This window comes from Mus caroli, unplaced genomic scaffold, assembly GCF_978045245.1.
Source record: "Mus caroli unplaced genomic scaffold, Mus_caroli_1 scaffold_7, whole genome shotgun sequence".
Lineage (NCBI taxonomy): Eukaryota > Metazoa > Chordata > Mammalia > Rodentia > Muridae > Mus > Mus caroli.
In genome coordinates this window covers 145,563,023-145,684,918 of record NW_028227262.1, presented here as the reverse complement: position 1 = coordinate 145,684,918, position 121,896 = coordinate 145,563,023, and the positions used below count along the sequence as shown (strand labels likewise).

At 38.0% G+C, this 121,896-nt stretch overlaps 1 protein-coding gene across 1 annotated transcript; it reads right to left on the bottom strand.

Annotated features, from left to right (window-relative positions):
* Window positions 1-24,695: 24,695 nt before the first annotated feature.
* Calcr (calcitonin receptor) lies at window positions 24,696-99,867 on the bottom strand. Its single transcript, XM_021165087.3, has 15 exons — window positions 99,810-99,867; window positions 99,440-99,626; window positions 88,946-89,053; window positions 58,627-58,705; window positions 54,275-54,428; window positions 52,781-52,891; window positions 50,340-50,452; window positions 47,176-47,267; window positions 44,259-44,385; window positions 35,813-35,966; window positions 32,938-32,998; window positions 32,790-32,856; window positions 31,524-31,742; window positions 30,534-30,575; window positions 24,696-26,597 (listed from the first exon to the last, which is right to left on the bottom strand). The coding sequence occupies exons 3-15, from the start codon at window positions 88,966-88,968 to the stop codon at window positions 26,349-26,351; spliced, it is 1,491 nt and encodes a 496-aa protein (XP_021020746.1). The 5' UTR covers window positions 88,969-89,053; window positions 99,440-99,626; window positions 99,810-99,867; the 3' UTR covers window positions 24,696-26,348.
* Between the last annotated feature and the right edge of the window lie 22,029 nt (window positions 99,868-121,896).

Genomic DNA, 121,896 nt, shown 5'->3' with positions numbered 1-121,896 from the left:
GCAAAAGGTTTCTAAAGGTCAGTTTTAGCTGGATTCATTTAAAGTATGCTGTGTCTTCAGCAACAGGGTCTTATGTAAAAGTTCTGGGAGGCAACGAAAGGCAAGGGCTGCAGTCCTGGACTCTCTTCAGCACACGAAACAGTAATCAGTCAAAGTATTGAAAAATGTATTGGTAGAGTAATTTCAACTTCAGGCCTTGGATGCTATCTGTTAGCATTTCTTTGCCCTTTGCATGTTGGAGGATAGGGTTTGGTAAGTTGATGCATCAAAGGGGTAGGCATGGTGGTGCAATCCTATAGTTACAGCATTTAGGAGGCAGAATCTGGCAGATCTCTGTGGATTTGAGGCTAGCTCTGGTGTACACAATGAGCTCCAAGTCAGCCAAGGCTACACGGTGAGACTCCATCTTAGAAAACAAACAAAAACAAACAAACATACAAACAAGCCAACGTAATACATTTCAAAGGTATTAGCTCTAAGACAGAGGTGGACAAGGAATGATTATTTATTGGGACAGAGATACCCCAAGGTACTTAGGCTCTGGACCTGCAAATTTCATTATGTGGGGTTTTTTTTTGTTTTTGTTTTTTTCAGTTGAATAATACTCCATTGTGTAAATGTACCACATTTTCTTATCCATTCTTTGGCTGAGGGACATCTAGGTTGTTTCTAGTTTCTGGCATGAAATTCAAAAATCTCCATAGTCACTGAAATTTTAATAAGTCAATCATGCTTTGTAGAAAGAGTTTCTTTCCAGGAATTCTTCTTCACAGTTCCCCCTGTTGACTAAGCACAATACTTTGTGCATGTGGTTCAGTTACTTTGGGTACTCAACTGCTAATGAGGTTGAAGACCTTGCATTTCTGAAGTCCACAGGAATGTAATCTAGACAAAATTGGCACAGGTTTGATGCTGTTTATCACTTTGAGTTTGTAGTCTATGATTGGATTAGAAAAATGACTCTTTGATGCTATGTCCTTTTTTGCTTTCAATTGATGAATTTATATGATTTTATTTATCTTGAAAGGGAATAAGAGACAGTTTATTCCAAAGCAAAATATGAAAGTGTAGTCTCCTAAATTTTGATATTCCAATGTAGACGCAGTTTCATTGGTGTTTATTTTTCTCAATATTTTCTCTTCCTATTTTTGAAAATGTAGGTACTTATATGTAATTTCTCTCATGAGACTGCTTTTAATGTGTTATGGAGGTTTCACTTTGTTGTGTTTTAGTTTTTGTTTAATTCTGGGATTTATTTTATTTTTTTTATTTCTTCTTTGATCCCACTAATCATTCCAAATCATTAATTTGGGATTCCAAACTAAATCCCAATAATTTCTGTGAGTTTGTATAATTACTATTCATTTCTTATTGATTTTTAAACTTTACAATATTGATTTCAGATAAAATACATGAATTTATTTTAGTTTTTCTGAATTCATTAAGTTTGTTTTGTGTCCAAGAGTGTCATCTATTTTGTTTCTCCTTCCCTTCTCCCTCTTGCTCTGGCCCTACTCACTTGCTAATCCCTTAATAATATAAATGGAATATTTAACTATTCAGAAAATATTTTAAGATTGAAATGAACTATTTCTCAATATATTTGATAGGATATATCAGTCAATTCATTTAAGGCTGTAGCTATTTTACTATTTTATGCAATATTTCTAGGTTTTGTTTATTTTTTTTCTATATATATTTAGAAAATTGGTTTTTTAATCTTTCTTAATTTTTTGTGTGTACTGTTGGTTATCAATGAACATGCAAATGTCATATTGGCTATATTGTTTTGTACTCTTTGTTGTATATTGATTATTCATCCTTCTATGAAATAGTCTTAAAATAATAGTTGTTTCATTTGTCCTCGAACAATCTCATTAGAGTTCTTCCTTGATAGCTTTTCCCAAAGGTCGAATTGACATTACTTATGAACAATCTGATGCTGAAACTAAATACTTATGACTATCTCTTACTTAAGAATAAGATTTAGGATTGCAGAATGGTGCTTTTCCTATCTTACTATCATGTTTTTTTTTAAGACTTTTATTTTATTTTTATATGCATAATTATTTTTTCTGCATGTGTATATGTGCACTGCATTCATGTGTGATGTTGCAGTGGTCTGAAGAGGGTGCCAGAGCACTTAGAACTTGGTTATGGATGGCTGTGAGCCTCCCCTCAGTGATAAGACCTGAACACAGGTCCTCTGAAAGAACAGGGCACCATCTCTGCAGCCCAGGCTTCATTTTATCTTAAATAGCTTATTCCTTTTAGTTTTATTGCCCCACTCCATTGCTTTCTCCTTAAAATGTCAAAATCAACAAAATTTTTCTTCTTTTGTTTTGACTCTGTTGCTCAACTTCTTTTTCTTTTTAAATATACCCAATATTTGATTTCTTTCTATGTAGTAAGCATGACCCGTAAATTTAAAGTTGCCAACAGTGCATTAATTGAAGTAATAATAATGCTGAAAACATAGCATGCCTGGCTCAGATGTTCGGAGTACTTGTTCATTTGTAAGAGTCAGAATTTTAGTCCTAGCACAGACTTATCATACCACCACATCCCACGAAGCCCTGTCACTCCAGCCCTGGGGTACCCAGTCCCTTTTTTTGGCCTAAGTGCCTGTCCCCACATACGACTGTGCATACACTCACACAAACCCAATACATAAATAAATAAACAAAATTAGAAATTTTAAATATACATATAAAATTATATATGTGTGTATATATATATATATGTGTGTGTGTGTGTGTGTGTGTGTATGTGTGTGTGTGTAAAAGGACCTGAGAGATGGCTGACTATCTGAATTCAATTGTCAGAAGACATATAAAAATGAAAAAGAGAACTGACCCAATAAAGTTGACCTTTTACCTCTTATGTGCACTGTATTGTACTTGTACCAGTGTATAAATTTCTCTCTCTCCTCTCTGTGACACACATGCAAAGTATAGAATAGAATTTAAACACAGAATAAAAAACCTATGTGATAGTGATAGTAATAAAAATATATGTATATATAAGCATATATATAAACATATATATTTTTGGAGAATTAACATTATACAGAAATATTATTTGAACATTGGATTATGTAAGCTCTAATTTTGTAGTTATTTTTACATTCTGTTGTGTCATAGTTACAGATCATTGGTGTTACTGCAGTCCTTTACAACTTATACTTTGTTCTTAGGTATGGCTGTGTTGTGAACATTCTGTGCATCTTTAGGAGGACTGACTCTTTTCTGTATGTCAGGCATACTGCTTGATATATTTGTAATCTCTTGAGATTGGCAGCTTTTTTCCAGGTACATTATAACCCTGCTCATATTTGCACGACCTAGCAGCTTCTGAAACAGGCATGTGAACACCTTCTGTTACAGCATTGATTTCTTCCACTGTTCCCTTAATGCTGCTTGATGTAATTTGAAGCATTAGTTTCGGGCATATATGGGTTTATTGTGGCTATACGTCTTCCATACACTTATTACTTTTGCTAGGATATAATTTCCATTTTTATGTGATGTTGTCTGAATGTTTGTGCCTCTCAGAATTCATGTATTGAGGCAGAATCTAGCCATGAAAGCACCCACCTCATCAACCGGAATAGTGTCCTTATGAAAAGGGGCCTGGGGGAATTCTGTTACTCTCTGTTCTTCATGTCAAGGAATGGAAAGGCTATGGCAAGCAGACTTTCATAAGACATTAGCTTTGCTGAATATCTTGTTGGAAATTAAATTTCTAGACCTGTAAGCTATACATTTTTGCTTCTAGACCATGTAGCCCATAGTACACTGTGATAGCTGCTTGAGTGGACTAACACACTGCCCTTTAATTTTTTTCTTTGCCTAATGTTACATTTACTCATATTATATAAGGACAGACTCTTATTTATTTTCCTGCTACATCTGATCTCACTTGCATTTGGTCTTCATCGTCCCTTCTGTGTTTTCTATTGCCTCTTATTGTGTATCTGGCTTCATTTTATTTCCCAGATTCTCACCTCTCTGTTGTTGGTTGGTGAGCATGGCCAGCAGGTTGTCATCATGATGGTCACACATGTCTGAGGACCCATTCATCTGTTCACTCACTCTCCTTCCTAAGTCACGTAAGGCTGTTTTCCCTTTTCAAGAGGAAGCTTTGCATGTCTGCCATGTTGAACTCTCCTTGCTTTGATCTTATTAACATTGTGAAGAGTTTTAGTATTTCCATTTATTTGGAAATCTTTCAGTAAATAATTTTTCATGGCTTTCACTTTTTTGCATTAATTTTTTTGTTTACAAAACAATAGGTTTCATTGTGACCTTTTATAGAACTTCATAATTTGCCCATATTCCCCCTCTATTAACTGTTTCTTGTTTCCCTTAATGCCTCGTGTTAGTCTCTCTTTCCTGCATTAGACTTTTGCTTTTATACTCTTAAATATGAATTCTGCATATGAGATTATGGAATATTTTGTTTTTCCTTTCCTACTAACCACCTTTGTCCTACCATTTCTTTTAATCAAGTTGTGGGGATTTTTTAACCACATTTTAATAAATGTGGTCAAGTCTCCATTTTTCTTCTTTCTTTTTTAATGTTACTTTTAGGACCTGCTTTGTATAGATATTGAGGCTTCCATATCTGGCTCTCAGTTTTATATTCTACTTTTAAAAAATAATTTTATTCTTGGAGAGACAGAAAACCTGATTTTCATTTTATTCGTTTTAAAGTTGTGTCCATGTTATTAATTAAATACTTATTTCTGCTCTTGTGTTACTTCAGGCATCTCATTTTCCCACTGAGGTTGTTTGTTTATTAATTCATTAATTTATATATTTATTATTTGACCCCCTGTTTTCCTTATCTGCTGCAAGCAGCTCCATTTACATTCTCCAACAGATGTAACCTCCCCAGCCTGAAGCAGGCTGAGCCAGACCTTGACCTTGCTGCCACTAAGGAGATTACCTAGGGTGGAGCTTTCCTCCCTAGATCACTCTATTGTTCAGCCAATGCAGCTTGTTCCCCTTCAAGATACTGCTACCTGCTGGGAGGCCGCTAAACTGTTCCCGAGATTACACCCTAGAGACTATACCCTATCCTGCACATGATCACCTGCAGCTGGTTCCAGGCTCCAAGGATGAATTGGCGGGAATGCCCCCGCCCCCCCTTTATAAGTGCATTTGCCATTAAACATTTGAGCTTTGATCAGGAACCTTGACTTAGCTCCATTTTTCTCTCAACCGCCTAGTTCCCCTCTCTTTCAGCCCTGGCCTGCCACTCAGGTATACCCTGCCCATGTGAGCAACAAACTGGCACCTGGACCAGGACCTGAGGAAAGTCAGGAAGATGCTGAAAGAACGCGGTTTCATGTGGAGCTCCACGGGAAGAAAAAGAAAAGGATCGTATGGGGCTTCGAAGCAACAGGTACACAAGCTAGCGCTAGTTTAAAACTTCATTTTTTAAAGTGTTGCTAGAGGTGTGGGAGGATACGGGCTAAGCTTGAGTCAGCGCTAACCCAGCGCTGGATTCACTTAGGTCAGCAGCAAATTATTGAAACTAGAAACTGATCAGGTGGTTGTCCGCAGCTTTTAAAAGCTGCTTCAGGCGAGAGGAAAAGGGTTTAAAAAAGAAATGAATCAGGTGATTGTCCGCAGTTTTCTAAAGTTGCTTCAGGCAAGAGGAGTAGGGCTTGAAGTACAATTGTTAGAAAATTTTTTAGATAGGATAGATTCTTGTTGCCCATGGTTCAAGGAAGAAGAAACTTTAGATATCAGAACCTGGGAGAAAATTGGGAAAGCCTTGAAAATCACTCAGGCTTATAATTTCACCTTTAGCCTCTGGGCGCTCGTAAAAGATGCTATTGAAAGGGTGATCTCGCAGGGGTCAGATAGTACCCAGGCAGAGCTTGATGAATCTCAGGACAAGCGCCTGTCAGAGAGGGTCTTCTCAGAAAAGAGTCCTCTCAACTCTAAATTTAATAGATATAGAGACTCTGATGATGAGCTAATTTTAAACAAAGAAGATCACTCAAAGAGGAGCCGCCAAATATTTTGAGGAGGATTGGCCTCCTTGCAAGTCTCCCGCTCCACCTATAGCCTCCACCACGGGAGATGCTACTCATAGGGACACACAACTAAGCACATTAGAGTTTGAAGTTAGGCTGCAGAAACTGACTAGTGAGCTTCAGGAGCTAAAAAGGATGTCAGATACAGGAAGGAGTAACTTCTGGAATGTACCAAGCGTAGCTAGGAAGAGCTGTGAGTCAGGCTTGTGAGAGAAGACAGGATACATCTGAAGTGCTAGCCTTTCCTGTCGTAGAGGTAATTGACCAGCAAGATACTAGAGTCAGACAATACCAGACTTTGGATTTCGAGTTGATAAAGGAGTTAAAAACAGCTGTTGTGCCATATGGTCCTTCAGCCCCTTTCACACAAGCATTACTGGATACGGTCGTGGACTCACACTTAACCCCTCCTAGATTGGAAGACTCTATGTAAGGCTACCTTGTCAGGAGGAGACTTCTTGCTTTGGGATTCTGAATGGTGAGATGGCAGTAAGAAAACTGCTGCTTTAAATGCTCAGACCTGTAATCCAGACTGGGATAGTAACATGCTTCTGGGAGAAGGTCCATATGAGGGCCAGGATTGGTTTTCCTATTGGAGTGTACACGCGATTGCGGCGGCTGCCCGCCATGCTTGGGGGCAGTTACCGGTTAGAGGGGATGTTGGTGGGAGTTTAGCCAACATTCGGCAGGGTCCTGATGAGCCTTACCAGAACTTTGTGGATAGGCTATTAATACCTAGTAGAATCCTTGGAAAATCTGACACGGGAAGTCCTTTCATTATGCAATTGGCTTATGAGAATGCTAACGCAATGTGTCACGCCACTATCCAGTCGCACAAAGGATAAACAGATTTAGCGGGATGTGTCCGTCTTTGTGCAGAGATCCGGGCGTCATATTAATCAGGTTTTGGCTTTTGGTGCCACTTTGCAAGGGACTGCCATACAAGCAATGTCCTTGCAGAAACGAGGGAATAATGCATGTTTTAAGTGAGGAAGTTTGGGTCATTTTAAAACTGATTGTCCTAAGAACAAAGGTGCTGACAGTGGGCAAGCAGGCCGTGTCCCAGGAATTTGTCCCCAGTGCAGAAAGGGCAACCATTGGGCTAAGGTGTGCAAATCCAAGCCAGGCATTCTGGGCCGTCTGTTGCTGGGAAACAAGAGGAGGGGCCAGCCTCAGGCCCTGACCTACTCACAGCAAACAGCTTATGGGGCCATGAACCTCCTGCCCAGCCAAAGAGATTGGTTTTTGAACTTGTCAGGGCAAAACCAGGAGGTGCAGAATTGGACCTCTGTTCCACCACTCACACAGTATTAACTCCAGAAATGGGAGTCCAAACTCTGCTTACTGGAGTCTTTGGACCTCTACCTGTAGAAACTTGTGGATTTCTTTTAGGACGAAGCAGTTCTATTGTAAAAGGCCTGCAGATTTATCCAGGTGTTATAAATAATGATTATGAGGGAGAAATTAAAATCATAGCTGCTTTCCCTCATGGTGTTATAACTGTACCCACTAATCAAAGAATTGCTCAACTTGTTTTAATCTCTCTACATCCACCACCATCCAGATTTGTTAAGAATGAGAGAGGACACGATGGCTTTGACTCCTCTGGTGTGAATTGGGTTCAATCTATTACTAATCAGAGACCTAACCTTAAATTGACATTTGATGAAAAAAGCTTTGAAGGATTGATAGATACTAGAGCTGATGTAACAATTATTAGAGGACAGAATTGGCTTTCAACTTGGCCTTTGACTGATACGCTTATTCACCTTCAAGGAATTGGTTATGCTAGTAACCCAAAACGAAGCTCCAAATTGCTAACCTAGAGATATGGGGAAGGCAAATCAGGACAAATTCAGCCATACGATATGTCAAATTTGCCTATAACTCTATGGGGAAGAGATCTCTTGTCACACATGGGTGTTATAATGTACAGTCCTAATGAGATGGTGACTAAGCAGATGCTCAGACAGGGACGTTTGCCTGGTAATGGGCTAAAAAAGAAGGGACTAGGAATTAAGACTTTTGAAGATCCTAAACCTCACTCTAACACAAGAGGTTTGGAGTATTTTCAGTAATGGCCACTATCTTGCCTGCATCCCACGCTGATAAAATTCAATGGCTTAATAATATTCCAGTGTGAGTGGATCAGTGGTCTTTACCTAAAGAAAAAAATAGAAGCTGCCTCTTCACTAGTGCAGGAGCAGCTAGAGGCAGGACATTTAGTAGAATTTCAGTCCCCTTGGAATACACCAATTTTCATTATCAAGAAAAAATATGGTAAATGGAGATTGTTACAAGATTTTAGAAAAGTTAATGAAACCGTGACACCTATGGGAGCTTTACAACCTGGGCTTCCATCCCCAGTAGCCATTCCTAAAGGATATAATAAAATTGTGGTAGATCTGAAGGATTGTTTCTTTACTATTCCTTTGTATCCTAAGGATTGTGAAAGATTTTCTTTTAGTGTTCCTTCTATAAATTTTAAGGAACCTTTGAAGAGATATCAATGGAAAGTTCTCCCACAGGGCAAGACTAATAGTCCTACCTTATGCCAAAAGTTTGTGGTACAAGCCATTCAGCCTGTGAGACAACAATGGCCTATGGTCTACATCATTCATTTCACAGATGATGTTTTGATGGTGGGAAAAGACCCCCCGGATTTGCTTTTGTGTTATAGAAATTTACAAAAAGCTTTAGCTGAGAAAGGATTACAGATAGCTCCTGAAAAGATACAAACTCAGGATCCTTATAATTATTTGGGCTTTAGACTTACTAATCAAGCTGCTTTTCCCCAGAAGATAGTTATTCGCAGAGACAACTTAAGGACTTTGAATGATTTTCAAAAATTGTTAAGTGATATTAATTGGCTTCACCCCTATTTAAAGCTTACTACAGGGGAGTTGAAATCTTTATTTGATATTCAGAAAGGGAGTTCTGATCCTACCTCCCCTAGATCTTTAACCTCAGAAGTATTGCTGGCCTTACAACAAGTGGAAAAAGCTATTGAAGAGCAATTTGTCACTTATATAGATTACTCTTTGCCTTTACATCTGTTAATTTTTAATATGATTCATATGCCTAAAGGATTTTTATGGCAAAAGTCTCCTCTAATGTGGATACATTCGAGGATTTCTCCTAAACGTAATATCTTGCCATATTATGAAGCAGTAGTTAAGATGATTATCACTGGAAGGAAGCAGGCACTAACTTATTTTGGCAAAGAGCTAGATATTATTGTTCAGTTTTACAGCGTAGGTCAAGACACTTGGCTGAAACAGCACAGTACAGATTGGTTGCTTGCTCAAATAGGGTTTAAAGGAACTATAGACAGCCACTACCCCCAAGATAGGTTGATAAAATTTTTGAATGTACATGAGGTGATATTTCCTAATATGACCTCTTTACAACCCTTACACAATGCTTTTCTGGTGTTTACTGATGGCTCCTCTAAAGGGCAAGCTGGATATCTTCTAAATAATCAACAGGTAATCATAAAGACTCCTGGCCTCTCAGCTCAATTAGCAGAATTAACAGCAGTACTGAATGTCTTTCAGTCTGTGAATGAAGCTTTTAATATTTTTACTGATAGTCTATATGTTGCACAATCGGTACTCTTATTGGAGACCTGTGGCCCATTTAACTTTAATACACCAGCAGGATCCCTGTTTTCACAATTGCAAAACATCATTCTTGCCTGAAAACAACCGTTCTATATTGGTCACATACAATCTCCTTCTGGTCTTTGTGGACCTTTAGCTGAAGGAATGATTGCATCGACAGAGCTCTAATAGGAGGCGCCTTAATTTCAGATCCTGTTGCTTTGGCCAAACGTGATCATGAAAAATTTTATCTCTCTAGCCATACCTTAAGGCTCCGACATAAGATCACTAGGAGCAGGCAAGAATGATTGTAAAACAATGTCCTAAATGTATTACATTATCTCCAGTGCCACATTTAGGAGTTAATCCACGAGGTCTTATGCCTAATCATATTTGGCAAATGGATGTAACTCATTATGCAGAATTTGGAAAATTAAAATATATACATGTTTGTATTGACACTTGTTCAGGATTTCATTTTGCTTCTCTGCATACTGGAGAAGCCTCCAAAAATGTAATTGGTCATTGCCTACAAGCCTTTAATGCCATGGGATTGCCTAAACATATTAAGACAGATAATGGGCCATCCTATTCTAGCAAAAATTTTACTTCATTTTGTAAAGAATTTGGCATCAAACATAAAACTGGAATTCCTTATAACCCCATGGGACAAGGAATAATTGAACGTGCTCATCACACTTTAAAAAATTGGCTTTTAAAAACAAAACAGGGGCAGTTATATCCCCCAAGGTCACCAAAAGCACATCTTGTTTTTGCTTTATTTGTTCTAAATTTTTTGCAAACTGATGCTAAAGATCATTCTGCAGCAGATAGCCACTGGCATCCAGTTACTTCTAGTTCTTATGCCATGGTAAAGTGGTGGGACCCATTAACTAACGAATGGAAGGGTCCAGACCTGGTCCTAATCTTGGGAAGGGGCTTGGTCTGTGTTTTTTTCACACACACACAAAAAGATGGAGAGCGATGGCTGCCTGAGAGATTAGTTCGTCAACTGGACACAGATCCTGAATCTTCCAGTAAGTATGACTCTGATTATAGCTAAAAGTCCTCTTTAGCAGAAAAGTTAATTTGGAGCACAGCCTCCTCTCCCAGAAAGTTACAGCCTTTCTGTGATTCTCAAAGTCACCTCCCCAACACGGGAGCTCTGAGTTTGAGCCTGATCATTGCTAATTTGCAATTGAATTGAGTACCTGGACTTTCCCAAAGAAGCTTTTGTACTGTTGCTTTTCACTGTCTTTGTTTTTCAAGCAGGTTAGTCAATGCTCCTCAGCCTGACTGCAGCAGGTGTGCACCTTCGCCTCCAACAAGGCAGGTGGCAATTATTAAATCTTCATGAAGAAGCATTCTAAGTACATATTGTGGCTTTGGTCTGAATTGGAAATAAGGTGTGCTAATGAGGGCCGGACAGTCAATGACGGGCACCCAGATCTCAGAACCATACCAATCTAAGACAGAGGTATATGCCAAAAGGTGATGGCTGTTGATAACACACCACAGAGCTATGTTTGGTGTGAAATATAACACAAACAAGCTGCATGTAGCTTCCAAGACAGAATTGGATGGTTCGGGAAGATCTAAGATTTCCTAAGACAGGCGCTAAGATTTCCTAAGACAGGCGCTGCCGCCAGCCACCATAATTCCCAGGCAGGACCATAGAGCATAAATTAATTTTATGCCTCAATCCAGCTTTTTTTCAATATTAATAATAGGGGAGAAATTGTAACCTCCCCCAGCCTGAAGCAGGCTGAGCCAGACCTTGACCTTGCTGCCACTAAGGAGATTACCTAGGGTGGAGCTTTCCTCCCTAGATCACTCTATTGTTCAGCCACTGCCACTGTTCCCCTTCAAGATACTGCTACCTGCTGGGAGACTACCTGCAGCTACCTGCTATTCCAGAGACTACACCCTATCCAGCACGTCATCACCTGCAGCTGGTTCCAGGCTCTAAGGATGAATTGGCAGGAATGCCCCCGCCCCCCTTATAAGCGCATTTGCCATTAAACATTTGAGCTTTGATCAGGAACCTTGACTTAGCTCCATTTTTCTCTTGACCACCTAGTTCCCCTATCTTTCAGCCCTGGCCTGCCACTCAGGTATACCCTGTCTTTGTGAGCTGCCACTCAGGTGTACCTTGTCCTTGTGATCTGTGGCTGGCTCACAACAAACAGATGCTTTGTAGCTTTCTGGATTCACCAGTGTTTCCTGATTACTGGCAGATGGTATACTTCCTTGTCTGCTAGCTTTCTATTGGATCTTCTAAGAAATTTGTTCTAAAAGCTACTTTTTGGTAATCTTTAACATCTATGGGGGGGGGTGACTAAATGGCAGTGTTTGACTTTGTGAGTTCTGGTAACAGAAGACAAATTAAGGAGGAGAGTGAGAAAGTAGAGAAACGGTTGTCACAGAGCTCTCCTTGGTCTTTCTTTCTATTGCCAGTCTATCAGGAAACCTTCAATCTGAACAAGAAGGAGACTTTGTGAATAAAACTTTAGGATGGAAAAAAGTACCATAACCCACCAGTGCCTCGGGAGTCGAAAAGAATAACCACGGATGTCATGGATAGCTGCTTAGTGGGCATTTGTTTATGTGAACTCCTTGGGTCTTTGAGGCTTTTTATGTCTCTGAGAGGATTTCATGAACACTGGAAGCAACAGTCAGACTTGGAGTGAAGGCAAGATCCCAAGTACTGGAGAGAATTAGAGTACAAACCACACTGAATACCTGTCTTCTATCCTGTTCTTTCCTTCACGTGGTCTCCTGGTATCTTTAACCCTCCTACCCCTCCTTAAATGCAGGCTGACTCATGAAGCTTTGGGTTTTTTTGTTTGGTTGGTTGGTTGGGGTTTTTTTTTTTTTTATTATTTTTTTAATTGGATATTTTATTTGTATTTCAAATGTTATCCCCTTTCCTGGTTTCCCCTCCACAAACACCCTATCCCATCTCTCCTCCCCCACTTCTATGATGTTGCTCCCCTCCCCGCCCACCCACTCACACCTCACGGCTCTGCCATTCCCCTGCACTGGGGCATCAAGCCTTCACAGGACCAAGGGTCTCTCCTCCCATTGATATCTGACAAGGCCATCCTCTGCTACATGTGCTGCTGGAGCCATGGGTCCCTCCATGTATACTCTTTGGTTTGTGGTTTAGTCCCTGGGAACTCTGGGGGATCTGATTGGTTGATATTGTTGTCCTTCTTATGGGGTTGCAAATCCCTTCAGCTCCTTCAGTCCTTTCTCTAACTCCTCCATTGGTGACCCCATGCTCAGTCAAATGGTTGGCTGCAAGCATCCAAGCATCTGCCTCTGTATTTGTTAGGCTCTGACTGAGCCCATTAGCTGATCTCTTTTATTACTAATGAGCTAATTATTGAAATGTCTGTGTGTCCTCTCAGATTCTATAGTTCCTTCAGGGCTGATTCCCAGAAAGGGCATCATTGCTCTCAGCAGGTTTTCATCTTGCTATCCTTTCCATTTCCTTCCTCAGAACACCTTTCTTTGTCACTGTGATAGTTTTAATAAGAATGTCACCCAACTTTAATAAGAATAGGCTTATGTATCTGAATATTTGGCTCCCAATTGGTGGAGTTGTTTAGGAAGGATTAGGAGGTATGGCCTTGTTGGAGGACATGTGTCACTGGAGAGGAGATGGAATTTGAGGTTTTAAAAGCCCATGCCATTCTTAGTTAATTTTCTCTGCAACATACTTGTGGATCAAGATGTGAGCTCTCATCCACTGCTATGGCATTATACCTGCCTGCCTGCCTGCTGCCATGCTCCTTGCCATGATGGTCATGGACTCTAAGCCTGTGAAACTGTAAGTCCTAAACCAACGTTTTCTTCTGTAAGTTACCTCAGTCTTAGTGTCTCCAGAGCAATTAAAAATTAATCAAGACTCTTTACAGTGTTAAGTGGATAAATGACAGTCACATTCTTCACCATCCTTTATATTTAGGCCCCATTAATGCTTTAAACTTCACTAAATGTTTCCCTCAATGTGTGAGAATAGAAGAAAACTTGGAAAAAGTTGTATGTCTGTGCACTCATGTGTATGTGTGTGTGTGTGTGTGTGTGTGTGTATGTGTATGTGCACTCACATTTGCCCCCTGTATGCACATTTGAAGATCAGAGGAAGCTGCTGGGCACCATGCTTTATCATTCTCCAACTTATTCCCTTGAGGGAGGGTCTCTTACTGAACTAGAACTTTCTGTTTTCTGGCTAGACAGACTGGTCAGCGAGCTCCATCAATCCTGTCTATTTTCACTGTTCTCCAGCCCATGTTGAGACCATTCATCTATGGTCACGAATGGCTTTGGCATTCGTGCAGGGGCTCTGAGCTCGTTCCTCATATTTGTATAGAATATATGTTTTCCCATTGATGTATTTTCCTACTCTCAGAAGCAAACTTTTTAGCTGCATATACATTAATCTAGAGTTCTTGTATTTGAATAAAATCTATAGACCAATAAAAAAAATTAAGATAATTTTAGCCCCAAACTATACATGCTGCAGACAATTCCTTCCATTCTGTCAACCATCAGGAGATAATCTTTTGGTGTCCATTTTAATTAAAAAAATAAAGAAGATAGAGGACAGCCATACTTGACAGGCAGAGTAGTCTAGTAAAGACATCCAAGAACGCCAAGTTAAAAAGCTTTAGTTGATCTCGAAAAACCAAAAAAAAAAAAAAAAAAAAAAAAAAAAAAAAAAAAAAAAGCTTTAGTTGAGGAGTTTGTCAGCCACTACTGTGTCTTGAATATGAGATGTTTCATGAGATTATGTGTTTTATCTCTTGGTTTTCAGGAGTTGTATTGAAAGTTGTGGAACCTTTAGGAGGTGAAGCCCTGCTGGGAGAAGTTGGGTAATGGGAGAACAGCCCTTGAGGTTTGATAGTCTGCTGTACAGCCAGTGTGTTTTCTGTTCCAGATTATAGACATAATGTGATCACCCTCCTTGTGGTTCTGCAGTGATGCCTTCCCTGTCAAAATGGATGATATCTTTTCTTTTTTTTTTTAATTTTTAATATTTTTTATTACATATTTTCCTCAATTACATTTCCAATGCTATCCCAAAAGTCCCCCATAGCGCTCCCCACTTCCCTACCCACCCATTCCCATTCTTTTGGCCCTGGCATTCCCCTATATTGGGGCATATAAAGTTTGCAAGTCCAATGGGCCTCTCTTTCCAGTGATGGCCTACTAGACCATCTTTCCATACATATGCAGCTAGAGACAAGAGCTCCGGGGTACTGGTTAGTTCATCATGTTGTTCCAACTATGGGGTTGCAGATCCCTTTAGTTCCTTGGGTACTTTCTCTAGCTTCTCCATTGGGAGCCCTATGATACATTTAATAGCTGACTGTGAGCATCCACTCCTGTGTTTGCTAGGCCCCTGCATAGTCTCACAAGAGACAGCTATATTTGGGTCCTTTCAGCAAAATCTTGCTAGTGTATGCAATGGTGTCCACATTTAGAAGCTGATTATGGGATGGATCACTGGATACGGCAGTCTCTAGATGGTCCATCCTTTCATCACAGCTCCAAACTTTGTCTCTGTAACTCCTTCCATGGGTGTTTTGTTCCCAATTCTAAGAAGGGACACAGTGTCCACATTTTGGTCTTCATTCTTCTTGAGTTTCATGCATTTAGCAAATTGTATCTTATATCTTGGGTATCCTAAGTTTTGGGCTAATATCCACTTATCAGTGAATACATATTGTGTGAGTTCCTTTGTGATTGTGTTACCTCACTCAAGATGATGCCCTCCAGGTCCATCCATTTGGCTAGGAATTTCATAAATTCATTCTTTTTAATAGCTGAGTAGTACTCCATTGTGTAAATGTACCATAATTTCTGTATCCATTCCTCTGTTGAGGGACATCTGGGTTCTTTCCAGCTTCTGGCTATTATAAATAGGGCTGCTATGAACATAGTGGAGCATGTGTCCTTCTTACCGGTTGGGACATCTTCTGGATATATGCCCAGGAGAGGTATTGCTGGATCCTCCGGTAGTACTATGTCCAATTTTCTGAGGAACCGCCAGACTGATTTCCAGAGTGGTTGTACAAGCTTGCAATCCCACCAACAATGGAGGAGTGTTCCTCTTTCTCCACATCCTCGCCAGCATCTGCTGTCACCTGAATTTTTGATCTTAGCCATTCTGACTGGTGTGAGGTGGAATCTCAGGGTTGTTTTGATTTGCATTTCCCTGATGATTGAGGATGTTGAACATTTTTTCAGGTGCTTCTCTGCCATTCGGTATTCCTCAGGTGAGAATTCTTTGTTCAGTTCTGAGCCCCATTTTTTAATGGGGTTATTTGACTTTCTGGAGTCCACCTTCTTGAGTTCCTTATATATATTGGATATTAGACCCTTATCTGATTTAGGATAGGTAAAGATCCTTTCCCAATCTGTTGTTGGTTTTTTTGTCTTATTGATGGTGTCTTTTGCCTTGCAGAAGCTTTGCAGTTTCATGAGGTCCCACTTGTCAATTCTTGATCTTACAGCACAAGCCATTGCTGTTCTATTCAAGAATTTTTCCCCTGTGCCCATATCTTCAAGGCTTTTCCCCACTTTCTCCTCTATAAGTTTCAGTGTCTCTGGTTTTATGTGAAGTTCCTTGATCCACTTAGACTTGACCTTAGTACAAGAAGATAGGAATGGATCGATTCACATTCTTCTTCATGATAACAACCAGTTGTGCAGCACCATTTGTTGAAAATGCTGTCTTTCTTCCACTGGATGTTTTTAGCTCCCTTGTCGAAGATCAAGTGACCGTAGGTGTGTGGGTTCATTTCTGGGTCTTCAATTCTATTCCATTGGTCTATCTGTCTGTCACTATACCAGTACCATGCAGTTTTTATCACAATTGCTCTGTAGTAAAGCTTTAGGTCTGGCATGGTGATTCCACCAGAGGTTCTTTTATCCTTGAGAAGAGTTTTTGCTATCCTAGGTTTTTTGTTATTCCAGATGAATTTGCAGATTGCACTTTCTAATTCGTTGAAGAATTGAGTTGGAATTTTGATGGGGATTGCATTGAATCTGTAGATTGCTATTGGCAAGATAGCCATTTTTAAAATGTTGATCCTGCCAATCCATGAGCATGGGAGATCTTTCCATCTTCTGAGATCTTCTATAATTTCTTTCTTCAGAGACTTGAAGTTTTTATTATACAGATCTTTCACTTTCTTAGTTAGAGTCACGCCAAGATATTTTATATTATTTGTGACTATTGAGAAGGGTGTTGTTTCCCTAATTTCTTTCTCAGCCTGTTTATTCTTTGTGTAGAGAAAGGCCATTGATTTGTTTGAGTTAATTTTATATCCAGCTACTTCACCGAAGCTGTTTATCAGGCTTAGGAGTTCTCTGGTGGACTTTTTAGGGTCACTTATATATACTATCATATCATCTGCAAAAAGTGATATTTTGACTTCATCTTTTCCAATTTGTATCCCTTTGATCTCCTTTTGTTGTCGAATTGCTCTGGCTAGGACTTCAAGTACAATGTTGAATAGGTATGGAGAAAGTGGACAGCCTTGTCTAGTCCCTGATTTTAGAGGGATTGCTTCAAGCTTCTGACCATTTACTTTGATGTTGGCTACTGGTTTGCTGTAGATTGCTTTTATCATGTTTAGGTATGGGCCTTGAATTCCTGATCTTTCCAAGACTTTTATCATGAATGGGTGTTGGATCTTGTCAAATGCTTTTTCCGCAACTAACGAGATGACCATGTGGTTTTTGTCTTTGAGTTTGTTTATATACTGGATTACGTTGATGGATTTCCGTATATTGAACCATCCCTGCATCCCTGGGATGAAACCTACTTGGTCAGGATGGATGATTGTTTTGATGTGTTCTTGGATTCGGTTAGCAAGAACTTTATTGAGGATTTTTGCATCAATATTCATAAGGGATATTGATCTGAAGTTTTCTATCTTTGTTGGGTCTTTTTGTGGTTTAGGTATCAGAGTAATTGTGGCTTCATAGAATGAGTTGGGTAGAGTACCTTCTGTTTCTATTTTGTGGAATAGTTTGTGAAGAACTGGGATTAGATCTTCTTTGAAGGTCTGATAGAACTCTGCACTAAACCCATCTGGTCCTGGGCTTTTTTTTTAGTTTGGAGACTATTAATGACTGCTTCTATTTCTTTGGGGGATATAGGGCTGTTTAGATCATTAACCTGATCTTGGTTCAACTTTGGTACCTGGTATCTGTCTAGGAACTTCTCCATTTCATCCAGGTTCTCCAGTTTTGTTGAGTATAGCCTTTGGTAGAAGGATCTGATGGTGTTTTGGATGTCTTCAGGATCTGTTGTTATGTCTCCTTTTTCATTTCTGATTTTGTTAATTAGGATGCTTTCCCTGTGCCCTCTAGTGAGTCTGGCTAAGGGTTTATCTATCTTGTTGATTTTCTCAAAGAACCAGCTCCTTGATTGGTTGATTCTTTGAATAGTTCTTCTTGTTTCCACTTGGTTGATTTCGCCCCTGAGGTTGATTATTTCCTGACGTCTACTCCTCTTGGGTGAATTTGCTTCCTTTTGTTCTAGTGCTTTTAGGTGTGTTGTCAAGCTGCTAATGTGTGCTCTTTCTAGTTTCTTTTTGGAGGCACTCAGAGCTATGAGTTTTCCTCTTAGAAATGCTTTCATTGCGTCCCATAAGTTTGGGTATGTTGTGGCTTCATTTTCATTGAACTCTAAAAAGTCCTTAATTTCTTTCTTTATTACTTCCTTGACCAAGGTATCATTGAGAAGAGTGTTGTTCAGTTTCCACGTGAATGTTGGCTTTCTATTATTTATTTTGTTATTGAAGATCAGCCTTAGTCCATGGTGATCTGATAGGATGCATGGGACAATTTCAATATTTTTGTATCTGTTGAGGCCTGTTTTGTGACCAATTACGTGGTCAATTTTGGAGAAGGTACCATGAGGTGCTGAGAAGAAGGTATATCCTTTTGTTTTAGGGTAAAATGTTCTGTAGATATCTGCCAGATCCATTTGATCCATAACTTCTGTTAGTTTCACTGTGTCCCTGTTTAGTTTCTGTTTTATGATCTGTCCATTGGTGAAAGTGGTGTGTTGAAGTCTCCCACTATTATTGTATGAGGTGCAATGTGTGCTTTGAGATTTACTAAAGTTTCTTTAATGAATGAGGCTGCCTTTGTATTTGGAGCATAGATATTCAGGATTGATAGTTCCTCTTGGAGGATTTTACCTTTGATGAGTATGAAGTGCCCCTCCCTGTCTTTTTTGATGACTTTGGGTTGGAAGTCAATCTTATCAGATATTAGAATGGTTACTCCAGCTTGTTTCTTCATACCATTTGCTTGGAGAATCGTTTTCCAGCCTTTCATTCTGAGGTAGTGTCTATCTTTTTCTCTGAGATGAGTTTCCTGTAAGCAGCAAAATGTTGGGTCTTGTTTGTGTAGCCAGTTTGTTAGTCTATGTCTTTTTATCGGGGAGTTGAGTCCATTGATATTAAGAGATATTAAGGAAAAGTAATTGTTGTTTCCTGTTATTTTTGTTGTTAAAGTTGGCATTCTGTTCTTGTGGCTGTCTTCTTTTAGGTTTGTTGAGGGATTACCTTCTTGTTGTTTCTAGGGCGTGGTTCCCGTCCTTGTATTGTTTTTTTTCTGTTATTATCCTTCGAAGGGCTGGATTCCTGGAGAGATAATGTGTGAATTTGGTTTTGTCGTGGAACACTTTGGTTTCTCCATCTATGTTAATTGAGAGTTTGGCTGGGTATAGTAGCCTGGGCTGGAATTTGTGTTCTTTTAGTGTCTGTATAACATCTGTCTAGGATCTTCTGGCTTTCATAGTCTCTGGTGAAAAATCTGGTGTAATTCTGATAGGCTTGCCTTTATATGTTACTTGGCCTTTTTCTCTTACTGCTTTTAGTATTCTATCTTTATTTAGTGCATTTGTTGTTCTGATTATTATGTGTCAGGAGGTATTTCTTTTCTGGTCCAGCCTATTTTGAGTTCTGTAGGCTTCTTGTATGTTCATGGGCATCTCTTTCTTTAGATTTGGGAAGTTTTCTTCTATAATTTTGTTGAAGATGTTTGCTGGTCCTTTGAGTTGAAAATCTTCATTCTCATCCACTCCTATTATCCGTAGGTTTGGTCTTCTCATTGCGTCCTGTATTTCCTGGATGTTTTGAGTTAGGATCTTTTTGCATTTTCCATTTTCCTTGATTGTTGTGCCGATGTTCTCTATGGAATCTTCTGCACCTGAGATTCTCTCTTCCATCTCTTGTATTCTGTTGCTGATGCTCGCATCTATGGTTCCAGATTTCTTTCCTAGGTTTTCTATCTCCAGTGTTGCCTCATTTTGGGTTTTCTTTATTGTGTCTACTTCCCTTTTTAGGTCTAGTATGGTTTTGTTCATTTCCATCATCTGATTGGATGTGTTTTCCTGTTTTTCTTTAAGGACTTCTACCTGTTTGATTGTGTTATCCTGTTTTTCTTTAAGGACTTCTATCTGTTTGATTGTGTTATCCTGTTTTTCTTTAAGGACTTCTACCTCTTTGATTGTGTTATCCTGTTTTTCTTTAAGGACTTGTAACTCTTTAGCCATGTTCTCCTGTAGTTCTTTAAAGTCCTTCTTGATGTCCTCTACCATCATCATGAGATATGCTTTTAAATCCAGGTCTAGCTTTTCAGGTGTGTTGGGGTGCCCTGGACTGGGCGAAGTGGGAGTGCTGTGTCCTGATGATGGTGAGTGGTCTTCGTTTCTGTTAGTAAGATTCTTACGTTTACCTCTCGCCATCTGGTAATCTCTGGAGTTGTTATAGTTGTCTCTGTTCAGAGGTTGTTCTTCTGGTGATTCTGAGTACCGTCTGTCAGCAGACCTGGGAGACAGGCTCTCTCCTCTGAGTTTCAGTGGTTAGAGCACTCCCTGCTGACAAGCTTTCCTCTTAAAGGGAAGGTGTACAGATATCTGGCGTTTGGACCTCCTCCTGGCCGAAGAAGAAGGCCGAAAACAGGACCTTTCCCAGATGCTGTGTTGCTTTGGCAGGTCACAGAAGCTGCCAGCTTCTGTGGTGCACACTCTCAGCTGTGCAGACTAGGTTCCTAAGTTCGGTGGAGTCCTGGATCCAAGATGTGCTCCCTGCTCCTGAGGCAGAGGGCTCCTGTGCAGGGCAGACCACTGTCTTCCAGCTGGGAGGGTGCCGAATGTCTGCGGCCCCAAAAGGGTGCTGCCTCAGCGGCTCTGTGGCTCCCGCCTGTCCCAGAAGCTGTCTGCCTCTGTGGTCCTCACTCTCACCTGTGCAGACTAAGTTCGGTGGAGTCCTGGAGCCAAGATGGCGCTCCCTGCAGGGTGGACCTCTGTCCTCTGTCTGATATCTTTTGTTTTTAAAAATTTATACTACTTTGAATTTATTCTTTGAGAATTCATATTTAATCATATTCACATGTTCCCTGTCCAACTCCTCTCCAACTCCCAATCAAGTGACCCGCCCAATTTTGTATTCCCCCACTTTTTTAAAAAAAATTAGCGAATCCAATGACTATTCATTCTTAAACCATTAGCCAGATCAATCCTTTTGCCCTAAGATTGCTCTTATCAGGTATTTGGTTGCAGTATCAAGGAAAGTAACTAAAATAGCCACTAAGTGTGATGTGTGGATATACTCTTCAACTTGGATTTATACTGCACAGCTGAGAGTGTGCACCACAGAAGCTGACAGCTTCTGTGACCTGCCAAAGCAACACAGCATCTGGGAAAGGTCCTGTTTTCGGCCTTCTTCTTCGGCCAGGAGGAGGTCCAAACGCCAGTTCTCATCGTTAAATTAGGAATAAGGAGCAGATCAGTTCTTAAACAAGAAGAATAGCTAGTGGCTATTGGTCTGTTTTATACAGAGGTCTGTGTTTCCTTGAAAGATGTTTATCTTCTCTGTGTCTTCATTCATTATCTCTGTAAGACTCTCAATATCCACATGATTATTACAGTGCATAGATGTCAGCGTGTATTGGCCCAGGGAATAAGACACATCTAGCAAAATATTTGCTGCACACAGACTAACTACTGTGGGATGTAAAACTATGCCAGGAAGTTTGATAAAATGGAGCAGGTCAAGACCCAGAGACTTGGTGGGTACACACCTGAGGTGCCCAGCTCCCTGACAGATTCCTGACTTGGAACCTGTGCCGTGCTTCTCACATAAAAGGAATGTGTCCTATGGTCACATAGGCCCAAAGCAGAGTTCTCCATGCTAATGAGGTACCTAGGGGGCCCAGAGGGCTTAACTAATAAGCTTCCCTTCCCAGACATTCCTCCCTGCAAAAGGTATTTAAGCTCATGCCCACACTGAGAAGTGGGTTATCGTTTTATGCATACATTTTCTGCCACGACAATAAACTGTTTAAAACCACAGGCTGTCTCTTTTCATCAAGAACCCACTGTGGGGAGCCACAAAGAAGGCCTTCACCTACAGAGCCACAACACAGTGTAATTTCCTGTAGAAGTCTTCTCTGTGCTCTTACATCTGCCAAGCTAAGGGCAACTGCCCTATGAAACAAGTGGGAGCTTCCCCTATCCCCAGCTTTGAGTTAGATGCAGCCTGTGGCCCCCGATTCCATTCTCTGCTCTTTTGTGACTCCCAGCATCACCTTGATATCCAAGCATCTGAAAACCCCACACTCCAGCCTTGTTGCAGACCAGGGACCCCGAGCCAGCTCTGGCTTTCACACATCTCAGCCTGTACTTTCCCACCCCTGGAGTGGTGTCTTGGAGCTTCCCTACAGCCCCACACTCACCCTGGGGGTGTCATGGGAAAAGCACAGTGAAACGTGTTCCACCTCACCAAGTGGCTGTCCTTAGCAGTAGAGCAGAAGTGGGACTACAACCTGACAAAGCACCCCCTTGGTTGCATAGATATTTTTTGGAGTTTGAGCTGAGAGTGTGCCTAGGAGCACAGTACATGTATGAGAGATCTACATATTAGCTTTGGTCTTACAGGGTTGAACTGAGACAAAATTCTTGGTGTATTTGTGACTTTTTGTTTTTCAAATGAAAGACATATAACTGGTTTTATTGAATTTCTGTTGAACACTTCACTAACATAATCTGAGATTTGGAGGGAAATTATCCTAATTAAAAGATAATAGATTACTTCAGCAATAGGGAACAAAGGATGGCCCAGCTTGAGCCTCAGGGGTAGAGCTTCTGGGACAATTAGATAGAATGTATTGACTTTCTGTAAGTAGAAAACAGGCATTGATTAGGACCATAAGGGGCTGGCTGGCCAACACTTAAAACCTGAAATCCTCAAACACATTGCTAACTTAAGTAAAAGAAGATATAGCATTAGAAACATTGTCAGATCTAACTTAGCTATAGTTTCAAGGGTGCTTTTCTTCAACACTGCAGGGGATTATTTAGAAATTCTGAAAGTAAATTAATTCCATGTTGCAAACAAACAAAAAAAAGTGTTTAAAGTTCTTGGTTTGGAAATTCTTTCTCCCCTCCTTTGCTATCCAAATACCATATTATAATTTTTTCTTCTTTTTAGGTTTCCAGCCACTTTTTCCATGTTCCATGTCTCTATGACATCAATTTTACCTAAACCCAAGGTAGGAGTAAGACGCCTGGCTTTTTCTTTTAAAATAACAAGCAGTGTTTCTCTGCATGTACCCGATGGCTTTCCAAATGTGATAGTCAATCTCTACCTTTTCTCAGTGACCTCATTTTAAACTCCTAAGTGTTAAGTCATGTGATAAGCACTGAGCCATAATGTAACCTCAGAATGACCAGTGTTTTCCATGTTGTTGTCTAGGAAACGAGTCTGAGATAAAACATTGTGCAGATGTTCTCAGAGCATTTCCAGTGCTTGGGTCTCTGATTGCTAGCTGGGAGGAGACCTCACATCCAGCTACCGCCTCCAACAACACATACCATTTTGTTTCTTCACACTCGGAGCAGCAATGCATAAGTTTGGGACTTAGATAATCTTGATTTGTACCCGACCCAGAATTTAAGCTGTTGTCCCTATTGATAAATGCTGGACCTATGGTAGAACAGGATGGGTATGAAACATCTGTACCAGTGAGTAATGAATGAAGGGAAGCTTCATGCTGATAAATATTTTATCATGTCTTTTCCCAATGCTTTATATTCCCTCAGCATTGTAGTAACCAGCTGTACACAAAGGCCGATTTAGAGTAATTTTACAGTAGAAATTTTACAGTGGAAGTTCTAAGGAGATAGGCAGCTACCGCTACACAAGTTGCTCTCTTGAAGACTTATATTTATGGAGTGTGAAATTATTTGTTTTTGTTTTTGTTTTTGTTTTTTTCAAAAATCTGTCTGTGATTTCTGCTCTCTGGACCATTCAGGGAAAGATGCATCTCTGTGTATCCTTACTAAACAGATCCCCAGGTCTCAGGAGGCAGCAATTTAGGTGCTACATTTTCAAATCACCTTGTTTCCCTTCATGAGCCCAGTGATTCTCATTTAATCCTCAGGGTTTTCATTTCATGTCTTCTGGACCTGAAAAAAATCTTTCTAATAGCGGCCTTTTTGCAATTTATTGATATTTAATTAGTTACCTTTCATTCAGTTTTAATCTTTCTCTCAAATTATATTAAGAACTTGTAATTATAACAATTCTAATGACCTGAGGAGATGTTGGACAGATCAAGTCTGGCTTCAGAAGAATGAAAGCCAATACAGGACAAAATGATTTTATACGTCCCTGTGTTGGATTTCTATGCTATCATCCCCAAATGTATCTAATAATAGACTGACAGTTATGGATGGTTTCATATTATCAAGGGTATGAAGCCTGTGCCACTAGGTTAGATTCAAAGTGGTTACACTAATAAAGATAAGGATCTTGTGATTCATGTAAGCCATCTCTAACCTGTGCTTTTAGATCCTTCTCCCTCCCACAAGACAAACATGGTGGAATGCTGGCAGCTCACGGCTGAAATGAAGAATGCATGGAATGAGCAGAGACAAAAATGAATGAATGAAAGATGACAAATGTATTTCTTTATAAAAATATGACAATATACATCTTTGCCTTTTTAATATGCTCTGTATTTATACACATGTACACAGCAGAAGCGTTTCACACAATTTAGGTATGACATGCAATGTTATGGTAAGTCAGTTTGATTTCATCAGCTCCTACTACATAAGCACAATAACATCTCAAACACTTCAACAATATATTATCACATTTGTACTAGAGCTGCCTGAAATACACTGATTTCAATGTGTGTAAACAAAACATAGGGACATCACCAGGTAACACTGTGATTGGAAAAAAATCCTTCCTTTCAATCCCTCTTTGCATTTTGGTAAAGGAGACTCTCAGTGTTCAAGGTCCACAGTTGCTATTCTCTGGGTACAGCAAGTATGTAACCAGAACAAATCAAGTTACTTTTGTCTTTACACAACTAAATCACCTCTGAAAGGCAGTGACAAAGATTACAAAGGTGAGAGGAGATTTTGAGGGTCTCAACCAATCTCTTCATTTAGCATACAAATTAAGTAATGATGACTGGTTACTGTTGCAGATTTAGAAATCTGTGATGGTATTGGTTTATTATTGGATCTTAGAGGATCTCCTCCTGGGAAGTAAAGAGAGGTATGGAGCTATAGTACTGGGTTTTGATGAGAAACTTTGTTTTTAATTTAAGATGAATTAATATCAGGTTAAATTTGAAGTCCCTACATTGTGTGTGTGTGGTTTTTTTTCCCTCTCTTGTTTTGCTAATAGCAGCAAGCAAGAGGTCAACAAGAAACTGATTTGTAATTAGCCACACAGAATCTTCTTGAAAAACACAGGAATCTTGTTAAGCTTTGAAGCTGGGTGGAAGGCAGTTAATGGACTTGTATGGAGTGTTTTAATTACCAGTCGTAAACAAATCTATCTCTTACTGCTAGATAGCACCCAAGGGCAAGAGGTAATCTGCTTTATAAACCTTGGAGTGATTGTTTTACAAATCCTGTAGTTTAGGAAAGTGGAAAACTCTCTTTAAAGATTGTTACATTTTGGGGGGCAGTTTTGTGATAAATTTGGTGATAGGTTCTTGGTGACCTCCCAATTTATAAATGTCAGTGACCAAAGCACATACAACGTTCAGATCAATTCATTACAGCATTTGGGTCTGCCTGGTGAACTGGATCATGTTATAAAAGACACACCATCTTTCAGAGGTCATGTTATTTGTGCAGTTGACATTGAATGGATGGTAACATGTGTAATATAGGAACTGACTGAAATAAAAACATTAAAAACCAGATCTGTAGTCAAATACAGAAATATTCTAATTCAAAATCCAGTGTCAAATTTAAAAACATTGAGAGTGATATTAATTTCTCAAAGGTACAAATGGCTCAAAATTCACAAGGAGCACCCTGTATCTGAACTAGGTCAATTGAGTGACATCTTTTGAACACCTTGCCTGCTTTCCTACGAACACTGTCATCTCAGTCCAGGATGAATGATGGAGTTCACAAGTTGCAATGGGAGACTCTATTCCTAGACTGACTCCCAAAGCAATAGTACCAAGAATCACTTTCTTCAAATTCACAATGGACAAATTCACTTAATACTTGTTCACAAATGATATGCTCAGCTCCTGGGAGGATGGGAATCACTTGAAACACATGGTCTGTCTTTCCCCAGGAAATGAAGGCTCAGTGGATCACAATGCTTGGGGTGGCTTCACATTCAAGCAGATGCGTCTTGCTGGATGACGTTCATGGGGATCATTTCAGTACTCTCCTCGCCTTCGTTGTTGCTGATTGGAGGATTCCTTGGTTCCTGATGGCAGATGTAAATGGGGAGGCCATCTGGCTCAGCGAAGGCTACAGCCCGAGGAGCACTAACCACGCGGTTGGTGGGGCGGCGGTGCCTTCCCCAGCGTTGGCTCCACTGGATCTTGAACTGCGTCCACTGGCGCTTCAGGGTGACTTGCACCTGCAAGAGCAAAGAGAGCCTGTTTCCATAGACTGTGGGCGATGACCCCAGGAAACCTTATGTACATGACTCTTGGGGCTCATCAGAGGCGAATGGAGGTTACATTGTAGATCTGATCTAAGAACTGAGTTTATACTGAGGCAAAGAAATACACCTTCTAGGAATATCAATATGCTAATCAAGATAGCGAGTTACTTGTTTGGGTAACAAGAGAGAGTAAGTAGAGAGAAACAGTTAAGAAAACTTACCTGCTGCCTTTCATGTTTTAATCAAAGTGATCATGATTTGATCAAAATCTGAGCTTGTGTAACATGAAAATATATTCATAAACCACAGCAGTCATCGCTTCTATGATAATAGGACCTATGCTGTACATTTACCCTGAGCACCTAATGAGGGGTTCCAGATAAAACCTTTCACTAATGCAGTGGAAACATTTTAAGAATGAGACTTTAGTCTCTCTTTGTAGAAAAAAAAAATCAGAATAATTTGATAATTGGATCATGTAAAATACTAGACTTTTCAAACAAGCTATGGATGTATGTGTGTGGGTGGAGCATTTTAGATACTAGTACATTTTAAGGAGAGAGCACCTCTTACAGTGCTAAGAGCCGAGGTTTACCATGCAGCTGGAATTTGCCCTGATAAAAGACATACAGGGGACAAAGGATGGTATAAAGCATTTAGTTACTCCTTACTGAATGATTGTCCCAGGCCATATTATAATCACTTGATTTGAATTAATTTTTTTTTAATCCTCACAACAGCCTTCTTCCAAGGGCACCACTGTTGTGTTCACTTTCAAATGGGAGGGCTTAGGTTACACCATGTGTGCACAGCACGGGAGCTGCAGAATCCAAGTTCCAATTGAAGCCTGGCTTTGTTTGGATTGTAAGAAAAGCCCTTTGATGTCAGGTTTATAATCTAGAGACAATCAGTGTACTTTTGAGAAACTAGCAAAGATGCCAGTTCAGTGTCTTTGGAGATGCAGTGTCTGTAGCTAAAGGGAACCAACGGATAGTTTTCGTGGAATCAGCATCTCTTAGGTACCAAAGTTGTCCTTACAGCTAAAGCTTACTTGGAGTTTTAGAGGCATCCATTGCAGATGGTTAAACATGTAGTGTTAGTTGGCGAGAAGTGCCCCACATGGAAATAAAATCTTGTTTTTGCCTTTCCTGTCCTTTTACAATCCCTACCAGAGAATCCAACCCAACATGAGGCTGAAGGGCTTAAAGTCAATTTTAATTTTTTAAAATTATTATTATAGGAAGTTAGCAACCTTCTCTAATTGCATTTCAAATTTATGAGCCATCGTTTTGTGTGGTGATGATAATCTGCTTCCAATCTGCTTCCATTTATAAAGTGTATGTATAAAAACAGTCCCTTAGCAGCAAACAAAAGATACAGTAATGACAGTCCAATAAGGCTTATCTCTTAGAGAGGTAGGTGGACACAGTACTTGGACTATATGCTGATTTGAGGATAGGAATAAGAGCATTAAGTCTGTGATCTTGAAACAAAAACCAAAAACCAAAAACTGAAACAATCCTGAGACTTCTTTCTATTCTGGGAAGCAGTAGAAATGTCTAGCAAGACCATAGGGTAAAACCAATGCACAGTGTTTCAGATTATATGTTCATTGTTCATTTGAAAAAGTAACAAAAATGTGATTCTTATTAATTTGTTTTTGAATTTGAAAAATGAAAGCTCTGCCTGAGGGTTTGAAGACACAATTGTTCTTGCTGCTTCTATTACATAGGACTCAGCTACGGAAGGCTTAGGTATATTTGTATAAGGTATATGTGGGCCTCAGTTACCATGTCTGAGGAGATCAATATTACACGGAAATCTTCTTGAATAGATTAGGATGTTTTGTTGTGTATCCCTCTTTTCCTGTTAAATTTTTCATAAGCACGTAGTTATGTGCTGATGCATGGAAGTTGGGGTTTCTGTTCAATAGTGGACAGAGTTAAGGCCTGTCCGTCATTCTCTATTCCATCACCACAACCTAGCATACCCTCTGATCTTAGGTTATCCATGAACCCTGTCTATAAGACTTAATTTCTATGACGGCAACCACTGACAACAACATGCTGATAATGAATCAGAGTTAAATTTTCAATTTTTTATCATTGCATTCCTGACCTACTGGCCCCTTGGATCTTTGCCGAAACTCAATATCCAGCCAGGCAAAGCCTTGTGACAGACTTATCTCAGATGTAGCTGAAAGTTGCATCCTACAAGTGTGACAGAAGGGGAATGTATGCAGAACATCCAGCTGAGACCCAGATGCCTGACGTCCGTGGGACTGTGTGATATTACATTTTGGCCCAGCATACCATTTTTGTAATATTAGAAATGTCACATTTACACCGTCCTCTAGCTACACAATCTTAATGAAAACAGAAACATTTCAAACCCGGAAAAAATATAGGCAATAAACTCCAGCTATTTGAACTGTCATGGGTCCCCCTTGGGTTTACTTTGTGTCTGAGACTCCCAATGACATTGTCGTTAAGACACAATAAATATTGTGGCAATTTTACAAATGCATGGGATCCTCTTGTGCCGTTCAAGGCTTGGCCTTTCTGAGCCTGATCTTTGTATTATCCCTGTTTTGATATCTATTGTTTTCGATGAAAAAATTTATTGTATATACCAAAACAAACTCAGAATGCAAAAGTCTACATTCACAGAGCATTTTCACTGGTATGACAATATTTCACACTGGATGATTTAAGCCCCATTCAGTTTTTAGTTTTTACTGTCAAAAAATAAAAGGAGGAGAGGTTATTCGACCAGCTAGTAACAGAAGGAAACCTCGTTTTTATTCCAGACTCCTACTATATCATGTGGCAATCATGAGTCTACAAATACACTTCGTTGAGTGGAGGAATAAACTGTTGGGTCGAAGAATAAGATGTACCAGTGAGGGGCTGGTGAGATGACTCAGTGGGTAAGAGCACCCAACTGCTCTTCTGAAGGTCTGGAGTTCAAATTCCAGCAACCACATGGTGGCTCACAACCATCCGTAATGAGATCTGACTCCCTCTTCTGGAGTGTCTGAAGACAGCTACAATGTACTTATATATAATAAATAAATAAATCTTAAAAAAAAAAAGATGTACCAGTGAAAGCTAGTAAAAGTACTTAACTTGTATTTGGAGATGGGTATCAGTTGATGCAGCAGGTAAGTATTTTAGATACTCAGTGAATATTATTTAAAGAAATAATAGAATAGGTATTAGGTATACATTGCTAATGATTAGAAAATGTTCCTAAATACTAAATGGATAGAATGGGATCATATGACAACAAACTGGGATGTGTCTTGAATAGAAGAGTTTTTCCATAGGAAATAATTTACAACGAGAAGAACATTTGTGTATCCTAACAGTTGAAGAGCTGTTATTCCTTGACATTCTGGAGCTTACTTGGAAGAACCTCTAGGGCTTTAGAAGCTCTATTTTCATGTTGTATAAATTGGTCTCTCAGGCAAAATTTTGTTAGATGGGAGGTGACTCTGGATGAAGCTACCTGGGTAGTCTGGTTGTCTAAGTCTCTGTGTACACTGACCCAGATATTCGGATTCTTATATAAGGCTTTACTCCATGACAGCAGTCTCTGACAGAGACCTGATGACAGTGAATCAAAATTCAAATGTCATTTTAATTTTATCATTGCTTTGCTGACACTATCAGCTAAGAGAACCCCTGGTGTGCTCTTTGGGCTCTATGTGTAATTGCACCGAACATTCATAGGTGAATGCGATTCAGCTTGAGGTAGTAGGATAACCAGCAGTACACCATGACTCACCATCCCCTATGAGAGCATATTGAAATGAGATCTGATGAAATTGCACTGTGGTCCTTTAGAAAACGTAAAGGGCTGGCTTTATATATGTGGGTGATAGTATTATGTGGAGCACATGCTTACCTCATGGTTGCAGAAGCAGTAGATAGTCGCCACAAAGAATCCCTAAAAAGAGAAGGAAATATACGTTAATTAAATTTAAAAAATTAAAAAGCTGTGGTCATCAGAAGAATCTTTTTCAAGTCTGAGGGTGAAGGTGTGGACTATGGATTAGTGAGGAACTGTTCCAACTATGTCTCTCAGAAGTCTGAATTTAGTTGTCTGGGAGGTCTTGCTTAAGCTCATACAATGCCTTGTGCTAAGTTGTAAGTATGATCCCAGTAGCTTAGGTTATTAAAGAAATGCTTGGCCTTTCTTTGTGACTTAATTAACTTTAGCCTGCTCCTCATGTTAGGCCTTGGCAGTTGGAAGAATGCAGTGAATTTGAAGTTTGTAATTGAGAAATAAAAATTCTGGCCTAGACTCCAGTGTTAGACCCTCTCCCTGAGACCCTAGTCATATCCAGACTGAGTCTCAAAATACCTAGTAGTAGCCTTTATTGGAACTTTTAATCTGGGCCAAGTCTTTGGAGTGAATGGAAACAAGGAACCTGCTCTCTTCTCTAGTTTGGCTAACTGTGCAGCCCAGGACTGCTCTGACATCTCATTCTGTATTCTCCTATGTGAGAAATGTAGAAGCCCAGGTATAGTGTTCCTTTATAGGCCTAGAACTCTCATGGATAGATTCATACAATGAATGGTAATAGGGCAGGAAGCATAGACAGCCCTGTGTGACCAAAGTCACACTGGTTTATGAAAGAAATGTTCTGTAGCTACCTGATATGTGTAAAGCTGTATGTGTGGGGCCAGTAAAGGGGCCTGTGTATCAATAAAGTAGAAACAAATGCCTTTAAAAACCCTATTTCCTTCAAAATTTTTGGTTGGGCCTACTCAGTTGAAGGCTATGCATTTTGACTCCTAAGATCATAATCTTACAAGGAATGTTCTGGGTTTTAGTCAGATTGACTTAACAGGAGAATAAGCCAGCAAGTAAACGTGGGGTTAGTTTCCTTACCTGGAAATGAATCAGAGAGTGCATGAGATAATCATAGATCTTCCCAAGCACCTTGTTGGAGGGCCTCCAGGGAAACACAACAAACTGGATCCCCAGCAGGGGCACAAGGACCATGGTGGCCTTCACAGCCTTCAGGTACATGTAGGACTCGGCCTCGTGGGTTTGCCTCATCTTGGTCACAAGCACGCGGACAATGTTGAGCAGAAAGAAGAAGTTGACCTGCAGAGAGTCAGATTGGTGAAGGATCCACTACTGTGGTGTGGACAATACTATATCTACTAGATCGATGACTAGAATTTTTAAAAATAAAAGAAGTTGACATCTGAACCACATCTAATTTTTGGCTCTGATGGTGAGTTTTGAAAATAAAATTTTAAAAGAATTTTATTGTAAGCACATAGAGTGAATTTTTAAAAGCTGGAATAGAAATGGCCATTTTACAAAAAAAATGGAAAGGAAGGAAGGAAGGAAGGAAGGGAGGGAGGAAGAAAGAAAGAAAGAAAGAAAGAAAGAAAGAAAGAAAGACAGAGAGAAAGAAAGAAGAAAAAAGAAAGAAGAAAGAAAGAAAGAAAGAAAGAAAGAAAGAAAGAAAGAAAGAAAGAAAGAAAGAAAGAAAGAAAGAAGGAAAGAAAGGAAGGAAGGAAGGAAGAAAGAGAGAGACTTTTGATAGTCATTGAATCCTTCAAACTTGGGTCCCTGACTGAAAAGAAAGGAAGATAAGCACCAGCAGAATTCATTGCTCTGTGCTTCCTGACTGTGGATACCACCATGTGAACAGCCACCTCATCTTCTGGCATGCAGACTCTGTCAGGACGGTCTGTTTCCCTTCAAACCAGGAGCCAAATACACTCCTACCTAAGTTGTTTTTGTCTCAGCAAACAAGAAAAGTATGTAACCCAATGGGAGTGACCAAAACCCAGCCTGGATGGTGATCTAATTTCTTTGGTTACCAAGAGATGCCTCCTCAGTGCAATAGCAGATTGTGGTCATCCAGATTTGAGACTGTTTTTACTTTTATTACTATGAGAAAGGAAAACACCGCCTTTGAGATTAAAGTGCTATACTGCCCTCATCCTGTGTATGCAAATGAGATTCTCCACATATAAAGCAAAAGAAATTTTTTGAGGAACATAGTGGGTTCCTTTATGATAAAAATCCCATTAAATTTACTTGATCTTGTAGTTGCAGTGCATGTGCCACATATAAATGTATTCACAAATTTGGGCAATGACACTTAGAGCAATATACTTAAAAATCAGTTCTCACCACCAGAGCCACCATGACGGGTCCGTGGATGATGTAAAGCAAGTGGGTTTCTGCACTCAGCCAGCAGCTGAAGAAAAGCAAGGGTTCATATTAGTACAAATGTGCTCTTTCTTCGGAGTATCCTATTAAAAACCAACCTGATACTTACTTGTCGTTGTAGTAGAGGGCACGAGTGATGGCGTGGATAATGGTTGGCACTATCGGGAACCCTAAAATTGGGAAAAGCACAAATCAAACTTGGCCCCCATGTCATAAGCTTAACTAAGATTGCATAGATAATGGGGGTAGTTTTGCAAAGATGGTTGCAAATTGAGGGTACCTATCAAGACATTCCTTTGATGTCTGTAGACAAGTGATCTTTGGCCATGCCAGAAAGAATTGCTCCTGGCTCGAGCATCATCAGCATGTGGACTTTGGCTAAGAGCATCCAGACAATTAAAAGCCTTTCACCAATTCCTAGCTGCAGCGGGTACACAGTAACTTGCACTGCGAGTCTTACTAAAGTTGTTTTCTGAATATGCTTTTGCTGATACTCTGAACTGGGACAAGAAAGTCTTTCATTGTTGTGGATTAGGCTCTCACATGGTGAGATTCTGGGCCAGGCTTAAGGGATGTCACCTGGGATGCTGAGTGCTATGAAAGCCTTCCTTGATGTTCATATGAATTCTTTTGGGTCTTATTTTATTTCCTGTTTGCTTCATGGATTCTGTTTCCTTTTAAAAGAATAGTCTAGAGAAGCCAGTATACTCCTCCCACTATATAGTTCTGACTGTGGCTTTTAGAGGAAGTGTACTGTCCTGTTCCTTTTCAAAATCTAAGTGCTACTAGCAAACATAAACAGCACTCCCTTTGAGTTTATCTTAAGAAAAATACAGATGATATCCATTCAGCCTGCCAGATTATATATTTCTAAAATATTTTTTCTCTCTACAAATGTATTCTAAACTTGTAATTTTCCTTTAAAAAGATTGCCTTTTTATTTATTCAGATGTACCTAGTACATGATAATGCAGCTTGATTTGATTGAAGCATCTGTAGAAAGAGGTTTGCTGTTCCAGACAGGTTAAGAAATGTGTCTCAGGAAAGAACTAAACGGTACTCTGCAAAGTTTTATAAATGAGATGGAAGGAAGAGAGGAAGAGAGGAAGAGAGGAAGAGAGGAAGAGAGAGAGGAAGAAAGCCTAAAACTATTAGGTTTTCACATAAAATCATGTGGGTTTCTAAATGCATAAATGAAATAATTCAATAATACCACTGATTATATGTTGGGCTTGAAATAATTTTAACCTGGACTATTTACACAACATACGATGGATGTGCTGTTCATAGCAGGTCTAACAGACTGTTTCCTCATTTGAATTCAAAGACCTAAAGTTATTGTCTAGATTTTTTCTGAAATACTCATTTTAGGATTAGACAGGAAAAAATGCATTTGGGAATCAGAGTCTACTACTCCACTTCACTGAAAGACAAGCATATTTCCTAGCCAATAGGTATACTCTACATCTAACTGCTAGGTCTTGACACATTCCTATAGCTACTGTAGCTTTTTTTTTTTTTTTTCTTTTTTTTTTCAGTTTTGGTTTTTCTCTCTGTTCCGGTTCTTCTAATCCCCAGGACTTGTAACAACCTGACCTTTCTACTAAAGGCATTGAAAATAAGAGCAATACTTAGGCATCTCATAAATCATGGAATTCCATTCCGGTTTGGATCCTGGATTTGGAAACGTGTTTTTAAACCCAGATGCTCTTCATGTTCCCCAAAGACTAATGAGTGCCCAGAAATTAGCTTTGGGGCCATGCTTTCTGCATCCTAACTTTGAGGAGTGTTTCAAATATCAGCTGTGCATTATTTTATTGATAATGTAAAGTCTAGAATCCACATTACCATTTTATATTTTCAACATGAAACCATGTATTGACAACAGAAAGTTTTTCTGTCCTATTACATCTTTTAACATCTCTTTGAAACATTTTTCTTGAAAAGTTCTTTGAGGATACCTTTACTTGTGTTCCTCCCACACAAAGACAATGTTATTTCAAGGCTATTACTTTAAAACCTGCTACTACAATGGTCTCAATTGTTTCAGGGCAGTTGTATTTGGCATTCTGAGTTTGTTTGTTTTTTAATGGTAAGGAGTGTGGTGCGTTTTAGTATTCTCCCTCTCTCCCTCCCTCCCTCCCTCCCTCCCTCCCACCCTTCCCTCTTTTCTTCTGGGTGTGTGCGTGCAATCATGTGTTTGAGTGTGTGTGTAGGTAGAAGTGAACAGACCTTGGCATGCTCTAATAGTGAACTGCTGAATTCGGGTTACTTTCTGTCTTTCCAAATACCTAATTTAAGGAGGAAATACTGCCTTTTTTTTTTTTTAACCTGTGGCTAGACCATTGAACTGGAGAGCTATTGCCTAAGCCAGCACCAATTAGCAGTGTTCCATCCTGTGGTTGCTGTGAGTGTAATTACTTTTTTGTTTCTACTTGGATTTTGCTAATGAAGTTTTAAATATTTTCTGATCAAGGAAAGTTAAGGTATTTTATAAATATGTCATTAGCATTCCTTCCTCTTTTATACAGTAAACAATTTATTTTGCCCTTAGTATTGTTTATGTGCTAAATACAGATACTTATTGATCTGTATACAAAGGTGCCAACAAGCTTTATAATTAAGTTACAATGAACCAGTCTGGGAAGAAAAGTATAAATGTTCCTTCCAATATATCCTTGTCACAGTTGAATGTCATAGGTGAGAATAAATTTGTAGCTAGATTTTGTTCTCCTGGAATATTTTCTGAGTTTTACAGATAGACATTTTTGAAACTCGTACAAAGAAAATTCCATCAATTGTATTTCAAATGAAATAAGTAAACTAGACTTGAAAGAAATATGTGAGGGAAGTTCTTCAAGTTACTAGAATTCTGAATGTGTCTTTTTAAATCAAGACTGGAAGAAGGGTATAAATATGCAAAGATGCAAATATGAAAAGGTGGGTCCCTAGCTCCTCAGAATCTAGTTGTTTGAAATACATACCCCAGCCAAGAAGGTAGTACCAGCGCAGGCGTTGCTGGTCGGTAAACACAGCCATGACAATCAGAGTGTGAAGATAGATCCCTTCGCAGAGCATCCAGAAGTAGTTGCAAGACATCATGTACTGATGGAAAAAGTGCAGAACCTTGCAACTTATCTGTTAGAAAGAAATAAAGATGCTGAATGGAAGGCATTGTTGAAGATGTGGCTGGAGAAAGAGTGCATTGATGAGCCAACGTGTCTGCATTGAACTCTCAAGAATCACCCTGAGTATTTGTCAACATGTGCCCTCTACATTTACAAATTAAAGGGACAGTGTGAGAGTCACAAGTATTTTATGTAAATAGCTGAATAGGCTACTGAAATTGGAGGCCACAAAATAATTTCTCCATTAAATTCTGGAGACTAACCTAGACTAGAGCAGTTCTTTTTCCTATGAGGTGTCTGAGACTAACGTTTTTTTAAAGAATATCCAAGGGTTTGTCATTTCTTTAATCTTCCCTCCTCCTGTGGTTCATGAGGCAAATCACCCTAGACATTAAGAGTTGCTTCTGAAGCTAATTGGGTTCTTAGTAATGCCTTCTTAGCCATAAAAGAAGAGACCACCATGGGGGAAAGTTCTCTTGTATGGACCAGGAACCTATTCTGATCCCAGCTTCTCTTTTATATGTAGCCTTGTTTTCTACATTAGGAACCAAGGGTATGCCAAAGCCTCTGCAAACATGAGGACTGTGTCCTCAGTGACTGCTCAGAGAACAGTTATGAATGAGTTAATTATGTATCTCGTAGTCACCTAATGGGAAAACTACCAACTATATAACAGAATTTCCTGCTAGTTCCTAGTTCTAGAACAGTCATTCTCATCCTGGCATCCCTGACACTTTTGGCTAGATAACTGGTTGCTGTTGCCCTGAGCTAGTTAACAGTTAATTGTTTCTGACCTCATTGATACTGAATTCATGGCCCACAGCACAATAGCCACTACTTGAAAGAAGTGTATTTGTCTTTTACTTTCTTTGTAAGCATATCAAGACTTTCTTGTTTTGCCTTAAAGCAAATTTATCAAGGGATAATTAAAAGCAATGGCCATACATTCCTTAATGGCTCTATTCTTGCAGAGTTCAATGCTTATGATCAAGCGAGCAGCCTTCCGGTGGCAAGACACACATGTAAACAAATGTAATCATGCACAATGACTTCTAGAAATATGTATGTATATATATTAAAGTTAATCTGACTATTAAACTATTTTAACAATTGTTTCCTCAGATACATAGCAAAGTCTGGCATTTAGGAGAATCAATGAAGTTAACTAGAGTGGCTTGTTTTAAGAACACTAAATTTTCTACTTAATTTGGGGACAACCATCAAGGAGTGGAGTTTTAGTCTGAACACATTAGTGGGTGCTGTAAAATGCTCTGCTCACACTTTGACTTTTGTTCTTTTGATGGGATGGAGCGGGGTGTGGCAAGGCAGATTATTTTATAATAAGGGAGGTGGCTGACTATAAATTTACTTCTCAAATCCTTACAAAAATATTGAAGCAAAATGGAGCAAATACAAAGAATCTCTCTCCTGTTTCTTTGGTTATTGAGGGACAAAAGGAGTTCCTAAGGAAGTGTGGCTAACCTTTAAGAGTACATGGCTTAGTATAATTGTTTTCTTAAGTCAGAATTAGTTTGAAATGGCTAGTGTGCTAACTCCTAAATGTTTTCCCCTGAACTAAAGCTTCCAATTCTGAGTTATGCCAAGTTTTGTTTTAAAACAGAAATAAACGTTGTTGCTTATTTGAGTGATCTCCAGTGATTCAGCACACTTACTTACAGTTCCTTGGAAATTCTGTTTTCTCACCAGTTCACTTTAATACAATACAAAAAAAAAAAAAAAAAAAACCAAACAAACAAACAAAAAAAAAACAACCAAAAAAAAAAAAAAACCACCCAGGAGTGGGAAGTTGTGTTTATTTGATCAAGGGAGGATGAATCAATAATTCAGTTTCTAAATATTTAACTTGACGTGTGGAAAGACATTTTTGAAAGATTCCACGCAGCAAAGATATGTGGTCTATGTTGATTCAATGTTTAGGCTAATTTTAAAATTAAATTAAATTTAACATCTAGGTTCCATGTTGAGTGAACCTACAGTTGCCATTAATATATAACTATTTCATCACATATGTTGGACTCCTCCACTACTATCCTAAGGACTTGCATCCAATAATATTCAGAGAGAGGTGTGTAACAGATTCTTATACAATTTAAATGAATATGGCTCTATATATGACTCATAATATTGCTCAATTGAGTGTTTCAACTCTTAATTAATATTATTATTTAGTACATAAACCAGAATTGCTTATTCAAGAGTGGATACAGTCTTCCTGGCCTTTTATTTTAATTAAATATTACTGAAATTCTTGAGAATATTTGTAGACATCAGGATATATCTTAGGGGGTCAGGCTGCTGACATCCATAGAAAATGTATAATGTTGAGCTAAACTCTCCTAAACTGAATTTTTATGTCATTTGCATTGTGGGTCTTTGTCATGTCCCCCTTAGTGTCCAGAAAGGGTACCTTTTGATGATGGCTCTCTCTAGACAAAATACTCAAAAAATCTTGTTACTTGTCTCCTGGGTTCCCATTGGAAGAGTTGTTTTACTTTGCCCAGCATTTTAAAAAAATGGTATGTGTAGGTTCCATTGGACACACACAGAAACTCTTTAGTAATCAATACTTAACCCAATTTTCTAGTTCCTGTCACTAAGTAACAGTGTATTGATGTTTCACTATTCGTTATTTATCCTTCATAATGCTTGAAACATTGTTGTCCCTTTAAGCTTCATTTTGTCTCTGGCAGTTCTTTGTTGTATCTTCTTGGTATTTATAATATCTGTATTTTAAATTTTTATGTATTTGGCTTACATGGTCTTGGGACTATTCATACCTCCCTGATATTTTATGTATCTTCTTCAGATTGGACAGTTACTCTTGGTTAACCATTGATTTTGCTGAATCTTTCCTTGTGGCCTCCAATCTGCAAATAAGCTAATCTAATTTAACTTATTTACATTTCAGGACTTTTGGTTCTAGAATTTCCATCTAGTTCATTTTTAGTAATTTCAACTTTTTGGTTAAGATTTTTATCTTTCTATTCACTCACAACTTTTAGCATAGTTATAGTGACTACTCCATAGTTTGATCATTTTAACATCTGGGTAACTAAGAGTTGATCTTAATTCTATTTTCTTTCTTGTATAGCCTAGGCAGGTCTACCACTCATGGTAATTTTTCTGCCTAGTCTCCTGAATGTTAGGGTTACAGGAATGAGCCTCCAAATATGTCTGTATTTTCTCTTGACAATGGGCCATAGTTTCTAATTTTTTAAAAAAATATCTCATATTTTTGAACAATTTCTAGATACCATAATTATTGGGAAGTTGTAGAGTCTAGATTCTGTTGTATTCCTTTGAATTTTTCTTATTTTGTTTGTTTGAATAGGTACTTTACATGGCTAAATCCGAGTTCCCAGTTGAACTGTTGATACCTTAAATCTCAGCACCTTAAATTAAATCTTATTTAGATTTAATTATACTCTTAGTTTCCTTTGAACATATATGATCAGATGGCATCAAACATATATATATATATATGTGTGTGTGTGTATGTATATACATATACATACATGTTTATGTATATGTATGTATGTGTGTATATATATATATATATATATATATATATATATATATGCATATACACGGAGCTTCAGCTCCTCAACTTTCAGAGAAGAATACCCTTTCATTTTAGGGCACTAAAATTGCCCTATTCTAATAATATGCAATAGAGGAGCAACTTAGTCGTCACCATTTTCTCTTAAATCAGTCATATAATATGTAATATTATGTGAGGATTATCATGGCTGGGTAAGCATGAACCAAATTTTAAAGGAACATTTTTTTCCCCACAAAACTGGTTTTGCCATTTAAGTAAAATGAAGAGTAGTAGGCCCGGGTTGACTACCCATTACAGGACAATTTCATAGCAGCATTCCTCTTTATTGCCCCAGCAAGTAGGTTTATTTTCAGTTCATATTTTCATAGGAAACTGAAATAGGTAAGTCTTGTCTGGTTTAATCCACTGTGAACTTTTCATTCCAGCCTTTCCCTCAGTCACTACTTCCATGGTCTCTCTTGTACCAGCAGCCCTTCACTGGGCAGGAGCAGCCATTTGCACCCTGGACTTTACAACCCACAGTGTCTGGATTCTGAGCACACTTTCAAGTTGATTGTTCTGTAGTCTCCCAGAATGGCACTGCAGTATAGTCTGGTGGCTCAACTGTCATGGACATGTGAGCGTCATGCCATTCTTGAGTTTGGGACTCTTTGTCTTACTGAGCTAAGAGGCTATAAGAATTGTCTCAGCCTTTGAGGTGCAAAGTGCCAAGGTTCCCAGTGAAAACCAATCTCCCTGTATTGTCCCTTTTAGAGCCAGATAGAAAGTTCAGATAGACATCACGTTCTAGAAAAATGACAAGTATCCCGGCAGCTTTGTTTAGATGCAACAAGAACAGTGCTTTTAAAGCTGCCTTATGGAGATCACTGAGTGAACAGATAGAACAAGAAAAGTGAAAATTTGGATATTATGGAAATGAAATGCTTAAATGAAAATGGGCAATTTTCATATCACTCAGTAAACTGAGGATCTATTCAGCCCTTATTTATGGCATGAGTTATTTTGAACTTAACTTGAAAAAATAGAAGAAAGTGAAGGAATAAGATTCTCATCTTGGGTAATAGAGGTAAGATTAAGCCTACCAAAAAAAAAAAAAAAAAACCCTTTGGAGGAGCAGAGAGCCACAGAGATTCACCACTGTTGAGAGGGCTGTTCTGTGCCCTTTTTTACCCTCACAACTAAATGAAAGCTCTTACAAGAGTAGCAAAGCCACATTGGTACATATGAGATGAGGTGGCCTCTGTTATCAAGAACTGATTTTTTTCTTTTTAGTATATTCCCCAATTATTGGGCAGAAAAGTTTTGTGACTCTTGGATATTTAGTGAATTGAAGTAGAAAAACATATCACTTCTCACCTTTAGTATACTTAGGAGAGAAAAATATCACTGAAAATTAAGTATTGTGTTTTTGTTTAAAGGAGACAGAGTCCATATGACATTTAGAAATGGAAAGTGTACTAGTGAACTAGCTTTTATTTAATTTTATGACTATGGCTATAGTGTTCACATTATATTTCAATAAATATTTGTAGATTACTAAAAATTACATTTTCAGAAAGTTCTTTTCTGTTGTGTTTTCTTTTCTACTCTTATTTATTTGTTTGTTTGTTTGTTTGTTTTCTTCCTTGTCTTGGTTTTTTTATGGTGAGGCAGAACCTTGGTTTCATATAATTTGGGTTCTTCAAATCACTGCATTGCAATAACATTAAATGCATGATTTTGCATATGACTCAGTAGTGTTGAGAACATGTTTCTCAGCCTTTGGTTTCTGGTTAGGCTGTCTCATTAGACAAGGAGAACTTTTCTCCCAAGAAAGATGGAACTTGGGGGGGGGGTGTTGAATTTTCCTTGTTCTCAGCTCTTCCCTCTATACTCAATTCTATGGCAATAGAGGAAATATCTTTTTTCCTCACAACTAAATGATAGGGTCTACTATTATCCTCAGAGATAATATTCTGGATGGGAAAAGATCCTCATGAAACTAGGCTTTCCTGAATGCACTTGCTGTAGATTATACCCTCTCAAGGCGAGAGAACACAAATTTCACATTGTATCTTCCAGAGATGGTAATAGCTTCAAGGACCAGAAACATTTCAAATGTGCCTGCTTATGAGAATTCCTGAAGCAGTTCTGCTTCCCCAGAGTGAGTAGTCCTATGACACTTATTTATGGAGGATCAGAATTAATGAATTCTTGCTGAGAAGCTGTAACTATTCAAATAGAGAATGTAAGTGAAGCAAATCCCTTAATTTCTTTCTTCTGGGAAAAGGGTAGGCTGAGGAGTTTACAAGCATGAGTTAACTTTTGGAATTGCAATCATTTACTGTTAGTCTGTACTATTTATGATTTGGTGAGAAGTTTGGTTGCCATACTTCCTCTCAGGGATGAAACAGACATTTGGAAGTGTGAAATAGAACACGTTATGAGAACGTCTTAAAACCAGGCAAAATCTTTTTTTTGTTATTCTCATTTGATGGATACATTTCCACCAGTTCCTATAATTTAGTAGTAAACTTTGTAATAGTGTAGTGAATTTGACTTTTTAGTCTGTTTCAAGATGATAACAAGGTCAGCAAGATCTCATAAACTGTGAGGATTCTTTTTGCTAGTAACAGGAGGGGAGCAAGCTGAGCAGATGGGAGAAAATCTATTTGTGAGCATAAGTACTCTGTGACTGAGCACCAATCCCAGGACAGTGTGGTTGATTATTCAGTGACTGAAGTGCAACCCTTTCATGAAAAAGCTCTGACAGAAGCTTCTGAGAGGAACTTAGTGCATTGCTTATACTTCGATGGCTAATTACTGAGAATCCTTGCAATGGATGAGACTGTTGTTTCTTTTTCTTTTTCTTTTCAAGAACATAAGGAAATAGTAGATCATCAAGAATATAGAAAAGAGAGATAGGATTGAGTGAGATTGGGCCATCTTGAGTCCTATCTCCAAGTACTCATAATAGAAAAGAAATTTGCCTACACAGAACTTTGGTTTCCTAACATTAAAAATAAGGTAATATCCACTTCTCTCTGGGGATGCTGTTAGTGTTAAATTAAATGAGATTAATTTTCTTTCAATCAGTTGTCATTTAAAAAGAAAAAAGTCATCAAGGAAAACCCATTTGGTTACATAATTCTTCAGGTAAGACAAGATTTTGTGTCCATTAGCATGGATTTTAAAGAAGAATCATAATGATTTTATGAATAAATTCAAATGGCAAAAGTGTGGATTTCATAAGAAACCAAATTAAGCAGAAGCTTAATTTGCTATTCCACTGCTATGCCACTGTTATGCCGGATGATGCTCTGGGCAGACTTCATGCATTTTTGTCATTGAGTTGGCAGAACTGCCAAATGCCAGATTTGAAAGATGAGGCTATCTACAGATGCTTGTATAATACAGTTAAGCAGAGAAACAAAAGTTAAAATATGCCCTGGCCAGTCCTGTGAGCTAGATAGCTGCAGCCTCTGCTTTCTGGTTCCCTCTCCTCCCAACCCGTTGTCCTCCCAGATACTTTTAAACATCTCTCTATAGCTGCTGAGGCTTCCTTGAACTCTAGTTTCTAGATTCAGCTCAGTTAATGGGACCCCCTACACAAACTAGCCGATGAGAATGAATTACGAGAAAACAAACCCCCCACCCACACCCCGCCCTTTGTGAGTTTGTCCCAGGCTGGTTGTGTCTGGAGACAGAAGTCACGAGTCTCTGAAGTTCAATCCTCATCATACCACTTCACTGGCATGAGGGTCCATCTTTCCCTCGTGTGCACTCAGGGGTAAGGGTGGTGACAGTTCCCACTGCATTGTCCACATATGTGTGTTATGATGAAAAATATGCATCTGTCAATGTTTCAGAACAAACATGATCAAATATTGGCAATGTCATATGCAAGGTTTTACAGGCAAAATTACAACATTAGACTGTTTCCTTAACTAACTTTATAGCAACTGACCTTCAGCATCATGGGAATAGCAACTAGCTATTATTTCTATTTACCCAGTTGGCTAAAGTGTAGCCACATCTAGAAACTAATATGAGAAGAGAAATCTTAGAGAAAAAGAAAGAAAGTTGAAGGCAAGCATGAATTATTGTAAGCAACCCTCAGAACAATTCTGACAAAATGAATTCACTGTAGTTCTTGGCAAATGACTTCAGTTCTTCTCAACAATACATAGAAGGATGGTGCAGAAGGCATGAACTTCATGAATGTTTGTTTTGTTGACCTTAGGTTCTTTTTATTTCCTATGTTAATATGGATCTTTTCCAAGGCATACCAACATAGAACCCAGCCATATGTGTATGATTCATCTGGGTAAATGCACAAGTGCACACAGCTAAGGGAATTGCAAATGCTGATGCTGGAAGCATTAGAATGAAAATCAGTGGCCAACTGGACTTTATTGTGGAACATTGGTACAGTATGACTAATATTATCTGTATTCCCAAGAGGTACTCAATATTTTCCCCATAGATATTAATAGATCACTAAAATTGATAAGTTATTGGGTAGCCATAAGTACATGCATTATTACACAATTTTCACCCATTTAACATGTAGCAATTATTTTAAGAACCACTAATAGGCTTTCTTAATGCAAAAATCAACTACAGAAGTCAATGTGATTATGCTTTAAACCACTGGTTAAGTCAACAATTAGAATCATGCTATCTTTAGGTACTGTGAACTTTACAATAAAGTTAAAATCAAAGTCAGATAGTACTTACAGGATCCCGCCGCACCAGATCTCCATTGGGCACAACCTCAACCAGGTGGATGATGATAATAATAGAGTTCAGAATATAAGTAAGGAACATGTGCTTGTGCAAGGTCACCCTCTGGCAGCTAAGGTTCCTGGGAAAAAATAACATGAAAGCATTAAGGGTTGTTACACGATAAACTTGGAGAGATAGTTTAATACTTCAGATTTTTAGAGGAAAGCTTTAAAATTCATTTTCCAGTAGCATTTCATGGTTTTTGTTTCTCATGGTGGCTTCCAATAACAAATGTAAGAGATTGAAAGTTATTTTTAATGGCAATACATTCTTTTGCTTGGCTAAACCATTGCCTACCTTGTGTGTACTGGGCTTCTCTACTTCATTAACTTGTACATTTGTGCTAATGTTAATGTTCACATGAAAATAGAGGTTTGAATACCCCAAAAATTCAATGAAAAGTCATCAGATATAGTAAGGTCTTATATGACAGGGAAAGCGATACATTTGCATTCAGTACAGGTTTTCATACTTAAGGAATTCCTCTTGCTATTTGTAAACCATGCTATATGTTTCTCTCCCTCTTCATAGCTCTGCCTTGCTGTATAAATGCTGTGTTATAAGATGGCCAATGGTTATCTTTGCAATTGGTCATATCAGTGTGGAAAAAGAAGATATCAATATCTTTTTAATATTATTATTGATATTATCAATAATTTATGATATTATCAATTGAATGGTCTTCCTGTATGATCAGGAAAACATCCAGAGAAGCATAATGATGAATACTGCACAAGGCAAAGTCACTTCTTAATACAATATGCAAATATGGCAGGGAATAACAATTAGTTTTATTGATATTTCTTCCAGATGTCCCAATGGAATCCTGCTTTTAAATGGCTCCATGACGATCTATGTTATTTGTCTGTTTTGTTTTTCCCCTGCTACTTATCTCTGAGCCAAGGCTACATTTATTATTTTATGTGGTTAGAACTGTGGGGAATTTTTATTCTTTTACTTTTCTGTTTTTTTTTTTATTATTGGAAAATAACTCAAAGGTAGACTTTTAGCATCATGCTTTTAATCAAAGCTGTTGTGAGTCATGATGATTTATTTATTTACCATGGTGAAGAGCAATTGAGAAATGAACAGACATTCCAAAATTAATCATGTGATGTGATTACTCTGCTGTGTTCTGATCATTATAATTGAAAACACTCTCCTAATTCTTGTAATTAATTCTCCATGTCTTGTTGCTTTATCGTCCCTTCTTCTGTTAAACCTTTGTGGAAGTGGCTTATTGATGATTCATTTATGTCATTTACTGTTCACTTAAAATTGCTTAGGTGTAATACTTAATAAATATAAGAATTGTGAGCATGATACAGAAGAAAACCTAAAAGGATCAAGGAAGAGTAGTCATTGTGCTCAGGATGTGTTTGTAGGTAATTAGTCTCCCTTGGGGTTAATTGTATTTAGTATCATCAAGAAAATATTTCAATAAAAATCAACTTAGGATTCTCTTATACTATGAGTCATTATATATTTAATGACATGTAACATACTTTAAGCATGGAGGATTAGATGTATTTAAAACTCAAGAAAAACTCTTAATTTATATCATTCCCCAGCCATTAGTAGTACCAACAGTAATGGTTATAATAACAATGATTATTATGTCAAATACTTACATTGCATTTGTTTTATGGCAGTTAATAATCTAAGTATTATCTGATTATAAGTAATCAAATTATTTCTACTTAATTCTTTTTAGTTTCTAATGTATTACTTAACTGTGGTGTCTCTATAAAGAACATACATGCGGTATATGTTAAATTTATACTTGTAAATATAGGTAAAACAGCTAGTGAGGCATAAATTATGAGTGATTTATTTATTTATTTATTTATTTATTTATTTATTTATTTATTTATTTATTTTCGAGAGAGGGTTTCTCTGTACAGCCCTGGCTGTCCTGGAACTCACTTTGTAGACCAGGCTGACCTCGAACTCAGAAATCCACCTGCTTCTGCATCCCAAGTGCTGGGATTAAAGGCGTGCGCCACCACTGCCGGGCTGAGTGCTTTATTTTGATAAAGACTCACTGTATGCATAATGCTTCTAACTTATTTTTATTCGATCCATGTGTGAACATATTCCTGTGTGGGGATGACTTGAGGGTACAACCATGCATGAGTGTGGAGACTGGATACCATATTGGGGTCTTTTTGGGTTGTTCTTTACTTTCTGAGACATTGCCTCTCATTGAACCTTGAGCTTGCCATTTCAATGTGATTGTCTGGGCCCTGAGCCCCTAGTACCCATCTTTCTCTTACTGATTTCTCCACAGCTAGGGTTACAGACAAGCTATGCCTAGCTTTTAAACAGGTGCTGCGAGTCTGTACTCTTTCATGGTAAGCACTTTACTCATGAGCCCTCTCTCCAGCCCCAAGAGTTTTTAACTCATGATTTTAATGTAAATAGTTGCATTTGAACTTGAGGACTTGTGAGTGAAAGAAAATGGAGATACTTTCTCATCAGCCCAGGATGGAACCATAGCTGGGGTAAAAGAGACTTTTACTGTAAGACCACATGGTTCTTATGGGTTCGCCGAATTACTACAGGAAGGAGGCATGTAGTCGTTGAAGATGACTCAGGTAGAGTTAAAAGTATATTTATCTAATATAGGTTTTCTTGATAATTTATCATGCTGAGTACCCCATGTTCCTACAATCCCTGTAACTGTACTCTTTTAAGATTCACTGCTATTTGTGTAAGTTGAATTTGGTAATAACATTAATAATAATAATACATGAAGGATAGCTCTTCTCTTCAAGAATTTTCCTTATGATATTGTCTTGCTGAGAACCAGACACAAAATAAAGCTGATACTAGAATAAAAAATAAGTGGTATTTTCAATGTACTTACTTGAAAATCCAGAAAATCAGCATGGAAGCAACCAAAGCAGCAATCGACAAGGAGTGACCCACAAGAGCCAGGTAATAAAGGACGTACGCATTCTAGAAGAAAGAGTTGGAAAATCTTGTAAGTAGATGAACAAAAGCTTCAATTTCTCTCTCTCTCTCTTCTCTCTCTCTCTTTCTGTCTTTCTTTTTATTGGTTATTTTATTTATTTGCATTTCAAATGTCCCCCTTCCTGGTTTCTCCTCCACAAACTCCCTATACCATGCCCACTCCCCTTTGCCTCTGTGAGGGTGCTCCCCAACTCTAAGAATAAATTAATAAATGTTTACCCCTTGAAAATACATCTTAAAATTATAACAACTATTACAGTGGATGAAATTATTCTTCTATATAGAGGTGTATATAGAAATAAAGTAAGCCATTTTCAAAACACAAAACTCCTTGAGATGAATATCATTCAAAATATCAAAGGAGTAATTTTAAGTACATTAAAATGTATTGTCCCTAATTATAACAGGCAATCCACACAGGTTTTAAGTCCTGGGGTCCTGTTATCTGCAACAGTTTGATCTAATCCATTGAAGTGAAGATGAATAGTCTTTGGAGATTCTTCTGACCCCTGACACTTTGAGTAACAAGGAGAGACAAGAGAGGTAAATAGCTCAAAATTCAAGAAGATATACCTTTATATACCAATTTAAATAAAATTGGAAAATATCATTAGTATTTTCTTGGCTGACTCTAAAGGATATCTTCCTTCATAAATTCACATCATAGTTTCTTTTTCTTGGCCATCCACCATCTTTCTTTTTCTCGTAATATAATTTTATCATATAAAAAGAAGAGGTTGATCCACTCATTTCTCTCTCTGTCTCTGACCTTGCCTCTCTCTCGATCTTAACATCTTGACTCAAGATTTTAAAGTTAATGTTACTTAGTCACTGTTGTTAGTTATAGAAGTGTATATAAGTATATATCTGCTTCTGATGGAGTTTGTTTCATTTATGTTTTCATTAATGAAGATACTATGTGCATATTTTGCAGATATAAATTTTCATCTATGGACTTTTGCTCTGACATTCCTACAAGTATTTGTTAGGTCTTCATATGAACAAAATGGAATGGAGGTAAATATAATAGAGGTAAGGTGGATAATTTCTATGACTTCTTAGCAATAAATGTTACATCTATGTATTTTGATTATCTTAATTATTGTTAATTGCCCCAAGGAGGGATGTGATTAAATAATTTTGCTGAATCTTGTCAAAGCATGTGGAAGTCTTTATGTGTATAATTATTTGTGCTAAAAAATGCTGCTGTTTTAGACATTAGGGATTTTAAATAAATTAGCCAATTTCTTTTGAACAGTGTCCACTGTGCAGTTGACTTGGTGACTACACACACACCACAGAACCATGTTGTTCTGAATTTTACTTTACTACTGTCCTTCTCCTAACAACACTTCCCATCCTTACAGGCGATGTCAATGATGTGGGAACAGCTGTTCTGTAAAAATAGTGGATAAAAACTCAAGATAGCGTTTTAGCAGGGAGGGGAGGGATTCGGAGGCTTTTTATGAAAACTAATGATCAACTCCTATTTTTTTCTCCCAGGAATATAGCTTCTAAAAATATATATGTAACTTATGTCTGACTCATTTTATAATAAAACCACATGTGGCTTAATTCATATTCTGCAAAGTACTCTGTTTTAAATGGATAGTTATTCTTCTGAAATAAAACTGTCTAAATGTATACAATTAAATTAGCAGTTCATGATTTAGCCACCATCTTTTGTCATTCTCAAGACTCAGAAGTTTGGGGTACTTTAAAATTAAAGACTACACTGATTTATTCAAATTCATTTGGATTACATTTACATGAAGAACTCATGAAAAGAATTTTAACTATCATATCAGGGGAACACTTTTTTCCTCACAAGTGGCCAGAGTGTCTGAGGAGGTCAAACACAACAGCACTGAGAATTATCTATTTAGACTTGCATTGCCCTTTACACTCTAATGAGAATACTTGTCCTTTTCTATATGAGCCTAATTAACATGCACTCATGAAGTTTCCTACACAGTCATGGCACTTCTCTGAGACTTCATTAAATGAATAGACATACATAGATATATATCTATGATGCAGGATAGCTAAGAAATTTGTTATGAGCCCACTAGCTTTGATTACCTCATCTGTTCTTGTGACAAGGTGGTCCACCAGTCACCTGGTCTTTACTTAGCTTGGTTATATTGCTGTGATTTGTTTCAGTTTTAATAAAGGAAAACATTCATCTACTTTTAAACTTTTCAACAGCAAAACAAAGCATAAAATGCTTTTAGTTTCTGACTCGGTAATTACTTAATGCACAGGCCTCCCTTTGAAGGAAATGACTGCACATGTTAGAACTAAGAGGATAGTTCAGAGATGCTCTTTATAGATAAATATTGATGTTATTTCTTCCAGCTATGAGGGTAAGGGAGTTGGTGGTAGATTTAATAATCTTTCAGATTTTTAATATAGTTAAAGACAAAATAGTATTTGTTTCCTTACTCAATAAACTTAAATAAACATTCTTTAACCCTAGAACATTACATACATTTCATAGCCTGTAAGGGCACAGGTATTAATAAATAAGAGTAGACACCTCTGAAAATTATCTAAAGTGCCCTCACTATATCAATGGGATGATGGGAGGCTCTATCCCACCCAGTAGTAAAACTAAGGTCTTATCCAACTGGGTCACTAAGAGAGGGTAGCTTTAGCTGGTTGCTGTCTGATAATTAGAGGCTCTGGAACTCTCCCAGGGGGAGAAAGATATTAATGAGTTCTTTAAAATGCTGCCTAACTTCTGGCACTAAGGACATCCCATTATCTGCTCTGTGGAGAGCAGTCATATTTGGCGTGATTGCACATTCAAACAGAAGTATTGATGCTGAGCACCAACAATAAAGGAAATGTTATTTTCTCTAATACCCTTCAGAAACCCTATTTCCTTACATAAAAAAAATGTCGTTTTTTTTTTAGTTATGTCGGTTGTATGTCAGTAGTTTAGTTGTTTTTTTTTTGTGATTTGGGGTAGCAGATATTTTACAGTTTTACATCCATTTTCATGCATAAATAGTGGCATTCTTATCCAATACAGAGATTTGAAATAGAACTTACTTGCAGCTTCTCAGAAGTGAAAGCGTTGCACAGAGTATAGTTGGACCAGGTCCGGTTGCTGTCAGGGTGTCTAAACCATTCTCCATTTTCATCACAGTATTTTGAAACCTTTTCTGTTAGTGGAACAAAATGGTAACACATTAGTACATCAAATCCCAACAAGAAAAGTCATGGCTTGAAGCTTACAGGCCGTGCCTGAGAGTGAATCACACCATAGAACTTAAACGTAGAGAGAACATGAAGCATTTTGTCACTTAGACATTTAAGGCTGAAAGAGTCATTCCAAGTGCTGGGCTTCTCAGACCTCCATGGTAACCATTCCTGTTCACACTGTACATGACTCCAGGGCAGTATTCTTCTTCAGAATTCCAATACTGACACAAACTTTTTCACTATTTGTTTCCGTGTAGTATACGTGTGTTTACATGTTCCTATATATGTGCAGTTGTGTGTAGAGGCCAGGGTAGATGTGTTTGGGGATTTCTACAATTGTTTTCCACCTTAAGTTTTGAGAAAGCATCTCTGAGACAAAGAACCTAGAGCGCACCAATTTGGCTAATTAACCTGGATGGAACCTTTTGCCTCTACCTTCCCAGAATTGGGATTTAGGTTTGTGCCCTTGTGCCCAGATTTTATATGGCTGCTGGGGAACAAACTCTTGCTTTCATAGATTTGTTCACTAAGACTTCCCAGTCAGCCCTCACCATCTGTCTTTTATCAAGCATTTCTTCAAAAATGAACTTCTGGCATTTCATTGGAGTATTTTTGTGTTATTTGGATGTAACCTTATGTCAACAAAATTGTAAAGAATTGAAATGTGTTGAAAAAAGACACATTTAAGATGTTTTTTGTTAGAAGTGAATTTGTCTTAAGCAAAGATGGCTCCATCTAAAAACTAGACTAAAAAGATGGATCTATGACTGGAAATCTCTCCTTTGCTTATCAAGACCATGCCTTTTAGTCAATATTTATAGCTTCTTTGGCAAGAGCCCATTGCTACTTTTGAACTGACATAGTAGACCTCAATTGTTGGACAGGTTTTTGTGCCAGTCAAGTCACCTTTAAGGCAATGGCAGATTAAGATAAGCGAGGCACCACGTGTTGGGGAGAGGTGATAAAGGCCTGAAGGAATCTCATTATAGAGCCTTTGGTTCCAGTTTACAGGAATGTAGCTCAGAGTTAGGGCACCATACAAAACCGGCTCTTTCTATGTCATCCTTTAGAATAGAATGAGATTTCTAGGCATGCTTGGCCAATGCTGACATTTATTTTATTTTGCATTGGTTTAAAAAGCATCCCTTGTAATTATACTTTGATTATCTCTATTGTTCTGGGTTGTGGTTTTGGCTTCAGTAATAAGTGAGAAATTCCCTTGAGGAAACCCCCAAAGTATGTCCCAAGCCTTGTCTCAGTGAAGGGCTCATAGCTTGCTCTTATGGGAATCCCAGAGACACTTAAAACACTTATGACCAGGTCAGATCATATTGACCCTTGGAAAACAATATTATCTTTTTCTAGAGACTTACATATTGTATCTCTAGCTGATACTATTTAGTTTCATCATCTGGACATCTCCTCTAATTAAGGCTTATTTAGCCTTTTAATGACCTTCTAGATTTAACTTAATGGGGCAGATACTTTTTTCTTCTAGGGTGTCTGAGTATGATATTTCTGGCTCTGATCAGGCAGACCCTGTAGTGAGTATCTAACCCCCAATAACGCTCTGCTGTCTACCTTACCAGGTGCATCTGGTGCTCTGCTTCCTAAGGCCCAAATTGTTCAGTACATTTATTTGAATCTGCCAAGCCTTGATCATGTTTATACCAGGGTTTCCCACACCTTTTATTAATTCAAGTTGCTCAGTCCCAATTCCTGCTCACATCTCTGTGTCTAGTGGATAGTGGTTGAGACAATCTTCCTGCATGGCTTTGCACCACTCCTGGGTATTCCTTGTGGAACTGCCCCAATCCTAGACCTTCACCCCTGTATACATGAAGAACCTAAACTAAGTGACATCAGCCTTTAAAATCACCCAGAACCCGACCCTCCTAGACTGTCCTCCTGCTTGAGCATTCCAGGTTGGCATCTAACAATATGTGTGTGACAGGATCAAGCCCTCAAAAAGCAATGTGACCGCTCTTAAAGGTTAGTGAATGTATTCCAACTTGTACAAGTTATGAAGGTTAAGAAATAATATTTAGTTCTGAATCGAGAGATCTCAACACCATGTATTGAGTTGGATTCACTTGCAGCCTTGTGTTAAATGTTGTGAGTATAAAAAGAGATAATAAGTATGTACATGCCTTGCAATGTGAAAGGTGATGTTCAGTGTGACACGTCTCTATGTAACTTCAATAGCTGAAGTGGATTTGGGTCTGCTTGTTCACTTGACACATTTTTATTTATAACGTAAAAACATAAAATGAAACCAAAGAGCTTACCTGCTGTGTCAAAGTCCGGGAAGTAGTCAGGGCAGTGCTGATAGGCTGTGGCTCCAGCGGGAGTGTCGTCCCAGCACATCCAGCCATCCCAGGTGCGGTTGCAATACAGACCTGGGAATTCAGGAAGAAACTAGCATTGAAAACATGTGGCTTAAGGAAAAGAGAATGTTTTCTGAGGTGGTTAGAGAGACTGGATCCTATCGCTGCGGTCATGATCAATCACATTTCAAATGAGCCGTTCTCATGCTTTTTTCTTTTTCCTTCTTCATTTTTAAAATAAACTTTTAAATGATTTTGGTATAGCAGTGGGGAAAATCTCATTGGATGACAGGCAGGGTTCACATTTTACTTTGTAAGAGGCTCCAAAGTTTGGCTTCTCATAAAGCAAGCAGCCCCAAATAATGCATTTCTGTCCATTTAGTTAATTGTAGAGGAAATCTAAAATGTATTCCAGAAAAAAAAATCAAGGGCTCTGAGGTATGTTGATAAGTTTTTACTTATTGAAAAATTTACCCTTTTCAAAGTATTCAACCAAGAGGTTGAATTTAAATTGTAAAATATTTATAGTTCATGTAAGGTGAGGTACATTTTTCTACCTTTACCTTCATAACAGTAAAAAAAAATTCAGCTATGGCATTATTTATTGAAACTGATAACACAGGTTAATTCCCCAAAAATCTGAAACATATTTACATAGGGGTGAGAATATGTTCTAATTTAATAAAGCATATCATTCTGTTGCATCTGATAAACCTTTTTAAAAATCATTACTTAAAGTAAACGGTGTATATGAGAGCACACATATTTCGTTACTTTCCACCCTTCTAAGTAGCTTTTATCTTAGAATGTTCGAGGCTACCCAAAAGCTTATTGAATCTGTGAAGTTGGTCCAGAGACTTGGAAGAGAATTTAAAAGGCCGTGCCAGCGCTTGCCTGTCACACATTTTTCATTTTTCATTTTCTTCTTTGGTATTCTATAGCAAGTGAACTATACTTAGCCCTGAAAATATTTGGGGCAGTTACAAAGATTCCTCTAGAGAAGAGCGCAGATTAACCATGCTTACTGAAGCAGTGCCCCATGGACTGAGGATGGGGCAATGATAGAAGAATTAGCAGAGGTTGTCAGTGAGTTGGCAACAAAGGAAAGATATACCTAATTTATCCAGAAAACTCAGGGTTTGCACAGGTTCCACCTCAGGCAGATTCTCTGTCCATCCATTTGCATTTCTCTGCTGTCGCTCAGTCCTGTACTGTTCCTGCTTATTAGGTATGAATGCTGAGTTACTGGGGTAATTTTGTTGTAAGGGCAAATGCCAGCCAAAATGATGCTCAATATAGTGGGGAACTCATCCTATGTGCTGCACAAAATACACAGGCACACCATAACGTGAGACTGTGGATCTATTCCATTTCAGCTATCCAGCACTATGTATACCTTGGGAAGAAACAGTCTTAACTGATGCTTCACACATAGGTTCACATGGTTTCTCTTACCTTCTCCTTCATAAGAGGGCAACTGATGAATCCGGTCATAGCATTTGTACTGAGCATCCAGCAGCTTCTTGCGGCCAACCAAGTACAGGAATGGCTCCTGATCAAGGCCGGAGTCAGTGAGATTGGTAGGAGCCTGAAGAACTGGAGTTGGGCTCTGTATAAAAGGTAAAAAGGTAGTTACTTACAGAGTAGGGAATGAATTAACACATAAATAAATGTGATAATTGTAAAAATATGAAAGCAACATTTATGTAAAACTCTACATAAAACATTCTTTGCTAAAAATGCATTACATTTAGTCATATTCCATCCATTTATATTTGTATCAATGTACAGTTACTATTGAGAATGTAGAACAATCATACACACTCACGCACATCTTGATAATCTTCTATTGTTTGAATTTATTTTCTTTGGAAAGCTTACACATGAACAAAACAAATAACTTGATTTTTAAAAAAATCTCCACAATTAAACCAACTTTTCCATCTTTGTAAATCTTAAGAATCATAGATAACATATTTTAAAAAGAGAAATTATAGGACAATATGTTTCTTTAGTGGACACCTTCAGCTAGGTTTTGTTCAGGTTTGGATTGTGTAGTCTGCCAAAACTTGCCTTGTTTATCTCTCAGATCAAAGAAAATAATTGACTTTAAGTTCTTCAGAGTGGTTTCCTTGACACTTGGCTTACACATAGTCATTCATTTTATTTCATTGAATAAAGCAAATGTAACCCTTGAATATTTATATCAGTGCATCATGCTTCAGAATAAGCTGATACTGTCTTTCCACTCAGTCACCATCTACAGGTCTTTTCTTCCTGTAAGTTGTGTGTGTACATGTGCATACGAGCATGGTGATCACTATACTGTCTCTACTAGCTTGTAGTCAAGAGTTCAGTCTTCTCAATCTCTTAGCCTGATGTGCTCTTTAGGAGTGCTAGCCACCTTAGGAATAAAGCTTACTGATTGATTTATTTGTTGAGCTTCATGCTCAAATGTCACTGATCCTGTGTCTGTCACTATGTACGGCCCCTGCAATAGCATGTCATCAATGTGAAGCTGTATAGTACAAAATTCAGAGTAAAGAGAGGATATGGAACAAAAATATTTGGTGACAGTTACAGATACATAGAAGAACTTGAATGGGTTCTTGGATTTCTGGAGATACATAGAGAAGAAAGGCTGTGGGAAGTAGACGAGAAAGACACACTAATGTTTAGGGACTGCTATGTCACTCTGGCAACACCATCATGACAAGGGAATAGAGTTTAGGATAGGTAAGTGGTTGAAAAAAAATCGGGTATTGCAGAGTTTTGAAAGACCAAAAAACAAAACAAAACAAAACAAAACAAAACAACAAACCCCACCCCCCCAAAACAAAACCCAACTTTACATATTTTGATCGATCAAGGTTTTGAAGGCAGAATTATAGTAAATTTCATGCAGCAGCATAGATTTCCACAGTTCAAGTCATGGGGGTAGGAAGAGGTAGAAAAGTGAATGTCTGGGCCATATCACTCTATGGTAGAATAAGAGAACACAACTCTCAACATTTTCTCATTCAGTGGAGAGATGAAGGCATATCTGAATATAAGGACTGGGGATAGTGATGCCCAAAGGGCCTAGGTATTTGGTCCATACTACTGAAAAGGATGATTCCTGGAGGAAGGGGATATTGAGTCAAATTAAAATCTTTGTAGGGGAAGGCTAGTCCTGTTTTAGACATGCCCACAAGTTAGCTGGGTAGAAACTGTTTACACGGTGAAGAGGGTAGATGCTTCTAAGTATTATAACACCTCTACCATTTGAATATTGATTATTTAATATTTAATACATTATAGATGTATGACATCAGAGAAATTGATGATCCTCATAAAATAATTAACCATGTGTGGCTGCTTTAACCACATCACAAGACACAAGTCCCTGTCAAGACTCATCTCTCAGTGACTTTCAGTGAGAGGGATTTACTGATATTGGCAAGCTGAACATTCCTAAGAATGAAGTCCTGAAGCAAACATGTGTGAATCCTGCTCCTGTGGAGCTTAGAAAGACACACTATGTGTGTCCTGACAGGAGAGACTACAATCAACCGTCCCCTCAGGACGTTCTCAGATAGAATTTGTTTTTATTCAGCTTATTCTTTTCTGTAAAAGAGATCCCTTATTTGTGTTTGTGTTTTATTACTTAATTTACTCATATTTGTATGGATGTATGTGACTGTATTTAAAAAGTCTAAACTAATATGACTGAACCACTAAAGAAGGGAGGATGACAAGCTGTCCCTTGTGGGACAGCTATTCAAAGTTTATCTATTTGGAAACCATTTGCGGGCTCACTTGATATGTTTAATTGTGGGCTACCTGCTCATTGTCTTCTAATCAAATTAAAAGCTGGGATGATGTATGTGTATACTCTCTCTCTCTCTCTCTCTCTCTTACTCTTTTTTTTTTTTTACTACAAGTTTTAGTCATTATGAATTATTTTCCTTAGGTATCTTTCCAGAACCACATTCTAAATTCTACCCCTGTATGTTTGGCAACTCATTAAGAAATGATCTTGTAACAACTGGAAATTCATGGGAGCCTGAGGTAAACACTATATGTAAGGATGCTAAATAGAAAAACTCTACACTTGTGTTTTCAGCAACATCTTTATTAGGTTTGACACATTGTAACATCAGTAGGAGTGGGGATAACATGAGGGAGAGCAGGTATGGGTACCTGATGGGGGCAGCTTCACACTTACCATTCCTGCAATACTGAAACAAACTCCAGTGAACTTGCTTTGGAGCTTGGTTCAGTAGAGATTGTTTCAACACTGAAAGAATGAAAACTCAGAACCTCTGTTGTCAGAGAAGCCACAGAATTCTGGGCTGCTTCCAGCCTGGTCCTTGCTTGAGCATTGAACTCTCCAATGGCTTTCTTCCTAAATAACATGCACCTTAAAGAACTTCATTTACAGATGGATGGATGGATAGATAGATGATAGATAGGCACATAGATATATACATTATTTTTCTAATAATGAAATTAGTACTACTTAAAATTGCATTTATATATAAACGTTTTACATTTTTAATTAAACTTTTCTGATAATTTCATGCAAATAAAATTGCTAATGAGATAGCATTATTTTCAACAGTAATAAGAAAAACTAAAGCCAGCAGTAATATCATGGACAATCAAGCAATATGCATCACATGAAGCAATTTGACTATTATTATTGGGCTTATGATGCAACAAATATATAATGCCACGCTTATATAAAGGTGACAATGAGACACAAACATGTCACATGTCTTTAAAAACTAACCAACCCACAAGCCTATATCTTACTTGTTGTTCCATGTAACAGTTTAGCTGCCATATATGTGGTGTCATTCTGGAAGACTTTAGAAAGTGTCATCACACATATGACAACCAAACTGCCACTGCAGCAGTCAGCAGATGAGGCGTCACCAGGTCCTGTTGTAGGTTCTGAAAACTCAGCAGTACATTTGCTAGTATGGTTTCTGCCCTCGTGGGGCTTACATTCTAGAGGGTTTAATTCATAACGACCATGAAGTACAGGAGGAAATGGCCTCAGGTGACATGACTTTGTGCTAGGGTCAATCCTACTTTGATATGAGTTAATCAGTTTGCTTTTGGGTTACCAGAGGTTTCTAAAAGTACCATAACAGTTAGAGCCTGTTCTAGAATGCTGTAAGCAGTCCGCTTGTACTTAGATCAGGCTCGCCAGGTCCATGGGTAATAGGGACATGGATTCAGACCATACTGTTGAAGGTGATGTGATGGTGTGTCCATAATTTTGATACAAATTTACACCAATAGAGTGTTCTAAGGCAATTACACTTCTAACTAGCCAACTCTTTATGAGTAAAGAAACATGAAGTTATCTAATATGAATCTGAACTTAAAAGGCACAAAAAGAATTACAGAGCATCAGTGATTCCTAAAGTACCGAAGATTCTTAGTTTTGATCAGAAACTCATTGGAGAGAAATCAAGGGCTAGACTGGCAGAGTTCAGATGTTTTAAAAGTATTGAAGAGCCCAGAAGCCACAATCCAAATCCCTATTTCAAAAACATGTAAAAAATGTATACAGGCTGTCTGTACTATGAATGTGACACAAATTATTATGAACTTCCCCAAACAAATGGAATTCAATTGCCTGGATAAATTATGACAATAATCAAAATGAGCAAACATCCAAAGGACATTCAAGAAGAATGAGAGTCTGGAGAAGCCCAGTTTTGGTTTCCTTACAGTTGCCAGTTCACCCACACTCAGACGCTCCTCTCTACTCTGCATGACCATTAACAGGAAACAGAACAATCTTCACTCACCACTAGGAGCAGGAGCAGCAGGGTGAACCTATTCACAAGAAGGAACCTCATCTTCGGTTTGCGGAGATTCCGCCTTTTCCTGGAAAAAGAGTAATGAAGATGTAAAATGGTATAGCTCTCAGATCTTTACACTGTTCTCTCTCTAGATGCACTACATGCAATGACATGGAAACAAGACTATTATGCCTGTGACATACCTGCATGTACATGCTTCACTGTTCCTTTTGTCAAGTGGGCTGTTGTCTATAAAGCTCTATTAAAATTTCTGACCATATCTATTGACATTTTCATCAGCTAAAGTGAGATTTCCTGGCTTTAAAAGATATTAAGTTGAACCAAACAGTTTAATACAGATTATAAGAAAAATGGCAAGATCTATTTTGAACATGGGGGATGGAAAGCCAAGTGAATGATGTATGAAGAAGGAATCAACTAATGAAATACATTTTTAGGGTATCAGTCAGTATATAGGTACAATTTTAGCACTAGCTTGAAAATTGGTATAATTTATTATTATTCTTCATCAAGTTCAGCAAGCCATGTGTGCTATGTGATAAAATAAACTATAGGACACAAAATAAAATGCCCACCAGAGCATTTATCAGTATAAAACTGATTTTCAAGACAATCTTGGTATTTTTAAATTAACTGATCTGAGAATCTAAGTATTGCAGTTGATATATACATACTACAGATAAGGCATATACAACATATGCATTATATCTGAGCTACTTAAAGAGGCTTAAGTGTAACAATAAATATGAAACTTAAAATTAGGTAGCTACTTTTCATTTCAGAACTGAAATAAAGAAAGACTAATAGAGAGGAACAATCATATTGACTTCAACAGTATGTGTAGTCAATAGAAATTGGTGAAATGCAGCAGTGACATAAGAAGTCACTTCATGGGGCAGGAGCCAATGAAGTCTATGGTTTGTGAAAGATATGTAACATGAAGTCAACTCTTAAAGTTGTCGGAGAGCCCCAAGTAGTTTTTCACAAATACATTCCTTTAAATTTAAATTTACTTTTGGTAATAAATTTCTTTCACAGCAAAGAATGAGAGCTTCAGTCAAGAGCTCACTGGTCCTGCTCAAGAACCCAATATAGTCAGAGCAGATCACTCTGTTACAAATCCAATAGTCTCACGAACTCACAGATATCATTATACATGGAAAGAGGGTAAAGAGGTGAAAATGTAAATATTCTCCACATTTTCATCATTAGGACTTGCGGGGGGGGGAGACAGTATTTTGACTAGGGACAAGAGATTGTAATTGTTTCTTAAGTGGCATAATCACCTTTTACACTATCCCTATTGTCTCAGTTACAGATTGAAATTGGAATCTATAAAGTGTGCGTTATGCACTTGCCTCTGTGTGAGTGAGCTATGTTCACTTCACATACTGGTGCAGTAGTACACAGAGACTGCATAGTATCATTTTGAAATGCCATTTTATTTTCTGGCCATCAATCATTAGTACTGATTGATTTCATATCCACTCTGTATATTAGATACAAACACAACATGCTTCTATGTTAAGTAAGGCACTGTGGGGAATATGGGTGATCTGGGTGAGAGACAGTTCATGTTAGGAAACTTAGCACTTGGGAGAGTTAGGGAGTCAGTATGTGTTATAAACTAGGATGTAGACAATAACTAGGATGCAGACTGGGTGAAGCGTTCATCAACACTGAAAATACAGATCCAGTAATTTCTGATTAAGAGGATCAGAGTAGGGCTCATATTTTGACTTAGAGTAGTATTGTGAAAAGCAAAGACCTGCTAGAAAGAGAAAATAAAAAACAAAGTGTGGCGACAACAAGGAGGGTAATTGAAGGATATTAAGTTGAAGAGTCTAATTTAGCTGGCACATACAGCGTCATAAACGCTGAAGACAAGTCAGGAAAGCAGGCTTTAAGTATGAATGAAACTTACTAATTAGAGCACTCTGTCATTTTGCATGAGTGCCATATATCTTAGCAGTCTTACTCAATGCTACTCTCATGTAGACAATTGCTTTTTAATATATCTATGTATGTCTGGAACCTCTTGTAATTATTTGAGTGTGACTGTTGATATTATTGATAATGATGCTTTTCTTGTGTGCTAAGAAAATAAAAGAAACATCGAAATTTGAGTTTTTATAGCCTGTCTTCTTCACACTCTGGTGCTAATAAGTCGGGGTTCCTATTTTCTCTATCATTCTTTTGTTTTTTCCATACCAGACACTATCACAATTATCCATACATTGTCTGACTATGAAACTAGGGACCAAGCTAGGTCTCAGGCACTTCTCTATCTCTGCCAACGGTTTTCAGGACTATCTGGTTCTCTGTGTATCACAGAGTCTTCTAAACTACACCTACTCTTTTCAATCTCCAGCAACAGTATGCAGAGCTGTGTCATTAAGGTGTTGATACCTTCAAGTCATCTCAGTGCTCAGATGAGAGTGATCTTGTTTTTGTTCCTACTTCATAACTGCAATTTTGCTACTGTCATAAATTGTAATGTAAATATCTCTGTTTTTCCAGTGATGTGGGGAAAAGGGTCATTTCACCCCTCCCCCCCCCTTCAGACTGAGAACCATTGCTTTAAAGGATTTTCCTAGTTTGCTTTAATATGGAAACGTGCCTCTTAAGCTGCCTATTGAGATAATACTGGCTATGTCCACAGTATTGCTTTAATTTCCCCTAGTCGCCCTTCAGGAACTCTGATGGCTAATGATTTTAAGGATATTTTAACTCAGAAGGAGCTTAGACCTGAATAAACAATGTTAAGTAAATGCATGTTGTTCAAATATATAACCACCATTCCTACTGAAAGATCTTCCAGGCAGGACAATTACTGGCTGTTGGCCACAATGTATCAATGCTCACTAGTGCTAAACTAACCCGGTTGCTTGTATGCTTTTGTTCTTGTTTTTATAACCTTGATAAACATTGCATTCCATATTTTATGTTAATATTTGCAGAAATAAAAGTGGGATAGAATGATGTGGGGGGGGAATCTATTGTATGAATTATGAATTGTAGAGGATGGTCAAGTGAGTATGATCCTTACAGGCACCATTAGAGAGTTCATCTGGTACAAGGGACTAACTTCCTTTTGATTTAAGTTCTAGCAGCACATATTTATTTGTAGAAAAAGTACCACCTAGAGCAATGTAATCATCACATAGATTTTACTTTGTGATCCTGTAGTGACACTCAGTCCTCCATCCAAGGTTTAAAAGCAAAGGCTCAGTGTTCTAAGTGTTCAGTGCCCTCTGCTGCTGTTCCTTCTCTCTTTGTATCCTGAGGGAAAATTGTATTATTTTTCTGTTCATTACAACAAAGTAATTTATGTTTCTGAAAACAAAATAACTTCAAACCAACAGAAAAAATTAAAAGCTGCTAGTTGTTCCTCTTGATATTCCCGTAGGAAACTGACTTAGCTTATCTACCCCATGTAGTCTGAGCATGATGTAAAGGCAGAGAAACATACCACACATGTGCCAGTCTTAGTGACCAGTGGTACTTGTTCTTGGCTCTGCACATCCTTGTTGAATGCACACATGGTTTGCCCACTCACATATATACACAGAGACAATAAATTCAAGGGAGAGGAAATTAAGGAAGGACACATAGACCTTTTAAGAACATTAATGTGGGGTGAGAAAATGTTCCTTTAAGAGCTGCTATCTAGCAATGACCAGGAGGAAGAAAGACTTCAAGCAAAGCGGACCCTTGAGAAATTGAACAGTGACCTTGGGAGAAATAGCCTACATGTTGAATTAGGTCTCAAGAAAGAATTGGTGGAGGGGGCTGGTGAGATGGCTCAGTGGGTAAGAGCACCCGACTGCTCTTCCAAAGGTCCAGAGTTCAAATCCCAGCAACCACATGGTGGCTCACAACCACCTGAAATGAGATCTGACGCCCTCTTCTGGTGCATCTGAAGACAGCTACAGTGTACTTACATATAATAAATAAATAAATAAAATATTAAAAAAAAATGTTTTTTTGTTTAAAAAAAAAAAAAAAAGAATTGGTGGAAAGAAATGCAGAAAAGCCACGGCTTTGCCTGAACCGTTCCTTGTAGTATCAGAATCAGGCTAAAGGTCTGTGTTTACATGTAATTAGCTATTTAGATTGCAGAGGTAACATTTTTCTCACTTTTCATCCACGAGAGCCAATATTCCTTATTTTATGAAATCTGGACTCTGATTATTCTAAAAGTCCTAACATTAGACTGTGTGCCCCAGTCTACAGTCAAAATCTTATGAAAATGTATACCTATTATGTTGAAACCTATATATCCTTTTGGCATGTATCGAGAGAAGTGTACACTTATAGCTCGGATATTGGCATGATATGTATGCTTATGTAGAATATTTAATACAAAACAATTGCAATATGTTTATTCAACAAAAGGGAGGTGTAATGATGAAGACCATTGTCAGGTGGGTATGCTATTACTTTGAAAAGTGGATGTGTTTAAAAAACACACATTCCAATTAAAGCATTATATGGGATTAATTTCTGATGCAATTTTACTGAATTTAATCCTTAATCACGCTACTACAGAGAGTGAATTTTGTTTGGCAATAAACAAAGGGTAAGTGGTGATGGTAAAGAGGAGTTGAGTGGTCTAGCAGGCAGAGTCAATGAATGATTCTTAATTAACCTAGTTGGAAATGAATGCTTCCTCAAATGTCTTGAGAGTCCGGGTCTGGGTTCCAAGTAAACACCAATTTATTATGATATTAGCGGTGTGGCTAGGCATCTGTCTACATTAACTCGCTCAGTAGAGGAAAGAAAGCTGCAGTTGAGAAGGTGGCAGAGCTTGGGTCACTACCAGGTCTCTCTTTACAGTCCCTGTACTTAGCAACTGCATAGACCATTCCAGATTTCTGAAGAGTGACTTCTGCTGAGATGTGGTCGTTCTCTTGCTAGTGGTTAGATTAGCCAAACACTCAGCACAGAATAACCGGATAAGAGTGTCTGCTCACCTGTGCACTTACCAGTCATGAATACCTGGGAGTTAATTTCAATCAGATTGCACAGCGGTCAAAATAGGCACCAGAAGAGGTCACGTCAAATAACAAAGTCAATATTTCAGGGAAATTCAGATGAGGTTTCTAGTTCTATTGTTCTCCCATTTCCCTTTTGTGGCTAATTGGGTTTGCAAAGAACTTCAGGGATTCTTTGTTTCACCCACGTTGATCTTTTGCTGTATGTAATACACACAGATTTACACTCACTGCACACATCTTATTTTCACAATCAACAAAAATGTGTGTTAGTAATTTGGACTGAGAATAACTACACAGGGCCAGGGAGATGGCTCAGCAGGTAAATGTGCTTGCCGAGTTGATTTCTAGGGACCCACATGGTGGGAGAAGAGAACTGATCCCTAAAAATTACCTTGTGACATTCACACACTGTAGCATGTACATGGACCCCACAAAACAAATAAATTAAAGTGTAATAAGAAAAATATAAAAATATAAACAATGATCATACACTGATAACAAACATTGGCACCAATAGAGGAAAGTCATGCACCAACTTTTAAAAAAGATTTATGATCTCCATTTATAGATGAAAACACATATTTTCTATAAATCTTTAAGTGACAGGTAGACTCTTACTAATAAAGGTTATTAATATTATTTAATATCATAATAAACAATTAAAATATTGTTATTTAGTATTAATGATAAATTGTTATAACAGCTAAGCAATAATAAATATATATAAAATTTTGAAGTTGAATAATTAATGTCATGAACTATTGAACATTGTTTTTAGTGTGATTTTCTAAACACACAATTAACTTTTTTATAAACGCACTTCTTTAAGAAATACATTTTAGCCAGGCATGGTGGCACACGCCTTTAATTCCAGCACTCAGGAGGCAGAGGCAGGCAGATTTCTGAGTTCGAGGCCCAAGTGGTGAGGCCATGAAAAGAACTCCCTGATTATCTAATGGGTTGTTCTAAACGAGGCACTCAAACTAAAAAATCATTTCTAAATCACTGGAAGCCTTAATTACAAGATGATCAATAAGATTTTTTAAAAAGTTGATAACCCTAACCACTTTACACACTAAGAAGATCCTCAAACAGAATTAATGGTGGCATAGAAGGCAAAAAAGTTTCAGTTGTAATTTTCATGGAGAAAGCAAGAATAAGGCAAGTGTCCCAACATATCACTCCAACTTTATAGACACAAAACATAGAAACTGCTATGTAGAAACCGTTACATAGAAAAAAGTTGCCTAGGTTAAATGAAGAAGTGAATGTATGTCGGTGACATTGAATGAGGATTTAGAAAATCACATTGATAACTAGAGATTTTAGAGTAGCAATAGTTACTTCTAAAGCTAGGGAAGGATGAAACTGCATGGCTAAGGATAACACTGTAGGTAATGAGATCCTGACTGTTTAAGAATCACTGTTATGTCTTATATATACAAAACAAATATTCAGTATCTACTCAAGTTGTAATAAAAATTCCTTAAGATGCACTATGTGGAGCAGGCTTAATTAATCTTTAGACAGGATTTTACTTAAATCTTTCATCCTTGGAAATGGGTAGCTTCTGATTTTAGGCTTACATATATTTTTTATGAAAATTAATTCATCAAGAATTTATTGAGCATAATGACCTAGACTCCTAAGTAAGACTCCCTCACAATAAAGAAATTACTAGACATTAGAAAGCAATAAAATATAACTCATACTTCAAAGTTTGCAAGAACAACTAGAAGTAGATCCACTGACAGACCAATTGTTGCAGTTCTCTGACCAGTACTTTAAAGTCATTATTAAACATAGATGAACTAGTGACATAGTAATGAATGACAGCTATTGTGAATGAAGTGATGGGGGATTTCAGGAGACACTGAAAAATTAATGACATACCAAATATAAATTCTGTGAATGAAAATCACATATCTGCAGTAAAATGAAATATTGGCTTGGGTGAGTAAGAGATTGAACTAAGCAAAAGAAAGATCAGTTTGGGGGATAGGCATGCATTGCTCATATAAAAGCAAAAGCAGGCAGGAATACCACTTTAAATGTCTTCAATTGAGGTGGGTCTTTATTTTAGAACTAGCCATGCTTACTGTTTTGTATGAGCAGAATAAGCCCCTGCTGAAATACCAATGAGCTACAGCATTTTCAGTGATGTATAGGATGCTGGCTGAACGACATTCAAGGTTCTCTCAATGGGCTCAGCTGAGTATGTCTGTGTGTACAGTGAAAAGGAACTGAAAACCTGAGTGGAGAGTTGGTGTGATCAGGCCTCGTACTGTTTACTTTTTAGCCACTCTGCGGTTTGGTACATAATGTCTTTAGCTTATAGAGTGAGACACTGCATTCAAGAGATATGAAGACACTCATCTGAGAACTTTCCAGCCCAAGTCTTTCTGACTCTCCAGTCCATGTTTATATTTTTCCCACTACCTCACTTTAGTTTCTTCTTGTTAGAAAAAAACAATCTTGTGTTTGATTGCTACAGTATAAAATGCAAATGACCTGGAGCCTTAGCACCTTTCACAAGACTTTAGTAAAATGTACATGCAATCAGCAGCCATGTGATAAGTACACACGTGGGAGAAACTGAATTAAATTGCTGAATTAAATGCAGCCAGAGATCTCACATCATTTAAGATAATTGTGTTTTTTGATTGCATAAATTGTTTTGACTTGTGTTGGCAATCTAAAATGTCTAATTAAAAGGTAATTGTGCCGGTAGAGTGGATACTCTTGGGCTGTTCTTGAAGAGCCTCGTGCAGTTTGCCTGCACCTGCCCCTTACGCCATCCAAGGTATCATAGGATTCTAAGGAAAATTACACGATTCTAAATTGTCCTTATGGAACCTTTTTCTTTACGAGTGGCAACACAAGTAATTTATGATAAGGTCCTCCTCCCCCTCCAGCACATGATTACTGTTCCTAAGACCTGCTATCTCACTGATACACTAATTAAATCTTTGTCTTGGCATCCATTCATAACAAAAACAGTATAGAATAATTGGTTATTTCTTCCTTTCATATTGGCATTTATTAAAATTATGTAGTTTTGTTCTTAATAATTCTACAATCATTACAATATATTATATTGGATAATGTGTGCTTTTCAATACAATCACCAGCTAACACTTGTCATATGTCAGGATAGAAGAATAAGTCTGCACCCCTGCTACAGTGCTGACCATCTGTGTAACTAAGGGAGCAGCAGTTAGTAAGAGATTTAGGCTCTATCATTTTCATTGGAAAAAAGGGCATCATAATGACTGTCTTGTAGTATAAATGTGAACTTCAAAGAGGATATCTGTATAAAGCGCATAGCTTGCAATACATACTTAATATCAGCTACTGGTATTTAGTATGGTCTGGGCCTATTCCATTTGTTTTTATGAATAAGAATAGCCTTCAGAAGGCTAATAATTTAGAGAGAGGCTCTCAGAATAACTTTTTGTACAGTATTAATATAAACTCTGTTATTACTTAAGTTCACTGTCAAATAAATAGAATGTAGCTTTAATATCTATATGCTAGGGCTGAGGTCTTAGAAGGAAATGAAAACTTCAATAGAATAAAATATCATTGATGTAGCAATATAACTTCAATTACAAAAACAAATCGAACATACCATACCACCTGTCAGGTGCTGCCACCAAATATATGTATTCCTTATTTTAGCTCAATATCATATCTTTGAATGTATATAGTTTAAGGTTATGGTGGATTCTAATATCATGGACTTGTGCCCCAAAACATATCTATGTGTTTCTGTAAGATTTAAATACAACTTTGAGTGTTCCTGACAACCCACAGCAATATATTTTTCATAAGTTCTATATAAATTCATTTTTGCCAAATCAAATTATGCCAAATCATTTCATGATTCTATAGCTATAAACTGCTTTCTTTTAAGCCATTCCTGAAGCTGTCATTAAAGAAAAACAAAACTCAACTTACTTAAAATTTATAGCATACAAACTTGTCCTCTGCAGAAAAATACATAGAGAACAACATCACCCGTCTCCTAGGCATTAACAGTGATTTTGCTTCACCATGTGTTATCAGAACAGCAGAGATTTTGGAGTTTGAACATCATGCATACTTGTGGGTTTGTTAGAAAGTTGGAAAATGTCGCTTGATTGGCAATAATAGTTAAAACCTATACAGTACACCATAGGGGTAATTTTGTATAGCTATTATTACACTGGTATATGTTCTATATCCGCTTAAGTGTGTATGTATATATTATTTCTATACATTGATTATAGCTCTTGATTCTGATGAAATAGTATACACACACACACACACACACACACTATTGACATGTTTTTCATAATTGAAAAATCTCTAAAATAAAAATGGACCCGACAATCGGAGTTCAGTGGTAAGTGAAAGACTGTCTCCACGGGCAGCTTTGAGTTGGAAAGTGATTTCTGGAATGTCAGTCTGAATGTGACATTGTAGGGTGCATTAAACAAGTTTTCTTTTCTTTATTTTTTATTTCAATTTAGCCATAGATTAACATGTTATAAAAAATCTATCTAAATGAGAATGAAAAAAACCTTTCATATGCATAAAATTTCTAAAATAGACTGTGGATTTCAAGTATAATTGAAATTTCTTATTTACATAAAGACCAACATAATGGTGTGTGAATGTGGGTTGCTTATAATTTCTACCATTAGTGAACATTAGAGCAACAGTCTACCTAACATTTTTACCTATTAGTCTTATTTAAAATTTTTGTTAAAATCAATTTTAGACTTGGAACATTGCCCCTTGTTAAAAATGTAAAAATGGCTTTAATTTAATCCTTTAAAGTGTTATGAATTCAAAGCTTGCAAGAAAAATAGACTGCACATCTGCATGATTTTTATGTGACCTCCAAACTCCACTGTGAACTCATTAGAATGTTCTGCTAAGGGTCTATGTGCTTTGTTACTAACATCTACTTACAGAGCTGTAAAATTTTGTGTACATACTAATTCAAAGGTTCACTGCTCAGAAATGACTGCAAGCAAATCTTATGTGGGCACATATTTGGCTAAAAGGACTAGCCTTAGACTGTTCATTACAGCAAAACCTACCACGTGGGGCCTGGGAATGGAACTCTGGGCTCTGATTTAGCTGCAAGAGCCTTTACCTGCTGAATCATCTCACTGGCCTGTTTGCAGAAACTTCTCAATGTAATGAGTTTATCTTACCATAGTGAAGTATTTTCTGCTTTATAACTGAAGGTAATTCTACAATTTCCTTCAAATCACCATATTTTTGAGCTGATAAACCAGATCACAAAAGGTTGTTTGATGCACAAGGTTCATTCAAGGCATAGCCAAGTGCAAACCGGTATGCCATCTGTGACCCTGGCCTCCGTCAATTTATTCATCTTTTCTCATTTTCTGTGGACCCGCTCATGCTGCTATGAAAATATATGTAATGAAGTAAAGAGACAAGTATCCATATAAATACAATTTTTAAAAACATCACACTCTCTATGCCAATGGCAAGACTTGTTGAAAATTTAAAAAAAAAAGCAAATATGGAGAAAAACCAGTTTCTTTTCCATTAGTTTCCTGCCTTAGATGGCTGAAAAGATGTCCATGACTTGGCCAGCTACTGTATGGTACTGGGATGGAGGCTCTACATGAATATGCTAACTATGCTGTTTCACAGTACTGATCACTGATGTGCAATAGAATATGGTAGGTTAAACCTTATTAATCAAGATGCTTATGTATTTCCTTTGCAAACACTTAGGAAAATTGCTTTGATTTTTTTTTCAATAATTAAATGCAAATGACCATCTCATTTGAGTTGTTTCTCTTTGCAAGGACTGTGACACACACGTGTTTGCTTCATACGTTTTTACCCGCTTTTTAGCAGGCAGAAGAAGAGTCTTAGAAAAACATTATATTCTCTACATAGTAAGTCTCAGCCCAGATGGGCAACATCCTACCCTGTCTCAACAAAACAAAACAACAGGTACTGGAAATAAGATTTTCCTTGTTTTCTTTCTATTATTGAGCAACATTCTTAGACCTTACTTTGAGTCAAAATATTGAAGTAGTATTTAGAAAAAGTCTCCAGACATTAACAGATAGAAGCCCAGTGGGTGGGTAGGGAAGTGAGGGGGGTGAGGGTCTTGGGGACTTTTGGGATAGCATTGGAAATGTAAATGAAGAAAATACCTAATTAAAAAAATTTTTAAATGTATTATATGATGTATTTATAATTCTTGGACTCTAGTTATAACATGATTTAATTATATTTCTAGTTAGCATAGTTAGTTTATTTTATATATAGATAAGACTCCGTTATTAATAAAAGGAAAAAACATGTATTCGAAGAAAGAAACTTGGCTCAAGTCCCACCATTCCAAACAACTATGTCCAAACCTAATCTCTTTCCCACTTTTAAAAAGATGTATCTGTGACTTTTCACTGCAAACTTATGATCAAATTTTACTTTTTATATCTTATGTTTTATTTTTGTGTGTCCTTAAGGGATAATGCTTTCTAGTTCAAAGGAAACAAAAATAATTCCAGTTTTTCTATAGTTCGTCATATTCTCCTCTAATAATAATCTGTGCAACTAAGCTCAGGGTAAAGCTGGAAACAGTGAGTGTGTGTGTCTTTGTGTGTCTGTTATTTTTACCAATTATCTGTCCTCTAATCCTTTGTCTGTGTGTAGATAAAATTAATTCTGGGAATTAATTCAAAAGGCACTTAGAACAAATAATAAAATATACTTTGTATATCATCTCTCATTGTGTCTTTTGTCTTTAAAAGAAGGCTCATACAGTTGTATTGTATATGTGTACACATGTGTTAGCATATGATCACCTGTGTGCAGGTGCACAGGTGTATGTGGATGGTTGTACAGAGGCCAGAAGAGGACATCAGGTCCCTTGGAGCATGACTGACAGGTGTTTGCATGATCTGGGTTTGCTACATGAGCGAGCGCTGGATTCAAATTCCAGTCCTCATGGTTTGCAGCAAGTGATCTCTACTACTAAGCTGTCTCTTCAGCCCTTCATTTAAATATTTGGTGTATGTTGTATGTGTACACATGCCCATTCATGTGGAGGCCAGAGGCTGACACTGAATGTTCATTGCTTTCTAGGTTAATTTTGGACATAGTACCTTCCCACTGAACTGGAGATCACTGACTTGCTTGCAAGCTACAAAAAGACCTGGGTATATTTCTTATAATTATGTTCATACTAACAATATGGCAATCATTGCTTGGAAGGAGGGGGCATTCTAAATTAAAAAAGAGAACAGAAAACAAGGTAGAAGCAGGTCATAGTCTGTGCGCTAGCGCAAAGCAAGAGGAGACAATAACTGTTTTAAAGAGAACGTCTTACTTCTTATGGCCACAAATATTATTCTTCTCTTATTCCATGAATTCAGGGATATATTTATTCTAGACATGAAGGTTTGTCAATTTAATTTTTTTCAGGTAGTAGGAAATAGATTGGCAGTAGCCATCAGTATTCATCCTTTAGTTGTTATTTTTTTAAAATAAATTATGTCAGTATGTCTCCAAATATTTTTGATCAGTATTATTTATGGGGGTTAGAGAGTATTTGATATTAAATTAATTTAAAAGTGATTGAATACTCTTTGGAGAAGAATTGGTGTTTGTGTTTGGGTGTGTGTGTGTGATTTTCATATTTTGTTCTCAAAAACAAATGCATTTGTAGTTCACCTCTTTTCTTTCACTCTCACTTGGACACATTGAAGTTTTATGAAGTCTCCTTTTATGACGATTCAAATTAGAAAACAAACAGGGATAGATAGTGTTTTTCATGTTGGCATTAGGAAAAAAAATTATTCCAAAATGAGTCATTGTGTCAGGAAGCTATGGAAAAGGGCTTTGCTCTTCATTTATGAGAGCTGGGCCTTTTTATTTAAGTGAGGAAGTTTGGGTTCTGGATGAGGATGTAATCTTCTCCAAGGTGATGTTGGCAACAGAGGCAGAGCTTGGATAACATGCCATCTCCTCTGGCATCTATCTTAACAATCTATCATCTGCTTGTCCTTAGAACATGAATACCTAATACCTGTTCCAAAAAAAAGGAATGGAGGTTGATGTGGAAGAATCAGTAATACTGAATTACAGGCAAGATAAAGGGAAAAGGTTAGGGTGTGATTTATAATGTACATTTAGTAGTCAGCATCAAAGACAACAGTGTTTTTGTGGCTTGTGTGTGTTTCAAGGGATGTTCCCAAGAAGATTTCAAGGTATTTTACAGAATATGAAATAATATAAAATGAGACTTTTTGAAGTGTTATTCTATCAAGCAGGCCACTCAATTTAAACAGGGTGTTATTTTAGGAAGAGACAAAATGATATTATTAGTGTTAATAATTTAATAGAAAGATAATTGTGTCATGTGTTACCTGTGGCTCCAGTTTTGAAAGTGTGTTTACCATAGTCCTGTGAGCTTCCTATGTATGTTAAAGGAGGAGAGAATTTTCCATTGGACTGAAACTAGAACAGCAGTTAAACAATTGCATGTGAATGGTGTAAGATAAAAGACTGTCCTTATTTTCACAGGAAACCCTAGCTTGCACCTTCTATTGTAGCTATGCAGTAAGCACATGATTATGATCAAATTAGGGTTTTTAATATCTAGGGGTATGCACACATACATGGATGAATAAATATTCAGGCATGTGATAAGCATAAATCTTTCATTTATTTGCAAAATAAAGGCACAATCTGGAGATCTTCAAAATCTATGTGTGGATTACAATTTCGTCCCACTTAATTTAAAAATACATATCCTGTATATATCAGGGATGTTTTGATTTGTCTTCTAATTTCATCTTTAAACATCCCACGTCTGGGAGTTATAGAGTGCTTCTTAAGACACGGATCCAAGGCACAGTTTTAAGTAAACAGAACACTAGGTGTTCATATTTGTGCAATGAATAAATGGTGAACAGAAAGCAGATGAGGTCTGGGGCACATCAGTGACCGCCATTTCATTTTGAATAGTCCCTGGAAGGCTGGCACAATAAAGTGCAAGCTCCCCTTTGTGTTGCAAATGACAGTTCAATTTATGTTTTACTTTGACTCAAATAAGTGTTTCTGTATCTTTCCATAGCAAACAGCATCCTTGTTTCCAGGGCTCTTTATCTGTGTTCCTGTTTACAGCAGGATCTCTCAGGAAGTTGGCTGGCCAAATTGAACACATGTATACTAACAGGCAATCAGACTATTATTTGTATTTTACAAAGTTAAGTTCTAACAGCAACTCTTTCCATTCATATTCTTCTCAATTTGGAGGTAGGTCAACACAATGATGCTGTGTTAGGGAAACAAAGAAGCACGCTGAGAGGCTAAGAGATCCCCATAGGAAGAAGTCTTGACAGACAGAGGCTTTGAATTTATAAATCAAAACATTTCCATTTTATTGGATTTATAAATAAAAATAAACAAGACCACATCTTCTTTCTGTATTGCCAGACTATCTGAAAACTTGGCAGGTTGGCTGGTGTTTTGTCTTCATTGTTCGAAATGACATTCATTACATAACCATTTCCACCTTTTAATTTAACTTTAGTGCCCCAGCATATGAAAGTGTTGGCTCGAATTTATTTTGGTGGATTAATATCACATATTGGACAGGAGTTCTATAATTTCCTTAACATATGAAGTGCTTATGATCACCCATAAATGACACATTTTAAAATTCATTAGAGATCTCTGACATGCTCTCCTCTCTAAAAGGTTCCAGCGAGCACAGATGTCCATTAGTCACACAGGTGCTGCTGGTTAACTTTTCTGATTGAGAAACAACAGCCTCCCAATCTGCAGAGATGGATGGGATCACTGAAAACATCTTTCATAAACTCCTATACTCTGCATACATTCCTTGGTTGATTTCGATCATAAATGTCTGATTGGTGGAGAGTTCAGTCCTATAAGAATAATAGGATTTTTAGTTGAACTATTGCTTCTCCAATGGTCCCTGGGATAGACAGCCACACGGGCGACACTCATGAGCTTCTTAGAAGGAAACTTTTCTTTGCTTAAGATCTGCTGAATCAGAAACTATGGTGGTGAGGCCATAGGTCTCCAAATGATTCTCATCAAAGGAAACTCACGAGTGTTTTGAAAAGTACTTGGATGGTTTGAAGAAGGGTTTCTCCTGAAAATAAAGTGTAAATATATAAACTAAGTTATTATTTTACATCTATATTTAAGTAAGCGTTGTTTGGTTATATATAGGATATTTAACTTTTGTCTTTCATGTAAAATTATCTACTGACGAAATGCATAGTAATTGTAAGAAACATTTAGCCTTCCAAAACCCATACAACCTTCAGTGCTGTGACCTATACAAGTACTGCCATATAGCACTATTCCGGAATCATATGAAGAAACAACTTATACTGGACATTTCATTGAATGCCTAGAGCTATTAAAAACTAACAAAGAGAATAATTGCTCTCTTTATCTTTGAGATAGGAAGACTGAAGTTCTGAAAACAAAATCATTGGCCATGCTTATTAAATTCCTGAGTGACCACATGGTGATCTCTCCTAACTTTCTAAACTCAGCCTTACTTATAGACTATTTTATGCCATTAATAATCTTTCCACAAGTTCTATGAAACTAGAGAATATAGAAAAATGAATGAAAACTTTACTGATAGTAAATTTTATGAATTAAGTTTCTTTATTTTGTACTTACCCTCTATTTTGAGTATGTTTACTATTTCCTGTAATACTAACACATAATTTATTCTAGACACAAGTCATGATAACTTTAAATAACACAGTTTCCAACTAGCAGGACACTTTTCTGTGCAAGATTAAATTCCTTAGTTCTTGTAATCTTTTGTCTTAACCCTTAATTCTCCTTAGTGCTAAGCAGAGTCTTTTTCCACCATTTTTTTTTTCTGATTTGAGAAACTGGTGGGGGATGTAAGATGTGGAGTATGAATTAAATGATAATATTGCAACATTAAATGCTGAGGTTTGGGAAATAGGAGTTGGGGGATGCGTAGAGTTGTTGCCTTCAGTCTCCCTAAGTGGCTTTTCAAGGGTCATTTGAGCAAAACCCTAATTTCTGTGGCAATTGCAATTGAGTTTTGTTGGTGTAGACAAAAAATGCTAATTAGTTTTAGAGGATTTGAGGAGCATGTAGTTCAACTTTGAAGTAGGTGAGTTTTCAGTTCAATGCAAAAAACCTCAACATGAGTAGATGGGATAGGAAAATAGATGAGCCATGGACGGTCCGCCCTCCTGGGTGCTTGGCAGGAAATGCCCCCGGTCAACAGGACTGCAAATAATTTTTGCCTTTGGTATAGTTGGAATTATACCAAGTGTCAAGGCTGTGAAATAAAAGATCCTGTGTGGTATGTGCTGAGACCCAGTACAAAGTTTATCTTGATTCATATACCTTATTCCTCTTTTGATTTTACTGTAACAATATATGTCTTTTCTTTACGCCGACTTAAAGCAAAATTGAAGGCAAATCTATTGTCTACTAGCAGATAACTTAAACATGTATTGAAATCTCTTTTCATGTTTACTTAAAACAACTTAATGTATTCAAAATTTAAAAAATAAACTCAAACGTGAAGAGATCGCTAAAGAAAATATATGCTTCTATATTGTATTGAAGTTATATACTGAGAATCTGGTTAATAAGAATTAGGATTTTCCCATAAATCAATGTAATTCAACATCACTTTTCTTATTCACCATTGATCAGGAAAGATTCAATGGAGAATTTTTCAATATTGGTATTGAAAGTTCATTTTCATTAATGAAAATGAGCAGTGTTGTGAAATTAACACTCATTGTCATCGTATAAACATTGAAACAGATCAGCTGTGTTTTCAGTGTATCACTTGTAACACATGACTGCCATGTAAATTCACTCCACTGGGCTAAACAATAGATACAAATTGGATTTATAAGGTCCAGAATCACAAAATCAAATTATAGCTTTGTGAATGAAATACCAAACTAAGCACCGAATAATTTTTTTTAGATCAAAGAGCATGATAATTGAAATCAAGGGCTGAAAGCTGGAGGGGGGCAAGTCATCCCTACATTTGTCATTTTATTTGTGTTTTTTCTGGTTAAAGATGTATTTATACTTATAACAGTTAATAGTAACATTTAGAGGATTTCTTCCTTTAATATTTTGGGAAAATTAAAATTAAAGAACACATAGGATATGTTACAAATACAAACAATTAGGAAAGCAAATGGAAAACAGAGAATTTACAAAACTTAAAACCAAAATGTTAACTATAATAGTAGACACGTTTAGAATATATTCTCCTCTTAACACAGAGTAACCTTTTCATTTTATTAAAACTTTATATCCTGCTTATATTGATATGGAAATAAACAAAAACGATACAGAAGTGAGTGAAGTAAGAAAAAATTATCTGACATCAAACAAAAACAAAGAAAAGCTTAAAACTTTGAAATGAAATGATATCTACACTTTGAGGTAAGGTTAGTTGTTACAATTAAAAAGCAATAAAGTTAAATATAGTAAGTAATCTTGACAAATAAGCAATTAAGGTATATTTATTACATTAATTTGTGTGTCCCATCACTGTGAGGGGAGTTGGGAAATTGTATGCAGTTTTCTCCTCCATTGGTTCTGTGTGTGTGTGTGTGTGTGTGCACGCGCGTGCGCACGCGCGCTCACACGCATATATTCTTATTAATTTTGGTCATTTTTGAAAACATTTATGGATATCTTATGTAGTGGTGTGGGCAAATTTTGTCCTATTCATATAATTTAGATTTTGTTTATGCATTTGTTGATGGATATGTCTGTGATCTAACAGAAGAGTTTATAAGTTTGTAGTCAACCATGCCAGTCTGGTGTATGAATTTCCCACTTCTTTTCCATCTCTTGGGATGGTCTAAGCCCTCAGGAGCACCTTCCTCCAACTCTGCTAGATGAGTTCTTTATTTGGAAGCTGGAGCGGGATTTTTATTTATTTTTTTGAAGCATTTTTTATTGGGTATTTATTTCATTTACATTTCCAATGCTATCCCAAAAGTCCCCCACACGCTCCCCCACCCACCCACTCCCACTTCTTGGCCCTGTCGTTCCCCTGTACTGAGGCATATAAAGTTTTGGAGCGGGATTTGAGCCTGCTGTGGTGGAGCCTAATGACCATTTCCTTAGAGTCAGACTTGGCTAGGGGAGCTTGTGACAAATCTTCCCACAGCCGTCCTCCAACTGCTAAGCAGCAAAGATATTTATGTCACAGCTCGTCTCCACACCTGCGGTCAAGGATTTCATGCTGCTCAGGGCTCATTTCATGCGGAGCAGGAGGAAGGGCGCTGAAGCAGCTTTCCCAGGCTAAATATGAGCTCATCTTTCCTGCGAGCTGTCCCACAGTTCCCTCAGACCACAAGAGGGGCGGAAAACAGGCAGCAGAGTACAACCAACCGCCTGCACTTTTCCCCTTGTGATGCTGCATCGAGCACAGAAGGATATACTACTATATGTATAACTGGTAGAACGAAAAGAAAAAACCCACACTCAGGAGATATTGGTGTACTCTGTAACCCCGAGACCCCTAGACCCCGTGCATTTCTGTTGATAGTTTTATCAGGACCAAAAGAACCTATTTGGTTCTTTATTAAAACATCCAGCCCAGCGTAGTGGTGCACGCCTTTAATCCCTGCACTCGGGAGGCAGAGTCAGGCGGATTTGTGAGTTCGAGGCCAGCCTGGTCTACAAAGTGAGTTCCAGGACAGCCAGGGCTAAACAGAGAAACCCTGTCTCCACCCCTCCCCCCAAAATGTATGTGTTTAATAAAACGTGTATGTGTCCCCTCTCTTTTGGGAGCATTTCCAGATTCCTGCTCGCTGGAGAGGAATGGTTTTGTTAAATTAAGATTTAGGAGGGAAAGGTGACTTAAATAGTGTGCATTGAAAGAATTTAAACAGACAATGTAAAAACAGATGCAAAAGATACAACAGAATAAATTTGCTAAGTGGCTGAACTTAACAGAAATGAAATCGGCATGTCCTACTGCTGGGGTGTATTTATTGAGAAATCCAGGTCAAAGAGCATCAGCTTGCTGAACTTGTGTGGTGCTTGCCAGTGAAATGATGGACGCCCCATTGTTGAGGCAGCTGATGTTTAGGCTGGCAAGGATCCTGAGAACATGTTTTAAAAAAGACCCTCTGCTGGCAAAAGGCGTAGAGATGACTTCATGGGACTTCTGAGTCTAGAATTTCTTTGCTTTTATTACCGATTATTTTTGCTGGATTTTTTTTTTTTGACGCAGAGTTTTTAACTTTAAAACTTTAAAAAAAAAATCTAAACAAAAATAACTACTTCCTGAAGTCACACTGGAGTTTGCTGCTGTTCTAACAGTGACCTCATCTCACCCCTCATTCGATGTCTGACAAGGTTGTGGGCGGGAGTTAAAATAGCAAGCACCCTCCTCACCGCACTCTGTGTTTGGGCCACAACTTTGGGTCTGTAAGGAGACCCAAAGTGAGTGTCTCCTAATCAACTAAAGCATGTAAAATGGCAACACCCACTACCAAACATTTAACAGCTTAACTGGTTTAATTCCGTGCTGTAAATGCATATATAGAGAGTGAGTGTAAGCACTGAAACAAATATTCATTTTCAGAAACGTTTGGCCATAATATATTTGGAAATGCCATTATATTCTCAGGGGAGCATTAACTCACAAACTTTAACAAAGACTCTCCTTACACTAGTATGTTCATGATAGATAAACACTCTCTGGTCTTATTTTATGGGTTGGCCTACCTATTCAGAAATAGTGGTAGAGCTTCTAAAACTTCTAGAGATGTTTTAGGTGTAAAGTAGGCAGACTGGAATGAGAATTTCAGCCTGCAAAGCCTACCTAGCAGCACCCAGCGAGAAGACATTAGAAGATCATTTCATAGAGCTCACTTGTCTTTGAAACCCATGGCGTTCATCACGCCCTACATAGGATTTCAACTTACTGTGTGCCAACTGCTGGGCAAAGAAAGCTCTTATGGCTATTTGAAAAAAATAAATGAAAAGTATTACATAAATGATATTTTAATTATCACACATTACTATGCTAATACTTTTATGGTTTTGGACCTTAAGATACCAAAACCTTAAAATTCAGAAGCAAAATATTGTATGTGGATTTTTTTTTTGTTATTTTTTCCCTCATGAAACACGATACCAACTATCCTTCAGTAAAGAACTGGAGGAGAGGTAAGATCACAGGCAGAGAGGCAGAGGAGTTGAGAGAGTTCCTCGTATCACCCAGGTTGTCTAGGTAGTGTTTGAATGAGAACAGGGCGCCCCATCAGGACCTAGTTCCAGGGAGGATGTATTGCACTTGGGAAATCATTCTTCATATTCATAACAAACAGCTGGTTTTAGTAAAATAATGGGACAGAGTCAGGTATTTCTGTACATTCTGACTTGTTTCTATGAGATGTTTTCAGACATTCCATCTCATTAAAGGACTCAGAACATGAACGAGAGGCTGTTGTTTCAAGACAAGAATTTGTGGAGCTGTCCTGATGGCGGAGTCTGTAAACAAATGTTTAGTCTATTCAAGGACCTATTTTTCAAAGTCGAGGATGTTCCTATCTCTGGATGTCCCCAACCCTGTTCTCTTCAAATGAGTCCAACTCTGCAAATGTTAGCTAGTGTGGAGGGCACATGAATAATTTTGCTGAGAGTTAGCTGATACCTGGTCTCCATTTCTGTGTTTTGTTTTGTTTTCTGAAGATTTGTCATTTCAGAACATTTCAGGGGGCAAAAAAGCCAACTGTCATTGGGTATCTTCCTTCAGTGTTCTTGACTTTTATCTTTTGAGGCTGTATCTTCCACTGAACCTGATGCTTGCCATTCTGGCTAGGCTGGATAGCCAGAGAACCCCAGAGCCCTCCTGTTTCCTTTCCCAATATTCTGGGGTTGCCAATGAATCTCTTACTGAGCCAGACTTCTAAGTAGGTGCTGGGGATCCGAGCCCAGGTCCTCAGCCTGTGCTGCTCTACTGAGCCATTTTCCAGCCCCACCTCTCTCTTTTTTGGTTTTTGGAGACAGGGTTTCTCTGTATAGACCTGGCTGCCCTGGAACTCACTCTGTAGATCAGGCCGGCCTCGAACTCAGAAATCCGCTTGCCTCTGCCTCCCAAGTGCTGGGATTAAAAGTGTGCGCCACCACCGCCCGGCCAGCCCCTCCTTTTTTGATAGCTATGGGCAGTATCTCACTTTTCAGGTGATTCTCATGATTATCAATTCTGTACCCCCTTCCATTAGGGAAATAGAGAGAGAAAAGAATATAGGACTTTTTGAGTAGTCTTAATTTGTAAACTGATTCAAATAGCCAGTTTCAGAGGATGACCCTAGTAAACATAATGGTACTCTTGTGCTACAAATGAGGCCCTTGTTTTTCATAGAAAGTTCCCTAAGAGAATTTTAGGGTAAGATTTATGGTCAGGGTTAGAACCCAAATGAGAACTAAGAGTCTGCTTTCAGAATCCACCCAGTCCATCTGGATATAGAACCCAAATGTAGCTCAAGGACTTGATGAAGTCCTTACAAAGCAGAGATCATGGAAAGCAAAGGCACTTAAGCGCTGTGTTTGTAACTAACTTGTGATGTGTAGGCGGTAAGCAGTGTTTGGGCAAGAATATTCAAAGGGCTTTAAATTAAGTGAGGAGGCTTTTCACTCCCAGTCCCTCAATGTCTGATCTTCTGAAGAGATCAGCTTCACAGGTAAATGCAGAAATTTACTCCTGAACAGTGGCAAAGCTTGTCCCTTGCTCTGTTTTCAGTAAATATCACAAAGGCCAAAATGTAAGGCAAGATCCTTCTGTTTTTCTCAGTATAGGGCATTTAATTGTTGTTTACAGTTTACTACTATAAGATGCTATTTTCCTTCCACAGATCAATTAGCAGACAGAGCTATCAATGTAATCAATGGGATATTTTTGAATTATATTGCAAACAAGCATTTACATTTGGATTAATCTCTCTCTCTCTCTCTCTCTCTCTCTGACAAACACACACACACACAGAGATGGGGGAGATGACAAAGTACCGACAAGACATATTGAAATAGCTGCAAAGTACTTAACTTTAATCTGATTTGTCCAAATGACTGGTGGATCTGAGCTCCCCAATGTCTGCTTTGCTATGACTGTGGCTCAGATGCAGGGGAGACACCAGTGACACTGGCGACAACCAATTCTACAGCCCAATCTTGGTTTTGCAAATTTCCAAAAAGTTTACTAAAAAAGTATATAATATTTAAAGACCCATTTTCTAGTTTTATATGCTTTTTCTTATATCTGAGTAAGAAAAAAAAAAGACACAAATGGTATAAATCTTTGAAGCAACAAGGCATAAGTGAATCTCAAATTAGCATATAGACCCCAAAGAGAGGATGCATGAATTCAAAATTACTTGATCCTAAAAGATATTTTCAAGAATAAAGTTAATACCCTGAGTATATATTTAAACACTTGACATATGAAGCAGCTCCCTCCTGAGTCTCTGAGCCAAGTTTAAGGGTATATTTCTTTGAACACAAAGGCCACTGAGTGTTAATATTGTGCCACCTACTGGACAGCCTGTTGGCTCCTGAAAAACATACTCACAGCATGGAAATGTGTATTTTACCCACAAGGCTTCAGCAGAGGTGAACCATATGATCAAAACTCTCTGGACATTTTGAGATCACGTTCTGCTCCTTTTACTATTGAAGGCCAAAATAGTTACTAATGAGATTCGTGTATTCAGAGTCAATTCTAAAACGTTCAAACAAGAACACTAACAATGCAACTTCCTTCATTGGGTTTTTCTGTGTCCAGCGCTTTAGATTGGTTCTCCAGTCACTATCGCAGATTGATTTATAGGCACTGGGGCTAATGTGAGGAGCAGTTAACAAAATGTTGTGGGAATATCTCAGCTACTGTCTGTCACCTGACACTTTGGGAAAACATGTCTTAGACCTATCATGGGTTGGTTTTTTTGTTTTTTTTTTGGTCATCAGTTGTTTTATTGGGGGGGGGATGTTATGTCTCCTGTACAGTGGGAATAGAAAATTACACATCCTCTGTGCACACAGAGAACACAAATGAGAAAACATTCCAGTGTCAGTAAACAAGTAAAATATTTATTACTACTAATAAAAAAGGCCACTAATTTAAATATTTATACTAATAAAAGAAAGTCAGTTTTAAAAAATATACAGAGCACAGACAGACCTGACTTCTGCAGACCCAGTTAAGGTTAAGTGATGCTGGCCAATGTTAATTTGCCTCCCAGTGTTTTAATCCCCCCTACAGGCTGACTCTTGTCTAATTTACAAAACAAATGGATGTGGAATTACACAAGGCAAGACACTCTTCTCAAGTCCTCAGATTTAGCAGGTTCTTAGTAGAGATTATAAGTGGCACCCATTAAACTCCACAGGAATGCACACACACATGCTTTAAAATTAACCAAGTTTAAGAGGCCATCTTTGTGAACTGTTCTGTTACATTTCAATCTACCTGCCTGGCTCGGAGTATAGTTAATCATGTTTGCTTTACGTGTTCTGTCTGTATATTATATATGATGGCTCAAGTAGACACATTTGTGATCCAAGATCATATGGGAATGATACCTACAGTCTACCACTCCATATGACTGTGGCTACAACCGGTTTACTAGTGTGCACTTATTCTCACTGAGCCTAGAGGTGGTTTCTGTGTCCTACCTTAGAAAATTACTGAAAATGAATCAAAAGAAAATGAAAAAGAGGAGGAGGAAGAAGGGAGGAGGAGGAGGTAGTGAGGAAAGAAAGAAAGAAAAAGAGAAAGAAAGAAGAAAGGAAGGAAGGAAGGAAGGAAAGAAAGAAAGAAAGAAAGAAAGAAGAAAGGAAGGAAGGAAGGAAGGAAAGAAAGAAAGAAAGAAAGAAAGAAAGAAAGAAAGAAAGAAAGAAAGAAAGGAAAAGAAAAGAAGGAAGAAAGGATAAACTGACCATTTTTGCTTTTATTATGTTATCTGTGTTAGATTGTTCAAGAAATTTGCATCTTAATGCCAACTTTGAAATTTGCCAAGGTCAAAAGGTAAACCTGTATATGTAATCCCCCCCCCCCCCCATAGTGTGAGTTTTTCATGTGGGTTTGACAAATTCCAATGAGAATTTGCTTCAAGGCTTTGTGTTGTTTTTGGCATATAAAAAGATTTTGGCATTTAATAAACCATTGTGAAAGTTGGTGTGCAAATTGTGCTTTATTTGAAATATTCTTTTTATTTGAAGTTCTATTTACTCAACAATCTATTGATCTAGAACTCACACATCTTAAAAACAACTGGCAGATGTTCTCAACACTTTCTCGGAGGCCTGAATATTTTTTTATTTTATAGATTTAGACGCACTCAGGATATACAAGTCTTTCTAAAAGAGAGTGAGTCTAGATGGGAGGGAAGCAAGTGAGAAAGGAGTTAGAAGGGACACATGGTTAACGGTGACACTCCTAATGTCAAATTTCATTTTCAGGTGACAAAAAAGAATCTTAACCCTAAAGAGGTGCTGGTGGAGGAACTAGAACAGGATCACAGGGCACAGCGTGCATCAGTAGCTGGTTGGCAAGAAATTTAAGAACAATCAGTAATATCGGCCCTAGTTGAAGCAAGGCACTTTTTCAGAAGAAAGTCCCCTCTTCAGGGATAGAATAATTGCAAAATCTTAAAGTTATAAAGACAGAGTCAGTAACTGTTCGCCAAGCCATGTGTGTGACCTATGAGTGTGCGGGTCATTTTCACGAGGTGCATTCTATCAGGAATGTTTAGTTATTTGCCCTGCATTGATCAGCCAGAGCCTTTTGCCGAGGCATGATAATCTGGAGAGTCAGCACCACAGAATGAGAGGAAATTGAGGCACAAAAAACGTTAATGTGCTTGCATTAGGCCATCATCAGTAAGTAGTGTGGTATGTTTGACCTTAGTATATCTGACACCAGAGTCCCTGTGAATAACTACTGCATCAAAGCAACTTGGTGGTTCTGGGGACAGAAAAACTTGAGGTGCCATCTCCCTAGGACTTAACAGGTGATAGGGATTTTTTTTCTTTAATTTTTTTTTTATTAGGTATTTTCCTCGTTTACATTTTCAATGCTATCCCAAAAGTCCCCCATACCCACCCCCCCAATCCCCTACCCACCCACTCCCCCTTCTTGGCCCTGGCGTTCCCCTGTACTGGGGCATATAAAGTTTGCAAGTTCAATGGGCCTCTCTTTGCAGTGATGGGTGATTAGGCCATCTTTTGATACATATGCAGACAAGAGCTCCGGGGTACTGGTTAGTTCATATTGTTGTTCCACCTATAGAGTTGCAGTTCCCTTTAGTTCCTTGGGTACTTTCTCTAGCTCCTCCATTGGGGGCCGTGTGGTCCATCCAATAGCTGACTGTGAGCATCCACTTCTGTGTTTGCTAGGCCCCGGCATAGTCTCACAAGAGACAGCTATATCAGGGTCCTTTCAGCAAAATTTTGTTAGTGTATGCAATGGTGTCAGCGCAAGGTCTGACTGAATAAAGCAGAGCTCCTGCTCCTTTGTCAGAACTCTACATGGGGTGAGGAATTCCATAGAGAAACAGAAGGTGCTCAGAAGGGAATTTTGGCTGCATCAGGTTGCAGCCATGTTAATGCTGCAAAACAGAGCAGGCCCAGTTAGCTCAGCCTCTGAGGGAGTCTGAGGAAGCTACTGGAAGGTTGACTCATTATCCTTGAACTGCCTTTAGGAGGGAAAAGCAGGACCTCACACTCCTGGGCTCACTGGAAATAGCCAGGACAGAGTAGAGCTGGTACCTCAGAATAAATTTGACAGGATTTACGTGAAAAAGTCACTTATGGAATGGAAACTCAAAGCAACACTTTGAATGCCTCCCTGCGTTCAAGTTGTTTGCAAATCCTTTCAAACAATTGTCAAAGGGAAGATATTGAATGCCAAACTTTGCAAATCATTTTTTTTATGTAGGCAAGTAACAAAATAAAAATGGCAGTGATTACAAGCATATCACGGTGCTTATCAAGTTGATTAAAACAGGTAGAAACAACAATAAAATATGTTCTGAAATAGTGTCTTTAAAAATGGGTCTATACAAGGCAGAATTTGATGGTGAGACACCTCGCCTTGGGCTGCCTGGTAAATAGATGGAGTTTATCATAGTTTTATTCTTTTTAAATTTCAATTAAAACATCCATTACCCGCTGTGGTCTTTTTTCAACAGTGTGAAAAGGAAAAAATTTACCTTTAATGGTGAGGAAGCATACAGAGAGGAGGGGAGGGGTGTAGCAAGGAAGGCTTCCTGGATTCACTAGTTAGTTGTAAGTTAACGATATACTGAAGGATATTTGAATTTGTTTGCCTAGAGCAAGACTGCAAAGGAGGCATGGATAAAGAAAACGGGAATGGGATTTTACTCTCAGTGCTTTGCTGTTAATATGGAAGTACACCTAGATCTGCAGGGCATGGATGTCCCAACTGAGAGACAGGAAGGACATTCTTAGCCTCCAGGGACCCAGTTATGTGCATTTACCTGCAGTGGACTTGTAGTTCCAAAGAGAGATGCCATAAAGTCTCTTCTATTTTACTTTTAATGATGGCAGGGAGGCATGGGCAAAATACCCAGGCACTTGAAAAATCATTTTGAGTACTTCCACTCACTACTTTTAATGGAAAAAAAGTTAATCTCTGAAGAAATATGTTGATCTATAGGCATAAATACTTTAAAGCCATTTTCATAAATTTGTCTAACTGGAAATGTCAGAATTATCTCCCATTGGCTTGCTCACACTTCTCGCCGGTGGCTTTCTCTTGGGTAATACTGACTTTTCCTTGCAAACTCAGTCTTGTACTATCCCTATCTTGGGATTGACATTCCATGTGACAATTTCTCTGCTGCAACCTTGCATCCCAAATCAGAAGAAGATATAAAACGTAATTAGTAACTATTAAGATTCTATGTTCAGGATACTCCTTCTCGCAACACAGGGTATATCCATATGACCCTGCTCTAAATACATTAGGAGCAGCTATTTAAGTTCCAGATGTCTGATGAACTCTGAGCGAGAAATGGAATGCTACATTAAGAGAAAAACAAGCCCTGTAGAAGAAAGGAAAAGGAAAAGGAATTGGTTTCCTTCCTCATTTGTTTCTTCTGGGGACTAAGTCGCAGCCTACTTCTGCTTTCTCTTTAAAAAGGCAGAAACCTTCTGTTCTTTAGCATTAGGGTGAAAGCAAAGTGTCTAAGGAAACAGTGCTTGCAATTATCTCTAATATTCTACCAGCAAAGTTATGCTGTAATCTAGATTGGGTGACTGTACAGGATAATTAAAAGACTTGGAATAGAGAAAAAATGGTTGGTATAAATATATCCAGCTTTGCTTTACCAATCCTATTCATGGAACAAAATTTCTGTGACTAATTGGTTATTATTAAATGCCTAAGCCATGAGGTTGTCTCATTGTCTGACTAGTTCTTAACTTAGTTAACTAATTGAGCTCTTCTATATCTATCTCTTGGTAAGTTACCTCTACTTAAGTCCTTAACACCATCACCTAAGTAGATGAGCTGTTTTAGCTCATGCTGGAATCTGTGCTGTGCTTCCCCCCATTCTATATGAGGATCAAAATAATAATAAAGAATATATAAGTTGTCAGAGGTGTAATTCAGTGGCAGAGTACGATACTGATATATATTTGGCTATAGGTTTGCTACCCACTACAACAGAAAATTGGGAGAGAGAGAGAGAGAGAGAGAGAGAGAGAGAGAGAGAGAGATTCACTCCTGTGTGATTCCTGCATGTTTGATAATTTCCCCCTGTATTACATAAAATCTATGAAAGACTTCCCTTTGAAATTTTATTTTCCTTACAGAAATCTGTGCATAACGAAAGCCAAGCACTACTGACAAGGAGTGTAAGCTTCTGCAGGTTCTAAAGATGGAGCCCTGGCTGGCTGCTGGAGCAGCACTGCTTTACACAGTAGTAAATGTCTATCAAACCGAAGCGCAGAGACACTGCTTGCTGTGTGTGTGTGGCGTTCAGCTGGAGTTCAGGTGTTGGTATGTGGAGAGGGTTGCTCTATGAGCGTAGATTAGACAAGGCTGGCAACAGCCTTCCCTTCTTCGAGTATATTCTGCTTCCCTTAAATGTCTTTTAAAACTAGAAAGTTTTAAAACTATAAAGTATATATATATATATATATATATATATATATATATATATTAACAAAGGCCAGAAGCTTACAGTTTATGAATTAATGCTATTTTCTCCCATTGTCCCAAGTATGAGGCAGAGGGCACAGGACTGACAAATTTTTAATGAGTGTTTTTAAAAATAATTACCAGCCATTTTGAGTGTCATTAGATTTAAATGGGATATTATTGTTCTACAAAAGGAAGACTATGTTTCTAGAACAAAGCTCAGTCCTTTATAGAAAAAGGTCTTAGTAGTTAAGGAAACTCTTAACATTGTCTCTGAGCTTCTCATTTTGCTACTAGACAGTGAAACTCTGCCATGGGTTTGTAAACAACTCTTCGATTAAAAGCCACATGGGATCCTGAAAAGCTACACACTCAGCACCAAGCAGATATGATCAAGCATAGACTCTGTGTTCAGTAGGAGTATAGGACAGTGATTAAGACTATAGTGTGCTGTTCATATCTGCCCCTACCTCTAGTTATAGGACCTTTTTTTCTAAGTTTCCCCACCTCCTGAAGTTCACTGGGAATAATAAAAACATCCGTGACAACTGTGTGAAGAAAATGGGAGTAATTCTTCCAAGAACTGTCAGAGTAAGCCTTTGTGTCACTGAAAAATGATTGTACTGGCATATTAGAATTAGCATCTTAATTCTAATTTCTTCTTATAGACTTCTTCCCCTTCTCTGGTTTTCAGTCCTTATCATTATGAACTGAAGGCAAAATATCTCATTCTTGGGCTATTGTGCAATCTAAATGAGATAATGTGTATGCATATTCTGTCTGACAAATATACATCTGAAATTGAGTAATAGTATGCCTTGTCTGTTTTGGAACTCTGCTTAGACATAAGAGAAATAAAACTAATGAGTACATTAATATAAACTATAAATCGCAGCCCACCCCCCCCAGGTTCACATTTCCAGGAGCTTGTCTGCTTGTCCCCCATCTGTCACCACTGTGGATAAGTCTGAAGCCACACCTTTTTCTTACTAAGATTCTGGACAGTGATGGAATAAGACAGAGAGGGAAATTCTCCTGTATTATTGTGAGCTTGACTTCTTAATAATGACCTAATAATCTTCAAATTCCCGAGGAAGCTAGATAATTTGACTTAAAGTAAGTTCTACCTCAATGGTTTTTCTCTTACTGTTCTAAAATTCATCTGTACCATTAGAGAAAAAAGGTTGTAGATTAAACATGATTTACACTAGAATGTAAGACATGTGTAAGACAAGCAAATGGAAGAGGTGAAATTAATGTAAATGTAGATATAGCAAATAAACAAACACAGACATAATTAATAAAAACCACTTGCAGAAGACTGAATTGCCTGAATGTGCTCGAAGGACTTACACACAGTTTCCTTTGGGCTTCAGGATGGACAGTCCCACTCCTGTTGGCCCCTCACCCCTGTTTGCCCAAGTACACAGAGTACCAAGGTAGTCATCAGATAGGGAAATGTCCGGGGAACATGGAAATGAGCTGTCATGTTCCAAAATAGAGCTTGGAAAGTTTATCATCTCTGAGTGAATAGGAAAGTTGACATTTTTAGACTGATTAAAATTCGATGTGTTTTCATTTGCCATTTTGGGCTCATACATTTATTTTCCCTCCACAGCATTAAAACCACAGATACCACGGGTTTCTGACTAGCTCTCATGGAAAGAGGCAAAATGTAGTTTTGGGATTCTTTTTAAGGTCCAGTTAAGAGTTGTGTTGAATATTTTTGATGGAAATTTTGAAATAATAAGTCAACTTATTTGCAGTGTGATTTTGATTTTTTTTTTTAATGACTGAAATTGTCAACTTGGAGAAGCACACTTTTCTCTGGTAAAGCTCAGTTTGCAGTGGAATACTATAAGCCTGGGTATAAGCATGACAGCTTCCGAGAAAGATGTTCACAATAAGGAAACCCTTTATTATTTCTATACATTTTCTAAGACAGAAATCCATGGATCTGCTGCTTCAAGACATGCAAAATACAAAGCGAGAGATATTTTTCATTAAGAGAATGAACTTTGGCCATCAGAAATGTAATAGTAAGTACATGTCTCTTTTCTGATTTACTTACACTCTGGACCTCCTTGGAGTCATTTTCAAATCCTCTGTGTAGTAGCCCTGCTCCCTCGGTTTCTTCTCGTCTGGAAGGCGCTCTAATGGCACTTACCTTAGGTGGATGCTGCAAATATCAAATGTATTAAAATCAGTGAAAAGCACACAACATTAGTGACTCATAGTAAGTTCTATGTAAGTGGTAGATATGTTTTTCATGATTATCTTTACTGATATGTTTTACAAAATACTGAGATGTATACAAAAAGCATATATATATGCTTATATATATATTTACTGATATGTTTTACAAAATACTGAGATGTATACAAAAAGCATATATATATGCTTATATATATATTTACTGATATGTTTTACAAAATACTGAGATGTATACAAAAAGCATATATATATGCTTATATATATATATATTTACTGATATGTTTTACAAAATACTGAGATGTATACAAAAAGCATATATATATGCTTATATATATATATTTACTGATATGTTTTACAAAATACTGAGATGTATACAAAATGCATATATATATGCTTATATATATATTTACTGACATGTTTTACAAAATACTGAGATGTATACAAAATGCATATATATATGCTTATATATATGCATTTTGTATACATGGTTGCTTCCAAGTTCTTAATTAGTTCTCAAGTCATTCTTAAGTTTTGAGAACCTACCGTTTACAGGTTAGCTATAATGATATAATCTGTTCTTCTTTTGGTTAGCTTTGCACTGAATATTAAGTCTTTAATATCTTTAGCTGCAGTATAAAGATAACATTTTGGAATTAATATTCAAAATTATTACACAAAGACATCATCATTATTGCTGACAATTTTTTTTTCCTGAAGAGAGTTAAGCACAGTTTAATCCTACATGTAGAAAGCAAGATTTGTGGCTATGGAGCAAAAAAGTAGTAGATTTGAGTTTCCAGGAGTATCAAAAGAGACAGGAAGAGAGACTCTGGGGTGGCTCAAGCAAAGGGGCTTTTTCTTAAGAAGGTATATATATGGCCCACATGGTATTACTGTGTACATTTTAAGTACTGGGTGTGCCAGGATAATAGATGGAACAACCAAGAGAGACTACTCCTGTCATGTGTTCCATTCTTCTCTCATCCATGAGTACAGTGGTACATGAGGCTTTCTGTAAATGCTCATGGCTCCCAGTAACCTTGTCTGCTCTTTGGAGAGAGCACTGGGCACGGAGTCATAAGGATGGGGTTGCCCTGGCAGAAGGTGGTAACCTTCTGCTGGGCTGAACTGTGACACTTCTGTGGTTTCTTTCTTAATGAAAGCATTGGGTTCCTGATCTTAATAAAGGTAAAATATGAATTACTGGGAAAACATATGGCACCACCGTAAAGGCAGAAGTGCTATTTTAACAAATTAAAATGCAGCTCAATGAGATCATAACCTTCAAATTGGACATCAAGTTGCTGCTCCTAAAATGTGCCTAGATATTAATATTTCAGTAGCTAAAAAGAAAAGCCAAGTTTCTCCCTGACCTTCTATTCACTAAGATAACATTTCCAATTTGTAAGAATATATATTTTCCTCATGGGATACAATAAAATTATTTTAATTTTCAATGGGAAAAGAAGCAACCTAGTAAATACTTATTTTTTCCTGAATTGGCCCCCAAGCTATGATCATTTGCTTCGTTGGGGTTTTGCCTTAATGCCATCTTTGCAGTCTATGTGATGTTAGGAATGAAAAAGTGTTCTAATATTGTCCTGACCTTTTAGCCTTGTAGTAGGCCCAGGCAAGAAGGTGTTGAAGCAATTTGCATTACTGTGTGTTTTGTGCCAAGAACGTCTCTGAATCCTGGAGTAAAGAAGCTCCATCCAAATGCCCACAAACAGCAATATTTAATCAAGACACTCAGATGTCTGCCTGGAATCCTACCTGTCCCACGTAGGGATAGAAAATCCTTACACTGAAAGTTGGATTAATTAATATATGAGTTGAGTCAGTTTAAAATTAAATTTGGCAGCAATAAAATTTGTCTTTCCTTTACCTGTGTTTCCTGAGATGACTTCATAAAAAAAGCACTCTAGAGAGAAAATCTTAAATAGCCAAGCTTTTCTTTAGGAATCACTATTATTATTAAATGGATATTTTCTCCATTCTATCTATAGGATAACCACTAATTATCTTTGAGCTCCAGGGAAGGATAAATGGAGCTTTTATGTTTCGTGGCCATCAAATTGCTGTGTTAATAATTATTAAATTAATTTGATGACTCTTTAAAAGAGGAATTGTTCAAATAACAAAAACTTAAAATTATAAATCAATATTACATTTTACATTTTGTTGCTGTGAAAAAATGTCTGCTTATATATTTAGGCATCTAGAACATTCCCATAGGTGGGGCTTGTGCTATTCCAAACTGTGCCAAAAGGTTGGAATTTGGGGATAAATGCAGTCACAGCTCCTGTAGGCCCCATGGGTGGGGATGCCAGGTGTCTGTCATGTCTGTGGAGAGGGGCTCCTTATTTCATCTGTTACAGAGGCTTGAGCATCCATGATGATTAATATTCTAATTATAGGATTTTTAAAAGGTCTTCAAGTCACCATCAAATGCCATTAATTGGAGTAGCAGAGAGAAGGAGGTCAATCAATCTTAGGTTTGAACTGTGGCTCTGCCACATTCAGAAAGCCATGAATTTCCTCACGTTTCTAATCCTGCTTTCTCATTGATGGATTGGGTTTGATAGTAACTTATAAGGACACAGGATACTCTAACAGTCTCCTGAAAAGTGACTGAATAGTGCTGTATGCAGCACACAGTAGGCACCTATGAATTGTTGTTGCCTTTGTTGTTATTTTGTTGTGTATCCTAAATCAGGAGGTCCTAGGTTATTTTAGAAGATAGATTTTCTGTTTAATGTGACTTGCTTCTGGTTCTGGACTATACTGGGAAAATAAGATACTCGAGTAGCTTTGTTCACATGCAAGAAGCAGAAGTAGGAATATCCTTAAGGATCCACAATTAAAAACTGGAATATATAATTCGCCTATGACTTCCTTATGTAAAACAGTGCAATGCTTGATTGTAATCCAAAGCACATGCTCCTGTCATCCTTTTAATCATACCCAGACTGCATGTAATAACTGCTATAATGTAAATGCTGTTTAAGGAATTGCTTTAATTTTTAATTATGTGTAGGTGCATATGTTGGTGGTATGCACATGTGAGTTCATCTGCCTGTAGAGGCCACTGGTTTTCAATCCCCCTGGCTTGAGCTGGAGTTACAGGCAGCTGTGGGCCATCTGACATGTGTGCTGGGAATTGAAATCCAACCTCTGCAAAAGCACTATGTGCTCTTAACCACTGAGCCATCTCTCCAGCTACTATAGATGCTATTTAAATATCTCCTCGGCTTCCCGTGTTCAGGGAATAGCTACAGGGGGAAAAAAACCCAGCGTGCCCACATTCAGCACAGATTTAATTTTTCAAAAGATGTTTTTAGCATGGGGGCAGAAATCCATGGCTGTGACCCCATAGACAATGGACGTACACTTTACTTTGTGCTTTAGAGGGGTTGGAGGGAGCACTGGAAGCAGTTCTGCATGATGTGATGGGTTCCGAGCTGTGAGGGAGGCTTTCAATGTTTACAGAAGAAAACATGATCTGTTCCATAGGTTAGCATGGACTCTAGCCTGAAGCAGGAGAATGGGTGTAATATGCTTAAAAATGAAAATGGATTATTGACTTGGAGGAAATATTACAGAGAAATACGTCAAAGTTTTGAGACAATTGTGAGTTGATACTTTAAAAGAAAACTTCAGGCTTCACTGTGACTAAAATCACTTCAGGAAAAAAAATTGTCAGCATCTTTATGGTTAAATTTAAGTAAGTTTTAACTCTTCCCTATATGAGCATAGAAATCTGTCTGGATTTGCTGAGACAATTGGAAAACAGATGACTGTCATTTGTAACCTTGAACAGAAAGAAAAGAAGTTAACACATAGTCATAACAAAAGGGACATGTCATAAAGCAGCTAGAAAAATTTTCATCTTTTCCAAAAATTGACACATTTGTCCTGAAAACTTGTATGCAACTTCTTAGGGCATAATCATTGTGGGAACAGTTTGTATATGCTGAAATACTAGAATCTCTAGGGGGCTAGGAAAGCTTTTGTTGGCCTTTTCCCCCATATACTAAAGAGAATATGTTACATAAAAGTAAATATACACATATTATATGTGTAGCACGCACACACACACACACACACACACACACACACACACACACACACAGAGGCACTCATTCACACAGTTTCCTGTGCACAGAACTTGTGGAGAGTCTTTAAAGAAACTGACAGAAGGCTCTTTGGGAAGTTATCAGTGGCCTGCAAACCTGATGGAGCATCTCAGGTGTCTGCAGTTTTCTAAATCACTGTGTTGGTTTTTGCTTTGGAAGGTTACTTTTGTACTGCTCTTCGCTCCTGTTTGTTATACAGTCTAGTTTCCTACCTGTTACTTCATGTCTCCCTTCTTTACTCAGCTTTTTATGAACTGTCATTTTAATGCCAACTCACATCCTCTTTACAAGGATCACCTCCCTAGAAACTGTTCCTGCAACCCACTTCAGAGCACCAAGGAACTGTAATTATCATAATATTCTTTGACCAAAATAATAAGCATTTAGTAAATATTTACTGACTATGAAAATATAAGTGATGGTATCAGGATAAAATCATGTGTGTTGGGGGGAATAATTAATATTCTCTGGGGGATGGACGTAGGTTAGATATAAAATGCTAGATTCTGAAGCCCCATACAAATAAAGGACAGCTCCTGGGAAAAGAACTGTTGGGAGAAACATAAACCAAACAAAGCAGCCTAGCAACTTTATATAAGTGAATGGACAGACAGGCAGACACACACACACACACACACACACACACACACACACACACACCAGTTTTGAGGCAATGTAAACTGAGGTTGACAAGCAAGGGCATAAGGTTGCAAGTGAAGGATGGACTGTAAATCTGGATTCAATTTTTCGAGTATGATTGTAGCCCCTGAGCTGGAATTAAGGAGCTGCTGAGATTTTCTCCATACCATTGATGGGGAGAAATTAAATGAGGTTTTATCATGAAGGGTCTTAAAAGAGGGATACATCCTTGGACATTAACTGAACAATTTTGAACAGAGTATGACAAGACCATAGCTTGAAAGTAATTCTGGCTGTGTTGTAAATTCAAAACACAGGGACTGAAATGTGGCTGAATATTGGGAGAAAATTTAAATGTTTTTGATAATGGTAATAAAAGGGGTGGCTGAAGAGCTTTTGAAAAAGCTTAGCATCTGTCAGAAATTGGAAGTACCCCATATTTGATAATTTGAGAGAAAAGAATACACTGCCAAAAAATGTCAGTGCAACAATACAGTTAAATAGTGGTTACAGAAACATTGGTTGCACTGCGCTGAACGAGGTGCTTTATTTCTTTGAGAATGAACTCCTTGTGGTTAAAGAATCCAAACTATGCTCATACAGAGGACACTGATGTGCATGGTTTCTTTAAATAGAAACTTCCATCAGAACAGAGCAAAGTCAAGTGGTCACAGGTGCCCACAGGTGTTGGCAGCTGAGCGGAGCTAAGGGCACCATCTAGAGAGAACAGTGGGCTCCCAGATGTTATCTTGCAAGCCAGCTCAGTGTCAGGACTTTTACTACATTCTTTGATAAGCATTTTCTTTTCTAAATTCATTTTTTTTTTAGAAGTAAAACCACATTCTAAACACACACACACACACACACACACACACACACACACACACACCATTGCTCTTGAGAAATGGATTTGAGAAAATTGTACTTAACTGTATTAATGAACATACATCAATGGGACTTTCTACAAATTCATCCTCAATGTTTCAACCTCATGATTTACTTGAATAAAAAACAAAGTTTTAAGCTCTGTGACCTCACCATAGGTCTGTTTTCTAACCTTACACATTAAAGCCAGAACATATGATTTTCTGTGTTTTGATCAAATCTAAAACAATGTAGGACCACCTTAACAACAGAAAATATTACCATCTGGGGGTTTTTTTTTTATCAGTTGGAGCTCGGCAAGATCACATTGACACAGAAAGATACATAACTGTCATATACCAAACCATGCTTTTAATTATACTCAAGATGGAAAAAATGCCAATGTCTGCTTGAAATAATCATCTATTTATTTATGCTTATTTTTTACTAGATGCAACATCTTAAGGACAAGGATATGACTTTTTATGTACTGGCAGACTTAAATCACTGGTTGGCATTTAATAAATAATAAAATGTTTATGAATAAGTGACATTTTAAAAATAGACATTTAAACACTTACATAGAACCTACTATGCATAAACACACAAATGCTTTACAAATAGTAATTCACTTAATGCACATTAAATAAAATCTTTCAAATAGATGTGCTCTTTATACCACAGAACAGGTAAAATACTTGCCTGATTTATGCAACCACATTGGTGGAACCGGGAGTCCTTCCCCGGTTCAGCTATATCAGAGCCTTTGCTCTCACCCTATACCACTTTCAAATAGATGCTGTCTTTAAAAAGTTAAGAATATAAATATTCACTTACTATGTGTTTTATGATACAGTTAAACTCAGAGTAAGAAGCTATGAGTTTGAGTACATCTTTATATTACTTGATTTGCTATATTAAGCAAGTGTATTCACAGAATGGAACCTCAATTTTCTCATGTATAAAATCAGGGCAGTAGATTTTTACTTCAAAAGCATATGATGAGTTTTATAAAACCAATTTGTATGAAAATAATAGAACACAATTGGCACCCAGAATATGTTATTGGTATGCCAAGGAGAAGGGCTCTAAGTTTTCTCTCTCCTCTTTCAAAATGCACATTTGCACATTGTATAGCATATTGGTGTTAGTAAAAGGAAATAAAATTCTTTGCTTCATAAAGCATTTTTTAAACATTTCCTGAAGCTAGAGTTCATGTAGTAAGGCATTTTCTGGATGGCAGGATAACTTGTTTTCTGGGGAAAATGTTGGGATCTGTTATGATTTAACAATCTAATATAAAGAATAAAATCTTTCTTCTAGTTAGAGAATCAACTTATATGCATCACATACATGGAAACAAAGAGTTGACTGGCAACACAACAAATGACATTTATCTTCACCAAGATCCTTCAACATTAATGGGCTCAAAGAAATCCAAAGATCAGAATAAGTAGCATTTGTGTTCACCAAGACCTTCCTACATGAATAGGGTCTATCAACTCATAGAAAACTATATCAGCTGATTCATATCAGTCATGGTTGCATGTAATCACCTAAAGATATTCATCAATACACAGGCCTTTCCCCCCAGATACTGTGATTTAATTAGGTTAGGTTAAGTAGGGTCTGGCATGCTTGGTTTTTGCTTTTTTCATTAAATAAAAATTCTCTCAGAGATTCTAATTTGTGGCTCAAGTTGAGAACATCAGTTCTACTTATTAGTAAATCATCACTGACCCCCCCCCCAATTTTCACCTCACCTTTACTTTATTAAACACCAATGAAATTTATTATTTTCATTCAAGTCACCACTGAAAGAATGTGTGCTTGTGAGGTTTCATGGAGATTCATGAAAAACTGAGATACCATGGCATGACTATTTGATATTTTAGCTTTATTTCTTTTAATTGCTTAAAACAAAGGCTATCTTTATTTACCCCAAATCTTCCAAAATTACGAGTAACTGGGCAATAAGAAATATAAATTAAATTTAAATATAAATACCATCAAACAATACAATAGATTTAGAGTATGTCCTTTGGATCAATTCTAGTGAATACATTTTTTTATTATATATAGATTACAGTATTCAGTGTGTTGGTGTGGTCAATAAGCAATACGCATTTTTACAATATGATAAATATTACTCTTAAGACTTTAGTTATTAAAATTAACTGTAGGTGAGAGTTATTGTTGAACCAAAACAAATTCTAGTCAAGGGTTGTTTGGGGCTGCTGCAAACAGAATAGAAATGAGTGTGAACACTGACAAAATGGAGGGCTTTGCAAACCTAGCCCATGCTTCATTTTTCTGATTTAAAATATACTATAGATTAAATAGTATATTAAAGGTATCATAAAGAACATTTTTTTCCCTCTTAGTTGCCCTACAATTTCAACAATTAACAATTAAGACAGACTTGCTCAGAGTCACTTCATCCACAAAGGTGGCATGGTCACCTAAGGATCAACTACTGAAAGTATGTAAGGCCAACAACAAGCAATTACAATTTATACTTAATAAATATCATAACATTCCCACTTTGTCCTTAACAGTAAGTCAGCAAGCTTGACTATATAAAATACTTGTCTTTTATCATCATTTCAGACAGTGAAACTTGGAGACCATGCTATTTAATATTGATTCTAGAACCTACATGTTCAACCTATAGTTTATTTTAAACATCATTTTTCTCTCAGCTGCCCAACAATTTCAACAAATATCCATGATTAGGCAGGCTCATTCAGAGTCATTTCAACCACAAAGGTGGTCATAGTCACCTAAGGATCAACTACTGAAAGTAAATAAGGCCAGCAACAAGCAATTAAAATGTATACTTAATAAATACCATAACATTAAAAGCATTCCTATACAGCTGTCTTCTGAGATATAGCTGTCTTTTGGAGAGGCTATACCAGTGCCTAACAAATACAGAGGTGAATGCTCTCAGCCAACCAGTGAACTGAGTATGGGGTCCCCAATGGAGGAGCTAGAAAAAGGACAGAAGGAGCTAAAGGGATGTGCAGTTCCATACGAGGAACAATACGAACTAACCAGCACCCCCAGAGCTCCCAGGGACTAAGTCACCAACCAAAGAGTGCACATGGAGGGACCCATGGCTCCAGCTGCATATGTAGCAGAGGATGGCCTCGTTAGACATCAATGAGAGGAGGGGCCCTTGGTCCTGTGAAGGCTTGATACCCCAGTGTAGGGGAATGGCAGGACAGGGCAGCAGGAGTGGGTGGGTTGGTGAACAGGGGGAGGGAGGATGGGATAGGGGAATTTTGGAGGGGAAACCAGGAAAGGGGGTAACATTTGAAATGTAAATAAAGAAAATATTTAATAAAAATAAATAAATAGAAGCATTCCCACTTTATTCTTAACAGCAAGTCAGCAAGCTTGACTATATAAAATATTTGTCTTTTATCATCATTTCAGACAGTGACAGTTGGAGACGGCTATTTAATATTGGTTTCAGTACCTACATGGTTAACCTATAGTTTATTTTAAACATTTTTTTTCTCAGATGCCCATCAGTTTCAAAAAATATCAGTGGACAGGCTCATTCAGAGTCATTTCCAACACAAAGGTGGCCATGGTCACCTAAAGATCATGCTTCCTTTTTTCTGATTTACAATATATTATAGATTAAGTGTATAGATTTACAATATGTTATAGATTAATATACTATTAGATTAAAGGTATCATCAAGAACTCTTAGGTAGATTCCAGAGGCAAAGCTTGCAGAATAGGCGGCCATTCTAAGTGCACTTTTTTGATTTTTGACTTTGCACCATTTTAGACCTCAAGAAAAGTGACCTCTTGATGGGGTCAATTAATTAATTGACCCCTCATTAACCGTATTCACCCTGACTTAGGGATGGCGAGAAAACAAAGGAAACTAATTAGGAAACTATGCACACAACAGATTTTTCTTAATAGGTGTGAAGAATGGTTGCTATGCATAAATGATTGTTGGAAATTCTGTGTAGAACATGACCAAACAAGCAACACCATTCACCACTGTATTCCAAGACCCAGCACAACGCTGCCTAGATGCCCACATTCTTTAATTGATACCTACTAAACATCTATTAGGAAAAGCCATGACCTTAAGCCTAGAAATTGCTATACTCAGCAGTACAGGAGGCTAAAACTTTTGAGAGAAAATTCATATGAGTAATATCATAAAACACCCACAGAACCTGAGAGCTCCTCAGCACAGTTATAAATGATCACATCTTCCAATGACACTTTTTTTTTCCTTAAGCCATGGTAAAATGAAGCAACCGAGACTAAGACCCTACAAGAACACCTCTAAACATCACAGTCAAACTACAATTTTGCAATAAAAAAATGCACAAAGTATCAACCAGTCAAACTACAATTTTGCAATAAAAAAAATCCACAAAGTATCAACCAGTCAAACTACAATTTTGCAATAAAAAAAAAATCCACAAAGTATCAGCCAGTCAAACTACAATTTTGCAATTAAAAAATTCACAAAGTATCAACCAGTCAAGTTACAATTTTGCAATTAAAAAAATCCACAAGGTATCAACCAGTCAAACTACAATTTTGCAATAAAAAAAAAATTCACAAAGTATTGTTCTCACTACCATCTTTCGTGGGACACTCCACATCTTTAATTCCAATCATTCCCTCCAAAAAAGAAAAAAGAAAGGGGGAAAAAAACCCCTTCTTCTTACCAGGAATTCTCTTGTTGGATGTCTGGGCACAGCTCAGGTGTTCTCAGGAACACAGACTTCACTGGGCATCTCCAGGCAGGGGATGCCAACGGCAGGGTGAGGCGCAGAAGTAAGCACCTCTCCAACCAAGAGTTGTCTGCAAGCCAGCCAGGTGCAGTCCGCCCAGAGTCTTGGGCGGCTGGCTCTCCTAGTTTAAAGTGAGAGCAAACTGAATTAGTCCTAAGCACTCCTTCTTGTCCACCTTCCAATTTCCAGACCCTTTAAGCCTCCTTTATGGGGTAGGTTTAAAGCCCAAAACTGTAAAGCAAAAACGGCTCCAGGCAAGGTCCTTTTCCCGGTTGCTCTGCTCCCCAAAGCGCGGGAGCCTCACCTTAGCAGAGCCTGCCGCTGCTCGCTCAGAGATGAAGCTGTGCGCAAACTTCTCCGACTTAAGTCCTTTTCCGTGCGCGCGTCACCCGCTCCCTCCTCCCTACGCGCTGTGGCCAAGGGGGGTGGTGGGGACGGACGCTCTCAGAGCCGGCCCCGCCCGGACCCTCCCTGCGCGTCAGCCCCTTCAGCCCTCGGAGGGAGGGGCTAGCAGCCGCTCCGTGCTCCTCCGGACCCCAAGCCCCAGCGGGAGAGGGTCTGCACTCGCTGCCGCTGCTCCACACCCCAAGAGTCCCCACACCCCAGCGCTCGGAGCCCCAGGAAGCAGGAGAGGGTCCCCAGTTAGACCTTGAGTAGGGAGGGAGTTGGGTGGTCGACAGATTGGGCTCAGTGATCGTAACCCGTCCCTGGAGGCAGCTTTCTGAGAGTCCAACCCCTTCCCTGGAGGATGAAAATTCCGTAGGGAGGTGAGTTTCCCAAAGAACCCTACCCCAAAGAGAGTGGTCCCTGGCTCCAAACGTGGTCACAGGGACCCGATGGAGAGTGGAATCTGTAGTGGGGCGCGGCAGTAAAATTAGGGTGGGAGCGTGAGAAAACAGCTGACCAAGACCTGGAGTGCTGAGTAAGGACCCCGGAGGCAGAGGGTAAGAAAAACCAGAGGGTCCAGCAAGCCCTGGACCCCTTTGGATTTGGGCAGGTGCAACCTAAGGTGCAGGTTGGATTTGGGGGGACATTGCCCTCCACAAAAGAGGTTGTTGCTGGTTTATTATCTTAGGGTGAATGACCGAAGTGAGGACAGCTAGAAAAGAGTAGTCTGAGGTACCTACCTGACTTGGTGTTGAGGACAATTCCCCTTCTCCACTGAAAGCCAGCAGGAGCCCGGGACAATCTGATTCCAGGCAGGGCGCAGTCTGGGCTGGCAGGCGCACCCTGGGAGGAAAGCAAGTTGCTTCCAAGGACAGGCTACCCTCCACCTCCTATCCGGAGCTGGGTGCAGCCAGGCATCAGCGGGCACTTTTTTTCCTGACTGTTCAAGCAAAAGCCAGGAAAAGCAGTTACCTGTGTATCCCGGGAATGCAAAGTGGCTGTAGCCCTCGAGGTGACTAACACACCAGAAAAAAAGTAGTAATAATAGAATGGGGAAGCGTCAGACAGCAAGACAAAATACTTTCCTAGGCACTCAGAGGTTAAGAGTTTGGGTAGTTCTGGGTGACAGATTCAGGTGGCTTGTGAAAGGGGCTGCAGTTCTCCTCCTCATCCATCCATCCTTGGATCCCTTGCCCCTGAAGTCAGTGACTTCAGGCAAAAGTGTGTGTGCTTCTGTCTTAATTTGAACCCCTACTCGACTCTTCCATGCAGAGAGATTATAGGGCCCCTAATCTGTTTAGTTTGGGGCTTTTATTGTCCCAGTGGAAGACAAATCAGCCCTACAATTTCCATAGGGGTAGTCTTAAAAGCCCCCCCCCCCCACTCCATTTGCTCTCTGCCTTTCCCTCTCACCTTCAATCGGGTGACCAAAAGGGCCGAGTGAGACTCCTACATTCAAACCTAAAGCACTACTCCACTGCAGGGGAAGAGTCTTTAGCCCCTTCATTTTCTGGATCTAAGTGGCAGTAATATTGTTGGCCGTGTGAAATGTGACAAGGGGCCAGACATTCCGGTGAGAGGGATGTTAGCAAAGAAAAATGCAGAGCAACATGCACAAAACCTGTATACAAACCTTCCTATTTGTACAATTAATTTGGGCTAATAAAAAATCAAAAGAGATCCTCTAAATTCACGATTTAGATGTAAATCCTGGCTGTGTGCTTTAACATCTGTCCTGGGTTCAGTAGCTCTCTGATTTTCCAGCTGCTGCTAGCCAGCCGGCAGCTGATCAAACCTTCTTTTTAAAAATTCTTTTGGTAACCTTAATTGCCTTCATGGAAACAAACGGCAAAGAATTATTAAAATTGTTAATTTATCTACTATATACTATAGCAACTGCTGGGGGGTCAAATATCCAGAATTATTCTTTTGTAACCCCAAACCACTGAAATATCAGTGAATTGGGGAAATGATTGGTGTGAGGAAGAAAGTGTCACTGTCCAGCTAGCACAGGGAAATTTGTTGTTGTTGTTGTTGTTGACTGATCCTTGGGCATCCCACAGTATTGATAACAAACAGGAGTGTTCTGATAGCAAATTGGACGTGATTCTGTAAAGCCACGGAGTTGTACACGACTTAGATTAAGAAAAAAAAAGTCTAAGAACTATAAAGGAAACAGCACACGTATGCTATAAAGCCTTAAAGCATGTGAGGTGTAAGCAGAGGCAACTTCAACTAATTGAGGTTCTAACTGTGCCAGAAGTAATTTTGGCGAAGCAAGAAGCCACTGTAGCCAGATTTTGGGGAAGGTGATGTAGCTGGAGTGGATCAGGGATGAGACTGAGTCTCTCAAGGGGAATAAAATGACTTTGCTTGCTACATTAATTTATTAATACCAAAATTGCTATGCACCTGTTAGATGTGTTTGGAATCACAGAAGTGTAGCTAGCTCTGTTGCTGTCTTAATGCTTCCAGAATATTTTCTGTGTGGACCCAGTAAGTCCCCAGATGGAAAGAAGTGGATGTAAGGGCCATGAAATAGCAAAGGTATGTTTGCCCGGTGATCTAGACTTTCTGAAATCTGTTGCTTGTTCCAAAGTCAGTGTAGTGAACTGGAGTAGAACCTAGCACAGTGGAGCATGTTTGGGAAATATGGGTGTGGTTCCTTGGAAGTTCAGTCTCATTTCCACATTGGACTGTCTGGGCTGGAGTGCTGAGAAAAAGAGATGGGTTAGAATCAAAGTTAACATAAACTTGATTCAGGGTAAGTTGCTGCTTTTCAAACAGGATGCTTCATATTTGCAAATAAACCTTTGAATAAAACAAATTTATCTGTGTGGCATTCAGGAAATAATGAAGTTAATTGTTAATTCTATATTTCTGCGATTGTCCCTGATTGCTCTTGTTCTCAGAGTGCTTAGGTTTATGAATGGTTTACTGTTCTGTCCCTCTTTAAACATCTTGTCTGTTAGGCAGCCGTGAGTTTAGGGAGACTCTGTAATCAATCTTGTCTTCCGTGTCTGGAGACTAAAGAACTAACTGCTTTAGAGGCAAATTCCACCTCTGCCTTTAAAATTCCCCGTCTTCATTGCTCAGAGTGTGGAGTCTCACAATACATGAAGCTCAGAGCTAGTCCTTTGGCTGGATAGCGAAAGCCTGGGATCTGCCTCATCTGCCCTTCAGCTCCTGGATTACAGGTTTGAGCTGCTGGACAAGAGGATGCTGGGGCTCTGGACTCAGCTCCTTATCCTTGTACGGTGAGCACAGAGCTCACTGAACCACCTCTCTCTATCCCTGAGTTTGTTCTCTTTTTAAAAAATAATCTAGATGAAAAGTTTTTCTCAGGGACTTAGTCTGTTCTTTTATTAATTCCTGATAGGCAAAGCTTCATTGTATTGAAATACACCCCAGATCATTATACTCCATTTAGAGCATATTTAACACTCCTTGGATCATAATATACTGGACTAGTCACCCTGGGGTACCTAAGGTGTATAATGTGCAGTTCCGACCCCAGGAAACCCGGAGTCCGAATGCAGACATGCAGTGCTCCCTTTTCGGCCTTCTTGAACACACAGCAGCTGGTGATTATCCTGTATGTAATTACCCTTCAGCTTTACAGACCTCAGGATAACAGTGAGAATAATAATTTATCTTGGTAAAAAATAATTTTCTTCCTTTGAAACAATGTGAACTTTGACCTGATAGATCATTCTTTTCCGGGAGGAAGAAAGAAAGGCTGCTTTGATTTTCTGGCTCTTTTTTTTTTTTTTTTTTTGACATGGAGCTGGTGTGTCTCACAGTTTTATTTCTATAAAGAATACATCTCCTGACAGCAGAAAACAAACAAACAAAAAAACCAAACAAACAAAATAAATAAACTAAAGCGAAGCTGAACCACAAATTCCTCGGGAACTAGGAAATGTCTTCCCTAATTCTACTCAGTATAAAGTTTACTTGGGTTAACAGTTAACTCAGTCAATAAATAACCCATAGTAAGAGGCCGTGGCAGGGTGTACAGTACTGAGTCGTAATGGAAACTAATTCTTCCATGTCTGAGGAAGTTGGGAAATAGATACTTCCTGTTTTATAAAGAGAATTCCAGAGAGAAATCCAGGAGTTAGGGGAAAAATCTGCAAAATAAATAAAGAAATAAAAATAAAATGCATGTACCCATTCATTAAAAGAAAAAAAAAAGCATGAATAATTGAATACCAAGAGCTTACATCCTAACGTAAGTTGGCCGGATGCAAATAATAATAAACAGGAGAGTGGTTAATTTCAGGTACCGACAGTATTAAGGAGATTGCTGACAGACAGCTGAGATGCAGGCATGGCTGTGTGCTCTATGTGTGAGGGAAGGTTCTCCTTGAGCTGAGCCTCTCATGCCTTCCTAGAAAAATCCTCGTGGTGTGCTTGTCTCACCCATTCCCTATTAAAGGTATAGTTTGGTCAGGAATCTATTCATCTTGGGATATGCATGTGTGGGTATGCGTGCCTCTGTAAAAGGCTCTCTGTAATTTAGTTGTATTTGGTCTGTGCTCATGAATTTAGACGAGAGGAACTGTGGGAAAAGTAGCCCCAATTTTCTGTACCTTCTAGGGTTGCTTCATATTATGTTATGTTAGTGGGAAAACTCTCACTTGCTACTAACCTCTTAGCTTAAATTGTCAGGATATCTTATTAGAGTGCTCAGAGGAATATACAACTTCCCCTAGAGCTATAAGCAAAAATGTAAATTGTCTTTCATAGCTGCATTTCTTACTTTTGGCTTTATAATGAAAAACCAAGAATTTTATCGGCTCTCCCTTATTGAAAACTTACTATGTACTGATTTGTTATTAACAAGCATTGGCCTTATCTTAATTCTATAGGGGAGGCACATTTTTATTACTGTTAAACAAGTGCAGGGGCAGATGCCAAATGTGTTAAATGTTTTGACAAAGTAGCCAGGAGTTGACTGCAGGATGATTAATTTGTATACACACTGGACTACAATGTTTCCGTAAATACAAGAATGGGGATCACCTGTATCCTCCATTCCAGCACTAGCTGGTCGGAGAGCAGAGGGAGAGTACGGGCTGTAAGGGCACTGGGTCGGACTTTCTGCTTGCTTCCCACCGGCTTGCTTTCACAATGTAAAAAAAACCCAAAAAAACCAAAAAAACAAAAAACAAAACAACAACAACAACAAAAACCTTAGGATTCTAAATAGTGGAAGAGGCCCATGGCAGACATCTGTAAATATTTCAAAAATAGATTTTAATTATAGAGTTTATTCAGAGAAGGGAGTGAAGGTGTACAGATTTTTCAAAGGCAGAAATTGCAAAAATCAAAGAAATCCTCCAGTTTTAAAAGAAAAACAAAACAAATAAAAAAAAACAAAACAAAAACAAAACAGGACTAGGAATAAGGCAAAGGCTGAATGGGAGGGAGGCACTGTGAAGGGGCAAGACTGCTATCTCTGGGGTCATCCTGAACTATCCAGGTCACTCAGGTTGCTGTTCTTCAAAATTGATTACAGAAAAATTGATTACAGATGACTGTGTTTATCGGGGAGAGAGTGAGATCTCGCTTTCAGTTACCTGCCTCTGCCCTTCCCAGATCCGCTTTCTCCACTTCAAAGGGGGCAGTATTTTCCCATGTCCTCTTCATTACTGCTTTGTTTAAAGAATATATTCTATCTGCCACCTTGTTTCTCCTTGCTGCCTAAATCTTTTCAGATGCTTTTCCCCAAGGTTTCAAAATCTCTAGTTGACAGATTCTGTGTTCCCCCTTCTTAAAGTGTATCTGGTCATGATTTTATCTCTCAGTGACGGACCAGCTAGATCCCCAGCTTCTTGAACGTGTCTCTATTGTAAAATATTATTTGAAAAGAAATGTTTATGTTTCTTATTAATCTAAGTTAAGATTTATGTGATACTAAACAAGCATCACCTTCTGCTACACGCAGAATGTGAGATTCAGCTGAAGAAGTTAGTGCCTTGCTGTTCAGATTTTAAAGGACTGCAAACTAACTGGGGATCTTGATGCACTGTGGCTTCTCCTTGGTACCTTTGGAGTGGGCCTTGAGATCGTGTGTGTGTGTGTGTGTGTGTGTGTGTGTGTATCTGTTTCATCTGTACTTGTGATGTATGTGGGTGCCATCCCTCTGGTGTGTGTGTTCCTGGAGGCCAGTTAACAACTCCAGGGTGCCTCCTTTAACATTTCTCCAACTTAATTTTTTAAAAATATCCTCTCTCAGTTAATGTGGTGCACACAGAATCTGCTAGACTAACTGGCCAGCAAGCCTTAAGAAACCTTTCGTTATCAGTCCCGTGCCCTGGTATTATAGGTGTGCACCGTTAGGTCTAAGCTTTCATTGTGCTTGCATCTGAACTCAGCTTCTCACGCTGTGCAGCAGACGCAGCTTTCTGAATTCCTAAGAAGTTCACATGATTTTGATGCTGGTTTGTAGATTATCTTTTGGAAAGTATAGACTCTGGTTACTCCTCTCAAGTACATACACTGTTTTATACACCGCATTCATCTTAAAAGTCGTAGATAGGTTTGATTCCATAATATACAATATTGTATGACTCCATGAAATCGAACTGATTCTGTTTTGTTTTTTAATCTCAAAAATAGCTTAGTAATTATTTATAAATAGAAATAGTGAAGGCAATTGCTTTGAATAGGGAAAGCTTCCTATTGCAGGAAGCTGGGAAAGAAATTCATTCTTGGAGGCGTTATCAACAGAATTTATTTGTCTTAGAAGTTTTAAAGTTAAAATCAGGGTTTTAAAGAAACTAGTCTTTCTGAGCAGAAGAAACGAATGTTGGCGCGGAGATGGATGATGCTCACAAGGCAACAATGGGGGTGGTAGGGTGTTTTTGATAGTTCTGGAGTTTGATGGTTATGGGGATTTGAGGCTGATTGTGTTCATCATAGGTCAGAGTGGTAGCTCTGGCATGGTGGCAGTTCCTGAACTGGTTTGAAGTGGTTGATAGGGTTGTCATTTTTCAGTAAAGAACAGAGCAGCAGTTGCCCGTCTTGTTTCGAGCCCTTTGCTAATTTTGTGTATGCTAAAAAATATTGCTTAATTTCTTTGATCCTTAGTTTGCTCATAAAATCAAACAAACATGATAATTATGTGATTATGCTATAGAGATGAAATAAAGTACATAAACACCTTAGCAAAATGGAAAGACCATGTCCTATATTAAACAGATATTGATAATTATTGGCAAATGAGCGAGGCTCTGCTTTCATTCTTAGCTTGCAAGTGTTCTACTGAGTTGAATTCAGACTTTAAAATTTTTAGTTCATGTTTTCCTGTCTGGTTATACCTTCTGTTTCTCAGAACCAGAGGACATAGACATGTCATTAACCTTCAGATGTTCAATGAGTAAAGGCTGTTCAGACCTTTCTTTCTTAAAATTTTCTTCATACATAATTTCAGGCCAGTAGAGATTGGCATGTCTAGAATTTAAGAATGTATTTTTGCATCTAGAATTTTAAATAATCTGTTAAGTGGGTAACTAGTGTCCAGGCATAGGAATTTGGACTATTTGGACTATTTTCTATTATTTTTATCTTAGCCCACAAGCCTCGTGCTGAAGAATCATTTCCCTGATTACCAAGTGAATGTTTAAGAAATTACAAAATTTATCATTGCCTGGAGATGAAGTCTCCTTGAGACATTTTAACAGTTTATAGCAGTTCAAACTTCTTAGCCAGGCAGTCGTGATTCTTCAAGACTGGGTAATAAGGCCATCATGGTCAATTGCTGGCCACTTTTACCTCTATGTGCACTTGACTTGGCTAGTCTAGACCACTTACCCATTAATAATAATAGTTTCAATTAATTAAATACTCACCACCTGTCAGACAGCACCGAACAGGTCTCAAGCATTATGTCATTGACCTCTGTGTCAACCCTGAAAGGAACACTTTATTGACCTTTGTAGATGTTTAAATATTCATAATAGTTAAGAATTTTTATCACTGTCATGAAATGCATACTGATTTAAGTTCATGTACTTAGGATTTACTTTTTCTAGGGTCAGCAGCCTCTCCCTCCACACTTTCTGGCTTAGCTTCTGCTGCTCATTGTTGGCTCTCCTTCTGAAGTGTACTTGATATCTTATTGTTTTAGGTAAAAATTCCAAAAACATTCAAAGCTGCATTCAAATCCACAGGTCTCTAGGAAACTTCCTTTATCTTTCTATGCCTCAATTCCTCACCAGAAAAATGGGAAAGAAAAGAGCTGGGTTTGTATTATGCAAATGATCTAGAATTAAATACGGTATCTTTTATATTCTATTGCTTACTCATGTAAGCACATGCTCATATGTGTGCATATGAACACACTCATCAGCTTCAATCTGTAGCTACAAAGGAAGCTAGACCAGTTCATGCACAAAGTGTTAGGTCAGTTTATAGAAGCAGATATGTTAGACAAGAAAATTCTAATGGAAAAGGTTGACTCTAAAATGAAGCTCACATTGTTGTGATAGTTAGCTCTGGAATTCAGGATTTTCATTTTCTTTATCAGAATAATTTTCTACTTTATTACATGGGAATGATCTGCCTTATACAATTTAAAATTTGCCATCAAACTTCCTTATACCTTTTTTAGTGGGGAACATTGAATAATCACTTCTGTGATATGATTGTTACCACTCCTACACAGTTGTGACCTCCATGGAGACAGAGGGTCTATTTCCTTCATCCTCGTGCCTCATAACAGAGAGATACAGTGTGCATCCACATAGCATTTCCTGCATTAACTGAGTGTCTGCTATAACGATTATATGCACTGATTATTCATCAGCTAGAAATGGAAGTCCAGGGGTCTCTCACATCAGATTTCAGTTTTCTCGTCAGCTGAATGACCAGGTACAATTGCACAGAGGAGAAAACAAAGACCAAGAAACCAGAAGGATAATTGTCCAGGTGTTTCCAAACTACCGGCATAAATGGACTGCGGACTCACAGGATCTTTGAAGCATCTGTAACTCTGCTGTCTTTCCCAAAGGCAGATAAACGAGAATTGCTGGTGATTCTTTTTTAATTTCTTTTGTGATTTTCTTAATATATTTTATTCTCATCTCTACTTTGTTTATTTAATAAAGTGTTCCAGGACATTGAATGATACACATTGCAGTATATTTAGAAAATGAAAAGAAGGAATGAGCTGCCGATAACCTCACAAAGATAAGCAACATTAGCTCTTGGGTTCGTTTCGCCCATTAGGTTTCCTGTGTAAAAAAATATTAATGGTATCTGCTTATTTTTCTCTTTTCTTAAATTACATTTAAAGTGAGGTCGACAATGCCTTTTAGAATGCTACTCCTCCCATCATTGCCCAGGATCTGGTGAATAAAAGCGATCTCTAGAAAATAAAATGATATTAACATGAACAACTCTGAACTCAGAATGCCCTGTTTAACAATGTATATGACAAGGAGCTCAAACATGTATGGAGCACAAGGTTCCCTTGTGTTTGGTAATTCTTTTCAGAGGTTCCCACTCTGCCGTCTCTTTTCGCAGCTGGAAGTACGGCAGCACGGAGTAACAGCTACAGACACCTGTGTGCAGATAGCTCTGCCAGTACCACTAACGGGAGCCTTTCTCTGGGGAAACAGGCATGAGTGTTTAGAGCAAAACACACAGAAAATGTTGATACTTGCATGAATTTGCTTGTAGGCAGTCATAGTGACCAGATTTAGGAAACAAAAAGTAATCGCATTGGTGCAGCTATGTCAGGGCTTTGCTGTGAACAGTTGTAGACACTGCACTGATCTTCCTTAAGTGTTTGCATATGTTTATTAACTTATATAAACAATGCTTAGCTTTGCTGAAAGTTTCATCATGAAAATAAATGAGAATGCAGAATCTGGGTGAGGAGTGGTGAAGCCGACTGGCTTTAAATTTTAGCGTTGTTGCTTTCTCTGTGAGACCTGGAACATCTAGCAATAGACTTTCAGAGTGGCTACAGGTAATGGAAGAACTGCAAATGATCACAGATTGATAATATTTATTTCTTCTTCAAGAAGGATATGGAGATATATATTCAAGAGAAAATATTGCTAGTAGGATCTGCCTATTTGAACTTTCCACAGATCTGAGCTTCTACCCCATTTTCTCTCTGTTGTCGGAAAAAAAAAAAAACCAACAACAACAAAGGTCTTTAGGAATAAAAAGAGTTCTGGGCCAAAACCAACATTTCAAGGTAAAGGATGCAGGAGCTAGGGGGAAAAGCACTAAAAATATATATGGTAAATTTCTTTAAAGATGGTCCAGAAAATACCCTGTTTCTTTCTTACTTAAAACTTACTAGATGGAGCTGGAGAGATGCTTCAGAGGTTAAGAGCACTGGCTGCTCTTACAGAGGACACAGATTTCATTCTTAGCACTCACATGATGGTTTACCACTGTTTGCAACTCAGTTCTAGAAGATATGGTGCTTTTATCCTGGCCTTGTTTGACACTAGACACGCATGGTATACATGCATATATTCACATAGGCATCACATAAAATAAAATAATTAAAAAAATCCTGACTAGTCTATAGTCAGATGGTTTACGTTCACTTGCAAAGGAATACAGAAAAATTTATCTTTACCTGGGTGACCATGTATACAAATTATACCATTGTGAAATATGAATACAGTGGGTACTGAGGGCAGTTTTGATCTTTTCCATAGAGATTATTAAAAGCCACTGAAAATAACGTTTACATTTTATTCTATATGTATGTGTGTTTCAAGTAGCTATTTAATGAATTAAACAGTACAATAAAGCTGCCTGGTGCAGAAGTGAGCAGACTGCAGCCTAAGGGCCAGAGCCAACTGCTATCAGTTTTGTAAATAATGTTGTATGGGGATACGATCACGCTCACTCATTTGTGTATTGTTTGTGGCTGTTCCAGCACCACAGAAGCCGAGCAAGGTAGCTGCAGCAGCAAATTTATATATTTACAGCTCACCTTTCAGAGAAAAAAAAAATCTACCAGTTCTTGTTCTGAACACTACCGTTTGGTGAATTTTGAATTTATCCACCTTTAAAAGCATTCATGTCACTAGTTAAAATAAGGTATTTATAAATTATTATTACATTGAGCTGCATCTATAATAAGACATACTGGCATTCTGTATACTACTAGTTAGGTGAGAGATGAAAAAGAGCCATGAGAAAGACTAAACATATAGTAAAGGTGTTTTAATTATTAAAATTGGAAGTGATTTTTTTTTGTCAAATTATTAGCACCTGTCAAACCTAGGTCATTCATTGATTTATGGAAGTTGACTATTTTTCTCTATTTCTTTGGAAAGTTCATATATATTCTGTAACACAGTAAATTAACCACAACTCATATTAAAAACAAACTTGGGGTGTTGCCCTGCACAGCTTATAATCCCATTGCAGAGACAGGCCAATCTCCATGGCTTTCTAGCCAGTTAGCCCTGCCTAACCTGTGAGACTCTGTCTCTGATATCATCATGGACCATTACGTGAAGAATGACAGCCAAAGTTGACATCTGATCTCTACATACATACACATACATCCACTGAACAAGCATACATATATATATTCATATAGTTAGTTGCACACAGGCCTTGGAGGGGAGGCTGGATTGCCAGAGCTGGATTTGACATGCACAGTGCCTTCTGGGCATTAACAGACTGATGCAGTAAAAATCCCGTGGAAGCTGGGGTTGTCTACACAGAATAGAGCTGTTCAACATTCCACCATGGAAGACTGAGAGGTTCAAGCCCACTTCACTCCTTACCATGAAACTATTGGCAGAAAAGTGGGGTTTTGTTAAGGGTGTGGCTCCTGGTGTGCTACTGTTGATGGCTCCATACCCTATGAGTATGTAGGGAGCACAAACTTGACTCAGGGGACTATCTGACAAAGAAAATAGGACAAGAAGTTGGATGGAGGTGGAAGGGTGGGGCTGGATCTGGGAGGAGTTAAGGGGAGTAATAGAAATTAATATGATCAAATTATATTGCATTCCTGGATACAATTTTCAAAGTTAATAAAGAAATTAAAATCAAAGCAAATCCAAACACTATTCAAGTCTATTTTAATTTGGATGCCCAAAGGAAGCTCTTTGTGGGGGAGTATGCTATGCAGGCTGACTCCTTTTTATTGGAATGTGAGACTCTTGTGGTCACATCTTCAAAATCATTATCAGCAGCTCTAGAGCCTCTGCACATCTGTAAAGTGTGACTGCCTCTGCTAGAGCCCCCAAAAGAGCTCCTGTATCTGGCAGCCGAGAGAACAACATCTAGACTAGTAAGAGTTCTGTAGCTTTTGCTGTTGTTTTTGGCATCAATTTCAGACCATTTACTCATACCAAAGTAAATTATGTAGGAAGGCCAAAATCTGTGAGAAAGACTTTTTTAATAGTTAAGCTTTTCAAAATGGTGCTCATAATCTATAAACAACCAGATATGTAAAAGGAAAAGAAACTAAATTATTTAAGATTTGCCACTTTAATTACAGTAAGTAAAGTCTTTTTTATTTCTTTAGAGGAGCCTTCTTATATTAGAAAAGTAATGTGGCAATGTATATATGAGAGAAGGAATTTCAAAGTCTCTATTGCTTTTAATATTGTATCATTGTCCTTTAACAACACACACACACAAACACACACATTTTATATATAAGAACACACACAGATATGCATAAAAGCTGTTTATCTACCAAAATTGGATTACTTTACCAATTGCAAGTTTAATTAACTTGAAAAGGGTTACATTTTAATTAAAATTTAATTTAATTTACTATTAAGAACCATAATGTACTTATTTTGGGATATAAAACTCTCACAGTATTATCAGTATCTCCCAGGTTTGACCACTTACACATTCCAAGTCATTACCTGGAGAGTAAAACTAAAATACTGAATAATTTTTCCAAATTCTGAAAATCAAATGTCTAATTTATAAAAGGGAGATATTATATACTGAAATTTGAAAAAAATATTCCTAGTAGGGATAGGAAGAGAAGAAAAAAGTTAAGTATTTCAAAACAGACAAGTCTCCTAATAGATGTCCAAGACATGGCAGGTGCTAGAGAACTTCCATGATCAGATAAGGGAAATGAAGAGCTCACCTCACAGAGAGTCTCTGGAAAGTCTAGTCTACAGCCTCAAGTGTACATGTCATTAAAAAAAAAAAAAGAATTTCTTCATGTCAGTTGAGTGTAAGGTTATTGGAAATAAATGAGAAGAGAGGAAAACTCAAGGGCAGTCTGAGGTGGATTATCACTGAATACTCTTATGGAGGGAAAGGCCAACGTTGGTCAGGTCTGAGTCATAATCATCTTTGGTTGAAAGCCAGTGAGACAGGAAGAATTCGACCCAGGTAAAAGACGCCAAAGGTCTGGAGTGGAGGTGTGCGTTGCAGTGGTTAATTTAGGTCATTGGCCAGGGCAATGGAAAGGAGGAGGGGAATCTTTACTTTCTTTGCAGAAATAAATCCATTTGGTAGTGGGGGTCGCTGAGGAGCGGAGGAGAAGAGAAGGAAGAGGAGAGGAAGGAGAATGGTAGTCGCCATCGGGTGGCAGACAGGTGACCATGGCACCCCCATAACAGAGTGCATGTCAGTTTGGGAATTGGGCAGGGAGAGTACTTTCTTCAGTTGATATCCATGTGATAATTGATGGATTTCTGTACAGAATTTAGGGCCCCAAATGGGACATTTGTGACTCACTTTAAAAAAAAAAGAGCTATTTGTTTTTACTTCTGTGTAATTGAGTGGGTTCCGTGAGGGTGCATGCATGTCTGTGTGTATCCACGGAGTCCAGAAGAGGGTGTCAGATCCCTGGGAACTGGGGTTTTAGGCAACATAGGCTGCCTTGTGTTAATGCTAAGAATAGAACTCATATTCTTCGGAAGGGAAGTTAGTGATCTAAACTATTGAGACATCTCCAGCCCTGAAGGACTCATTCTAACTAGGTAATGATTGAGACTGTGAGTTTAGATAAATTGTCAACAATTATTAGTAAAGACTATAGGTATGAGTGACACTTTCTGTCTAGGAGTATGGGAGACATTTTCTGTCTAGAGTGAGATTTCAGATGGGTTTGTTTCATTTCTTTTGGAGGCCAAGGGAATTTCTCTGTGTGGCTCCTTTCTCCATCCCCTGACAGAAAGTGAACCTACCTTGATTTTTATTAGTGATTAACATGACCCTGAGTCCTATCCCCAAGCCACTGATGGAAATCTCTACAACTTCTCTCATACTTCTGGATTTAAATTATTAGTAAGGTAGATTCCAGCTTACTACTGGCAGAAATTCAGTGTAGTGTAAGCTATAAGGCCATTTCATTAGAAATGAAAGCATTGATTGATATTACTATGGCAAAACTCCTTAACTCTTTAGGAAGGTATTGTTGTGATATTTAGAAAAAAATAACTCCTCTGTGCAAGTAAATTATTCACATATGAAACTCTTTCAAGCCTGTTACCTTCATTGATTCACCTGAGCACACACCTCAATCCCTCACAGACATCTGTCCTTGTATTTCTCACTAACTAGGAGTTGTTGCACTTCCTTTGAATAACACCACAACTTGTGTTTCTAGTCTTTGGAGTTTTATCATCATTTCTTATCTGCTTTCATCAAATTCTGGTCCCTTCAAACAATGTTTTTAGTATTTATTCCTAATATCCATGTTCATATGAATATAGATTTAGAGTCAGCAACTCTTTAGAAATCCCACAATCCCTTGTGAAAGAGACCTGCCAAAAGTTATTTTCATAGAGAGCTATAGAGTCTAGTAGGGGAGAGAAGGTGGGGGTGGGGTGGAGGGCTCTTTCTAGGGATGCTGACCATTCCTGCTCTCCCCTCCTTGATAATCATGACAAGTTGGGTAGGAAATATTTCCATGACATTTTGTTCATGATTGCAGGACAGCAGAGCACACTTTCATTTTGCCAAGGTGAAATGATAACCAGATTACTTGTGGAATTCCCTCAGGGTACTGGTGAGTATTACGTAAGGGGTGGGGGGAGATTGTACAGAGGCAAACAGCAGATGTCGCTGATATTCCTGCACACCACTGTGGACTCTGAGCACTGCTGTCTTTGTAGATTTGTACCAGAGCAGTTGAAGTGGATGGGAAAACCATCTGTTCAGGGAGGCAGGTAAAAGAGAAGATTGGACAATGGTATCCCTTGAAAGAATGATGGACACCACTTATGGTTTCCAGGATGCTGAATACCATTGTTTAGACAAGACCATAGTGGCCTGGTGCTTTGAATAAGAATAATAGCACTTTGGATGGAAATAATAGCACTTCAAGGTTACACAAAGAGTGTCTTCTACACTCCTGGACTTGAGACAAAGAGAGGATTGGAGACTGTGTGTGGAGAGGAGAGGGGGAGGGAGATATAAAGAATAGATGATGAGTTTACCACACTGATAACATGGAAAATGCAAGTAAAATAATCAATATTTTGTTTCCCTCCTTTGAAATCATTACTGCTTGATGATTCCTATGCGAAAAATTTCAACTCTTTCATAAGAATTTAGTAGTGGCCTGTTAATATTAATTCAGCATTTTCAGTGATCAGTCTTGAGAGAGGTTTTGGCCAGTGGTAGTTAGGAGTGAACATTCTGAGGGTAGCCTCCCCATGTAACCAGGTCAGAGACACTCAAGTTCCATAAGCCTCAGGTTCCGCATCTATAAAACAGAGACAGTAGTGACAGTCCTGCCTCCACAGGTATTTAAAATGAAAATTAAATAATATTATCATATAATAAATTTGGCACAGTACAGACCATCTTGCTTTTTTTTCTTTTCTTTTTAACTGTGTGATACTATTAATCTGGCTAAAAATTTGCTTTGTAAAGTAATTTTCACAAGACACACTAGACTTTGTTAAGCTGTCATGGAAAAGATACCTATATTTTATTGTTGTTCATTTTCCAAGTAGATACATGATTTCACAGTTTATCAGCTGTGATCCAATTCCATCACCATTCTCTGGCAAACTGCCCTCTCCAATAACAGAAGGTAATGGGTACAGACCTTGGACAGGAGAAAAAAGGATGCAAGTTGCTACTCTAAGGTGCCTTGCTTTGAACCCAAAGAATTCTCTTCTGTTATAGTCTGATTTTTGCCTGGAATAATCCTTCATCTTTTCACATTTCCCAGAGCAGTAGCTTCGCTGACAATTTAATAATCAGGTAGTTGAGGGTGTTGGTATTGTAATCCATTTTTTTTTATCTAGATCCACCAATTACCTCAAGGAAATAACTTTAACATTTTGTGTAACATTTGTATATTAACACAATAAAACCAGAAGACACTTATAACCAACTATAATCTCAATGATATTTCAGCCTTTCTGGAAGCTCTAAAGGTGTGGTGATGGTGATGGTGGTGGTGGTGGTGGTAGCAGTGATGTCAGTGTAGACTCTTCATTCTCCCTCTCCCTCTGACTCTCAGTCTCTCAGTCTTTCTGTCTCTGTCTCTTTGTCTCTCTGTCTGTCTCTGTCTCTCTGTCTCTGTCTCTGTCTCTGTCTCTCTCTCTCTCTCTCTCTCTCTCACACACACACACACACACACACACACACACACACACACACACATACATGCATACACACAAAGCCATCTATTTAGCCCTGACTCTCCACATCTTGTCACAACATTTAAAAGGTACTTGGAGAGATTTCACCTATTGTTAACAGTTGTGAGCAGCCTTTCATGTATTCTAATTTTTGTGGTTTTAGATGTTAACACAAACATAAGACAAGCGCCTAAGAATACCCATGTAAATTATCTCTAACTAGACTATCAAGATCACCAAATCAAAAAGCAGCAACTTACACTCTAACTGCTGCTTGTCTTATGCAAGTAATTTTCAAGATAAGAAGGTTTTAAAAATCAACGTGTTCTAAAATTGAAATCCAGACTGAGATAGAAAGGAATAACAGAAAGAATGAGAGAGAGAGAGAGAGAGAGAGAGAGAGAGAGAGAGAGAGAGAGAGAGAGAGAGAGACTCACAGAGACAGAGAGAAAGAGACACAGAGAGGAAGTTTTAGCTCTCTCAGATTATCACTCAATCACATAGATGTTAAGAAGCAACAGAGAAAAATTTCTAGTTGTGTGGTTGTGATGGTTAATTTTAATTAGATAAGTAAATCTTAATTGCTAATAAGATACTATGTCCAGAGAGGGTTAAATGAATAACCAGAGAAGCAAGCAGCTTTACCCTCCCTCTGCCATCCTTCTCCATGGCTATGGGCTGAACCTTTGCAATCTGTAGACAGAATGGAAGCCTTGCTTCCTCTCGTTGTCCTTTGCCAGGTAGTTAATCACAGCATAGAGAAAAGCTCACCCCCCCCCCATTTTCCTTATAAAGCTTTGGAAACCTAAATGGTTTGTCATGCCCCTGATGTCAATATCTGTGCTCCAATGCTTTCTTTCCTCAGGGGCAAATCAGAGCTGGTCTTCTGCCCAAGGCTCATGTTGAGCCCCTGACTTCAGCTCTTCTAAAGCTGCTCCTGGGGTTTGAATGAAGATCTCAAATTTAGAGCATAAAAGATGCTGGATAAATATTTGTGGAATACATAAAAATTATTTAACAGACTACATTAGTGTTTTGCTCCTAACACATTTCTACCATGATCATAAACTTTCTCCATGAAAATTCTTAAAAAAGAACAAATAAGGAAAACAATGAAATAAATTATGTTAGTAAATGATATATTTATAAATGTTTATGTCCCAGCTTTGTTCTCCCTCTCCTCCTCCCTTTCTTCCTCCTTGTCTTACCCCTGTTTTGTTTTGTTTTTCATTGAGGAATTTCTGCTCCTGGAACACAGCAGCCTTTGGTTCCCACTGATAATTTAACCCGTAGAAGCTTTTCTGTCTTCCTGATTCAGGACACTTTGTTGGAAGGTCAGTAAAAAGTTCTGTATATTTCTCCAAGTATATCAGTGTTACATGGCCAGATTTCTTTTCCTACAGGGGATGCTTATTTATTCAAAAGGAATTGTAAAGACTCACTGAGGTTTTCTTCACGAGTGTTTGTGTATGGGCATGCACCACATACAGATGCCACAGAGGCCAGAAGACCGTGTCAGAGTCCCCTGAAGCTGAGCTGCAGGCAGTTGTTAACTACCCAGTGTAGGGATCAGAACTCAGATCCTTTGTGGGAGGAACAAGCGCTTTTAACCTCTGTACCATCTCTCCAGTCCACAGTCATAGTCAACAATTTTAAGTGATCTCTTAACTTCAATTCCAAGAATTACTTGGATACCCAATCTTTTCTTTTTCACCCTCTTTGATTTTTTGTGTTACTTAATTTTTAAATACACACATACACACACATGTGCATGTATTTATGTATCACGTCCTCCCGACAGCAGCTGTCTTTCCTTCCTCTCTTCCCTCTTCTCTTCCCTCTCTCCACCTCCTTTTCCCCCAGATCCACTCCTCTTCCATTTCCTTTCTCTTCAGAAAAGGACAGGCCTGTCAGGATTACCAACCAAACATGGTATATCAAGTTGCAATAAGTCTAGACACATCCCTTCATATTGAGGCTGGATGAGGCAACCCTCTAGGAAGAAAAGGGTCCAATCTTTTCAATATCAAAAGCTGTACTTCATTTTAAAGTTTTAAAACAAACAAACAAACAAACAAACAAACAAACAAACAAAGCTACTCCTAATCAGAGTGTGTGTATGTGGTAACTTGTTTTCCAAATATCTGTCCCTAGCTGTGTCCCTGCTTGCTAAATTTATCACACACAACACTTGATGCATGTTTATAGTAAATGCCATAATGATATGAGTCCAAATACAGCCCCTTAGCCTGTCATTCAGCTCCCCAGCCTCAGCCTCAAACAGCCCCCCTTAGAGGCCACGGGGAAGTAAGTGAGGACACTCCCTTCACTCCCTCAAGCCAAATGGCACAAAGTGGGCCACCCTGTCCACTGAATGCATGCTGCTTTGACACACTACACAGCTTATTATATACACAATAGCAGGAGGAGCAAAAGCCCATGACCAAGCCAAAGCAAGCAGGTTTTCATAAAGTTTGTCTTATAAACAACCGATAGTGATTAAAGAAAGGCTTGCAATTGGAAGTGGTTTAATCCCAATTTCTTTGAGGACATTTGGAGACTAACAATATAGATCTATACCGTTTGGAACCGAGTCACACATGGCTTGAAGTGCCCCTGTGAGAAATGATGCAGAACCTCTTTTAGGACTAAAGTAATTAAGTGCTTTAAGTGCTTTTTAAGCCTTTAACTTACTCTCAGACTTCCAGGTTTGGAGCTTTGAATATGTAACTTCAGCAATATTACCATTGCTAATGGTCTTTAACTAAAGTTGCTTATTTTATTCTAAAACAAAACAAAAAGAAAAAGAAAAAGAAAAAGAAAAAAAAACCCACCAAACCAAAACAGCACTGCTACAAGCTCCCTCACATGTATTGAATAGCATACACAGTTAAAGCCAGTTTGTGTTAAACTATTTTTCTTACTCAGATACGACAGACATAAACCCACCTAGTGTTATGTAAAGATATAAAGTAGATTTCATTGTAATGTATGATACAAATAAAAGGATGGGGTGATAAAAATATGTTAACTGTCAAGAAGGTGAAATGTCATAAATGGATCTAACCAAATTGATTTTAATAAATAAAAAATTTTAAACCAGAAATAAATCATATTTCTATCAAAGATTGTAAAAAAAGACAAAAAAGCAAATAATCTGTCACTATCTTTTACTTGGGAATAAAAACACACATATATATCTATATATACATATACATACATATATATCTATACATACATAAATGGATATGTATGATCCTTCTTTGTACCTATTTCTTTTATGTTAAAAAGACAATAAGTCTGTAGCAAGATGATCCTAGTTTTGGGGTGTGCGTTTTGTTGCATGTAGTTTTTCCAGGTGTATCAAAAAGTGCTCATTAAAAATAACTGGACATTTTTTTGTATTAAGGTCAGTGCAGCCAGTGTTCTTGAATTTTCTTTCTTTGTATCTTTGTTTTTTCTTCTTCCTACATTAAGCCCACTAGAGAAAAAAAAGTGATGCTTTTTTATTTAATATGGGTGCATTAAACTTTTGGGGATTCTAAATTCTTTCATCAGTATGTACAAACACTTCCAATGCCTGAATAAGATAATGTGGCTTTAAGAAGTGATCCTTCAATTTCTCCCCTTTTTCTAGAATATAATCTGTAGACAGACAATGCATGATGCTAGGAACGGAGCACACCAACCAAGGCAATTAGTCAATAAGCCAATAAGTCCTTGAGCTGACCTTACACAAAATGTTTTTCCAAGAAAAATGTCTTAAGTGAGAAAAAAAATCTCCTCGTTATTTTGTTGTTGTTGTTGTTGCATTTTCTTTAGTAAGAGAAGGGTATTGTTGTCTGCTGTGCATTTTTTCCTTCTGTTAGCCTTCAGGATCTATTCAACTTAAATTTGTAATTAAAATAATATATATCATTAAAAACACTGAACAATGTTTGCATGATGGCAAGAGACGTTAGCAGGACAAATTATAGAAAAGAACACAAAAAATAAAAATGCAAGTTTAAAAGAAGTAAATGCTAACCAGTTTAGTCAGTAAGAAACATAATTTTCCACATAATTCCACATAATTTTATTGTAACGCTGCTGTGTCCTGAATGGCTTTCCCACCACGGAACCTTTTGTGCACTCTGCTCCATGTCAGCCATCCACACTGACACACATCCTTGATGATACTTAATATTTATGTCATTAGGTGTTGTCACGATGTCAAGTCCAGACTGGCATCTCACAACTTTAAAGATGTCCCTCTGTTCTCCCTCAAGGCTCTATTCCAGGCAAAGAGATAATTACTCCTTGAGTTCTTGTACATTGAATTCATTACTACATCTCAGAAAGCATAAAGGAGAACTGTGTTTTGGTGAATCTAGATACATAATAAAGACCCACACAATACTATTTCTTGCTGGTCTTCTGACGTCAAGCTTTAAGTATAGTTTAAAGTTGTATACGACTCTGTTTGGCCCAGGACAAGTCTTAGTGAGGTAACCTGGCTTAGTGAGTCACCCCAGAAGAATAAGAACATTCCATTTTTCTAAAACCTTTGACTATCTGGAGAAGAATCCACTTTCTTGTTTTTTCCATTACTTGAGTCCAGTATCAAAATAATATTTTGAAATCCATTGCAGAATGTTTGCTAAATTGAAGAATGCATCTTTCAGATGGGTTCTGAGAATTGTTTCTTAAATCTAGATAAGCGATTCAGATTAAAATGAAAATCATACCAGGTTGAGAATGGCTATGCTAACAGAGTAAAGAATGTCAGCTTTTATCATATAAAAATGACAAACAATTACAATCCTGTAGATTTTTTTTTATTGTGGGTACATAAAGGGAAGCCTAGGGCATTATTATTTCTGGAAAAACTTCCAAATACATCTCATTTCTCCATGGTCACTGTGCTTTTTCTATTTCAAAATATCAAGAGTTTCTCAGAATTACTAAGCACTCAATGCACTGTCAGGGGTAATGTGCCCTTCATCCTGGGTGGCCCTTCATATAGTTAGAGACAGCTCCAAATTATCTATTGCAAGCAGGAAACCAACATCAGTCTTTACATGTAACTCATCTCTATGTAAATCCTGTTATCTGCTGGAGGAGTGGTTCCCAATGTGGAGCATGAAGTCACTGATAACATGTATTGCCTCTGAAATAAAATCTCTTAGTAAAAACATATGAAAAAAGAAGTATCCTATTTTCCCAAGGTAATTATATAGCATATTCTAAGCATCAGCTATCAGTATCCTCATATCCTTTCAATTGCTTTCTTGGTGTGGGAAGAATAGGAAGTTATATTTGGATTTTGTTTGTTTTATCTCTCTTTTCGTTTTTGAAACTGGACCTTGCTATATAGTCTAGGCTGGTCTCCAATCAGCATCCTGCCTTATTCTCTGGAGTAGGAGGATTACAAGCGAATGCATCACCATT

What these genes read in the sequence shown, in the direction of transcription:
- Calcr (XM_021165087.3), bottom strand. Translation starts at nt 88,968, where the DNA reads ATGACTCCAAGGAGGTCCAGAGT. An exon ending in CCGTCATGGTGGCTCTGGTG is followed by an intron (nt 31,743 to 32,789) that starts GTGAGAACTGAT and finishes GACTCTCTGCAG; the next exon opens with GTCAACTTCTTCTTTCTGCT. An exon ending in ACTCTCTGATTCATTTCCAG is followed by an intron (nt 30,576 to 31,523) that starts GTAAGGAAACTA and finishes TTCTCTTTTTAG; the next exon opens with GGATTCTTTGTGGCGACTAT.